At 37.8% G+C, this 109929-nt stretch overlaps 8 protein-coding genes and 2 pseudogenes across 11 annotated transcripts; 6 read left to right on the top strand and 4 right to left on the bottom strand.

The window, feature by feature from the left end:
• The first annotated feature begins 17362 nt into the window (after positions 1-17362).
• LOC145617133 (putative xyloglucan glycosyltransferase 6) lies at positions 17363-23926 on the top strand. Its single transcript, XM_081671817.1, has 5 exons — positions 17363-18469; positions 20432-20740; positions 21026-21316; positions 21401-21514; positions 22598-23926. The coding sequence occupies exons 1-5, from the start codon at positions 17693-17695 to the stop codon at positions 23234-23236; spliced, it is 2130 nt and encodes a 709-aa protein (XP_081527943.1). The 5' UTR covers positions 17363-17692; the 3' UTR covers positions 23237-23926.
• A 1298-nt stretch (positions 23927-25224) lies between these two features.
• LOC145624231 (peptidyl-prolyl cis-trans isomerase FKBP62-like) lies at positions 25225-29512 on the bottom strand. The gene is made up of 13 exons (XM_081677237.1): positions 29198-29512; positions 29001-29087; positions 27767-28027; positions 27602-27676; positions 27437-27517; positions 27167-27361; positions 26993-27085; positions 26729-26904; positions 26516-26638; positions 26273-26419; positions 26060-26187; positions 25520-25626; positions 25225-25432 (listed from the first exon to the last, which is right to left on the bottom strand). Exons 1-12 carry the CDS (start codon positions 29379-29381, stop codon positions 25527-25529), a joined length of 1650 nt encoding a protein of 549 aa, XP_081533363.1. The 5' UTR covers positions 29382-29512; the 3' UTR covers positions 25225-25432; positions 25520-25526.
• Positions 29513-30505: 993 nt separating this feature from the next.
• LOC145617126 (peptidyl-prolyl cis-trans isomerase FKBP15-1-like) lies at positions 30506-33849 on the bottom strand. The gene is made up of 6 exons (XM_081671812.1): positions 33701-33849; positions 33550-33605; positions 32738-32800; positions 32483-32573; positions 31117-31221; positions 30506-30785 (listed from the first exon to the last, which is right to left on the bottom strand). The coding sequence occupies exons 1-6, from the start codon at positions 33747-33749 to the stop codon at positions 30676-30678; spliced, it is 474 nt and encodes a 157-aa protein (XP_081527938.1). The 5' UTR covers positions 33750-33849; the 3' UTR covers positions 30506-30675.
• A 1225-nt stretch (positions 33850-35074) lies between these two features.
• On the top strand, positions 35075-38159 carry LOC145625386 (receptor-like kinase TMK4 pseudogene; annotated as a pseudogene).
• A 1949-nt stretch (positions 38160-40108) lies between these two features.
• Positions 40109-42114, bottom strand: LOC145617120 (pentatricopeptide repeat-containing protein At3g25210, mitochondrial pseudogene; annotated as a pseudogene).
• Positions 42115-49925: 7811 nt separating this feature from the next.
• Positions 49926-52764, top strand: LOC145624230 (putative glucan endo-1,3-beta-glucosidase A6). The gene is made up of 3 exons (XM_081677236.1): positions 49926-50152; positions 50858-52162; positions 52261-52764. Exons 1-3 carry the CDS (start codon positions 50104-50106, stop codon positions 52299-52301), a joined length of 1395 nt encoding a protein of 464 aa, XP_081533362.1. The 5' UTR covers positions 49926-50103; the 3' UTR covers positions 52302-52764.
• A 1055-nt stretch (positions 52765-53819) lies between these two features.
• Positions 53820-67841, top strand: LOC145624229 (uncharacterized). Of its 4 annotated transcripts, none has more exons than XR_014110395.1 (20): positions 53820-54208; positions 55652-55822; positions 56234-56256; positions 56810-56985; positions 58359-58421; positions 58526-58645; positions 58728-58770; positions 58978-59048; positions 59520-59615; positions 59930-59984; positions 60710-60809; positions 60979-61147; positions 61604-61763; positions 61845-61882; positions 61987-62023; positions 62124-62216; positions 62321-62346; positions 66245-67094; positions 67178-67259; positions 67340-67443. XR_014110395.1 is itself a non-coding variant. In XM_081677233.1 (20 exons), the coding sequence occupies exons 2-20, from the start codon at positions 55781-55783 to the stop codon at positions 67525-67527; spliced, it is 2394 nt and encodes a 797-aa protein (XP_081533359.1). In that variant the 5' UTR covers positions 53820-54208; positions 55652-55780; the 3' UTR covers positions 67528-67841. The 4 variants fall into 4 exon arrangements, 3 of the variants coding, with proteins under 3 accessions (XP_081533359.1, XP_081533360.1, XP_081533361.1); XM_081677233.1 differs by having other exon boundaries at positions 67216-67259; positions 67340-67841; XM_081677234.1 differs by having other exon boundaries at positions 66245-67098; positions 67216-67259; positions 67340-67483.
• An 8273-nt stretch (positions 67842-76114) lies between these two features.
• LOC145617111 (DEAD-box ATP-dependent RNA helicase 41-like) lies at positions 76115-79327 on the top strand. Its single transcript, XM_081671801.1, has 2 exons — positions 76115-76392; positions 76789-79327. The coding sequence occupies exons 1-2, from the start codon at positions 76320-76322 to the stop codon at positions 78336-78338; spliced, it is 1623 nt and encodes a 540-aa protein (XP_081527927.1). The 5' UTR covers positions 76115-76319; the 3' UTR covers positions 78339-79327.
• Positions 79328-79606: 279 nt separating this feature from the next.
• Positions 79607-80181, bottom strand: LOC145625385 (putative ripening-related protein 1). Its single transcript, XM_081678440.1, has one exon. The coding sequence runs from the start codon at positions 80162-80164 to the stop codon at positions 79607-79609; it is 558 nt and encodes a 185-aa protein (XP_081534566.1). The 5' UTR covers positions 80165-80181.
• Positions 80182-86792: 6611 nt separating this feature from the next.
• On the top strand, positions 86793-90654 carry LOC145624228 (UV-B-induced protein At3g17800, chloroplastic-like). Its single transcript, XM_081677232.1, has 2 exons — positions 86793-87228; positions 89566-90654. The coding sequence occupies exons 1-2, from the start codon at positions 86906-86908 to the stop codon at positions 90350-90352; spliced, it is 1110 nt and encodes a 369-aa protein (XP_081533358.1). The 5' UTR covers positions 86793-86905; the 3' UTR covers positions 90353-90654.
• Positions 90655-109929: the final 19275 nt, after the last annotated feature.

Below are 109929 nucleotides of genomic sequence, written 5' to 3'. Positions count from 1 at the left end.
ATTTTATTTTTATTTTAAATTTATTAATGTTCATTTTCATATTGATAAATGTTCATTTCCATATTGATACAAGATCACTTTATTTTATATATATTTATTGCGATATTGATACATACATGGTGTATGTTCGTTTTCGTATTAATAAATGTTCATTTTCATATTGATAAATGTTCATTTTTATTTTGATAAGTTTATTATTTCAATTTTGATAGACATTCATTCACGTTTTGTAAATAATGTGTATTGATTGTTACAAAAACGTACTCTTTTTTATGTATAGTATGGAGTAGTAGGTAATTAAGTGTATGTAGTACTTACTACTTAGCCTGCCTGTATCATTTAATTTTATGTCACACCTAAGATAAAAGTATATTTTATGCAAGTAGTAAGATACTAAAAACATTGAGTAGAGTTTTATATGTTTAACCACATATATTTTTTAATGCTCATTAATTTTATGCCATGTTCATTATCATTCCAATATAAGTTCATTTATATGTGAGTAGATGCTCATTATATATTATGTTGATCACGTCAGTTTATATACTCTTTTAGGTTCATTTTTATGTATATATTGTTTTTTTTTAATAGTTTTTCATGTGTTATTTTTCCTATCATATATATATATATATATATATATAGCGTTTAATGTTCATATTTATTATATTTAAACTACTTATAAATAAGTTTGATGTTCTTATCAAAGCCTTTTTCTCATTCTCATGTAGATACATACCCAGGATATTAATAGATGTATATTTCGATTTTTTAGTAGATGTTTATACATATAGTATTGCAATTGTTCAATCCCATAATTTAAATGCACGGTCAAGAAATTTGTTAATTTTTGTTTTAATTTCAGGATATTTTAATAAATGTTCATTCTTGTATTGAAATATGCTCATCTAGAAATGGATGCATGTTCATTGTCATATTTATACATGTACATCAAGTTATGGATATATTGACAATATAGTGAAATCAATAGCTACAGGAGAACAAACTCATATTGCACAACCTATAGTGTGTACTTGACGAACTACAATACATTCTTTTTGTTGAATGTTCATTTTCATTTTGATAAATGTTCATTTATATATTAGTATATGATCATTATTCGCATATTAATAGACGATCATTAGATTTCTGATAAATGTCCAAACTTTTTCCACCTTTGATCTTTATATATTTTTGTAGGGAATAGTTTCAAGCTTTAATCCCACTAGCTCGAACCCCACTGTGATCATACACTAAAGTACGGTGGCGTCCAAAAGGGAAGAAGATAGAGCAAAAGAGTCGTCAACAAGTTTTTTTAGGAACTTGTAAACCATCACGAGGTGAAGGTTACACCCCTTAACGATCTAAGAGATCGTCAACTCCATAAGGTCATGAACCAAATAAGGGTTCGGGGATGAAGGTACAAATCCAACCTAAAAGAGATTGAACCTGCCCTAATAATAGGCCTCTACTTTATTCTAATCGTATTCATGTGCGCTTTCTGATTAACATGCAATCAATAGGTTAACCCTAAACCTGTTTAATCTATGTTGGTTGAATATTAATGCACAAATAAACTATTATTGGCGATCACTTGAAATATAATCACATTAACCTAACAAGATTATTAATTATCTTATTAAGCGTGATTACAAGTACCAAATTCCCTTTAACATGCATAAAAAGGCGTGATCAAGCAATAAAAATAAAATAATGTACCAAGCAACATAATAATAATATCATGATAATAAAAATCATAATCATCATAAAAATAATAATAATAATAATAATAATAATAATAATAATAATAATAATAATAATAATAATAATAATAATAATAATAATAATAATAATAATAATAATATTCATAATCATCATAAATTATAACAATTATAATCATAATCATGTTTGTTTCGGGTCTTTTTTGGATCTCCTGGGATACTGGTCACGCTTTGCTGGCAATACGTTGGTCCCACCTGCAAAACCACGAATATTCCGTTCAACGGAATATTCGCCTCCGACGATCAAGTCAGTGATCAGAACGGAAAAAGGGCTAGAGAGAGAGAGAGTAGAGAGAAGTTGGAGCTGTTTAATGCTCTGTGTTTTCAATTGTCTCCAAAATTCCCCCCTCATCATAAATGATTGGGGTATTTATAGGGGTGGGATTCGTGCCCCTCTAGGGTTTATACCCTAGATTTGCGTGACGTGATTGGCTGCGCAATCAGCGATCGCCACGTGCCCCTCTGAGGGCGCCGTTTTGCGGCTTTCAGTGTCATCTCTCAGAATTTGGGCCCTGACGTTGTTAGGGCTTTTTGGCGTGCTCTATTTGAAGAAGCATCTTCCCGTGGTACACGTGTCGCCCTATGGCTGGGCCACGCGTCACCATGAGATTGGCCTGAGACCTTAAAAACTCTGGATTGCGTGGCATCTTCCCGTGGTGACACGTGTCACCCCATAATTGGGCCACGTGTCACTGTGGGATTGGTCCACGTATACGGGGTATTTTTACCCTCATCAATGTTCATGTTAATAGCCTTGGCACGTACAGACGTTTTAGAGGTTTGTCGACTTTCTGTCCGCCTAACATTTTTAAGGCGAACGCCTGTATATTCGAGCGACGCGGACGAAGCTGGGCTGTCGATTTTTGCGGCCGTCTTGCTGTTTCGGAATGAGCCTTAGTTATGCCAGTTTTCCCTTGGACGAGCCGTTTATTAGGTCGTCCCTTCCGTCTATTATGACGGAATTGCTCCTTGTCCTTCCAAATTCTAGGTCACTTTTTTTTTTTTTTTTTTTTTTTTTTTTTTTTTTTTTTTTATAAATTGTAACCGTTTAGCTAAGTTGGGCGGGAAAGTTGAATTTACCATCTTACCCCCATAAATTTTTCCTATATATACAAGGGCTTTGACTTCATTTTGGCACTTTGGAACTTTACATTTTCTAGAGAGAAGTCAGAGCTTCTAGAGAGAGAAAGTGTTTTTCCTTTGAATCTTCAAGAGCTCCGCCGTGCCTTTGAGTTTTCCGGTGACATTGGTTAAGGTTTCCGATCAATCTTCAAGTTTCTCCAAGTTTTCAACACGTACAGAGGAAGGTCGCCTGCATTTCTTTTCCTTGTCTTTTTATTTCTTTGTTTATTTAAAAGTTGGCTCAACACTCGGCTTCGTCCGTTTCTCCTCATGAGGCCGACCGTTCGCCTGGGACTGAGGAGTCTAGAGTGGACGGAGACGAGTTGTCTCCTACATGGAGTGGGTCCATTTCTAGTGTGTACCAACTCATATCCACCCATTCTTCTCTGTCCCTGCAGTCGAACATGGCACGGACGATGCAAACGCACGACCGTCACGCGGCCAGAAATCCAGACGGAAGTCTGGTAAACCCTAGGCCGCCTTATGACTCAAACAGAGTTAATGCTGAGACCCCTTCCACTACTCCTACGACCGCTTCCACGGGCACTCACTGCTCGGCCGTGGAGGTAACTTCCTCATTTGAGGAGCGTCAAAGAACTCAAGGCGCTCCTTTAGTGGGGGGAACGTCAGGGCAAACTCCGAAGTTGAGGTTCCCCCAATATGCCAGCTCGGTCATGGATGGGGCCGAGTTGCTACTCTGTGAGGGGCCTCCTTCCTCTTCTCGAGCGGACGCTTATGCGTCCGTTCCGACTCCTTCAGAACTCTATCTCCGATATGGCGGGTCGGACAGACCAAGAACGGGGATTTCTCTTAACGAACCGTCCGACCTGCCCCTTCGCAGAGCCCCTCCTGGGAGTCAGGCGGCCGGTGCCAAAGATAAGGGCAAACGGACACTTGAAGACACAATCTCTCTCCGAGGCGGCCATAGCTCTAGGAGCCGCAGCTCGGCGGAGGCAGCTCACCTCGATAGAGTGCTGTCCTCCGAGTTTGGGAGCGCTCCTCAACGAGAGGAGGGCGAAGCTGAAAATACGGCCGAGGGTGGAGCGGCGGCCGCAGAGGGCGAAGAGGCGGCTGATGAAGAGGTTGCCAATATTGACAACTTCAAGGATCCGTACGCCTGCATGGTGGGTAGCACGACCTTGGGCTACCTGAACCACAACTTTGAGGAATACAAGGCATTCCTCCTCCTCGGGGAAGGATTTGAGATCCAGCCTCCAAGGAAGTCCCGCGCCTTGGCCGCCTGGGAAGAAGAGAGGCCGCGCCAAAGATCCTTCAGCGTCTACAGGGCGGCCTTAGACGTTGGACTGCGCTTCCCCCTCCATCCTTTCGTCCGCACAATCTTGGACGAGTATGACATAGCTCTCTTCTAGCTGATGCCGAACAGCTGGTTGAACATTTTTGGATACCTGGTGACGTGCATCTGCAAGGGCTTCGTGCCAGACTTTGCAGTTTTCTGTGAGATGCACTCACTGACTAAGCTGGACGCGGATACAGACGGCTGGCTCATCTTGAGCACCACTAGGGATTACATGGTGGTGATGGACCGCGTCTCCAAGTGGCGTGACTGGAAGCACCGATTCTACCGCGTCAAAACTAAGGACGTCGAATTTAACTTGCGGATGAATCGGTTCAATGCTGAGCCAATTCAACTTGGACGCGGGGATCTCAAGCCCGATAAGCCACCCGTCCACCCCAGCCAAGAGCACCAGCTTGAATATTTCAAAGTCAAGCGGGTGAAAAGGAACGGCAAGACTGAGCGCGTTCCAAGTAACTGGGTCCCTTTATCCGGCTGGCTGTGGGATCCCAATTTCATGTCCGCCTACGGCCTATACAGAAACCTGCCCCAAGGTGGACGCACGGACACATATTCTTACACTTACACATAATATTTGATCTTGAAAAATCTTCTAACTCTTTTTCTTCTTCTTTCAGCTGAGGCGTACGAGATGCTGGACAAGGAGCAAAAAGGGGAGGTCAACATGTCCGAGATTGACCTGGCTCGGTACAAGGCTCGCCAGAGACTGTACGAGCAAACTAAAGGAGTAAGTAAACCCATCTAGCTTTCTTTCTTACGTCCGTGTATGCATTACGGAAGAGATCTTCTTTCTGACTATACTCGGCCTATTATATTATCTTGCTTTCTTTTTCTAACTTTTGTTTCTACAGCTGGCCACTCCAACCCCCAGGTCCAAGCGGAAGCAGTCGTCTCCTGCGTCCAAGACGGATCAGGACGGCAAGGCCTCCAAGCAAAGGAAGACAGTCGCATCCAAGACCACTTCCACTTCTGCGGCCAAGACGACGTCGCGGACTGTCTCAAGACAGTCCAAAGGAGAACAACCCCGACTGAGTGATAGCGGGGCCTCCAAGTCCATGGATCCGGCCGCCATGCCGGATCATGTTAGGTCCGAGAAATCGGACGATAGGGGTAAGTCGACCCAGGGAAAACCGACCGGGCCAGAAGTGACTCCGCCCGTCCAAAGAGTCAATGAATCTGATTGGCTTGATGCCAATCAGTCGGCCGGCGATCAGCCTGGCCGGACGGGGGAGGAGAGTAATGAGCCGGCGCCGCCCCCGTCATTCACTTTCAACCTCCCAACTCCTCCAAGCTTCTCTGACGGTTAGTTCCAATAATTTTTCTTCTTTTTTTTTTTTTTTTTACTCTTTGCGCCCGTCTACAGACATTGCAGAGGAGCTACAAATGAAACTGCCCGGCCAGTCCCTTACTGGAGCGGACAGGAAGGCAATGCGGGAGGCCATGGCTCGGGCCGTCCCTGCTGAGCAGCGAGACAAGCTGCGGGGAATTCATGAGGGCTTCCTCGGCCCCACGATCAATTGCAGCGCTGAGGTAAATCTTTCCCTCAAATGCACTTAGCCAATTTTTCGCTCATTTTGCTAACACATTTACCCTGTACGCAACTCTTCTTGTGGCTGAATGCCTTCCTGGAATGGAAGGACAAGGAGAACGAGCGGCTGAAGCATGCCTGGGCCCAGATTCAAAAGAACCAGGATGCTGTTACTGGGGAGGCGGCCATCCAGCGCCGCTATTTTGAGACCCAAATCAATGCACTGTCCGACAAAGCTGCGCGGCAGGCAGAGGATTTGGTGAAGCTGGGCGAGACCCTAAAGCAAGAATCCTTGGCCAGGGATGCCATGAGACAAGAGAGGGACCAAGCCCTACTGGACGGCGAACGCTGGAGGGCAGGGTTCGAGGCCTCCAAAAAGCTCCAAAGTGATGTGGCCTTGGCCCAAAAACACTTAAAGGAGGCCTTGGACGAGTCGGACACTTTGAGGGCCGAGGTGGAAAGTTTAAAGAAGTCCGTTGAGGACTTGACTCTCCAGTTGCAAACACCTCGGGCCCCTAGCGCAGACGAGGTCGTCCACATTGAGCAGAATGATGAGGATAGGCTGAAGAGTTTCTTCTTCGAGGCGTTCGAGCTCATGGTGGAGGATGGGGAGGCCGCCTACTTTCAAGAGCGCTTCACTAAGCGCCTTAACTTCGTCTGCCTCAGGGAGGAGGCTAAGAAGGCTGGCCAGCCTTCTCCTGAGCTGGACGCCACACCAACAACCTCAGAGGATGAGGAAAATCAAGTGGCGGACGACAATGATGGTGAAGCGGAGAGCAAAGAGGTACCAGCTGAGGACGCCTCTCCTGCAGCTCTTCAGGATCCCATCCCAGTCCAAGACTCAGCTTCTGCTCCGGCCGCCCCCTGACTTTCAGCTTTCTATGTTTTTAAGCTCTATTTATGTATAGTTTTCTTGACTTTTTCAACCGCCTTTTTGAGCGGTTTTTATGTAAGATATTTTACCGCCTTTTGAGCGGCCCTGTTATTGATTTGGCTTCCGATTTTGCTTCATACTTTGTCCATTTTATACTTAACGAGTTTTTTGCATTTTTATACGCGTACTTTTCTGGTTTTTATATCCTCGTACAATTGGGGGGTATGCCCCTTTATTCGGCGTTCGCCTAGTCCATACTTTGGGTGATTTGATTGGCTTGGTAGAATTTATACCTTAGGTGGTATAACTTTTACCAAGTTAATCAAATCATAATAATGATTGCCCTTGGACTAGGTGGTACGCCGAATCAACACATAAATTGGCCGTTCGATTGGCTTTATTTGAGTTTGCCCGTTGAAACTATCGCTCGGACGCACTCAGGAAATTCCAAGTGTGATCTCAACTTAAAATTTTCATGTTCGGCTAGGCTGGAATGCCTTGGTATGCCCTTGCCCCACTATGTGGGTTTCACAGGGTACCTTACCCCTTATTTTATTTAATCTACTTTTGTTCTGCGACCGTGTTGCTATGTTGCAAGTAACTTACTTGCAACTTCCACACGGCCTATCCGTATAAGTTATGACTGTACAAATAATCATAAATTAAATGGAAAAAATAATTATAACAATGTTTGACTTTTTCATTAATTTGTCAAAATTACATTGTCGTGGCCGTACGGCTTACATTGCTCGGTCAACAGACCTAGCTGTATACACAGCTTTTTGGCTAAGTAATTAAACATAATATTTCTTCAGATTGTCAGTGTTCCATGTACGCGGGATGGGTCGGCCGTTCATGGCTTCAAGACGGTAAGTCCCATCTCTGACCTCTTCCCTGACTCGATAAGGCCCTTCCCAATTTGGGGTCAGCTTGCCATCCTCATTTGCTCGCCCGACCGCTTCCATCTTCCTTAGGACCAAATCTCCCAATTTTATCGGCCGCTTTGACACTCGGCGATTGTATGCCCTGGTCATCCGAAGACGATAGATTTCATGCCTAAGCGCCGCATTGCCCCTAGCTTCAGGAAGGAAGTCTAGAGCAGTCTTCATGGCTTCCCTATTGGCCGCTTCATCATATAGCATCACCCTAAGAGTGGGCTCATACATTTCAGTGGGAAGGACCGCCTCAGCACCATATACTAGGAAGAAGGGAGTTTCTCCTGTGGAACTTTTGGCCGTGGTTCGTATGGACCACAACACATTAATCAATTCGTCAGCCCACAAGCCACCTGCTTTTTCTATCTTGCGCTTAATTCCATTGGAGATCAATTTGTTGTATGCCTCTACCTGACCATTCGCTTGTGGGCGGCCGACCGAAGCAAAGCAATGAGCTGTGCCTTGGTCTTCCAACCATTTTTTGAGTTGAGGCGTTTCGAACTGAGGTCCATTGTCAAACACCATAGACTGGGGAACGCCAAAACGCGTAATGATACTCTTCCATATGAAGGATGTAACATCTGTCCACTTGATGCCTCGGACGGCCTCGGCCTCTACCCATTTTGTGAAGTAGTCAACTGCTACAAACACATACCGCCTCTGGCCGGACGCTGGTGTGTATGGACCTAAGATGTCCATCCCCCATTTGGCAAAGGGGAGCGGACTACTGATGGCCGAAAGGTTGTTGGCGGGGTCGATGAATTAATGTTGCGAACCTCTGGCACTTGTCACATTTCCTCACCATTTCCATTGCGTCCGACTTTAAGCTCGGCCAGTAGTAACCCAGGCGGGCAGCCTATTCAGCCAAAGCGCGTCCTCCAATGTGAGAACCACACTGCCCCTGGTAAATATCATCCAAGACATCATACCCTCTCTCAAGGGTAATGCATTTCAGGTATGGCTTTACAAATGCCTTTTTGAACAACTCTCCTTGCTTAACTTCAAACCAAGCCGCTCTCTTTTTCATCAACCAGCTCTCTTTAGGATCGGCTGGGAGTAATCCGTCCTTGAGGTAAGACAGGATCCCGTCCATCCAAGTGGAGCTTCTATCAATTGCATGCACTGGCTCAACATCAATGCTCCTCTTCTCTTTTACTTCCCAAAACACTGACCTAGGAGTATCACATGATGCTGAGGATGCTAACTTAGAGAGGGCGTCCGCCTGATGATTGGACGAACGTGGGACCTGCTGTAGGGTAAAATGATCTAGGCTCTCAACCTCCTCTTTTACAATCTTCAAGTATTTTACCATGGCCGGCTCCCTCGCCTCAAAGTCTCCATTCACCTAGCCGACTACAAGTAGGGAGTCCGAGCACACGTCAATTTTTGTCGCTCCTGCCGCCTTACACATTCTGAGGCCAGCCAAGAGGGCTTCGTACTCGGCCTCGTTATTAGAGGCTTGAAACTGGAATCTCAGGGCGTACTCAAACTTATCTCCTTCAGGTGACTGGCATATAACACTCGCACCGCAACCAGTGGCTGTCGCACTGCCATCCACGAACACTTTCCAGATATGATCTCCGGCCGTCTGAAGATCCGGACGAGTCATTTCAGCTAAAAAATCAGCAAAGGCTTGCCCCTTGATTGCTTTTCTTGGCTCAAATGTAATATCAAAACCTCTCATTTCCAAGGCCCATTTGAGCATACGGCCGCTTGCCTCTAGCGTTGTAAATGGTTTCTTCAAAGGTTGGTCTGTGTAGACCACAATTGAATGTGCCAAGAAATATGCAGCAGCTTTTTTGATGCCATGTACAATGCCAAGCCAAATTTTTCAATGGGGGGATACCTTAGCTCAGCGTTATGTAGGACGTGGCTAACAAAGTAGACAGGGATCTGGCGGCCGTCTCGCTCAGCAAGTAGGACGACACTTAAGGAATGCTCTGAGATAGCAAGATAGATGAACAACTTCTCGCTCTTAAGTGGACTGACAAGCCGAGGCAATGTATGTAGGTGGCCCTTTAGCTGTACGAATGCTTCCTCGGCTTCCTCTGTCCACTCAAACATAGCTTTCTTTTTTATGGTTTGAAAGAAATAGCGGCACTTATCCCCTGATCTTGACAAAAATCTACCAAGTGCGGCCAAACAGCCGGTCAATCTTTGGACTTCTTTAATTGTCCTTGGTGACTTCATGTCCAAGACAACTTGGATTTTTTCAGGGTTAGCCTCAATTCCACGTTGATCAATTAAAAATCCGAGAAATTTACCGGACTCAACACCAAAGACACATTTCTTTGGATTTAACATCATCTTAAGCCGCCTGAGTTCGGTAAATGTTTCTCTTAGATCCTTCAAATGGTCGGCCGGCTCTTTTGACTTGACAATCATGTCATCAATGTACGCCTCCATATTCCGGCCGAGCTGATCTATGAAGACTGTGTTTACAAGTCGCTGAAAGGTAGCTGGGGCATTCTTAAGGCCGAATGGCATGACTCTGTAACAGTACAACCCCTGCTCAGTCACGAACGCCGTTTTCTCCTGGTCTTCTTCCCATAACGGAATCTGATGGAATCCGGAGTATGCGTCCATAAAGCTCATCAGGGCATGCCCGACCGTCGAATCAACTAGCCGGTCGATTTTGGGCAGGGGAAAGCTATCCTTAGGGCATGCCTTGTTTGGATCTGTGTAATCCACGCACATTCTCCAAGTTCCATTCGGCTTTTTGACAAGGACCACATTAGCCACCCATTCTGGGTAAAAGCATTGCCGAATGAAACCGGCGTCCAGAAGCTTCTTAAGTTCTGCTGCGGCCGCCTGATTCCTTTCCTCTCCATGATTTCTTTTCTTCTGGCGGACAGGTTTAACGGCCGGATTTACCGCTAATTTGTGCACATCCAGATCGGGACTTATACCTGGCATCTCGCCGACCTCAAATGCAAATACATCCTTGAACTCTCTCAATAATTGAATTAACTCATCCCCAAGCACACCCAAAGCTATAGTGCCCACACTGACTGTCCGATTTGGTTGATCGGGGTCGAGCACTATATCCTGGTGACTGCCGGCCGGCTGGGGTCGTAACTCTTCTGGCCGACCGACAGTCATTAGCTGCTATGCTTGCTCTATCTTGGCCGCCTTACGCTTCTGGCCGACCAGGTGTGTTGGGAGTGAGGTTCCTTCTTCTTTTGGCTCGGACAATTTTGGTCCGCGCGCTGTAGGCTTAACCGCCAACTGATTACATTCCTTTGCCATCTTCTGACTTCCTTGGATTGTACCTATTTTCCCGTCCGTCCTCTCAAACTTTAGCAGCATTAGGTGAGGCACAATGACTGCTTTTGCTGCATTCAGCGTAGGACGGCCGAGTATGACATTATAGCCAGTAAGCTCTTTCACCACCAAGAAGCGGACAACCATATCTCTTCCTTCCCCTTTTTGCCCAAATCGGACGGGTAAATCTATCCGGCCCACCGGGTGGATGACATTCCCCCCAAATCCGACCAACGGGTGAGTGATGTCTTGGAGAGCATCCTCTGGAAAGCTTAGATTTTTCAAGGCGGCCAGGCTGATGATATCAGCCGCGCTACCCGTGTCTATTAATATTCGTCCGACCTTCAGATTATCTATCTTCATAATGAATACCATGGGATCATTGTGCAAGGCTTTGACCTCCCCCTGATCGGCCTCACTGATAATTACCTCGGGGAAGGGTTCAGCCTTCACTGAATCCATCTGCATCACCTTTCCCAGGTTCCGAGCATCCTGCTTGATCCCTCGGGGAAGGGTTGCCATCATCCTCTTTATCTTTGTTCTTATCATTCTTCTGTCTTTGCTCGGACGTGTTGTTTGTCCGTGTGTAAGTGAATTTGGACTTCATCACATATGAATTCAGCATGCCCTTCTCGGCCAATTTGTCCAGCAGTCTCTTCAAGTTGATACAATCATTTGTGTCATGTCCCACGTCCTTGTGGTAATGACAATACTTGTTCTTGTTCCTATACTGAGTCGGGCCTCTCAGCGGCTGTGGCTTCTCAAACTCAAACTTATCCTTGATTTCCATCAAAATAGAATAACAATCCTTGTTGAATTCAAACTGGGGCTCGTACGCCTTGACCTTCTTGGTTTTCTGCGGCTGGCCATCAGCCACCCAGACTTCTTTTCTCTTTTTTCCTTATTTCTTTTGGCCGACCGAGTCTTGCTGAGAAGATTTTTTCTCAGCCCCCTTGGCCGGCGCTTCTGCTTTTGTGAGCGAACAAAAGTCCGCCGCCTCAATATAAGCTTCGGCTTCCCGCAGAACACCTGCGTATGTCCGAATCTTTTTCCTTACCAAGTCAAATTTAAAACCATTGTGCCTTAATCCCCGGAGAAATTCAGAGTAAGCCATTTCATCCGGTAGATTATGAATTTGGGCTTTTTCTTGGTTAAATCGTTGGACGTACGAGCGTAAGCCCTCATTTTTTTCTTGGACGATTATCGCCAAGTTAAGGCTAGTCTTTCGAGGTGGTATGTTGTATGAAAAATTTCTCACGAACAGCAAACTAAGAGTGGTAAAACAATTGATACAACCGGCCGGCAAACTATTGAACCAGTCCTGTGCCACACCCTTCAGAGTGGCCGGGAAACATTTGCACCACGTAGCATCATCTACACTTTGCAAGCACATCAAGTTCCTGTACGAGGTGATGTGCTCCTCTGGGTTGCCCGTGCCATCATAGGCTCCCACAAGTACACTTTTCACCTTTGGTGGCTGAGGGGCATTTAGGATATCTTGCGAAAACGGGGGCGGCTTATCTCCCAGAGTAAGTAGATGCATTTGCCAATCAATGGGTTGCGGTTGCACGGACGGTCCAGTCAGATAGGGAGCTTGTCCGTACACCTGCCCATATGGCCCATATTATACGTATGCCTGGGGGTTTGGCTGCATCAAGCCATTGAACCCCTGAGGTTGATATTGCAGTGATTGGGCCTGAACAGGAGTTGGAGCATGGAAGACTGGAATAGGAGTTGGGGTGCGAATTGCCTGACTTCCACTGGAGGTGGCCGTGTTGGTATGTTGGGAGAGAGAGTGATGTGAAAAATTATCCGACATAGTTGGGGTTGAAGCCGTGTCCGAGTGGGCAACGCGTTCCCGCTGCTTATGCCTAAGATACTCTCTTGCGTCCTTCCATCGTCTGGACGGTTCAGGCTCTTCTCTACGAGGCTGCCTACCCCTCCCCCCAGCCGACTGCGTTTTCGCCAACAAGTCAGAGAAATTAGTCCGCGGTACTCTCGGGGACCTTCCAGTCGGCCTTCGAAATGGAGTGTTTCCGGCGTCCGTTGCATGGACTGTTTTGCTGTGTGTCTTTCTTGGAGCCCTCTGTTCCTCTCTCCTGGGCGGCTGCCTAGAGGTAGAGGCTCCGTTTTCAATTTCTTTTCTAAGTTTGTTAAGTGCGGCCTTAAGAGAGGCTGCAGTAACTGGAGGATCATCAGCTTCTTCAAATGTGGCTATTAGAGGATCACTAGTACGGATCGTAGGGATTATATCCTCTACATGTCCATCCTCGCCTGGATTAGGTGTCTGACCGTCTATCGCCATAACGTACGAGTATCCCCACAGACGGCGCCAAATGTTTTGGGTCTTTTTTGGATCTCCTGGGATACTGGTCACGCTTTGCTGGCAATACGTTGGTCCCACCTGCAAAACCACGAATATTCCGTTCAACGGAATATTCGCCTCCGACGATCAAGTCAGTGATCAGAACGGAAAAAGGGTTAGAGAGAGAGAGAGTAGAGAGAAGTTGGAGCTGTTTAATGCTCTGTGTTTTCATTTGTCTCCAAAATTCCCCCCTCATCATAAATGATTGGGGTATTTATAGGGGTGGGATTCGTGCCCCTCTAGGGTTTATACCCTAGATTTGCGTGACGTGATTGGCTGCGCAATCAGCGATCGCCACGTGCCCCTCTGAGGGCGCCGTTTTGCGGCTTTCAGTGTCATCTCTCAGAATTTGGGCCCTGACGTTGTTAGGGCTTTTTGGCGTGCTCTATTTGAAGAAGCATCTTCCCGTGGTACACGTGTCGCCCTATGGCTGGGCCACGCGTCACCATGAGATTGGCCTGAGACCTTAAAAACTCTGGATTGCGTGGCATCTTCCCGTGGTGACACGTGTCACCCCATAATTGGGCCACGTGTCACTGTGGGATTGGTCCACGTATACGGGGTATTTTTACCCTCATCAATGTTCATGTTAATATTAAAGCATAATAAAAATAGCAAGATCCTAGGCATGATACTAACAAGATTAATAACAAACCCTAGCATGTCACTAAGCAATAAAAATCAAATCTTTAACCCTAACATGATACTAACAATCACAAATATTAGGAAGAACATAGGAAGCATCAAAGCAATCATATTTAATATTAAAGTTACCCTAGACATGATACTAGGAATATCATAATAACAATGTAAACATGATTTCTACATCATAACATCAATAAATCAATTAAAGCACTTACTTTGACGCCTCGTACCTCTTTCTAATAACAAAATACACACGTTAGTAACTTCAAGAAAAATAATAAACAAACAATTAAATTAAATAATTAAAAGAGAGATTTGGGACCAAACCCTCAGAAATTAAAACCTTTCACGTCTAGGGCGAAGGCAACTTCGAATATGGCTAGGTGTATCTAGATCTTGCGAATGCGGAATTTTGTATGAAAAAGCAAGAAAGAATTGAAGAAAGAAAAGAATGCTAAAGAACTAATGTTTGAGAATTGATGAATGAGAGATGTAGATGATGAATGAATGAAAGCTAATTAAAACTAATTGTTGAGGAGAATTCGTGAATTGGTCCATGAAAACGGAGTTTTTGATACGATATTTATAGAGAAAATCAGCCAAAAAAGATAATTTAACAAAACAGAGTCTGACGATCGCAAAACAGGATTGGCGCCAGGCACCAGTGGCTAGCGCCTGGCGCCAAGGCCTAGGGTTGGACGCCAAACTGGATTTCAACGCGTTTTCGAAAATCTGATAAATTTCCCGTACTGGGAGATAAAATAATATAATTTCTTCGAAAATGCTATTTGATCTTGATTAAAACTCTGAAAAGTCAACAAAGTCAACTTATCAATGCTAATTGAATTAGGAATGAAAAGAACCTTCTAGAAGATTCTAGAAGACTAAAACCATTCCTAATTGCATTAGGAATGATAAATCATATTAGGCCCTTCCGTAGATCATTGGGTCGTACATAAAGCTCAAACCGGGCCCAGTTTAGTAAATTGACCATAACTTCCTCAATATTCATCGGAATTGGGCTTATAATATATCGTTGGAAAGGTCTTTGCAAGCCCCATCCAATTACACCACTATTGGACCCATATCATGGACCAACCAAACTGGATTGGCTGTTTTCTTAAAATAAAGTTTTCAAAAACAGGGAGAAGAGAAAAGAAATAAAACTTTCCGCAACACTAGACCTTTCCACACTTCGTTTCATTCGATTATGATTCGACGTGAAAGGCACTCATCACTGGGTTTGGTTTTGGGGAGACACAAATGGGTGTCTACAATTTTCTACATATTTAATAAGGAATTTCAAAAACAATTTGATTTTCTATAGCTTTTCATGAAAATGATAAAAAAAAAAATGTTCATTTATATATTATTTGATGTTCATTTTCATATGTATAAATATTATATACTTTATATACTCCACAAATTTTTAATATATGTTTATTTTTCACATAAGCCTCAATAATTATCCTCAAATTCCTTTAATAATACAAAAAAGATAACTTTTATAAATTTTTTATCATCTATGAAAATTAGTAAATGTTCAATTACAAAATATTATATGTTCATTTATGTTTGTCTTTCATTCATGAACAAATTCATTATACAGTACGGTACGGTGTTTCTGGTATCTTTTCTTGAGCTTTAATCTTCATAATTTTCTCTCTCTTTCTTAATACTCTACAATCCTCTAAGCTTCATTCTTCATCGTTTTCTTCTCCTTCTCTATTACTTTCATATTTGGCATTACAAAGTAAATTAAATATTGGAACAATAAGTAATCCACAACTTTAGTTGCTTCGTCATCGCCTCCACCACAACAGTAAACTAGCATATATAATTCCGGATTTTCATCCCACAAAAAAAAATCAGAAAATATTGGATTATTTTTATAAATTTTGTGTTAGTTTCTTGATATGGCTTGCCTGTTTGATTAAGCTCGTTATTTGCTTGTTGAACTAATTGATCATAAGTTACGACAATCAATTTTTGATCAAATCAATACACAATAATCTCTGCAATTCATAAATATATTTAAAGCATGCAAATGTAGCGATTCTACCGAAAGTTATTTTGTGATCCACGGAGAAGTAGAAATGGCAGAGAGATCAACAAAGATGTAAGATGGAGATCAAGTTAGATTGTCCTGTAGTTTGAAGGTGAAAGAAATTAAAAACAATAGTGATGCGGCGTCGTTTGCAAGGGGGTGCAGGGATTTCATCCTAGACTAGAGTCTAGGTAAAAATTTGTAATAACTTCCTCAATATTCATCGGGATTGGGCTTATAATATATCGTTGGAAAGGTCTCGTCAAACCCCATCCAACTACACTACTATTAGACCCGTATCATGGACCAACCAAACTGGATTGGTTGTTTCCTCAAAATAAGTTTTCAAAAACAGAGAGAAGAGAAAAGAAATTAAAACTTTCCGCAACACTAGACTTTCCACACTTTCACTTCATTCGATTATGATTCGATGTGAAAGGTACTCATCACTGGGTTTGGTTTTAGAGAGACACAAATGGGTGTCTACAATAACGTTATCATATTTGTCAATTTCTAAACTATAGAATTTGATAATATTATTTAAAGGAAATTTGTCAAAAATAAGCTAACCTTTGCATGGTTAGCTCAAAATAAGTCAACTTTTCAATTAACTGAAAATAAGGTTGAGGTTTAAAGGAATTTTCTTTTAATAGGCCAATGACCTATGACCTATAAGCTCAATATATATAATGCAACATTAAATATATATTTTGTCTAAATATCCTTTTAATATATCTTCCTTTAGCGAACATAAATCTTAAAAAGTTACCAACAACAAAAGATACAAAAAATATAGATTAATTACTTATCACCACCTTGCAATGCACGGGTAATAATCTAGTATAAATATATCACATGGATTTTTTCCGTCATTTCTCACACTAGAACATGGGTATTTTTGCCATTTCTTAATAGAATTAGTTGAAATGAGAGGGAGCATGTATGTAATTGTAAGTGCATTGTCTATTGAGCATTAAGTTATCGTCATCAACAAAGAGAGCCGAGGGAGATAAATAGGAAACAACAAATGTAGTTCATAATGAACAATACTTTATTTTACAGCTAGTTTAACTAGTTGTATGATACACAAGGTAGAACCACAAAATTTTTTGGTTGTAATGCACATAACACAACCATAGCTATACAACATACGTACAATATACTTTAATTAATTAACACAACAGCATTTATGTCCTAACTGTAACTAGAGGTGTCAAAAACCGACCAACCAATCCGACCCAAAAAAAAAACCAAATTTTAGATTTCAACTTGTTTCAACACAATAATTTAGAAAAAATCAAGCTGACTTCACAGAACCCAATCTGCACACCCGAATTTACACCTCTGGCTGTAAGTAACCCAATTACGCAACCAAGAGTCCAAGACCCAAAACCGACGATACCTCCCGAAAACATTGAACCTTGCAATGTTGTTACAAAATCACATCAAACGTGCATACAAGTATACAACAACCATGTAGAATAAAAAAATTGGGTTTAGAAAAATACACCGTTAAACAATAATGAAATTACTAATTATAGCATTATTAAATTAATTAATCCCCCCTTAAACTTCGGATCACAAAATCAGACAGAGGAGAGAGAAAATTCGAACACCCCTCCCACATCCTTCACACTCCCTTCCTCAACTTCCCATGACTGTAACATAAATAAAACCACCAACAACAAATAAAATAAATAAATAATTAAATAAAACAGATCTAATTTCTCACAATTTAATTAATTCTAAATTATAATCAAAATTTCTCAAAATCAAATCTCAATTTTCCGCCATTGAAGCTCACCTCAAGCTTTCTTCCATGCCTCGACCTCCAAACACCGAGTTTCAAGAATGGTGGAACAAGCAGCAAAAGGAGATTCACAACAATCTCAATCATACAGCAATACCAGCAGGTTCTGCTACTTCTGCTACTACGATTTCTTCTTCTTCTTCAACTTCGGAAAACCCTAATTTTCACAAAGTTGAGATCTCTGCTACTGATTCAATCTCATCGCCTGTGAATCACAAGGATCGTCGGAATCGGAGTCGGAGTGTTCGTCAACTTTCGTTCTTCTGTTTATTGAAGGTTCAGCAATTTCTTCACTCAATTTCATCGATTTTCGCGTCTTTTCTCTCTCTTCTAAGAACTGCGAATCGGCGAATTGCTGATTCGCCGCCATTGCCGCATCGTCATTCGTCGAATTCTAGGTTTTATCGTTTGATTAAGGTGTTGTTAGGTGTGGTCTTGATTTTGCTGTGTTTTGAGTTGATTGCGTACTTTAAAGGCTGGCATTTTAGTCCGCCATCGTTGCATAAGGCGGAGGTGTTAGGGTTTGTTGAATTGGTTTATGCTAGTTGGTTGAGAGTTAGGGCGGAGTATTTAGCTCCGCCATTGCAGAGTTTGTCCAATATCTGCATTGTGTTGTTTCTTGTGCAATCTGTGGATCGTGCTGTGTTGATGTTGGGTTGTTTTTGGATCAAATTGAGAGGGATTAAGCCGGTCGCGGCTATGGAGTATTCGTCGAAATCTGAGGATCATAGCTTGGAGGATTTTCCAATGGTTTTGGTGCAGATTCCTATGTGCAATGAAAGGGAGGTAAGATGATGTAGGTTTCATTTTTCCCTGTTTTTTGTTTTGGTTTTAAGTTTAGTGCTTTTTATTGCTATCTTATTGTCTTGATAGTAGCTGAGATAGTTGAATTATGAACTAGATGTAGAGGAATTAAAGTTGTAGAATTTGATTTAGTAGGATGTTGAATTGTAGAGCTAAGGCTAAATTTGAAAATGGATTCTGATATGATAATATGAGCATGCCTTAATTGTTGAAGATTCACATGATGTGGTTGCAAATTTTATCTAAAAGTGATAACTTTTCATTCCGATTAGTGTTCGTGTTGAAAAAAATAAATAAAGTAAAGCCAGGCATACTGGATTATTACTAACCAAGAAACTAAAACATTAAGGAAAGTAATTGAAGCTTTTCCCTATAAAGTTTAAACTACTCAGATTCTAGTATGTATCAAGTTCCTAGCTTTACCAAGAAAATACTCAAATTCACATCTTTCTCACACATATTGATGTTAAAATCCGAATCCCAGATGCCCCTTTGATTTGGCTTTCTGGTTTCTGACTGCCTGAATTTTTTTTTAAATATACCCAAAGTAGCTTTACTAATTCTGAGCTTTCCTTTCCCTCCAAGTAGCACCCATTTTAAACAGCATAAAGCTCCAATCTTGGTTGGCAGTATTTACTGCCAATCCATCTACTGATCTTCCTTTGAAAAATGTAATTTTATAGATTCATAAAAAAGATTTTTTTTTTTTTTACATGACTTTTGGACTTCCCATAGTTTGACCCCATAAATGGTGGCAAGACTAAGATGTAAAACATGTATTAGTGCCAATTAAAGCAATCTATCTTGAGTGGTCAATACTGTTAATCTATTTTGCCAGCCAACCACAGACAGGAGTCTTCTCTAAGTTTAACTAGCTAGGGGAGTTCGTAGAACTGGTTTTGTCTAAAGAACTTGTATGAGGATAGCTTCTTATATGCCCTTGTATTGTGAGAACTGTTTTCAAGTTTGCAAATTATAGCATCTTGACGAAACCATTGATAATATCTTTTTATTGATTGTCCTCATAGATTCATAGTGAGAGAAAGCGTTATGGATGCTATGAGATAGCTGAATATGTCTTGTAGCCTGCCCAAGATTAAAATATAACTGTGCTATCAAAATTTGGGACTTTTTAGTTTTATACGTACTATATATTACATCTGTTTGTTTTTGAACCAGCAGAAAGGTTCCATTAAGTGGCAATGGCAGTGTGGCACTAAGTAGATAATGTAGCAAGATTTTTAGTGTTTTTTTTATAGAATTAAAATGAAAGTCATTTGCTTATGCTTTTTTCATGCCATGGAATATGCCAATATTTGGACTTTTACACTATTCAGGTACTCGCTTTTGACCGTCTAGTATGATTTATACTTAGCTAAAAATAAATTCATATGGGATCTTCTTAAGTCAGTGTCGTTATGTACATTCGTTATGTACATACAAAGTACCAACTTTTTTACATTTTTACTTGTATAAAATCAAAGATTTTAATGGTTAAAGTTGTGTGTTTGGAAGCATAAACTCTACATGTTGGCATATTTATGGAATGGAGGAAGTAGATCATTAAATGATGTTAAGGCCTAAAAAACAATAGTAACTACTGTGTAATGAGACTTGATCTATATTCTTGTCCAGTTAAGCAGTTCTTCCTAAGATCTTCATAATACGTACTGATTGGTTTGACGACTGAACATCTATTTTTTGTTTATGTTTAGAAAGATTTTGAATTCCAAGTGTCTTTAGTTCTCATTGCTTACCTTCTTTTGTCACGAGAATAAACCTTTTGAATCAAGCAGTGAAGTTACTAACTTGACTAAATGAGTTGCTGTGTGTTGATGTGCTCTGGGGCATTGGTGATTCAACATGCATGTCTTCTGATATAGTTGAAACATCTTTGATCATATTTGATCTTCTGCTAAAAGTTATGTGATTTATGTTGAACAGGTCTATCAAAATTCCATTGGAGCAGCATGTGTCCAGGACTGGCCTAGGGAAAGAATGCTTGTGCAAGTTTTGGATGATTCTGATGATCATGAAGTCCAACAGCTGATAAAAGCAGAAGTTCAAAAGTGGCAACAAAGGGGTGTACGCATCTTATACAGGCACCGGCTTATCCGGACAGGTTATAAAGCTGGAAATCTAAAATCTGCAATGAATTGTGACTATGTCCAAGATTACGAGTTTGTTGCAATCTTTGATGCTGATTTTCAACCAACACCAGATTTTCTGAAGAAAACTATTCCATATTTCAAGGTACTCTATTTTATATTTATGTACTTCCTACTGTTTAGGCTTGAGTAGATAAACTTTGGTTGAGCTGCTGGTATTTTCCTTCATTAATGCACTTTTACTCTAGTCTTTCAAAGTTACGGGTTAACCTGGTTATCAGTGGCCTGTTAGCCTATGCTGTCAGAAATTTTAGATTAATGAGTAAATTGGTGAACCTTTGCATATTGTGCTGTACTGGTTTGTTTGAAAGATATTACGCTATTTGCACTTCATCTAAATGCTTTCTTTCTTTTCCACTTTGTATTTAAGGGAAATGATGACCTCGCGTTAGTCCAAACAAGGTGGGCTTTCGTGAACAAGGATGAAAATTTGCTGACACGATTGCAATACATAAATCTGGCCTTTCACTTCGAGGTAGAGCAGCAAGTAAATGGAGTGTTCATCAACTTCTTTGGCTTTAATGGAACAGCTGGTGTTTGGAGAATCAAGGCTCTAGAGGATTGTGGTGGCTGGTCTGAAAGGACAACTGTTGAAGACATGGATGTTGCTGTCCGTGCTCATCTTTGTGGATGGAAATTCATCTTTCTCAATGATGTAGAGGTTGGCACAAGCTGAAGTACCAATAATTTGAAATGTTGATGAAATAATGAATTATGTTTGTTCTAAATTGAAATATTTTTGCAGTGCCTTTGTGAGCTGCCTGAGTCTTATGAAGCGTACAAGAAACAACAACATCGCTGGCATTCTGGTCCTATGCAATTATTTCGTATGTGCTTCATGGAAGTAATTCGATCTAAGGTATGGAACTTGTTTTCTCAATATGTTTTGAAATTTACATCTGTTTTTTCTAATTTTCTTGCCTTTGTAATCTCGCTGCTTATTATTTAAGGTTGTGTTGGTTGTTAATTGGGCTAGGTTAATATGCGTTGGGTTGGGGAATTCAGGGAAGTGTTATTACCAGGTTTTAGTGGTTGTGCAGGAGAATGAACTCTCATATGTGTTTAGTCATGTTATATTCAAAAAAGCAAAAGGAACCCATACCTGTTGATGTAATTCCTAATTCACTTCTCATTAAGGGTTGGACTGTAGAGAATACCGTTGGGGTGGGGGGTGGGGTGGAGGTAATCATCACAATAGCCTAGAATTTTTGAATTACTCAAAATTTTCTTACAGAGACTTTATTATAGAAATATAACCGAAGCTATGAATTGAGTTTATGTTGGTATAAGAAATCTTTTGAGCTGTAACATCTTTTCACAAAGAAAGGAAAATCATATTGAAACTCATCTTGTAGATAAAAAAAGTATGGCGTTCATCCACTATGATGACTACTAAAAGTACTAATTACTTGGGCACATGCCTGTTGCTCTAGTGAGTCATCATACCGAACTTGTTTTAGATTCTAGAAATTATACATATTAGCTATTTGGCTTCAAGACCATATTTCTGCTGTTGTACAGATCCCCCCCAAGTATAATCTGAATCTACAGTTTAGTCGGGGGCTTGACTTCTTGAGTAAGCCACATCTCTTATGGGCTTCTGTTTCTGAGTTGCTAATCAATTTGTAAGCTATTTATAAGTTTTTGTTGGTTCTAGCCTATATCTTTTTCTTAGTGATCCCATGCACTAGCAGTTGCAAGTGGCCATTACATGCGCTCCCAGTTCCCTGCTGACCGTTATATTTAATGTTGAAATTTATTTAAACTGATTTTTATTTGTTTATTTTTTTTTTTTTTTGAAAGAACTGATTTTTTATCTGTTGGGGTAAGTTAGTAATATACTCCGTAAAATGTACTTTAATTTGTTTAAGTTACAAAATTGACCCTTTTGTTGTGTTGCTAATACACTTTTTTCTTTTCTGTTGTTCTCTTCACGTTTCAGGTGAGTTGGACAAAGAAGTTCAACCTTATATTTCTCTTCTTTTTGCTTCGAAAGCTCATTCTACCCTTCTATTCCTTCACTCTCTTCTGCATCATTCTTCCGTTGACAATGTTTCTCCCAGAAGCTCATTTACCAGCTTGGGTAGTCTGTTATGTCCCCGGTTTCATGTCTCTGCTAAATATTCTTCCAGCTCCACAGTCATTCCCGTTTATAGTCCCCTATTTACTATTTGAGAACACTATGTCAGTTACCAAGTTCAATGCCATGATTACTGGATTATTTCGATTTCAAGGTTCCTATGAGTGGGTAGTAACCAAGAAATCAGGAAGATCATCTGAAGCTGATCTACTCGGTTTATCTGAAAAGGAATCTGAAGTTTCGGTGAACACATCCATGTTACCAAGGTCCGCATCAGACTCGGGCCTTGAAGAGTTGAACAAGTTGAACATGAGCAAGAAAAATGGGAAAAACAAAAGAAATCGATTGTACAGGAAAGAGCTTACCCTAGCATTCATTTTGCTGACTGCCTCAGTTAGAAGCTTGTTATCAGCACAAGGAATTCACTTTTATTTCCTTTTATTCCAAGGAATAACTTTCCTAATTGTCGGTCTCGATTTGATCGGAGAGCAGGTGAGTTGAAGCCTTCTGTTACAATGCCTGGGCAGTAACAACCTGTTAAGGAATTCTTAGCCAAAGAATCTGGTCCATGCAAAAACAATGCCAAGATCTCCTTTACCAGGAGTGCGAATAATGAATGCTTCTGTGACCGCAAGTAATTTGGCAAACGGTTCAGCTATTTATTCAATTGGCATTGCATTACAGCCTATATCTGTATCTATTCATTCGTGGAGACATTCATATTTACAGTTGCCAGATTACACAAATTTTAGTATCACATAGACTGGGTCTTCGGCGCAGACCCTTGTAGTGGGGGAAGCTCGGTGTGCTTTGGATTGTTTGTGGTGAACTTATACTTTTACTGTGAATTACCGGTGTCAAAAAAAGGTGACTCCTGGTGAATATGTTGATTTGTCAAACCATTCTTTTATATTAGTCATATATTATTGTCCTAGATCAGTTATAATTTGCTCTTTATGTCTGTTTAGGCTGTCAGGACCTGTTGTATTCTTGATCTTTAGATACAAAATAGGAAGCCCGGAAAAAAATATTTATCGATAGCATTTTTGTTGTATTCTACCTCATAGAAGGTGTATTACTAAAATTATCTCTTGTATCTTGTCTCGTCTCGAGACATTATAGGATTTTATTGTACGAAACAAGACATAATATGAGTGTACTCCCCAATTGAGGTTGAGGGTTTAATTTTAATTTTAATTTTAATTTTAATTTCGGATGTTTGTTTTAATTTATACAAGTATTTAGCTGCGTATTGTGGTGTTCGTTTTCTTTGATTTTTTAGTTCTCTTTGATTCAATCTGAAATTTTAATGAAAGTAAACTACCATATCTTTAGGCTAAATGCCACGTTAATGTTTTCTGTGTTTGAAGAACAAAATATTACAAATTGGTGTACATTGAGAGCCTGTCTATATACCCGGGGTACCGTATACCCAAGGTATACGATACATCTGGATGTATATAACGAATTCAAGTGTACAATAAAATCCCAAAAATATATCCTTGGGTGGATTAATTAGTCTTAATTTTGTTAGCTTATTGTGCTTATATGTTATAGATTCAAGTAATTTAAAAAAAAAACGATATTTAACATTAAAAAAAATAAATAAATAAGTTCGTTCGATTTACTATTGATCTAAACCCTGTCAATTTGATCCAATTCAAAAATCTGTTTGTTTCTAAAAAAATTCTTTCCTATCCGATCTATTTTTTTTTAAAAAAAATCCTACTTGATAATTCGATTTAGATCAAATACGATTTCAGTTTCTTTAACGATTAACGACTCCTACTTCCAACATTTACTGTATAACATTTGCTTCTTTCGCCATTATTAGCAATTTTAGTCTGGCCTGCTAGGAGGGACTTTCTTAAATATTTTTACAAACTCATGACTTGTCCCGGGTGTAAATAAGCCCACTGAAAAAAATGTACACTATGCACCATATACAACACCGTGAATACAGGTGCACACTGCACAGTAAGTAAGCAAATCGCAGCACCTGCTGTTGCACATTTTACCAGAAATCCTCTCAAATCTAATTTACAGGTTTACAAGTGCACAGTCAGCAAATCGCAGCACCTGCTGTTGTACATTTTACCAGAAATCCTCTCAAATCTAATTTACAGGTTTACAAATTAGCTTCTTAGGTTACTTCATACGTTTAAAGTAATATGGTTTAATATTAGGTTTATTTTTTATCCCCACCTGCTGATTAGATTTTAATCGTGCACATATCCTAAAAATACCTAAACAAACCATGGACTGGATTGCTTTTTCTCCAGAACTCCAGAAGCATTGTAATAACCCAGAGATTCAGAAGGTTACCTTAAACTAACTACCAACTAGTCTGCTACTTTCATAGCATCAATAAACTTGCACGAAGATAGAAAGCATACAGAACATCTACAAGTACATGTAATGTTCTAGTTTTTCTTTTTCCATTGTTAAGCAAGTTCTTTTCCACACATTAAAGCATAAAAGAGGCCAAATGAATCAGTTCTTACGAGGCAAATGCCCCCAAAATTATCTCAATTCAAAAGTTCTATCGTGTTTTACAACTAAAAAACAAAAAAAGTATTGATAAACCACAAGTCCCTCAAATGTTATTTGAATAATCGCCACATTAGATGTGCTCCTTAATTCCTTATGCCTTGCAGTTTCCTCCTATCATCAATCCAGCCTCTTTTAAGCACCTTCCTGCAGTTATTTAATAAATCAGGACTAATTCGCTAGAAAACTTAACCGAGTAACAAAGGATAGTCATTTGGCTTCAAAATAACTTACATTGGAATCAAACAAACTTTGAGAACATTTTTCCATAAAGTTGGGCATCCTTCTTGTTGTATTCTCTAATCTTTTCCTTCAACTTCTTGTATTCTAGTTTCACCTCCCTGCATTGGTACAAAAGCAAAAAAAAATAGATTGGTGTATTGCTGTAAGGCAAAAGCAACAGCCAAAAACAAATCCAGCTCACTCGTCGTGAACACTGACCATGAGTTGCAGAACTACATTCAATACATTCCCTAAAATATAGGACCACCCAAGAGTATTGACCTTGATAATACAAAATGGCAATATGGGAACTTACTAATGTAGTTAGAGTAATCAATCGAAGCATTAGGCCTTATTATGATCAAAACAGCACAGCCACCAAAAGAAAAATTAGCAAATTTTATGTACTTCCTTCAATAAAGGGACTAGTATAATTTAGATAGCTCATTGACTGGCCACTCATAACATCTATGCATCTGTTTTTCATTAGTTATACTTATATATACTAATCATGAATAAAAATCATCACCCAAACTTGATATTTCAATATACCTGTTGTCAGGGTCAATTTCCAGCGCCTTCTTAACATCAAACTCAGCTAACTCAAGATCTGCTAATTGTATATATGCCTGTGCTCTTCTGTAGAGCGCTTTGACATTCATGCTGTCTACATCCAACACCTACAGTTTACACACAAAGACAGTTGAAGGTAAAGAGCAAAATCTCAAACTAGGTCAGAGTTAAACAATTGTATGGCAGGCATACCTTGGTGCAAAGTTTCTCTGCTTGCTTATAGTCTTTCAACTTCAGCTTACAGGCTGCATTGTTCAAATTGCAAGACACCTTCAAGACCTTGGTCAGCTTCTTCTCATCATCACTAAAGGCATTGTCATACTCGATAAATTTGACAGCCTGGATAACACAAAACATACAATTTTAAGTTTCTTGCACACAAAAAACAAGATATATTATATAAGCGTTCGAAGTTCCTTGCTTAAGGGAGCTTACCTTTTCATATCTCTTTGATGCCCTAACATATTTGCCAGCCTTGAATAATGCATTTCCTTCTTCCTTCTTCTTGCCTGCTGCCTCAATTTTCTCTTCAGTATTCATGTCCCATGACTCCTTGTCCTGAAGTGACAGTTTCATATGGTTGGATAAATAGTTCAAAATAGTCATGTTTACATTATAATTTGAGGATAATAGAGCCAGCCAACCAACCTTTTCAAATGAAACCAATTCTACTTCATAAAACACCGTAGAGTTGGGAGGAACCACAGCCAAGTCCTGCTTTGATTCCACGGAGCCAAAGGCATATTCTGGGGCAATTGTTAATGAAGCCACTTCTTCTTTCTTCATTGTCAATACTGCTTTATCAAGCCCCTCTATAACTTGTTCTGCTCAGACATCAATCAGTCAAGAGTCAACATCTATAGATGTAAAATGTAAAGAGCCAGAATATGAAAACTAAACAGCGAGATTTACCTTCATCTGTCTTAAATTCAAAAAGCTCATCTCCATCTTCATGACCCTTTTTAACAAAAACAGTGCCATCTTGTAGCTTTCCAAGTAGTTTCACTACAGAAATAATTTCAGGGTCAAATAATAGTATTCCAAGTAACTACCTCCATTAGAAGAATAGAGTATCCCCAAACTTACATTTTACAACAGCTCCTTCATTGGGGCGGTCGTATCCTTCTCCTTCCTTCAGTATCTTTTTGACAACCTTCTTGTCATCAGTAACATTAGACACAGTCTTCCATGACACAAGCTCAAGGGCAATCTGAAGAGTGGAATTCGGAGGAACAGCAGCTTCATCACCAGAAGCTGGCTTGCCTTTCTCTCCAAATCCATCTGCAATAGAAGAAGACAATTAGAACAAAAAACAAATTTATTGAGAAATAACCTTCTCATAGAGAAAAGGCTTACATTGCGGCATTACTGTCAGAAGCACCTTCTCCCCTTTCTTCATAGTCTTCACAGCTTTTGACAATGCAGGACAGAAATGACCTGTTGGGACAATAAAACACCATCAATATCCACATATTGAGGAAAGTTCTTAATAATGTGGTACAAATACAGAAATAGACACACCTTCACTGACAGTGAACTCCACACCATCAGATTTCCCAACCAATGTTCCATCTTCAAGACGAGCTTCAAATTTCACTGAGTAAGTCGGAACAGAGAGCTGAATTAGTAATCTAAGAGGCAACTCCAACAAAAATAATAAAACATCAGCTAAAATGAGTAGCATACCAAACACCTCATCAGCATCCTTTGGATTTTCCCACTTCTCTCCTTGAGCCAGGACCTTCTTAAAGATACCACCATCCTTGCATATATCCTTCACACTAACCCATGACAACAACTCCACATCAAATTGCAGGGTAGCGTTTGGCGGGATGGTAGGAGGCGAACCACTTTCACCATAAGCCAGCGCAGGAGGAATGGTCCAAAGAGCATTTTCACCCTTCTTCATAGTTGAAATGCCCACATCCCATCCTTTAATGACTTGACCTGTCGCAATCATATACATTAATGTCAAAAAAGAGCCTACTTACAAGAAAACTGCCAACTTTAGAGGGTATACTATTGACAGCAATTCCTATACACAGCTTTATGCCCTGTTCATTTAGAGTAGAAGATGTATATCCATGGAAAACAATTATAAAGGATTAAGCACAATCATAAAAATAGTTTTCCTTTGCTTGTTTCCTTGCGAGATAAATGGCAGTAGAAGGGAGAAGACGGATGCAAGGTGATGAAAGGGATGTTAAGAGTGAGAAGGAATAAACAGCATTTCTTTCTTTCAAAAGTAATACGATAACTATTTTAAGCATTTACAAACCAAACAAAAAAAATTTAAAAATCATATTTTCAATACGTTTTCCGCCAAAAACATACAAAGCATTAAGCGTTCAATCTTCTCAGTTTATAAAACTAAATTATCTTAAACTTATCTAAAATTATTCGAACGCATCCTCTATGAATAAATCCAATTGCACTAACCATGCGCAGGTAAATTAAACAAAGTACAAATTTATGGTATAGTTTCTTTTATATGTTCTTCCTTCAACTACTAACAAGTTAACAACCAGTCATAGATTGGCCACTTAAAGCAAAAATGTAATGCATCTCCATTCTCCAATGTTAGTCAGCTATAAACTTAACCACTAACAAGGCACTACTACTACTAACACAACAAAATTTCAAGAAAATTCACTTTCTGCTACAATTACAAAACTCAAATAACCATAGCATTGTCAATACACATAAAATGATAACAACATACAATTCCATTAAAACTAACAACATAAATTCAAGAATTTCATAATACAATGATAAATGAACATTGCAAAACAAGATTATCATTTCATAAACCTCTACTTGATGATTTTAAACACTACATTCAATTCAGATTTCCAGATTTTCAAACTAATAACATCAATTCAATTTTCACATCAATAATCATAAAAAGATAAAATCAAACCTTGGCCAAGAGTGAACTTGAAAGGAGTCCCTCGGTCACGACTCGAATCGAATTTTGTTCCATCCAACAATGTTCCAGTATAATGCACTGCAATTTATCAAAAAACAATCAAGAAATCTGGAAAAAAAAAAAAACACAGAAAAATCAAAAACATCAAATCAAAGGAAAAATCGAAGAAAATTGAGAATCAAAAGTACCTTCGACTTCATCGCCAGGATCAGGAGTATCCCAGCCTTCACCTTCCTTAAGAAGCTTCTTCTTCAAACCTTCATTTCCGATCTTAATTTCTTCGCCAACTTTCAAATTGGGAGATTCATCTTCGAAGTCCATTGGAGCGCCGTCCATCATCTCTTCCGTTTCAGGCATTTCGAAATCATCCATTGTTGCAGAGGAGAGAGAAAGATTGATTTAGAGCAGAAGAATGTAGAGAGAGAAAATCTGGAGGTTTCAAAAATGGTGGATTCTAGAGATAGGTGAGAGAAGGAAGAAGGGTTTATAAGTGAGAGTAGCTATTGAGGTTCTTCTAGATAGTTCCAAATCACAAGAGAAACGGAAAAAGCGGAAATTTAAAAAATGTGAAAATGAGGGCAAAAAATGAGAGAAAGAGGTTGAGTGGTTTTCGACTTTCGAAGGATGGGCTAGGGAGTCCAAGATTGTTCTAGATAGGTTGAACATTTCTTGGAGGTGAGTAAAAAAAAAAAAAAATCCAAAATTGATTCGAAAAATATTTGACTCAAATTTTAACTCGTGTAGATACAATAATATTATGACTCAAGTTTAAAAATAAATTTGACTCGACTTCACTAAATCAGATTTGAACACCCGAATTAACACCTTTAAGAACCTGTTTTGATTTACTGAACTGAGATGAACTGATTATGAGATAAGAAAATTAGAAACTGAGCTGATTGGAGCTGAACTGAAATGAAATTAAGCTGAAGAGAACGTGCCCTAAATTTATTAGTATTTCCTCTCTTTTTATCTAAGTGTTGCATGTTGATCAATTGTCAATTTTGTTCATTGACATATGTACCAGTCAAAATATTCTATTATAAAGAAACGACATCTCCTCCAATGCATCGGTCATTCTAAACTAGCTCAACGTGCTCACAAGTCACACCTTTTCGTTGGGGGTGGTTCTAAACTTCCAATATGATGCCAAATGGTTTGGGGCTATGGGCAATCAATTGGTTAGTCTAATTGCTCTATGCCTCTAACATAAATTCAATTTATCTTTATCTTGCAATCTTCCTAATGATGGTTTGCTTTACACTTAAGTATTCCCAATTGATTTTAGGATGATGAACACATGTTGGATTTGTAATTTTTGTGGTTGGTTTACTCCATCATAAATTCAACTTGTGCTTGCTTTTGTGAATAAAAAAATAAAAAAATAAAAATGCAAAAATAAAAAAAACCTTATGCTTAGTGCATCAACATTATATAGCTAAGCAAAATAGATGGAAGACAAGGTTATTTCCCCATTTCTAATACGAACTACTCGGTAAAAGTGAAATTTTTATGATCTCTCAATTCAACAAGGTTTAACAAGATGGACCTCCTGCTTAAATGATAAGAAAAGGACGTCAACAAAAAGCTACAAACTATTCTGCGCAACTCAATACCGTTATATGTCTACTTTGCGCACAAAATCTAAGCTACTGCTCTTCCCAGTCTATAGTTCCTCATCATCGAAGTCTTCAATATCATCAATGTCTTCAGCTCCATTAGATGGTGCCCCATTCACGGAAACAAGCTCAGTGTCGAAGATAAGAGTTGCTCCACCTGCAAACATAAAGGGAGTTTAGGAATTGCAAAACAGAACATCACACAATAATTAAGAATCTTAAAAGAAATTATATTACGAGTAATATTTGGAAGTAATTTTCCAATACAACAGCTAAGTGTAAAAACTGAGGATTTTACATAGACAAGAACTTTTTTAACATTCATAATGCAACCTAATTCTAAAGAGTACATAATCAGATGTAATATAACGAATTAAGATGCAGAATTAAAACAGTATTTATTGGTCATCTGACGGAACTACAAGGAAACTAGAGAAAAAGTAGAAAACAAAAGTTTTGCCATGATTGAATAAATCAAATAAGTGTACCTGGAATAGTTGGGGGAGATCCTTGCTCCCCATAACCGAGCTTTGCAGGTATTTTCAATTTCCTTTTCTCGCCCACACACATCCCCAACAGTCCCTGGTCCCAACCTGCATTAACATAATTGTTATTACCAGCTTAATCTTTGGTTCATAAAGAGTCAATATAAAGGACGATGATTGAGTCCATATTTGATCCCAAATCTTAGGTCACCTTCAAAGAGTAAAAATTTACATCTTAGTTTGACCGAAATCAAAATAAAATTTAGCAACAAGTTTTACATCTTACTTTAGATGTCCTCGACAAACCCAACTAGAATCTTACTTTACATGTCTTGAAATCATAAAATTTTTAGCAACAAGTTTTACATCTTAAACCCAACTAGTCATGAAACATAATAGTTGAAATTTGAAAAGATATTAATGAAATACATATTTGTTCCAACGTCCGAGTGAATACAATAATTGAAGTTTAGCAACATTAACGACAAATACATGGCACATGCACAGAGAAAAAGGCAACAGGTTGACAAAAATAAGATGATAATATTTGAGTTCAAAATTTCTACTGCCTCCTATTCTACAAGCTACAGTGACTAACCTATTTTACTTCTTATGAAAGAGATTCAATCAATAAGAGGTTAGAATGGAATTGAAAGAGATGACTAGGTGAATAAGCATTCATTGACCAAGAAGAAACAATAGTATGGAGACATAATATACGAAGGACAACCAACATGATACGACAGGAGTATCATGGTGTGTGGTACCATAAGGAATTAATTCCTTAGTCCTTGCCCATCCCCTTTTTCAAATAATTGGTACAGAGAATAAAGTAACAATGAGGTACAAAATGTTTTGACTTGATGATATTAGCTTCTAGTAGCATCATACCGATAAGTGCAACTATGCAAGGGTTAAAAGCACACTTCCTTTCAAGTTTTACCTTGAAATCCTCATTTCAAATAAAGTTTACTTGGACACATGGATGTTTCAATTTAGGTCACATGAATACTTCTGAAAATTGGAAGAAGTTAAACATCTAAACAACCACCCAAGTTAATGCCTTGTTGGTGTATTGACTGTATCGATTACATACAAAGATTATCAACAATTGTATATTTGCTCAAACCCAAACAAGTAAGAAGTGAATCAACAATTGTTTTGACTCAGGGTATGTAAATTGTAGAGGGGAAGGCAGGTAGGTGAGCTGGAGCAACATCTTACATATAAACATAATTTAAAACTGTAAAATGGTTCTATCAGTAAGAATCATCACATTTTTTTTGGAATACTACAAATCTAAAATCATGTTTGCTGTACTATACAGTTGGAAACAAAACTGACATAAAATTAGCAAGTTTCAGGGTACCTTTGATCACTTGGCCACTACCAAGTTGAAACTCAATAGGGTCACCCCTTTCAAAGCTGGAATCAAAAACAGTCCCATCTGTCAGTTGTCCCTGCCAAATGAGGTAAATAATAGATAGTGTCAGTACACCATTCTTGAAGTTGTTTGTAGCTCTATACAAATTGTTGTAGTAATCTTCACAAGCTACATTGTGCAGCAAGTTTGATGAACTAATCAAAACTTTACAAATGAAAAATAAGCAAGAAGAAGACTAACCCGATAGTGGACCTTGACTTTATCACCTTTGTGAGCCTTGGTCTCACAAGATGCTGGCTTATACTGTAATAATCAAAGAAGACGGTAAGTTCCTACCATATATACGAAATAACTACTTGTATATAAGAGCACATACGCAAGAATAAGAGTATTAGACCGTATGGGGCACCTGAACACCAAGGGATGGTGTTTCCAATGCATATGTTGTTCGAGCCTAGAGCTAAAGTTAATGACAACTAATTCAAACAAAACGAAACACATACGTACTACGTAGTAAAATCCAGAATCTCTAAATATAATTGCTCAAAACATCATCCGAAAACAAAAGTAACAGATTAGTAAACCAACAAAGCACATTGAACATAGCTTACCAGTCATACAACTACAGTAAAATTAAAATTGAATTTTTTCACTGAAAACCTTGTGATTAAAACCTTATTGAAGAAAATGGTGCTAAAATTTTAATTAAGCATAGGATATTAATTTTAATCCATAAATGCAGGAATAAATTGGCTAAGGCTCTTCTCTTCTCAACTCTGAAATAAATTATTCATACACTATCAATTTTAATTATTAAATTCAATAAAAATCAGTCATATAGTTAAAATCAATATAAATCAGTTCATCTTAACGATAATCAATACATATCATTTCATTTTATTTCAATCAATTCAAAAGAAGTAACAAAATCAGCATCATATTCCCAATAAAAATAGCAAACCCATCAACGAGATAATTACATAGCTTCAATTAAAGATCAGAAAATACAAAGTTGAATGCATCATATCAGAAATAAGAAAGAAAGGTTATACCTTGACACCGATCTGTAATTCTTTGACATCATCTGACTTTTTAGCATAAGCTGTACCTGTACATTAATGGGGTTTATTCAGAATGTCAGATCCAAAAAAAAATGGGAGTTGAAATTAGAGAAGAAGACAGGGGAAGAACGAAAATAGTTACCTAATGCGATCAGCGCAAGAAAAAGTAAGATCCCGAATACTCTCGCCATTGTTTCTTGATTTACTGCAACTCTTTCCCACCTCAGTTCCTTTATCGACTTATACCCGTTTGTCAATGTGTCAAGATGTGAATTTTAAAAGGTTGTATGGGTCAATAGGTCCGAGTTTGGGTTGGGTCAATAACTTATTAGTTAACCTAAATATGGGGTTGAACAGTTGAATCACTTTCGAGTTTATTCATAATTTCAATCCTCGTGATTTTTATTTTTATTTTTATCTTGTATTTATAGGTTAGATACTTAGAAGTGAGGTAGAAAGGTAAGGGATTCTTAGCCTTAAGTACCGCAATTGAGAGGATTTGACCTTGTAACCTTAAGGTTACGAGGTGAATTTCTCACCAATTACACCAAGCCTTGCTTAGTATATCTTCGAAAATTTGGTTGTACTAGTAATGCAGGTATAACCTTTGTCAATTACCAATACTCCTTATCGTATAGACTATACTAATATCAATATAAGAAGTTTCAACGATAGAACAAATAAGTGAATAACCCATATATATAGCAACAAGTTAACAATGTTGTGATAACATTGGCTTTACAAGTATTTTTCTTATATTATAACTCATATGTTGAAAATAGTTATGGTGAATGAAGTTCATATTATTGGTTGCTAGAGGAATAATTAGATTTATCGATTTGCATTTTTAGGGGTTTACTTAAAATCTTAGGGGAAAGTGGGGAAAGGACATAATCCGTAAAATATAACCAAATAGAAAATTAAATAATCAACGAATTGACAATCGTTAATAGAAAACAATATCAACTAAATTAGTTTAGTATTACCAAAAATAAAAAAAGTTGTTGAACATGCGGTGTATTAATTCTATATTTTGATTAATCACAACTGTTATGATAAGAACATTGATCAATTCAAGAGGTACACGACTAGATTAAGGTTTTTATCTCTCAATTAGCTATATGGAAGATTAAATCGCTAGCTCCTTACATTTTTTTTGTCCTGCCAAATTCCAAAGTTTTTGGATCAAATAGATCAAGTCAAAAATTAACATAAATTTAAATTTATTACGTGGGTTATAATCTAGTTGTAGTAATATAATTTTTTTTTTTTTTTAAAAAAAAAAAATCCTCTATATGCATGTAAAATTGCAAATTAATAAGCTACATTAAAACAACTACACATAGATATATAACATATTATTACCTTTCTTCTAACAACCATAAACCATTCATTATTAATTAATTACCCCTCAAATTAAGCTCCCATCACAAAAACTTGCCTTCATTCTCTCCTCTTTTTCTCTCTTCACCTCCTTCATTCATTCATCCTCTCCTCTGGAGAGAGAGAGAGAGACATGGAAGAAGATGACGACAAACACCACACCACCACCACCACCATGGCGGTTATCGCTGTCGTCTTCTTCCTCTTTCTCTCCACCCTTTCCCTTGCCACCGCTGACGACGCAGCCATAATGAAGAAACTATCAACCACCTTAGACCCAACCCCTAACTGGTCAAGCTCCAACCCATGTAAATGGCAAGGCGTAAGTTGTGATTCCTCCAATCGAGTCATTTCCATTAGCCTCGCCTCTAGATCCATATCTGGTACCATACCCTCAGAAATCAACCAACTCTCTAGCCTACAATCTCTTTCTCTCCAAAACAACCACCTTACAGGCACCATCCCGCCCCTCGCTAACATGACTCAGCTTCAAGAGGTTTTCCTCGATGGTAACTCATTCTCTATCCTACCTTCCAACTTCTTAGTCGGCCTACCAAACCTCCAGACAGTAAGCATCAATGACAACCCTTTACCTACCTGGAGCATCCCCAGGGGGCTATCTGAGTCGTCCTCTTTGCAAGAGTTTCGCGCCTCTAATACAAACTTGGTTGGATCCATTCCTGACATGTTTGCGGCCTTGCCTAGCTTAAAAGACCTAAGACTCTCCTACAACAACCTCACCGGTTCCTTGCCTGACTCCTTCGCGGGGTCAGGCATTCAATTTGTATGCATAAACAATCAAAAACAAGGACTCTCTGGAGTCCTTGATGTGCTAGGAAAAATGCCTAGTTTAACACAACTATGGGTTCAACAAAATGCCTTCTTTGGTCCTATACCCGACCTTTCGAATTGCACCTCATTGTTCGATCTTCAACTGAGGGATAATCAATTAACCGGAGTTGTTCCACCTTCTTTGAGCAAACTACCTCATTTGGTAAACGTTTCTATGCAAAATAACAAGCTTCAAGGTCCAATGCCGGCTTTCGGGAGAGGTGTTCAAGTCTCCCTTGGGTTCACTAACAGTTTTTGTAAGGATACACCAGGCCCTTGTGATCCTCAAGTCACTGCATTGCTTGATATTGTAGGCTCCTTGGGTTACCCTAGCGATTTATCCGATTCGTGGAAAGGAAATGATGCTTGTAAGAATTGGGCTCATATAACTTGTGACTCTAAAGGGAATGTTGTTGTTGTGAACTTTGCTAAGCAGAATTGGGGTGGGTTAATCTCGCCGTCGTTTGCTAATCTAACTTCATTAACTTCAATCATTTTGAATGGTAATGATCTTGTTGGAACAATACCAAGTGTTTTAACTAACCTTAAAATGTTGCAAAAGTTTGATGTTTCTAACAACAACTTAACAGGAAAAGTACCTAACTTTTCTCAAACAGTTGAGGTTATAACTAATGGGAATCCTTTCTTAGGGACTAATGTTGATACTACTAAATCATTAAAGTCACCTCCTGATATGACGACTAACTCTCCTTCTAACACAAATGGTAGTCCTTCACATTCGTTGAAATCGCGTCTTTCTTCCTATGAGGTCGCAGGGATTGTTGTTGCTGCTATGGTTTTGGTACTAGCTGCAGGAGTTCTCTTGTACCCGCGTTTTAAGAGGTGGTTGTTTATGAAGGTGTATGGCTCAAATAAGTACAATTTTTACATGGGGAAGAAGAGTAAGGTGGAAGCTTTGAAGACGAGTCCAAATGGAAAATATTCTAAAGGAAGTCCAATTGATAAAAGTGGTATGCTAAGTAACGGGCAAATTTTGTTTGATCATGGTGATAACATCCCAATTGAAGTCCTTCGTGAGGTGACCGATAATTTCAGTGATAGTAACATTCTAGGCCGAGGAGGGTTTGGGATAGTTTACAAGGGAGTTCTTCAAGATGGGACTGGGATCGCGGTTAAGAGGATGGAATCTAACCTTCAAGGGTCTAAAGGGAAGAGCGAGTTTGAGGCAGAAATCACGGTTCTAACTAAGGTGAGACATAGGCATTTGGTGGCACTGTTAGGATATTGTGTCAATGGGAATGAGAGGATTGTGGTTTATGAGTATATGCCTCAAGGAACATTGGGACAACATCTTTTCGAGTATGATCAAGCAGGGCGATCCCCTCTCACGTGGAAACAAAGACTTGTGATCGCTTTGGATGTTGCTAGAGGTGTTGAATACCTTCATAGCTTGGCTCAACAAAGCTTTATTCATAGGGACTTAAAACCGTCAAATGTACTCCTTGGTGATAACATGAGAGCCAAGGTTTCGGACTTTGGATTGGTGAAATCTGCTTCCGATCAAGGAAAATACTCTTTGGAAACGCGTTTAGCAGGAACCTTTGGCTACCTTGCACCCGAATATGCAGGTAAGTAAGTTCATAAACCAATTCCCCTCCTTCCCATTTGATTTTTTAGTTTGAGATAAGCCAAAAATAAAAATGAAAAATATGAAGTTTTATTATGGATCTTTCTTACATTTGGCCTTCGATTTTTATTTCCAAAATGTTTTTTTTTTCCTTTCTTTTATGGCTTCGCTTTCTATGTATTCTGCCATATAACTCTCCATTTTGTAATTATATCAATAGTTATGCATGATTCTCATAACTAATTTGGCTTTTTTTTTTTGTTTAATTATGCAACATTTCAATGCAGCAACTGGAAGAGTAACAACCAAAGTCGATGTGTTTGCATTCGGAGTAGTCTTGATGGAGCTAATAACCGGTAGAAAAGCCTTAGACGAAAGCCTACCAGAAGAACAAGCACAATTATCAACCTGGTTCAGAAGAGTCCTCATCACCAAAGAAGGCATCAGAAAAGCCATAGACCCTAAACTCGAAACAGATGATGATGAAATTTTCGAAAGCATTTGCAAGGTGGCTGAGCTATCAGGGCACTGCACGACTAGGGAGCCACAACAACGGCCTGACATGAGTCACGCAGTTAATGTCCTATCTCCTCTGGTGGAGCAGTGGAGGCCTGCAGAGTCGGAAGGTGACAATGATTATGTTGGGATAAATATCGATATGAGTCTTCCTCAAGCTCTTCAGAGATGGCAAGCAGGCGAGACAACAACTATGAGTGGTTATAGTAGTGTAAATTATCATTCTAGTGCTCCTACTACACCACCAATGGGGGAAAGCTTTACCTACTTTGAAGGTCGATGATGAAATATTCTACTGATTTATGTGATGTTGTTATGTATATATTAGTGGCAAGCCCTTGGAAATGGTAGAGGTTGGTGGAGAGTGATGTTCTCATCTCATTGATGAGCCACAATTGTCGAATTTCAGCCTCTCGAGGGCTTTTTTATGCTTCAGATGTACATAGAGGTGTTATGAAAACATCGAATTGAAGATAATGAGTAATGTGTTTCAAAGAAAAACATTTGAGATTGGCTCTTTTGTCCGTCTAGCCCGTCTTAATATGAGTTTGGGTATCACTATTTGAGGTTATCGCGTAGGATAGTTAGGAATCATGTGGTGAGAAATTTCTCTTTTATTCTTGGTGGTCTTCTTCTACAAGTACTCAATTGAATTTAGTACTTTATATCATATCAGAGAGGAGAAAAAAAAAAAAAAAAAGCGATTGTTTTCTTAGGACATGTTTGTGATATGATTTGGAGTCTTCTTTATTCCAATAGGCAATTTATGTATGCAAGTGTTTTTGTTTTAAGTTCAAGTATTCCGTACTACATACTCCCTCTGTCCCTAATTGTTTGCTCCACTTTCCTTTTTAAGGTGTCCCCAAAAGATTGCCCCATACTACTTTTGGCATGTTTTCCCATATGCACTCTCTCTATCTCTCTCCTCATTGATATTTGTGTCAACCCATGTGCACCAATTTTTACCCAAAGCCTTAATAAAGTACATTTATAGTTTGGGGCAAACAATTAGGGACAGAGGGAGTATCAAGTACGGAGTACTGAATTTCAAAGGACTAACAAAACTGAAAGGCCAAAACAGATTAAATCTGGCTCATTAATTTTGGGGTAAGCAAGCTTCTACAATAAGTTCGGATTCAAATTATAGTAGTAGATAGGATTTCTTGTTCTTCAAATAAGATTGGATTGTTTTCCTTTGATCAGATCTAGTTCGGATAGAACTTGAAGTACATAATAAAAAGTAAAACTAACCCCAACTAAATAAATAGCTAACTCAGTACAATGCTGTAGCAATTAAGTGGTGATATGGTCTACATTCTAACTCATTCCTGAATAGACGACGAAAAGTCTAATTAATCAATAATCCTGTGAGGCTGTGACTACCCAACTATTGGAGTACCTACCTATTCAGTTCTCAAACTCTTCAAATCTTTGTTTTTCCAGGAATTAGTTTCTTCTTCAATAACAAGATTTGCCTATAAAATCCATTTACGAAATATGAACCAGTAATATTCTACTTTGACACGCCAGATCCTCCAAAGCAGAAGGTATAATCCTAATCTATCTCTTTCATTAATCAATACTCTATAGTCTGTAGTTGTATTCTTGAGACTAATGTTTCTATATATTTTCCCCCTCTGTTACTTGTAGTACCTTACGAAGTATGAACCAGCAATGTGCCCGGTAAGCTTAATTAGCAGCCTCCTACAATTCTGGAATAGCACTAGGAGCATGGAAGGATTTTAAAACATGCAGACCTTGCGGGAAGAAGGAGACGTACCTCTTGATGACGTTCACCTTGTCAGCAGAGTTGCTGGGAATGAGATTCGCACCTGCCTTCTACACTGATTGGCAACAACAATGAGACAACTTTGGATTTCAATTATCTTGCAGTCCCTGTTTATGCTACCCTTCAGATTGGAGATGTGATTGCTCACTTAAGAATAGTAACATTTCAAACAACCAAACATTGTAGTATTGTACTGTTTACACATTTCTGCATGAATTTTTACAAGTAGTCCTGTTCAAATTTCCATGCTTCTGGTTATAGATGCTTCTATGATTTAGGCCGCATCACAAATGAAGTACTTGCCAATTGTTAATTACAAATTAAAACAATAAAAGGTACAGATAAAAATCACTTGAATATCAATACATGCTTTAGTAACATCAAACCAGAACAATGATAATGTGTTCAATACTAATTAAAGAAAATACTTTTGGTCATATAATCCAGAAAAAAAAAAAAAAAAAAAAAAAAAAAAAAAAAATAAGGTTCATAACAGTAAAGAAAACTTACAGAAGATGCTATTTACAATATATGAAAACTTTGAAGCTCGAAGCATAGCTAGAAGTAACTATCTTTTCTATACATTGAGAGCTTACAAGAAGCTGTAATTGAGGGCCTGCTCTAGAGTGCCATGTCTGTATAACATTTGTAAGATTCGAATCCCATGGACATTGCACTGAAGACTGTGATGAGTAGGTCACTTAGACGGCTACAAACTAATCCAAGAAACCAACATAAAAATGATAATATATCCATCTATGGCTCGCTGAACCAAGAGAGACTTCCATTTGCACTTACAAACTAGCAGGCAATATCTGTGACCTGTAATTTCTCATATTCTGTAACCATAAAGAAGGCTCCAATAGCTTCCTGTATGAGTCCAATTTCTCAGCTAAAAGAAGGCAGGAAGCCGGAAACAGGTTGCTCACGCAATTGGATTTAAGACTCAACATTCCAGACCATCATATCACATTCTACAACTCCAAACTTTGCATATGGCCAATCATAGAATTGTTTCCATCGTCCTGACATGACACCCAAATGATCCAATATTATGCGACAAATTCCATTAATACCATGTAATTCTTAATTGATTAGCACAATACAGACCACAAGAACCAAGCACAAACAACATCCCCTACTACCGATCCACAAAATGCAAGGAATCCACCAGCTCATTATAAGTCCTCTCCCCCATTGCAACATCCTTCTTCCTAAACTCCTCAAGAAGCTCTAAAGCCTCAATACCCTTCCCATCCCTACACATCTCCTCCAACAATGTCCTATATGTCAACAAATCCGGTTTCAAAGAATTCTCCAACATATCACGCAAAACCTCAACCGCGTCCTCAAACTTCCTCTCCAATGCCAAACTACACACTAACACCATATACGCCCCACTCGAGGGCACCAACCCTTTCTCCCTCATCTCCTTAAAAAACCCAAACCCCTGCCACACCCTCCCCTTCTCACAACACCCCTTAAACAAATAGCCATAACTAAACGCATTGGGCTCACATCCATACAACCCCATCTCACGAAAGACTCGTACCGCCTCGTCAACCTGCAAACACTTAGCATAGGCCTTGATGATCATATTCAACACATAGGTATCCGGCACCACACCAAGCGCCTTCATCTGCTTACTCAAAGACCTCACAGCATTCAAATAAACATAACTAACATTCAACTTATTAAACTTCTTAAGCAAAACATTAAACAACATAGCATAAGTCTCCAAATTAGGCTTACAATCAATACTATCAGCCTTCATCATCTTCTTATAAACATCAAAAGCACGATTAAACAAACAACGATGAGAACAACAGAAACGAATCAAGGAATTGTAAAGGGGTAAACTAACAGGGCAAGCACCGGCGAGAACTTCCTCGAGGAGGGCTTCGGCGTGGCGGTGGCGGCGGCCGGCGACGGCGAGGTGGATCATGGTGAGGTAAGTGGAGGAGTCGTGGGTGTAGCCGCGTTGGTGGGAGGTCCAGCGGAAGATGTCGAAGGCTAAATCGGGGTCGGATTGGGAGTTTAAGGCGTGGTTTACGTCCGAAGGGGTGAACCCGGGTTTGAGGAAGTTGACCCATGTTTGGAATTGTTTTTCTGAGGGGGTTTGGGATTTGGGGAAGTGGGGTTGTGGTGGGGGTGGTGGGGTTGTGGAGAGATGGTGGTGGTGTAAAGGAGGAGAGAGAAAATGGCGGAGGTTGGTGGTGATGGTGCGGCGGAGGATGGTGGTTGTCATGGTGGTGGGAGGAGAGAGAAAGTGTAGGAAATGATGGATGAGTCAGAGTGTGGTATGGAGTAGAGAGAGAGAGATGTAGGAATGGGCCGAGTAGATTTGGGATGGAGTTTGGGCTTGGACACATTTGGACAAGCCATGTTGGTTCAATGTTTTCCATTACGTCATGTGGTGATAGTTTTTCCGATATTTCAGTATATTCCCTCCGTTTTTAAATAATTGTTATATTTTGATCAAACACGTATGTCGATAAATGAATTTGACCATAAATTTATCTTATTATATATCAATAAAATAATAGGAAAATTGATATTATGAAAGTATACATTATTACAAATACAACAATGTGTTATACAATAACATTTGTTTTTTATAGGTTAGTAAATTAATCGAGTCAAAACCATTATGTGAATAGTGAAAAAAAGTCAAATTGAAACTCTTATTAAATCATGAAAGGAGTACTCCTTTTGTCCCATGGAAACTGACAAAGTCAAACTTTGCACAATTGACGATACATTAATTTGACTTTATTTATATTAATTAAATTAAATATACGGTTGTTAAATATCTCCTTCGAATATCTAACTAACACCCGCAAAATAAAATAAAATTATTCGTTGTTTCTTTTAAGTGTTACACTTACTAAATCCGACCGTGTTTTTATAAGTGTTACACTTCCTTTTTTGGCAAAAAGCTACATTATATTTTATACCTCTCCTCTCATGGTCCCCACCCAAACCCACTACTATTTTTTATTATTATTATATCTCTCCTCTCACATTCATTACTTTTCAATAAACTATTAACCCTACTATCTTTTTTTCAATTTTTTAATACTCCAAAATACTCCAACCACCCTACTTTCCTCTTATTTTATCTAAGTCAAATAAATTGCCTAAAACTATGTACCCGTCAAAGTGTAACACTTAAAAAAACACGGAGGGAGTACGTATGTTTGTATTAATACCTATTGAACAACATATTTTATGTAAATTTATTTTCACTATGTTTGTAAAAAATTATAGTTGAAGTTGAATAAATGAATTTTGAAAAAAAAAAGTCCAACATCCCACTTATTTTGGGACGGAGGGAGTAATAATTCTTACGTAGGGAAGACAATGCAGTCCGGATTCAGCCTTGGTCCATTCAAAGAAAAAAAAAAACCGAGTTGAATCCGAGAAATAGTAATAATTTAAATTCGACTTTATTTACAAAAATCTGACTTCGAGTCAAAGAAGAGTCGGAGTTAGATTCGACTTATCCGATCCGACTCAAGCTTTCATATATATATATATATATATATATATATATATATATATATATATATATATATATATATATATATATATTGACATTGATTATGTATTTGGTTGCTATTGATAATTAGGTCAAAATAAAATTGAAAGTCGAGTTGAAGTCGAATGCTAGGATTTTTAGTTAGATTGGAGTCAGATGTAAGGTCAAACTTGCATTTGTCATCCCCGACTCTTAAGGGGGTGTTTGGTATGTATGGAGGAGGTAGGAGTATATATTACCTTGTTTGTTTTGTGGTAAGGGGAAATGTAGGTGGTATTGGGAATGGGAATAAAATTGCTCTATTCCCATGATTTTGTTACCTTGGGGGTAAGTAATAGAGATGGAAATTGGGAATAAAGTAAAAAGGGCCATTTTGTCATTAATGAAAGTTTAAGGATATAACATTAGTAAGGGTATTATTGTAAATTTGCAATTTTATTCTCAATCAATTCCCTTCCCAACCCACTCAAAGGATTGTCAATATTTTATTGAATTCCCAACTATATAAATAACAATTCAATTTCCATTCCTCTAATCCCCAAATTTTCATTTCCACTTGCCAAACGCTCCGTAAAGAGTATATTAAGTAACTTTTCTATTGAGTTTGTATTGATGTTTATGTCAAATATGTGTTTAGTGCAAGTTACATTACATGTTGTTTTTATCTATTGTAGCTGTTTATTTCACACATTAGCACAAATACATTTCAGTTGCTAACTAAAGTAAAGTTAGATGAATGCAAGGATTAAGGTTACATATCCAAAAGAAATAAATATAAAAAAAAAAATTAAAAAAAAATTTAAAAAAAAAAACACTTTGTCTCAATTTAATTGTTATACTCCATTATTTTTAGAATTTTTTTTTCTCTCCATCATTTCTCCCGAGGTTGAACACTTGCACTATTTTATCTCTAATTCATATTTTCCATGACATTTGTGAGGAAATTGTTTGTACTAAATAACAATTAAAATAAAACATAGCCTCGAGAAGTCAAGATCTCTATAAGATAAAAGAATCACTTATCTCATTATGCTTTGGTGCAACCTACCAAGAAAAAAAAAAAAAAAAAAAAAAAAAAAAAAAAAAAAAAAAAAAAGTGCTACTCAGTAGTTCAACTGCCGGGTATATTTAGCCGTTGAGACCCGGCACCCATTAGTCCATTACAACATAATTAAGCCATTAAATATTAGATAAGCAAAAAAGAATATTTGATGTTTCCACCCGTTGTAGATTTTTAGCTTAGATTACATTAATCTCTTATTTTATGCTAAAACAAGATTTAGGAAAAAGATGTAAAGTGTTAACATCTAACTTTTAAGCTTTTTCCTTTCAACTTTTTTGGTTTTTTTTTTTTTTTTTTTTTCCTTCTTATGTAAACATCAAGTTTTAGCCTTTTAGGCTTTCTTCTTTGCAATTGCAAAGTAACGTCCTTTTAATTAAATTTGGACCCACCAATAGGCAATAGTATACCCTCTTTGTTTTACTCCTATGGTTTTATAGCAGAAATTTCCCTTGATATAATACAGTAGCATCAAAGAAGCAACGTCATCTAAGAATAGTAGGGTGTAATGTTTAAGGTGTGTTTCCCACCAATGATGTCGTTTTCTAAACCAAGTCGTCGAGGAGAGCTAAGTCGTTGTACTAGTCATTAATGACTTGACTCTCTTCCCCAATACACAAGTCTCCCATCCCTAGTGTTAAGGACATCGATACCCTCAACCGGCCAAACCGGCTCTTTCAATAGTACGACTGCCCCTTTTATAAACATATACTTCCTCCGTGCTTTTTTACTTGACCCGCTTTGACTTTTACACTATTTATCACCCCTCCTTTGACCGCGTTTTGTGAATAATATGTAAGGAAAAACATATTTATGTTGATCATTTTGAATTCGTCTCAATAAGAACTATCATAATATATAACTTTTGTATTTTTTAATTATGGAGAATTAAAGTTATTAACCGTTAAAGTTTTGCATTGGCAAGCGTGATAAAAGAAACATGTCAAGTAAAAAAGAACAGAGGAAGTATGGAGTAATAAATTAGTTAATTGATATTAGCGATAATTTATTTTTTACAAATGATAAAATATTCCGTATTTGTTTTAGCTGAAGTGAATATGAGAATGACTTTGGTGGTTAATGGACTGATACGTACAACAGAAGTCATGTCTATCAAGAATAAATGGACAGAAAATTAGGCATTACTCCGTAGATTCAAAATCATAAATGTCTCGTATAGTCGTATATGTTCACCCTACATGTCTTGATGTCTACATAACCTAACTTTGTATTTTCTAATTGGATGATGGAATTATTTATCGGAGTATGTTCTATTAGATGGTAAGAATGTTGGATATGAGTATGGCAACACAGGGGAAAGTCTGCACCTACCTCGCTCGTTTCGTATCTTTGATTTAGTGCTTTGTATTCCTTTTATCCCTAAAATTTGAAGATACTATTAATGTTTTAAAATGAAGGAAAGGGGATGTTATGGCTATAGCTTGTCATAATTATTGTTTACAAATATATGGGTTATTTATTTATTTATTTATTTTTAATTACGACCTCCGTTACATATTATTTGCAACGATTAGATATTTTTCCTCTCTACTTTTTGTCAAATCGTTGCAAATAATATGTAATGAAGGTAGTATGTAACAATATTTGAGTTGTTCAAGTGCATTGCTTTTCTCTTATTGTATTGAATTAGAATGTATTACAAAGTTTCTGATTGAGTAGTAGGTTGATGATAATTTTTTATATCTTGAGGTGTCATTTCTACTATTTCTTGGCAATTAACCCATCATTTGGATTAGACTAATTAAAGAATATATTGTTGTACAAGATATCAATCAATCAATCAATCAAAGCCTTAATCCCAAAAGTGGGGTCGGCTAACATGAACCAAATTTGATTATTCCGTGTAGTCATCAACATAAATCTTTCTCCTCCATCCCTTACGATCCAAAACTTCATCCTCACGTAAATCCATGCACTTCATATCCTTCCTCACTCCTTCCAACCAAGTCATCTTTGGTCTCCCTCTTCCTCGTTTAATCCCTCCATGGTCCCACTCTTCCACTCTTCGCACCGGTGCACCCTCGGGTCTCCGTCTTACATGTCCAAACCAACGCAGACGATTTTCCCTTAATTTATCTACAATGCCCGCCACACCTACTTTCTTGCGAATAACCTCATTTCTGATTCTATCTCTTAAAGTGTTTCCACACATCCACCTTAACATGCGCATTTCCGTAACCTCCATCTTTTTAATATGCTCTTTCTTAGAAGCCCAACATTCTGTACCATAGAGCAACACTGGTCTTATGGCAGTCCTGTAGAATTTTCCCTTCAACTTTAAGGGAATGCTGCGGTCGCATAACACTCCCGTGGCCGCTCTCCATTTAAGCCACCCTGACTTAATCCTGTGGGTCACGTCTTGATCAATGTCACCATTCTTCTGGATGATCGACCCTAGGTACTTAAAACATTCACTCATGGTCAAATCCTTTCCATCCAAACTCACCACTTCATTGCTTGTCCCCCTCTGAGTGCCAAAACGACATACCAAATATTCAGTCTTACTCCGACTTAGCTTAAACCCTCTAGATTCCAACCTTTGCCTCCATTGCTCCAACTTGACATTAACCCCATCCTTAGTCTCATCCACCAAAACGATATCATCTGCGAACAGCATACACCATGGAACCTCATCTTGAATTGGTCTAGTTAATTCATCTAGAACCGTTGCAAAAAGAAAAGGGCTTAATGCAGACCCTTGATGCAATCCGATTGTAATAGGGAAATCTTTTGTCAACCCTCCGCATGTCCTCACATTTGTTGACACATCCCGATACATATCCTTAACTAGGTCTACATACCTTCGTGGGATACCTTTCTTCAACATTGCCCACCAAAGTATCTCTCTTGGCACCTTGTCATATGCCTTCTCTAAATCAATAAAGACCATATGAAGATCTTTCTTCTTTACCCTATAAAACTCCATCATTTGTCTTATCAAATGGATTGCCTCCATAGTAGATCTCCCAGGCATAAAACCAAATTGGTTATCTGAAATGCTTGTGCATGCCCTCAACCTTTGTTCAATCACCCTTTCCCACAACTTCATAGTATGGCTCATAAGCTTAATTCCTCGATAGTTAGAACAATCTTGAGCGTCTCCTTTGTTTTTATAAACCGGGACCAAGGTGCTCTTCCTCCAATCTTGTGGGATCCTTGTAGCCGTCCATATCTTGTTGAAAAGGTTTGTTAACCAATCAATACCAATCTTACCCAAACACCTCCACACCTCTATCGGTACCCCATCAGGGCCAACCGCCTTCTTAGGTTTCATCTTCCTCAGTGCAATCTCCACCTCTACTCTCCTAATCCTTCGCACATACTCCATGTTGATTTCTTCATCACTCATAGAGGTATCTCCTATCACAACTCCATTACTTCCATTAAATAATTCATCGAAGTACCTCTTCCACCTGTCCTTGATGCCCTCCTCTTGCACTAGGACCATTTGGTTCTTATCTTTGACACACTTCACCATGCCAATATCCTTCCTTGCCTCTTGTCTTCTCTTTTCCATCTTATAAATGATCCTTTCTCCCTCCTTGGAATCAAGCTTTTCATAAACCTCCTGATATGCCTTTTCTTTTGCTTGGCGAACAGCTGCCTTTGCCTTGCTCTTAGCCTCCTTATACGCTGCAAAGGTTTCATCACTCCTACATTTTCCTAAGGCTTGATAGCATTCCCTTTTTTGCTTAATTACTGCTTTCACCTCTTCATTCCACCACGAAGTATCTCTCTGTACCGAAGTTCTTCCCCTTACTTCCCCTAAGACCTCTTTGGCCACTCTTAGGAAACAGTTCTTCATTCGTAACCAAGTCATGTCCGGATCCACCTCTCCATCCCAATCCGCTTCTTCAATTACCTTTGCTGTAAAAACCTTAGCTTTTGCATCCCTTAGGGTCCACCATCTTATCCTTGGTTCTTCTTGTCTAACTTTTTTCTTCGCCTTCTCTTTCAGACGAATAGTCATTACCAATAGCCGGTGTTGGGTGACCACACTCTCCCCTGGGATAACCTTACAGTTTATGCAACTTTGTCTATCTATGCTCCTTGTGAGCAGGAAGTCTATTTGAGTTGCATTTGCTCCATTCCGAAAAGTTATCAAGTGTGAATCCCTCTTCTTAAACCAAGTATTAGCCAAAATTAAATCATATGATTGGGCAAAATCCATAATAGCTTCACCACCGGCGTCCCTCTGCCCATACCCAAAGCCTCCATGGACACTCTCATAGCCATCTCGGCTCGCCCCAACGTGCCCATTTAGATCCCCTCCAATATATAACTTCTCTGAGTGGTGGACACCCTGCACCACCTCGTCTAGGTCCTCCCAAAATTGTCGTTTCTCTTCTGCATCTAAACCCACTTGGGGAGCATAAGCACTGATAACATTCACAATCTCCTTGCCACATAGCAACTTCAGCCTTATCAACCTATCGTTCTTCCGATAGACCTCGATCACCTCTTTTGCCAACCTCTCATCGAGAACCACACCAACTCCGTTCCTAGCTCCACCATTCCTTGTTCTGTGGCTCGTTTCTTGCCCAACATACCATACCTTATACCCCAAAACCAAGCCTCGAGCTCCTTCTCCTGTCCATCTTGTCTCTTGGAGGCACATGATGTTCACGCGTCGTCTTTTCATTACTTCTACCAATTCTGCTGATTTTCCCGTAAGAGACCCCACATTCCAAGAACCAATCCGCAAACTAAATTCTTTTCTCCCACGCTCCCTCCTGATCCCAACTCCAAGCCCTTGATTATTTGACACCACAATTGGGCAATATGGCGCGTCGCTTCTGGGCGACGACCTAGCAACCCTTACATACTTATCACTGCACCCGGGTCTGGGAAGTGCAGCGCGTCGCTCAGTAGGGAACGCCCCAATGGCACGCCCTTGCTCATTTGACACCACACTCGGGCAATGTGGCGCGTCGCTTCTGGGCGACGACCTAGCAACCCTTGCATACTTATCACTACACCCGGGTCTAGGAAGTGCAGCGCGTCGCTGAGTAGGGAACGCCCCCACGAAAATATCTGTTTGGCTCATGTCATGGGATGTGACGAAGTTTTATACTGGCTGTCACTGGCCTACCGTAACCCTCCTCCTTTATCCAGGCTTGGGACTGTTGTACAAGATATAAAGTGAAAAATGTCATGAGTAAAGATAGAATATGATGTTTTGCGTTTTGCTCACCTTGTTGCAAACATGACATGTAATTCATCAACATACAAGTTGTATCGTTGACATTGTCTCCAAGCATACTATTTTGGCTAAGGATCAATTTATCAAAACCTTATTTACACACCCAAATTATCTTTATCCTTCCGTTGTTACAACTTATTTCACTTATCTAGTTATCTTCACTAATCTTAGAAAAATATGCGTCTAATATATCAAAAACATTATCATATACCAAGATGATTCTCCCTGTCAATAAAACACACCAATAATAACGATACTTCCCATAAAAACCACAAACCAAATGTCGCAATTAATAAGAAACCGAGTATCGAAAACATCAATTTAAGCGGTCCAACTAGGATTCTCCAAGAAGCTTCAAATAAATTTAGTGGCTACACGAGATTATATGTCATAGTACTAGGCCTACAAGCAATTAACAATCAACAAATTTATCAAACCCTTCATAATAAGGTTTATTTTAAGGCTGCTTCCCTTTTCTTTATATTTAGGCCCCATTTTCTTCAGCTCTTGTCTACTCTTTCACTTTCCACTTTCTCTCTCCTCTTTTTCCTCCCATTTTTATAGTACACAAGCTATCTACAAATCAACTGTAGAAGAGCTTCTACCATTAACAATGAAGCTCTTTAATCTCTGCTTCTTTTCTTTGCTACTTTCTATTTCAAGTAAGTTTTCTCTTCATTTTTTATTGGAATGTTTCTGTTTTAGCATTAAATTGGTTGGAATTTATGTATTTTTTTAAGCATTTGTTTCTATATCTGTTTTATGATAGTTATAAATATAATGGTAAAAGAGTTAGATTATGTAAGAGAGATTTTTGTTTGTCATTTTGTTCTGAATGTTGCTGGCATTATGTTTGATCTGAAATTACATTTCATTTTTTATTTTTTTTTGGATTTTTCTGCAGTATTTTATTTAATTTTTAAGATCTAGAAGTTATGGGGTTTTTGTTATAATGTGTTTTCATGTATATATTTTGGTAGAAAATAAAGCAACTGGGTGTTTTTCCTTACGACTTTCATGCTCATTTTGTTTGTTTCCAAGTTTTGAACTTTTCTGGGTTTTATTTTGCCTGTATTGTGTTGTTTATTAGCTCAATCTTATCTGAGTTCTATGGTTTTGTGGTTGGTTGAATTAACTAGTTTAATTCCCGTGCAATGTGCGATTTTTATATATATACAATGTTTGGTTTGAATCTTGTGTTGTATAAAAAAAAATATTCAGGATTTATAGATTTTCAATGATGAGAAAGTCAGAAAGTGTGACAGCATTTATAGATAGAAGATGATTAAATTTGCAACTATCTTGTGATATAATAATTGGATATTTCATTCAATCTATCAATTAAAACCAATTTGAATTAATTTCAGGTGCTGCAACATTTTCTCCAAAGGTTGGTGTGAATTATGGTACATTAGGCAATAACTTACCAAAACCAACCAAATCAGTTGAACTTATCAAAAGCCTTAAAGCTGGGAGGGTCAAACTTTATAGCCCAGACCCAGAAATTCTTACTGCCCTTGGTGGTACAAACCTTCAAGTCTCAATCATGGTTCCGAATGAGATCATTTCGAATATTTCGACCAACCAAAAAATGGCTAATGATTGGATTAAGACCAATTTGGTTGCTTATCCTCATACCTTGATTAGGTATGTTCTTGTTGGGAATGAAATTCTTAGTTTCATGACTGACGCTGATAAAAAGACTTGGCATGATCTAGTCCCGGCTATGCGGAAAATCCAATATGCCCTCAAGGTGAATGGCATCCGCAAAGTCAAAGTTGGGACAACATTGGCAATGGATGTCCTTGAATCGTCGTACCCACCCTCAAATGGCACCTTTAGGTCTGATATTGCTGATACTGTGATGAAGCCAATGTTGCAGTTTCTCAGCAATACTAAGTCATTTCTCTTTATAGACTGCTACCCGTATTTTGCTTGGTCGCAGAGCTATAAGACTATCAGCCTAGATTATGCATTGTTTAATGGTGGTGTAACCTACAAAGACCCTGGTAGTGGGTTGACATATACCAATTTGCTTGATCAAATGCTTGATTCTGTTCATTTTGCGATGAAGAAGCTTGGGTACCCGGATATTAGAATCTGGATTGCTGAAACAGGTTGGCCGAATGGTGGTGATATTGACCAAATTGGAGCTAATGTCTACAATGCTGCTACTTACAATAGAAATTTGGTTCAAAAGTTGAATGCTAAACCCTCGGTTGGAACTCCTGCTATGCCTGGTGCTGTTTTGCCTACCTTCGTATTTGCTTTGTTTAATGAGAACCAAAAGGGTGGTCCGGGTACTGAGCGACATTGGGGACAATTTTACCCAAATGGGTCAACTGTTTATCCAATTGATTTGACAGGGAAGACCCCTGTTTCATCTTATCCGCCTTTGCCAAAACCGGATAACAATGAGCCATATAAGGGGAAGATATGGTGTGTAGTGGCCAGCGACGCTAACATTACTCAACTAGCAGATGCAGTAACATATGCCTGTGGTCAAGGAAAAGGAACTTGTTCTGCTATCCAGCCTAAGGGAAACTGTTACAATCCGAATTCATTAGTTTCTCATGCTAGCTATGCATTTAGCTCATATTTCTCACAAATGAAGAGTCAAGGTGGTACTTGTTATTTCAATGGGCTTGCTGTGCAGACTGCCAAGGATCCTAGTGAGTTTTTTGCTTAATCTTTCGAGTACTAATCTTTCACAGTTTTCCGTTGTTTTGTTAGTCTAACATGCTGCATAAACTTATGATCGTCCTTTCAGGTTCTGGTAAATGCAAGTATCCGAGTGTTACCCTTCCTTGAGGGTGGTAGTGAATCAAGTTGGAAGCAGAACAAGAATTCAGTGCCTCTATTAACGGCGAATAATCTTATAGTGGTATTAGATTAACTTAATTCTTGGGGCAGTGATTTGGGTGCCGATATGCTTCTGATGATTGAACTTCAGGAAATTATACAAACCAGTTGATTGAAGCTCCTCTTGGATAATTTTAGTGCACATCAAAATCACTTCCCATGTTTTGGTACCATTCTTTTCTAAGATGCCTTTTTCGGCTTTTTGTATCAAGTTTTGGTGCTTGTATCTATCACAGGCACATCTTCTTGAGGAATGGCTGTAATTTTTCAATTATTAGCAATTTGACTAATTATTTTGTTGATCTTAGGCATGGTTTTAGTATAATAATTTCGGCACTAGTGCTTTTCTTTTTGTCATTATCATTCTTCATATTCTATGTTAGTAATGTGATCATTTTGTTGATTTTTCTTAGGTTTTTGGTTGTTGAGCAATCAATTGTTTTCTTTTGGTTGCTTGCTGAATTATTTTGATGTCATTAGGATATTTATTTTTAGTGGTATGTAATGGAGGTGATATAAAATAAAAACGAAGTAGTTGCATTGAGAAAATAGCATCCGACAATAGCAAGCAGCGACGTTTGCATATTTTTGTTTTGTAGTCTTTGATTACATTAGCCAAGAAAAATTCAGACTAAAATAAACCTACTTGATTTTGTTAATTATCACCATTGTTATTTAATTGCAGCATTGGGATTTTCACACTTGCTAGTTGGCTAGTTGCCAATGTACTGTAAATTTTATACCTTTAACGTCTCTAATCATTTTTAATTAAAAATAAAGTTGATATTTTAAAAGCTTAAAATGTGACGAATTCTCCAAACTTGAATATATATTTTCTAGCGTATAGTCATAAAAGACAATTATAGAGTATGTGTGAATTATGTAATTTTCCTATGCAATAAACAAAAAGAAAGAAGCTTATTAACATATTGATAGGGAAGAATTGGTGATCCAATAATGAACATATTATGTAGCAAATTGTAACAAAATTATATTATGAAAGTAGACATTATGACAAATCTAATGATATATTGTATAATAACATGTATTTATTTTATAATAGTAAAATAATTAAATCAAATATGACATGTGAATAGTGCAAAAGTCAAATTGATGCATTTAAAAAAAAAAAAAAAGAGGGAGTATATCAAATTAATGGAACTAAAAGTGTATTGAAAAAAATTACAATGAAGAATATAGTCTTTTTTCGTACATAGAGCTAGGCATGGATGGTTTGGGCGATGAGGAGTTCATGTGTGTGTGCCTACAAGCTTCGTGTTCAAGAGGGTTGTGCTCGAAATGGTTAAAAAAAAATCATGTCATGTGGTGTCGATCATTTGTACCATGCCGTATTATGTTATGCTAGCGGATAACTTTAGTATTGCGTAATTTTTTTAAAAAAAATTTTTTTGGTAAATTTTTATTTTTGTAAAAAAAACCTAGAACGATTTATGAATTAGCTTGTCATGCTCGTGTTAAATTTTCATTAGTCGTACTCATGATAGGCTTGGGGTTAGCAAAACAATTTTCATGCCATGTTTGATCGACCCTTGTGCAGTCATGGTAGCCTGAGTAACTGAGTTATATTAGGACAATTTAGTGGAGAAATAAAAATTAAATGAGAATGAATCATGAATATTACTTATGTAATTTGCGTGTCATTAATCTTCAATCTTCATACTTCTTCTTCTTTCTCCCGCCTTTGGAGAGCTTCACTTTTTCGTTTTACGCTACACTTTCTCTCTCTCCTCCATTGAAGCGCACTCTAAATTCTCCATTGAAGCGACTTCTGAGCTTGATTTCCTCCATTGAAGCAGATTCTGAGCTTTCAATCCTCCATTGAAGCAACTTCTGAGGTAAGATATTTTTTTTCCTTCTCTTTTGATCATCGAATATCAATTTCACAACTTTTCTATTGATCATCGAATATCTAGGGTTTTGTTCAACATTATCCTTAATTTAATTGCCAGTAAAATCAATTTATGGTTCTTCAAAGGTTAATTGTTGAAATGTTGGCTTTAATTACTGAAGTTATGATAAATTATAACGAGCGATTTTGTTGTTAGAATTTGCTATGTGCAATTTACGCTGATAATCTTAAGTGAGAAGTAATTTTTGTGATTCTTTGAGCCTAATTTGATGATTGAGTGAAATTTGGTTGCTAATGTGTTGCCATTTCCACGCCTAATCGAGTCCATGGCCTGAGCAATTTTGAGGTTATTGGAGCCCAAGCCGAGCTTGGATTTTGAGGTTCGTTACGCTTTGAGCTCAAACCAAGCCTGCTTTAATCCTATCGAGCTCCGTCCGAGCCTATTTCTGTTTGAATTGGCGATGGCTCGAAGGTTTAGCACCCCGTTATTGAGCTCCTCTTAGAAAATTTGATGATTTACAAGGCCTCAATACCGTTTACCATTTCAATTATTCAGCCTAATTTTCTAGGTTTTAGTTTTGATCCAAATGTATTAGGAAGTTGCAAATTTGAAATAGAGGAGGGGGATTTAATTCATGACCTATTGTATAAATGTATAGACCCCTCAATTTTTGCCTCTTTGTAGGCTTTAGTTTGTATATGTTAGGATGGAAAACTATGACACTAGGCCTTTTCTCGCTGGCAAGGGTGGCCGTCCCTCCTGCCTGAATCAAGGACAGACTTGGCCTAGATTTAAGTTGGTCCTTCTTCCTTGTACTATCCCATGGAAAGTATGGGTGGTTGCGATGTCACTTTGATCAGCTTGAGTACTTTGAAGTTGGTTTTCTAGATTTATTTTGTCTGATTTTATTTTTTTTGTAACGAAGGATTTTTTTAATATTTATTGTCTTTCTTTTGAATTTATATGTTTGTATTTCGTTGGTACCATATCTAATTTTGGGACAAGCATCATTTGAGGGATATCAAGAGTTACCGAAGTAATCAAACAAAACTGAAAAGAAAAGCAGGAGGACCCTTAGACTAGGTACGCAAGCAATGCTTGAGCTCAAGCCATTCATAACTGAGGCTCAATCATCTCAGCTAGACCCCTTATCCAATGAGAGGAGATTGTTGAGGGAGGAGAGAAGGTGAAGGTTTTTGTTTTTCGTTGATTTAATTGAGTTCCCCCCCCCCCCCCCCCCCCCCCCCCCCCTTACCCCACAGCTTTTAAGATCATTTAAACTGTTTTAGCTCCTTTATCTCAGCTAGATACAATATTTTCTTTGTTATTAATGTCTAGTGACACTTGGTGTGTGTTGTTATCACTAGTTACATGTCTTTGCCAAATGCCATGGGATTTATTTTGACAAACTTTTTATTTTAACTGTAGGACATATTTCTTTATTGGGATCCTTTATTTCCCATACATTCCCCGAACATTGAAGGAGGATAATCTCTGATTTTCTATTGTACTTGTAACCTTATCAAAAGTGGTGGTGTACCTTTGTTCTAGACAGAGATGTTGCAGTGGATGGGAGGATCAAGACGAAAGGTTACAACTGTAAGTCCACTTTTAGCTTCAAAATATTTGGTGCTTAAATAGACTGATCATGTTTCCCTGAAGTTATTCTTGTTTATCTATAATCTAAAGCTAAACAGAGTTTTCTTCTGAGTTTTGAGTATCTTGCCCTACTGAATTCAAAAACATGGCAAAACATTGTTCTGTAGATTGTGTTGAGTGATACAAAACTTCATCCTATTTACAAAGTCAGATAACAATGTGTCATTATATAGTCTAGCTCTGTCTTTTTGTTGTCTTTTCTGATATTGGGCTCCCTACTGTTTTGCATGTTTGATAACAAAGTGTCATTATATAGTCTAGCTCTGTGTTTTTGTGGTCTTTTCTGATATGGGGTTCCCTACTTTTTTGCATGTTTTTCTTGTCACTTGGAATGGATTGAGCTATATGCAGTCTAGGAAGTCAACACAAAAGAGGTAGGTAAACCCTTCTTCTCTTTCAATTTTTATGCCTAGATGTTATGGTCTCTGGTATCCTTCTTATTTTTAGAATCTATGATACTTTCTCTCCATGCCCTGCATTCAGTTAAAGACTTGGAGCACTAGATAATAAATTTGTTTCGGTTTGAAATCTTCAGATAGAGTTCTTGTAAAAAATAGAGTTCTTGTAAAAATATGTTAATTTGATGATGATCATGCGATTCATGCCCTCCCGTTAGTCCCATGCCAAGGAAAAGGACAAACAAATATAAAATTTATGTTTCAGATTACAATACCATTCTGTTTAGTATCTTCAAAATGGATATCCGCTGGCCTGTAACCACCAAAGTCAATGGAGAGAGAGATTTTGTATATCACAGTGAAATGGACGATGTTAGCGTATCCAGACTGGCTGTATATTTTTTACATATTCTGATTCTGATATAACTTTCATACTTTTCATTTGTTGTTGAGTCAAGAGTTGGTATAAAATGAGTGCTGAAACATGCAGATTCTCAGGATTTGTTTATGAATTGCTCTGACGTTGCAGGCAAAGACAATACTTTGAGCAAAGGAAACGACAGCAGCAAGAGACTACATATATAGAGAATAATGTTGATAGTTTAGACACATGTGATCATCAAAAGAGAAATCGGTCACTGGATATATTGAGTCTTCACAATGTTTCAAAAGTTACAGAAGAATGCAAGCCCTTATATGACACTGGTGAGAAAAATCTACTTTTTTTGTATATATTTGTTATAGTGTCAATTCTTTAGTTGATGAACTTGATGCCAGCTTGTCAGTCAAAGTCATATTGTTCCATATTGCTAATTGTTATCAAAAGTTATATTCAGGAAAGACCTGTAAGACATAGTATAATACTTTAGCTCCTATAATGATTTGTGTTTGCATGTCTTAAAACAAAAGTAGCACATATTACAGATTGCAACTCCCTCAGCTTCAAAATAGAGAGCATCTTTATTTGCCTACTTACAATTTCAAATTACAAGCTATTCTACTATATTAATTTAACATTAATTGTCATGTCATAATTTTTTATTTATTTATTTATTTCTTTTTTTTTTTTTTATCTTTATCAAGTATTACAGATCCATTGTATATATGAGTTTCCATTAGAACTGCATTATAACTAATGTTAGTTGATTTCTTGACATATGTAATATTGGTTAAAATGCCTTATATTTGGAGATGGAGAGAATTTTAATCAACATATCTATTAGTTGCAAGTGTGCCTCCCATGTTATTCTAATGATACGTTCCTTTCTCTGTGACTTACCTTCTCTATAATGTCTTTTGTGAGATTTAAATTGTTTAAGTGTGTGTGTGTCTCCCTAAGTCTATAAATAAATGCCCTGCTAGGCTTCATTAGCTCCATAACTTTTGCAGTATGTAAGGGGTGCATGGAAGTCAAGAAGCTCGTGATGATTTGAGGGATAGAGAGAAAAAAAAAAAAGGGAAACTTTGCAAAAAATTATCGAACTTTCAAAGAAGGAAAAAGTTGCATTATTTATGGAGCAAAAGAAGTAATTTTAAGTAGGGGAGCATAGGCTTTTAAATTTATATTGTACTCCTTATAAGTTTGTTGTTGTTGTTGTTGTTTTTTTTTTTTTTGTTTTCTTTTTCCTGTTGGTCTAAATGAGCCACATGGGCAATACGAATTACAAATGGGGGAGGGAGGATTCGAACATGTTACCTAGCATACACAAACTCTCAATCTTTGCCACTAGGGCAAGACATCACTGTTAGTATGTCATGTAAAATTAAGCTTTTTTCTGAACGTTTTTTAATTGTAACTTAGCTTATTTTTTCAGAAATAAAATAAAATAAGATGAAATAATATGAAGCAAACAGACCCTTAAGAATACAATATTGATTGATTACAAATTATATGGAGATTCTATATTCTACTTATAACCATGCTAAATTTCAGTGACACAATGGCTTCATATTGTGATTAGAATATTAATTCCACATTTGCATTGTGTGCAATTGTGTAGATTCTTCTTATCTATCGTATGAACAAATGCACCATGCTTGAGCTCTTTCTTAATATTTGTCTTATGATACTGTGGCAGAGAATTTGTCAAGTCTTACCAAAAAAGCCACCCATGAAAGCTTTGCTGAAGATGTGGATTCAAGTAAGTATCTATACATGCTGAACAGGTCTCATATCTTACATTTATGTCTTAATGTTTTCAGCATCATGTCATATAATTCCTCAATTTCAATTTTATATGATCAGGTCTCATTGGGAAGTCTAGAGGCCATGAGTTTCCAGCAAGCTATCACATTTCCACGAGTTCTCCAATGATGAAGTCCAGAGAACTCACTGCTATGGAGTGCACTCTGCCTACTGGAACAAGTATGTATTCGTACTTTGCAACCTGGGTCCATAATAGTTTAGTCATTGAAACTGGAGAGTAAAAGATAATATGCTGAACCAGGGGTCCCCTCTTCAAATCAAATGGAAAGAGTGTCCTCAAAAAGGTCAGTAGTTCATATCTACAAATAATTCATCAAGAAAGTGTTCAGGTGTCTATGCATCTTGATTATTGTATTTTGCAAGTAATGACCTTTTCTATCTTAACTGACTTTGTTTATTAATTTGTGAAATTCCTCAATCCTCTTATGGGGCTTTCTGATTGACAAGAGTAACTTTGATATATTGAAATGATATTTTTTTGTCGATTCCAGCGCTAGGGAAAACAGTACTTCAAATGTCCAAAAGGTTGAGTCAGAATATGTGAAAAGTGGCTCATCAATTCGTAAGTTATTGAACAATTTGAGCTGAAACATTTCATGTCATCTATTTTTTAAGTCTTAATGGCCTATTTGATAGGTAGTAAAGGTAATGAATGTATATGTAACTTGGCAAGGAAAGTCTCATGAGTCATGATAATGGATCTCCATCCCGTATAATGTGTTTTTCTTCATAAATTTTCATAACCGCTCAATAGCACCTCTACGAGTGGTAATGGATGGCAATGAATTTTGTGAAGAAAAAGAGATATTTGTGGGTGGAAAGCACGCATTACCATGGACTTTTTCTTTTCTTACGAAATTACATTATAAAATTATTACTATGGTCAATTGGTCACCATTATTAGTGCTACCTACCGAATGGAGTCAAAGGCTCTTTTTTCTAAGAAGATACTATTTCCCATATAGATTCATTGCTGTTGTTTACTGCACAATATGTCTTATCACCCTGTGTTTTGTTGTTTTGAACATACTAGAACCATCCATTTTTGATATTATTGGCGATGATGGAGCAGTTGGCATTTCAGAGGGAGAACCTGCACAGGAAGCTCATGTTGCTTTCTCCATTGAAGGTGCTGTAGTTTGATGCTGCAATAGTCTTCTGGTCTGACATGTCAATTTGTCTTCTGGTTTAGTCACTTTTGAAAGGAAATTGAATATTATTGTCTGAAAAGATAATGAGGATGACTGTGTGAGTGTCACAAATAGTTTAAAGATAAGAGTTTAAAAAGCTTAATTAAAAGAATAAGTAGCTAAAATTTTGGTTGGTTCTATCATTAACAAGTTCACATATTGTTTGTGTCCAATGTTACAGTTGTTGTTGTTGTTTTTTTTTTTTTTTTTTTTTTTTTTTTTTTTTTTTTTTTTAAATATTTTTTTATGTCAGGTTTAGGTAAAGTGGGAACAGAAACACCTTTGCAGTCGCCACATCGTCCTGGAAGGTATTAGTTTGTTTTATATTAACTTTTTGGTAGGTTGGGGGTGCTGGCAAAGTATCTTTAAGAGTTAGGAATATAGATATCATAGAAGTTTCTTGGAGGAGTAATAAGGCATTCATAAAGGAATGTTGGAGAAGTAATATGAATTATATTGCTCAGGTTATCAAGTCCAGTATTGGTTGCTTTAGCAGTAGCTTGAGGTTCATAGTTGTGAGTTTGTGACTCTCTTTTCTGTATTATCTGTCCACTTAACTATATAGTCTTATAACATATTATATGTTACTTAAAACATCCATGCACGGTAACTAGTTAGTTTCAAATACCAGCACAATGTTAACTTGTGATCATTAAATACCAATGTAATTAGTGATAAAGTTTTGTATATGTGCATATCTGCTCAAATATTTTAGTAGGAAGAGAGTATCATTTTATAGTTGTTAATTATGGTATTATTATGAGCTATTGTTTGTTTTGTTTGCTTTTCTGTATCACTTAAAGCTTAAGTTATATCCAATCTACAGCCTCTTGCCACCTCTGTTTGCAACTGAGTGAAATGAGTCAAGTGACAATCCATATAGCCAGGGTAGCTGCATTTGTTACCACTATACTTATCTATTCAGTCTCATACTCTTATGTAGTTATGTATATGAAATTAATTTTACCTGATCTCTATTTCTGGACTAGCAATGATGGACTATCCCTGAATATGATTTTTTTGATGAATACAGTAAAGTGAATGATGAACAGACCACATTTACCAAGGCTGCTAAAAATATCTACTCATGCAAAAACTTCAATATGGTGCTGGATAACCTTGATATGGAAGTGGTGAGAACATCAATATGCACTATTTGCCTTAGTCCTCGTTAGACTGTTGCTAGAGTTCATGGTTGTCTGTTGTCTTTTATTATTATTTAGAAATGCCCTTGGTTATTAAAGGCAGGGAGTCACTGTTGTCACATTCTTGATGATTTAAAAGCTGGAATGCTTGATGCAGGATGTTGAAAAACCATCTTGTCACAAACGCTTATTTGGAGATGAACTGTATCCAATTGACAGTATTGAGCATGAACTATCAACATTCAAAAATGGCATGCAACTTGATGGCAGGCAATGCAAGATAAACTCCTTCTATGATGAAGATAGACATGATATTTTCTGGAACGGTATGTCATACAAATATAATTTGTTTTCTTACTGAAACATTCAAGTCTAATGTTTATGTGCATCTTTTCTCCAATCTAGTTTTGTCATGCAATGAGGCGAGAATTAATCAGTTTTTAAAATCCAAACTATTCTTCTATCCTATTTCTGAAAGTTTCAACGTTCAATATGGGTTTTGACCGACCCCCCCCCCCCCCCCCCTGGCCCAGGGTTATTCCTTTATTAAACATGACAAGGTTGTAGGGAGGTTCATTTTTTAATTTGAATATTTTATGCTTGTTAGTGCCATGGCTGGAGGTGTATACACTACTCTGTGGTCATGCTTAATTTCTTGCAAGTGTGTTCAATTAATATTCTTTGTTAGTTCACTTTCATATATTGTGAACTTTTGAAGATGAACCTGCCTGATTTTTCCTTCTGTTATTTTTTTTCCCTGTTTTTCCTTTTCGTTTTACCAGATAGCTCTCCCTGCTTGGACGGCTATAATAAGATTGATGAGATTTGTGGAGTGAACTGGAAGAACTATGATACTAATCATGCAACTAATAACACCTTTACCTGGAGAAATGATTTATCAGATATGAAGTTTGAAAGGTGTTATTCACAATCACCTCCGAGGTACCTTTGTGTCTGACGTGTCATTGTTTTAGCTCTTTTGATGGACTTACTTTCTTTAATCATTGTGGTAATTTTATGTAGGTTCCAGGAGAAGATACCTGATAGATCTGACTTTTTAGGTGCTGTTAACTTGTGATTAGTTTGCTCTACATTTAGATGACGCAGCTTCATTGAGCAGTGCTTATTGATGACCACTTCTTGTTTGTTTTTTTACTCATCATAGATGGAGATTGCTGTTTTCCAGCATCTGATGAACCCAAGTATGTTTTATTGCTCAGGATCGTGACAATGAGAAAACAAGAAAATAGCACGGTCAGGAGATTATCTTGCTTACTCATTTTGTTTGGATTTGTGTTACAGATACTCTTCGTTTGTGTGCAATTATCATCCAGAAGGCCGCTTTTCTCCGTTGAAGAAATTGAAAGATACGAAGGATTGCCTGACCTCGTTTAGGTGGGAGTTATTTTCTGTAAATTTGATGATTACTTTTTTTTGCCTGACCTCGTATAGCTGATGGTACTATGCTCTGTCCTTCCTGTTTTATGATCATGGTGCAGTGGAGAATCTTGCTCTTCCACTGCAGGTATTACCCTCAAGATAAATGGTTTGCATTTCTTACCTAAAATCATGTTCATTTTCTTTTGTATCCCTTAAAAGAATTTTCATTTCGTTTGAATTTTAAAGGTGAAAGTTTTAAGTACTTGCTACGGCTTAGCCGTCTTTCTCCCAGTTTTGGGATATCCTAAAATCATGTTCATTTTCTTTTGTATTGCTTTTGCTTTTCAGTTCATTCTAGACTGCTTTCCAGCAAGATTTTCATTTTTTCTTCTAAAAAATATTGGAATGGAAGGTTTTTAGTAACACAATAACACCATTCTCCCTCAATTTGGAATAGTTTAAAATGAGATTTGATTGATCGGTTTTCCTGATTTTTTTTTATAATTGATTGTTCTGAAAAAAAACTCCGCCAGTGGGTTTCCCGCTGCCAGTCCCAAGCCTGGATAAAGGAGGAGGGTTACGGTAGGCCAGTGACAGCCAGTATAAAACTTCGTCACATCCCATGACATGAGCCAAACAGATATTTTCGTGGGGGCGTTCCCTACTCAGCGACGCGCTGCACTTCCTAGACCCGGGTGTAGTGATAAGTATGCAAGGGTTGCTAGGTCGTCGCCCAGAAGCGACGCGCCACATTGCCCGAGTGTGGTGTCAAATGAGCAAGGGCGTGCCATTGGGGCGTTCCCTACTGAGCGACGCGCTGCACTTCCCAGACCCGGGTGCAGTGATAAGTATGTAAGGGTTGCTAGGTCGTCGCCCAGAAGCGACGCGCCATATTGCCCAATTGTGGTGTCAAATAATCAAGGACTTGGAGTTGGGATCAGGAGGGAGCGTGGGAGAAAAGAATTTAGTTTGCGGATTGGTTCTTGGAATGTGGGGTCTCTTACGGGAAAATCAGCAGAATTGGTAGAAGTAATGAAAAGACGACGCGTGAACATCATGTGCCTCCAAGAGACAAGATGGACAGGAGAAGGAGCTCGAGGCTTGGTTTTGGGGTATAAGGTATGGTATGTTGGGCAAGAAACGAGCCACAGAACAAGGAATGGTGGAGCTAGGAACGGAGTTGGTGTGGTTCTCGATGAGAGGTTGGCAAAAGAGGTGATCGAGGTCTATCGGAAGAACGATAGGTTGATAAGGCTGAAGTTGCTATGTGGCAAGGAGATTGTGAATGTTATCAGTGCTTATGCTCCCCAAGTGGGTTTAGATGCAGAAGAGAAACGACAATTTTGGGAGGACCTAGACGAGGTGGTGCAGGGTGTCCACCACTCAGAGAAGTTATATATTGGAGGGGATCTAAATGGGCACGTTGGGGCGAGCCGAGATGGCTATGAGAGTGTCCATGGAGGCTTTGGGTATGGGCAGAGGGACGCCGGTGGTGAAGCTATTATGGATTTTGCCCAATCATATGATTTAATTTTGGCTAATACTTGGTTTAAGAAGAGGGATTCACACTTGATAACTTTTCGGAATGGAGCAAATGCAACTCAAATAGACTTCCTGCTCACAAGGAGCATAGATAGACAAAGTTGCATAAACTGTAAGGTTATCCCAGGGGAGAGTGTGGTCACCCAACACCGGCTATTGGTAATGACTATTCGTCTGAAAGAGAAGGCGAAGAAAAAAGTTAGACAAGAAGAACCAAGGATAAGATGGTGGACCCTAAGGGATGCAAAAGCTAAGGTTTTTACAGAAAAGGTAATTGAAGAAGCGGATTGGGATGGAGAGGTGGATCCGGACATGACCTGGTTACGAATGAAGAACTGTTTCCTAAGAGTGGCCAAAGAGGTCTTAGGGGAAGTAAGGGGAAGAACTTCGGTACAGAGAGATACTTCGTGGTGGAATGAAGAGGTGAAAGCAGTAATTAAGCAAAAAAGGGAATGCTATCAAGCCTTAGGAAAATGTAGGAGTGATGAAACCTTTGCAGCGTATAAGGAGGCTAAGAGTAAGGCAAAGACAGCTGTTCGCCAAGCAAAAGAAAAGGCATATCAGGAGGTTTATGAAAAGCTTGATTCCAAGGAGGGAGAAAGGATCATTTATAAGATGGCAAAGAGAAGACAAGAGGCAAGGAAGGATATTGGCATGGTGAAGTGTGTCAAAGATAAGAACCAAATGGTCCTAGTGCAAGAGGAGGGCATCAAGGACAGGTGGAAGGGGTACTTCGATGAATTATTTAATGGAAGTAATGGAGTTGTGATAGGAGATACCTCTATGAGTGATGAAGAAATCAACATGGAGTATGTGCGAAGGATTAGGAGAGTAGAGGTGGAGATTGCACTGAGGAAGATGAAACCTAAGAAGGCGGTTGGCCCTGATGGGGTACCGATAGAGGTGTGGAGGTGTTTGGGTAAGATTGGTATTGATTGGTTAACAAACCTTTTCAACAAGATATGGACGGCTACAAGGATCCCACAAGATTGGAGGAAGAGCACCTTGGTCCCGGTTTATAAAAACAAAGGAGACGCTCAAGATTGTTCTAACTATCGAGGAATTAAGCTTATGAGCCATACTATGAAGTTGTGGGAAAGGGTGATTGAACAAAGGTTGAGGGCATGCACAAGCATTTCAGATAACCAATTTGGTTTTATGCCTGGGAGATCTACTATGGAGGCAATCCATTTGATAAGACAAATGATGGAGTTTTATAGGGTAAAGAAGAAAGATCTTCATATGGTCTTTATTGATTTAGAGAAGGCATATGACAAGGTGCCAAGAGAGATACTTTGGTGGGCAATGTTGAAGAAAGGTATCCCACGAAGGTATGTAGACCTAGTTAAGGATATGTATCGGGATGTGTCAACAAATGTGAGGACATGCGGAGGGTTGACAAAAGATTTCCCTATTACAATCGGATTGCATCAAGGGTCTGCATTAAGCCCTTTTCTTTTTGCAACGGTTCTAGACGAATTAACTAGACCAATTCAAGATGAGGTTCCATGGTGTATGCTGTTCGCAGATGATATCGTTTTGGTGGATGAGACTAAGGATGGGGTTAATGTCAAGTTGGAGCAATGGAGGCAAAGGTTGGAATCTAGAGGGTTTAAGCTAAGTCGGAGTAAGACTGAATATTTGGTATGTCGTTTTGGCACTCAGAGGGGGACAAGCAATGAAGTGGTGAGTTTGGATGGAAAGGATTTGACCATGAGTGAATGTTTTAAGTACCTAGGGTCGATCATCCAGAAGAATGGTGACATTGATCAAGACGTGACCCACAGGATTAAGTCAGGGTGGCTTAAATGGAGAGCGGCCACGGGAGTGCTATGCGACCGCAGCATTCCCTTAAAGTTGAAGGGAAAATTCTACAGGACTGCCATAAGACCAGTGTTGCTCTATGGTACAGAATGTTGGGCTTCTAAGAAAGAGCATATTAAAAAGATGGAGGTTACGGAAATGCGCATGTTAAGGTGGATGTGTGGAAACACTTTAAGAGATAGAATCAGAAATGAGGTTATTCGCAAGAAAGTAGGTGTGGCGGGCATTGTAGATAAATTAAGGGAAAATCGTCTGCGTTGGTTTGGACATGTAAGACGGAGACCCGAGGGTGCACCGGTGCGAAGAGTGGAAGAGTGGGACCATGGAGGGATTAAACGAGGAAGAGGGAGACCAAAGATGACTTGGTTGGAAGGAGTGAGGAAGGATATGAAGTGCATGGATTTACGTGAGGATGAAGTTTTGGATCGTAAGGGATGGAGGAGAAAGATTTATGTTGATGACTACACGGAATAATCAAATTTGGTTCATGTTAGCCGACCCCACTTTTGGGATTAAGGCTTTGATTGATTGATTGATTGATTGATTGTTCTGAAAAAAAGGGACTTTGGCTGTCTAAACTTGAGATCTATATTGGGTGTTATTTTCATAATGCAGATAAATTTTACTCTTCACATACTGTACTGATAAAGTACTTACATTCTTTCTAAAATTGTCAGTGGGAGGTGAGAGCACTTCTGATATGCCATCTGCAAGACACATAAGAAGATATGGAAAGGAATTAAAGGATCTGGACATGCCATGTAAATCGAACAACTTTAATGAAGATATTTGGAACATTATGCCCACTACAATGAGAGAAGGAAAGGAATGCCACTCGTCAAGGAAACAGATGAGATCAGGTTCCTCGCACTTGAAGTCTGCCTTATTTTCACGGTGTCCTGTCAATGAACGTGAAGATAATCCCCTGTTTGAAGAAGAGTTCCCATTGCCCAAAATGAAAAAAAATCCTGGGTCTTTCTTCACATCATTTGAGAAAAACCAACATCGGGGAGGAGATTCCTTCAGTCTTGATGAAGGAGTTGAATTTCATAGATCTAAATGTTACTTGGATCGTTCAGCAAAAGATAATCCTGAAAACTTTTCATCAGAAAAAGATTTCCACCAACCATTATGTTCAAGGCAATCCTATGGTACATCTTTCATCTCGAAAGCTGATTATGGGGAAAACTCGCGGGGTGTGCAAGACTTTGAAATTGTTCAATCTTCAAATTCTTCTGAAGTTTTTGGAGACATTGAATCTGCATTTCCAGCTCCAGAGTTATCAGTGCAGGAAAGTGTGACTGAGGAAAGGAGGGACAGGCCTCAGAGCCGGACACCATGGCATGAAAACCTAAACCCAGTTTCCACGGAGGGCAGAAGTATGACACCAGAAAGCAGGTTGCCTACCCAAGAAACTACTTTACAAGACTACAATGGGTCTCAGCATACGTCAAACAATGATTTCACTCAAGAAGTAATCGCTGATGCAGATAATGTGCAGAGCTCTCCCAGGACTCCCACTAAAGAGTCAGTTGAGATGCTCTCATTTAATTTCTTTCTCTAGTGCCTACTTTTATTTATCTGACTATAATTATACTTATTGAATCCAGCACTGAACTCTGATCTAACCGTTTCTGTGTGCTATCAGATCACGAGGCAGTGTTCCAGTTCTGTGTCAACAGAAGGTCCAAGGTAAGGATGTCCTTTTATTCTTCAGATTTCAAGAACCCGTAGTACTTTCATGTCTGATACAGTGTTTCTTTAATTCACAGTTTTTGTAGATGATATTGGCTGTTTTGCGGGCAAAGCTGTGGATGATGACAGTCTAAAAGGAGCTAAAACAAAGCCCAAGATGATTGATCCACGTTTCCAGCTCATGACAGTTGAAAGGTGTGTCTTAAAAATATTCAGTATACCAAAGAAACAAACTGCTGTTTGGAATGCCATGAGGATGTTCTAATGTGTTTACAGTCGTATATAAGTTTTTTTTTTCTTTGACGAAGGTGCATGTACATTGATAGATATCTAGGGTCCTTTCTGCCCTGTCAGATATGTTGATTAGTACTTCTATACTGATAACAATGTGACATTGCTCTTTGTGCGAATGTATTGATTCCGATGGGTGCAGAATTAACTGCTTTGTTTTCAGCTTCCTGGCATATAATTTTGTTCAGCAAAGATGTGGGAATGCATAGTTTAGTCTTGCCAAATATGGCAAAGATGGAACCCAGCTTTGAGCCTTTGTTGCATACAATGATACAATTGACTGTTTAAGTCAAACTTAGTGCATGTTTGGTGGGAGTGTTTGTTTGTTTTTTTTTTTTTGGAAATGGATTCAAATAAACTACTACCTCTGTTACAGGTTATGTGCAACAATTTGACATAAAGCAGAGACGGAAAATGTCTAATTGTTGCACATAGCCTGTAACAGAGGTAGCATTACCGTTATCAAGTGTTTGGTTGAAAGGTTTGGAAAACAATTACTGTTAATAGTCGTCACCCATTTGTTACCTCTCTAAAATCCAAGGTAACAATTATCCTTACTCTCTTAAAATAATATTAAAGAAAGATAGGTTTAAGTGATTCCTTTACAAGATTAAACCAAACAAATGGAAAGGTAAGAGTTAAATAATTCATTTCTTCTCACTTCATTTTCATCGGCCATACCAAACGCCCCCTTAAAGGGTTTTTTTTTTTTTTTTTTTTTTGGAAACAAAAAAGGGTTATTTAACTAGAATACTAGATTAATGAAGTAAAATAAATTCTTTGAATATGTTATATGGATTTAAAAAAATACACTTTAGATTACTTAGATTAGATTAGTCTAATGTTCATTAGCTTTTTAAAATTATTTACTGGAAGACGTTGGAGATATTTTTTTTTGTTGGGTATAGTAGGAAAATAATTTTATGGATAATGCACTCATAATCAGAGAGCCTGGATTAGTTGTCTTTTCCATACAGCTGCAATTAAGCTGATAGCTTCAAACGTACCTTAATCCTATAATAGCAAACTGTTCTAAACTTCTAATTATGGGCATCTACAATGTTAGTGGATTTAAACCAAACAGAACACTCTGTATTTATCCCTTTAATTTAATCTTTATTTTAGGCCACCAGTCCATAAGAAACAGAGTTTGTTTATAAATAGAACAAATCATCAAATTTTCAAAGCAAAGTTTACATTTATATAAAATCAAACTGGAAAAAACTCATTATTTTATCACATAAATATTTTAAACAAGATGAAGCCAACATTAGTTCTGTTTATGGGTTTGATTATCGGCATGGTGCTCATAACAAACAACCAATTGGTTGCAAATGCACAATCACAGATGTTCATGAGCAATGATGAATGCGACAGACCCGATCCTCCTTCACATTGCCTAGCTAACCCACAGCACAATTATGTTGACGAGCCTGCTATTGCACATCGTCATAGTGAAACTTGAATGTGGTTAAACATCCAGTTGATAACCTAAAGTCGCAACTGTATTGTAATATTATTGTACGGATTATGCATGTATATATATCCGATAGCAATTGTACAAAAATAAACCTGCTATCGGATTTGGAGCTATGCAAATCTCTGTTATTCTGTTACCCTTCTTGTTTGAGGAAATCCTCAACCTAGGATATAATTAAAGATGTTAATTGGAATTTTGTTTCTCATTAGTGTTTATCAAGAAACAAATTATAGAAAACAACTTTAATATATGAAATGTACGTTGTATTCCAGAAGGTTAGCTACATAATTGGTTTAGTTGGTCATATATCAGTACACAAATAGCCTTATATTAATACATAAAAACCAACAAAGTGTTGGCTAATTTGGTAGATTTCTTATTTTAGATCCTAAACGTATGAGTATTACTTGGGTAAGCTGGGTTAGGGATTCTCTTACCCTCCCCTCTACTCTTAACATTTCAAGTACGTGGCTCGATGAGGGTAGATGTCTGATTAGGAACTTTCTGATCATTTAAAAAATAAAAATAAAAAATCAATATGCAAATGACCAGTTAGCCTCACATATTGGCAATTTCTACCATATTAATTGTATTGGTATATAGTTAACGAATTTAAACTATTTATTAGCTCTAGGAGTTTAGAATATACAGTAAAGGTATGCCCTTAAGAGTTAAGGCAAAGTTTTTTATTTATTTATTTATTTTTAATTTTCTTTCTTCAAACTCTTTCATGGAGACAACTATAGTTAGGGTGTGAATAGTTCAAAAGTCGAAAACTCAGAAGTCAGAACAATACTTTTATCATTTGGATAAGAATGAAGACATTTGATCCGAAGCATGCGGGCATACATACGGCATACACATTACGAAATTAAAATAGTTTGGAATACACCAGTTTTTGTAAATGGTAAATTGTAATTGGTAAATGGTAAGTGCCTAAGTGGTTAAGCTAGGATTACGCCACCCAGCAGCGCAGCTGGTATGCTCTTAATACAGATGGAGCCGCCAACGGTTCTCCAGGACAGGCTGGTGGAGTGGGAGTATTAAGGGACTGTGCAGGAGGTTTTGTCAAGGGTTTTGCAGCAAGGTTGGGAGTTTGGGTTAAAGCTGAACTCTTAGCACTGGAATTTGGGTTAAAGATGGCTATCAACAAAGGCATTACAAAGCTAGTGAATCAAATGGATAATCAAGCGTGTATTGAAGCTGTCAAGAATGCAAACTATCAAGGAGGCGAGTGTTGTAACATCTTGAACAAATGTCGTAGTTTATTGCAATTTTTTTTCTAGTTTTGTTGTTAATCATTGTTTTAGAGAAGATAATAAGGTAGTCCATAAATTTGGCTAATTTAGGAGTCGTTCTTAAAGAAAAGGTGCTTTATTTAGATGATCATCGGATCGAAATAAGGAACCTACCTTGGGAGGACATAGTTGGGGTGCGTGACTTCACCTCGATTTATTAGTTAATTTTTGTATTTTGTCTGCTGAGTTTGACCCTCGTTTGCACCTTCGTTGTCTTTTTTTTTTTTTTTTCATTAGGTTTTTTTTGTGACAGTTTATCATTAGGTTGTACCTTGTACATAGCATAATATATTCATCTGTTTTTAAAACATGTAATGGATATTTGCAATTATACCGTACTAATTCACATATTACTTCCCTCTTTTTTTATAATGCAACAATTTAAAGTACTTTTACGCGATTCATATGATAACCTTAATTGATTATTATTGTGACTCATTTCATTATGTACTCTGTATTATTTTTTTCTTGTATTAGTCACTAAGTGTCTGTTCACTTCAGCTTAATTTAAGTTGAGTTCAGTTTAGCTCTAATTAGTTCAGTTCGTTCATTTTAGCTCCAATCAGTTCAGTACAACTCCAATCAGTTCAGTAACTAATTTCCTTTTCTTATAAAATATTCATTTCATCTCTATTTAGTTCACTTCAGCTCCAATCAGTTTATTCAGTCCAGCTCCAATCAGTCAAGTTCAGTAAATGTGAGCAGACCCTAACTCACTAACTCACTGTATATGTTTAAATGCACAATATCAACCTATTATTATATACGGAGTATGTATTAGAGGTATTAAGAGAATATCTCTCAATATCAATATTGTTATCAAATTCTTTCACTTTGGTATAATACGATATTATATTATGTGAATATATTCGATACGCAGTATTATACTCCGTATTTTGCAATCACTTATATTATTTTATTCAGGCGAATCATAGAGATTGTATTAGGATTATTCACATATTTTTATTGATTTATTGATATTATATATTGTAATCACTTGTTAAATTATTTCATATTATATTTATAAATCACCTATTACTACCTCCGGTTCAAATTACTCGCAACTTTGGAATATTTTATATTTCACAAATAATACCCCAAAATTGCGAGTAATTTGATTATGAAGAATAATAAGACTATATTATATCAAAGATAAAAATATTTGATAATAAATACCAATGATACCATCACGGCTTTACACACATATATTAAAGTTTATTATGTCTTGGTATAGAATTAGTGCGGGGTTAATTCTCTAATTTTATGCCATCTCTTTCTAAAGGCTGTCAACTTTAAGGATTGACGGATCGGATTTTTCTTATCCTATGGATTCGTATCTAATATGTGGAGTTTAGAATCCTTCATTTTGCACCAATAAATTAAAAATAGAAATTCAAATAATGTTTTACCATCTAACATGTTGATGGATTAAAAACAACCAACTTATATACCTCTTATTACATTCTTTCACTGTACTAATATATAATGCTTATAAATAACAATAATGGTTCCATTATTTTCAAAAGATTAAGCTAAATTAAATTCAAACTTATTATTTAAATCTCACTCTATTATTTCACCACTACAAAAAGAAAATGAAGCCAATATTCGCAATGTTTATATGTTTATTTATGAGCATGGTGCTATTAACAAATAGCCGATCAATTCCAAATTCAAAATTAGAGACAGATAAAGTAATTAAATTACATTAATATGGATCCATGCAAAAGAGCCAATCCACCTGTGGAGTACCAAGCTAATACAAAGCGCAGGTTGACTGATAGCCAGGCTAACCCTTATACTCGCGGTTGCTTAAAAGCTACTAGGTGCGCTAGGGGTGACTAATCGATCGAGCTAGCTACACTACTCGCCATTATTTGACCTAACTAGTAGGTTTCATGTAACAAAATCACTTTTATTATGAAATGTTGTGTGTATTTTGAAATAATAGGATTTTAATTTAATGATTCAAAACATGCATGTGTGTACCTTGCATATTGTAATGTAGGGGACGTATGATGCGTTCATATTGTAATGTATGGTTGTTTTTTTGTGGTATAGCCACAAGGTAAAATTTAATTACACTTGTGTTTATTGAATGTTATAGACGAGTTGGTTGATTATTTCGATATGAATGATTCGATTGTGTAGCATGGTTAGTATTTTTTTTTTCTCTAAATTAATCTTTAAACTTGTACGAGCAAGCCATTAGAACGAATAATCTAGAGAATTCGTAACATTCAAAGTAATTTAAAGATGGTTTGTGAAAATTCTAATACACATTATAGCTACATGAGGGATTGAGGAAGTTCTAAAATCTTCTAGTCATTTCTTTAAATATATATATATATATATATACCATTTGTCATTGCTTTTATCTTTTCCAATTAATACTTTCCAATCTCTACCACTTTTATGTGCTTTTTTTAAGAATTTACTCCCTTAACAAGAGGCAGCCTAATTTCATTCAATAATATGAAGAATAAGTTTTGGAGGTGTTTATATTTAATTTTCACTTAAACAAAACTTTTAGGTGTTTATATAAGTAGTAATTTCTTTCAATTTCATATTTTAATGATCCAATGGATACAATTTAAAATTGATCTAAAATTGATTTTAATTTTGTTGGATTATTTTTTAAATCATCAGTTGATTTGTGTATAATTTGTTCGTTATTTTTTTTTTCTCACTATTACAAAATTAAAAATGACTAAAAAAATCATTTTAAATAGGCGTAAGAAAAAAGTAATCGAACTTGTAAGAAATAGGGTTTCTTAGCTCTGTATTTTGGTATAGAAAATAAAAGGATAAAATAGTTTTATTTGAATTACATAAATTATAAATTATAATATATAGTTGTTTTCCTAATGTGTGTTATTTAGAGATGGCTACGAGTTGGATCGGATCTGGATCGAATTCGGATGGACCGGATCCAGATCATTTTTTGTATCTAAGATTCAAATCCGAATCGAATCCGTTGGGTTTGAAAAATGGAAATCTGAATCCAGATTCGATGGGTCCAACTGATCCGGGTCCAATATATTTTGCCTAATTTTTTGTAATAAATATAATGTTTGGGTCAAAAAAATGCATTTTAAACTTTTATAAAAGTTATTAATTCAACCTAAATTAAAGTTATACAACTAATAAAATAAACACAAAGTAATTTATACACTTATACTTTGAAATAAAAATTATAAACAGCAAAAAAAGTACGATGTTACAAATGAGCAAGTGAAAAAGCAACGATGATGCATCCGATATGAGCATCCAAAATCCATCTCTTAAAAGAGCTAATCCTTTATCGTTACTAACATTAAACGGATTTGGGTCCAGGTCCAGGGGCCAAACCTGGATCCAGATCCGTTTTTTTCAGTAGGACCCGAATCCGATGGGTGCAAAATTTGAAGATTCGGATCCGTGAAAATCCACAAATCCAGGTCGGGTAGAGATCCACTGTCATCCCTAGTTTTCTGAGAGTGTTATATATATATATATATATATATATATATATATATATATATATATATATATATATATATATATATAAAACTTCATTAATATTTATTAATTGCAATATATAAACGTAATGAGATGTACGTGCAAATTTTTATGATGTCAACTTTAAATATCTTAGGATCACTTGATATCGGGTAGTTTTGCTCAGACCTACTTGAGTTATCCCTCACTCTTTAAATATTCATGATTTTTACTATTACGCAATTATAAATATTGAACTTTTCAATCCTTCATTTTGCACCAATAAATTAAAAATAGCAAGTCCATAATTCTAAATTTTGTCCTTCCAAAACGTTGGTGGTTATTTGGTTAAAAATCAATCGTTATTGTATACCTCTTATTACAATCGTTCGATGACCTAATCAAAAAAACATATTTATAAATAGAGAACTTAATTGATAATGGTTCCATAAAATAGTCTTCAAAAATTAATTAAGTAGAGAAAATTCAAATTTGAATCTAACATTCCCACTCTCTAATTTCGTTACCAAAAGAGAAAATGAAGCCAATAATCGCGATGTACCTAGGTTTGATTATCAGCATGGTACTAATAACAAATAGTCAATCCCTTCCAAATACACAATTAGAGACTAATAATGCAAATCACATTAATATAGATCCATGTAAAAGCGCAAATCCACCTCCGGACTGCCAGGCAGACCCAAACGCCAAGCTAACCGATAGCCAGGCTAACCCATATGAGCGTGGATGCTCGACAATTAATAAGTGCGAAAGAAGCGACTGATCGATCGAGCTAGCTACATTATATTACTCGCCATTGAAAAGCGCTACCTAGCAAAGCTTTCGTATAAATAAACCATTGAGATGATGAACGTAACGTGCTATTTGTGTCTTGAAATAATGAAATTTTGATAAATCAATCAAATTAAAACATGCATGTGTATGACGACCTTGCGTGTGAACGTCCTCTTAAGCATGAGATTTTAATTGAAATTAGAAAAAATTAAATTGTATCAATTTAATTTGTGGTATTGTTACTCTACAAAACTAAATTACACTTGTATTCAGTTTTGATTTTTGAATGCTATATAACGATTTGGTCGATTACTCGATTATCCCCATTATGAATTATTTAATTGTGTTTTATTTCCAGTGTTTTTATTTAGTCACAACACTTTCATTTATTGCACTATATATATATTTTAGCAACGTGTGCGAGGGATGTAGCATAGTGCAAGATTTATTCAACGCCCGTTGTTTTGATTTAGGAAACCTTTATTAGGTTCTAATATATGTATTTATTGAATTTAGATTTCATTATAGATGTAGTATGACTTTTTATTAATAAATTGATTTAGTATTAAAACAAAAAGTTAGATTAGACCAGATCAAATCATATTAGTTAAAAAAATATAGATCAAATCAGATGATATGAATTGAACATAGTTGTAGCATGAAGCAACTTTAAATAAAGGATCATTTAGATAGAAAATGGAGCAAATAAAAAAAAGATAAATACAAAAACGAATTCTATTTGAAACCAAAACAGGAGTTTATCTACAAATTCTTAAATGAACCTGGTTCACACTAATTTATCGTGGACCACTAACATTAGGGAAATTATGGTTGTTTTATTAGTAAAAAAAAAAAAGGGGTCACTATATAGAAAAAAGGTCTCTATGTTGAAATAAATTAAAAGTCATTTTGGTAATATATAGGCTATAAGAGGTTAATTTTTTAATGTAATATTTTATATACTGGTTAATATGAATAATAAAGGTCACTATGTTAAATTTAGGGTCATAACGTTCTATTTTAAGTTCACAATAATATTACATGTTATACTAGATTTAATAATGGTTAATATGTTAAAAATAAGGTTACTATGTAAAAACTAAGGGTCACTATGTTCAAAATAATGTAAGTTGCGTGTGTATAAACCTCGGGTCCACGCAAGTCTTTTTGGAGTTTATTAGGTTAAATTTGGTCTAGTGGAAATAAGAGCACCTTTCAACTATAAGGTTTGAGATTTAATCGCCACAAATTAAATGATAATTTGGGGGGGGGGTGTTGAGATTCTCTTACTTTCCCCCATTCTCCCTAATTGTCTAGCCTGCTAGCCCGAGAAGAAAAACCCTATCAAGTCGAAACCTCTCACAGGTCAATTCGGTCGATTTAACAGGCTGAGCCCTTTGAGAGTGAAGGAAAAGGGTGAATGAATTCCCACTTTAAATTACCTCCACAACATTTTTTATTTTATTTTTTTGGTGAAGTGATGCCACGATGACAAAGTCGGATACTGATAAAGTCGGAGTTTGGAACACGCCCAATATTCACTCTATGGGTCGGGTCGGGTCGTTTTCTAATTGATACTGAACCCATTGATTTTACCTGTTTAACAAGCCGCCTTCCTCCTCCTTATACGGTGGTGGGCGGCGATTCTAATTCAGGAGTTGCCGAATTCGAATGAATTGGAAGTGAGAGAATTCTTGATCCGAATTTCCTGCTATGAATTTGACGAATCATCAATCGGAATTTACAAACCCTAATATTAGAAATGATGATGACGACGACGATTCAGGTAAATAATTTATTATGCATTATTCATGTTTATAAGAATTTTTTTTTCCTGTTTTGTTAATTTTTCCTGTAATTTGATTAATCTCCATTGATTAAACTAATAGTTTATTGATAATTACAATTTGTAGAGTAATTTAGACGAATATTCTGGAAATTTGACCTCAAAAATGAGTAAATTAGATAAATTTCTGGCAATGTGTTGAGTAATTTAGATGAATGTTCATAAAACTGAGTACTGTATATTAGATGAATTCTGGTGATTCCTGTAGTAATTTTAATGAATTTTCTTGTAATTTGACCACAAAATCCATTTAAGATTAAATTTTAAGTAATTTGTGGAGTAATTTAGATTAATTTTGTTGTAATTTGATCACAAATCTGATTGAAACTATTATAGATGAAGTGAAAGTAAGATGTTGGGATCAAAGAGAAGCAGAACCAGGGGAACCTCGTTGTGTGATTTGTGGTAGGTATGGGGAGTACATTTGTGATGAGACAGATGATGATGTTTGCAGCTTGGAATGTAAGAAGAATCTTCTGGAAAGGATTGCCAAGGCAAAGTTGCCCTCCACTCTTCCTGTGCCGAATCCGATACGATTGCCTGTTGCTGATGAGTGCATCTATGTTAAAGGTTCTGGTTCTGAAATTGGGTCGAGCTCTTGTGGTATGTCTGATAAACAGACTGCAGTGCTGAGAGAAAGACTTGATGTTTCTGTTAAGTGTGGCTCTGTCCCTCCACCTGTTTTGTCATTTTCGTCGTGTGATCTTCCGGTGAAGTTACTTCAGAACATTGAATCTGTTGGGTATGAAGTCCCGACACCGGTGCAGATGCAGGCGATACCTGCTGCATTGCAGGGCAGTAGCCTTCTTGTTTCTGCTGAGACAGGTTCTGGGAAAACTGCTTCGTATTTGATTCCAATTATTGCTCGTTGTGTGAATTCTTCTTGTGATCGGTTTACTGAGAAGAAGCCATTGGCAATGGTTCTTACTCCGACTAGGGAGCTGTGTGTACAAGTTGAGGAAGAAGCAAAGCTGCTTGGAAAGGGTTTGCCTTTTAAGACTGCACTTGTGATTGGTGGTGATGCTATGGCCGGTCAGGTTTACCGCATTCAACAAGGTGTTGAACTGATTGTAGGAACGCCGGGAAGGCTGGTTGATCTGCTAACTAAGCATGATATGGAGCTGGATAGTATATCTATCTTTGTTGTTGATGAAGTAGACTGTATGCTTCAGAGAGGCTTCCGTGATCAGGTTATGGAGCTCTTTAGGGCTCTGTCATGCCCCCAGGTTCTGATGTTTTCTGCTACAATGTCTGCTGAAGTTGAGAAGACGGCACGCTCAATGGCAAAGGCCTTGGCGATTGTATTTGTTGGAAAGCCAAATAAGCCAAACATTGCTGTAAAGCAGATAGCTATATGGGTGGAATCAAAACACAAAAAGCAAAAGCTGTTTGACATATTGATGAGCAAGCAGCATTTCAGGCCCCCAGTGGTTGTATTTGTGGCTTCAAGGCTGGGTGCAGATCTCTTAGCTGAGGCAATCAGCGTTACAACTAAGATCAAAGCTCTCTCCATCCATGGGGAGAAATCCATGGGTGAAAGGAGAAAGATAATAAGAAGTTTTTTAATGGGTGAGATATCTGTGCTAGTAGCAACTGGGTTATTGGGACGTGGGGTGGATCTCGTGAGCGTGAGGCAGGTCATAGTGTTTGACTTGCCAAATTCAATCAAGGAGTATGTCCACTTGATAGGCAGAGCCTCTCGACATGGAGAGGAGGGGAGCGCAATTGTGTTCATAAATGAGGAAAACAAGAAATTATTCCCAGAAATTGTTGATGTATTGAAGTCAGCTGGAACTGTTGTCCCAAAGGAGCTTGCCAATTCAAAGTACGCAGCGTGTCCTGTTTCCATTAACAAGAACCAAAAGAAAAGAAAACATGGTGGTTGAAATATGTATATCTTGTCTTACACTGTATGTTCCAAAGGTCCTATTGGGCAACTTACAATGATCTTGGTGGCTGAGATACAATAGTTGTCCTTCGCCTGGCCAGAGGTACATCAATGTGGTACTCTAAAAATTTGGAGTTCCAGAAGTGCAATTTTGCAATGAAAATACTGCAAGTATGGCTTCTACCATTGAGCTCCAGTATTGATTGTCTATTTGACATACTCCATATTGTAGAAGTCATTTCCCCTTTGGGATGCATGCCATTAGGCTATTCTTTGTGAAATCTGAAATTCGAAGCTGATTGTGGCACACCAGGGAGACAAAGTTGATGATTGCTGGTCAAGCATCTGCCTTTCACTCTTTCCTAGAGTGGGTCAAGATGGAGATGCAGCGTATAATTGCCACTTCTTTGCTAGACTTTAATTCTTATACGGAGTAATTTTTATCTGGGCTGTTGTGACTTGTGACTTAGTCAGCCTCAAAACCAATGAATTTTTTTATGTGTGCGCTATGTATCAGTAAGATGGTCTGTAGACAGTTTTGGATGTGAATTGCAAGGCTGATGGGTCCCTAACAGCCATCGATGATACTTGAAGAAGATGTTAATGCTTCATAAATCATTTAGGCGTCCAAGGAATTGCTTATTTGAAGTTCGATGAAGAAACCATAAATGGAAGCAAACTTCATCGTCATCAGCCTTGTGGTTTCCGGTATCTATTAGTAGGTTTGACTGTTGGCAAGAAAGTTGTAGTTGATTTCTTTCTGCTTGTTTTGAGAGCTTATGTTTTTTTGTCTAGTTGATTTGCTTGGTCATTTAGTTGATTTGCTTGGTCATGGGCTCATGGCAATGTAGGTAATGTTACGATTGTTTCACCAACATTCAATGCCTTGAGTTATCATTGACACAGCGACCTTGTACCATACCCGCCTGTTAGTTATGTTTGTGTAGAGAGCATGATTTTGCTGGTGCTTGCAACAGCTACCACTTACTACTTGTCTATTATATCTGTAATATTCGGAACTTGACTTGACTACTAAATCTGAGCTACACGGAGGTATGATATGCATTCATAGTTCGCATCTTCAGGAAGAGTTTATTGCTTAAACTTGCTAGTGCTTTTGTTTATTGCCAGTTTGGATGGAATTGGAGTAGTGGAAATACATGATAATTTGTTTTGTGATGAAATTGAGCTTTCTAGCCATATTTACTACTTTATTTTAGCTCATATGCTCTGTTACAATTATGCTTTTCATATAACATGATAGATCTAATTTATCATCCCAAGTTCAACCCATTTGATATTAATCGGGGCGCCCCATAGTCTCTGTGGGATTCCCAGAGCCTGCCAAACGGCCACAGATGCAGCAACAATGTCACGCCCACAAGGAGGATGATAACCGTCTTCTGCATTACATCCCTTTGTAGAATCACACTCACCAACTACTTTAGCTACCACAATCTGCCTATTGCCCATTATCACGATCCGGCTCCCACATCGAGCCCCACCTTTGTACCACCCAGTTGACAGTGCAACCACCAGTGACCTGTCCGAGTGGTTGCTAGTGTTGTTGCACTTGGACTGGCTATTCTGAAAGCTTTTCAAGGCGAGGATTCCCTCTGTTCGAGGGGTTACTAAAGGGGAGCATTCAAAGGTGAAGTAAACATTGTTTTCGACACAGCACTTGTATGTGCATTGCCCTGGTGGAGAACTTTGAGCTCTAAAGTGCCCTGTTGATCTGCAATCTTGCCCTTCAACTTGTACACTAAAAATTACAAGTAACAATACAAATAAAAACCATCTGCTAATACAAGTATTATTAAACATAGCATTCAGTACTGATTTTTATTTTATGCTTTGATGTTTGATACAAAGGGATATACCATATACATATATATATACTCCACAAAGGAGTTGACTTGAAATAATTTACTACACTTGCACATTAATCCACTTCTTACTAATGTATTAAACTATGATTAATGGGTAGTCTTTACTATTATTGCACATTCTAGTCAATTTTTGGGGAGCTGCGCTACTCCAGAGTCAGACCTTGATGAAATAAAATAGTGTTCATGGCCAAAACACCCTTTTTTTTCCATTTAAGAGTGTGATATAATTCATATCTCAATAATTAAAAAAAAAAAATACAAATATGCCCATAAACTCCACATCAAATCACTATAAGATTTATCCCAATGATTAACTTATGCTTCTTCTAAATAAAGTTAATAACAGATTATTTTCAATGAGTTTGGATCATAAATTGCGAGGAGAAAAAAATTTAAAGTTTATCCGGATTCAATTATAATCCGTTATAAATACACATTAAAATATATTGGAGACTTTGGAGTATTATTCAAACCATTTACTTTCACACCAATACTTTGTTTTGGACAAATCTAAGAAAAAAAAAATATGAGTTTTTAGGAATTTGTTAAAGGTTTTAAGGGGTTTAGTAATCAAATCTGTCAAAGAAAATAAATACAATGTCTAAATAGACGCGTTAAGAGACATAAAATAATAGAACATAAAATCAATGATAATAAATCAAAGAACAAAGATCAAAGTGATAGTAGTAAGGAAGAAGTATTTCTGACTATGGACAAAGTGTTGTAGATTGTACTAGATAATGTATGAATGAATAAATGAATTCTATTACAAAGAGCATGCTATACATCGTTGGGGTGGCCTTGCCACGTTTAATTATTGTTTAACTTTATTTTTGTTTGTTTCCCGGGGTTTTTGCCCCTCATTTGCATCAAAAAAAAAAAAAACAAAGAGCATGCTATTAATAACTCGTAAAATCTAATAAAGGTATTTATTGAAGAATCTTTATTGCTTTGGCAATGCTGACAATATTGATTGGCATTTTTATATTTTAGGAAACATTGACTTAGTTGATTGATATTTCCTTGATCCGCTCCCTCGGTCATAGGATGTAATTGTGCTTGTTGCCTAAGCATTCATTACGAGTCGTCAAATGGTCCTAACTTTAAAGAGAAGCTGTCTTTCTCAGAATGGCGGTCGATTTACTCAAAAAGGTGAAGTTAAAATTAAACTCTAATTTCCATACTCAATTGGGACCACTACACGAATAATATTTCGTTAATTAAGTGATTTGTTTCCTTCCTTATTTAGCTTTAATTGATTTATTCTATAGTCTTAATTTATTTCATAAGATCTTTAATTGATTGTCGACTTCTTGATTGGACCAATCAAATCCTTAATTGATGAACTATGTTTCCATTGAATATTCTTTGATATCTTTGATCATGTATGTTTCCTTTTTCCAGCTCATTTCCTTATTAATTATTATGTGTAATTGATTAATTGATTAATATTTTTCCAAATTAAAACCAAAATTCCAAATTTGTTCCTAGAATCCACTCCCAACACATTTAGATTTGAATTTGGGTTTGAAATTATCATCAATCAATCAATAATCAATAACTATATACTAAAAGACACACCAGCAGTGACACGTGTCATCTCCTGGTGTGTCCTTAGTTTTTTTTATTTTTTAAGAAACAAATCTCATACAAATATAGCTCTCTAAATTTATACAGTATAATTACTTAAAATAAAAAAAAAAATGACATATGTAACACAAAATATTTTTATAGCTATAAAAAAAAACATTCTTAACATAAGTCTAATAACTTTTTACATCATTTTATACCTATAATCCTTTATTTTGATCAAAATTTGTCAACTATATTTTTAGATTTTATTTTGTTTAATTATAAATTATAACGATAGTTTAAATATGATTATTGAAAATTCCGTGCAAGGCACGGAAACTAACCTAGTATTACTCTATTTTGTAAGAATGTGATTGGTCACTGTCTCAAGATAAACAGAGCTGAAAAAAAACAAGAGTTATCCGTTTTAAAGTCTTCCAGCATGTTTTGCACAGGCGAACGATAAGGCAATGATGTAATACCGGGGGCATTATTCAAGGTGCAAGCCCACAGGTTGAATTTTAGGGATAATTTATCTAAATTTTACATTTATTTATTTATTTATTGACAAAGGGATTACTTATCTGATTATACTCCGTAATTGACTTTTTTTTTTTAAAAAAAAATCAGAATTCATATAAATAAATAAAAATTCATATAATACTCCCTCCATTATTTTTTTTTTTTTATTTTTTTTTTTTTTTTTTTTTTTTTTTTGTAAAAAGCTACACTTGGTATTTTTCATTTTTTTTTAAAGCTACATTTTGTTTCTTTAAATCCCTAAAAAAAATTAATAATATATCTTTATCTAATAATGTTTTTATCTAATAATAAAATGTCCTTATGTCCTACTCTTTATTTCTTTATTACTAGAGTGTACCCGTGCAAAATGCACGAGATATATATTATATTAGAAAGATTTTAAATATATACTATAAGAAAAAAAATATTCTTAGAATACGGGAAGTTGATTTTAATGTTGTAACTTAGACCCTATTCTTTTGATCTGTTGTGGACTTGTATTCTGTTGAACTTTGCGTAGCTCTGCTCTACTGAATATTATTAATTTGTTGACACTTGGTTTTCCCTGCTAATTGCTATGCTGAAATCTTATGTTCTTTGCCCTGCTCAAAAGCTTAAAAGAACAGGGTCTACTCATATATGTCGGTGGCCACGCAATGTGGCAAGTAATTATGGGGTTTACTTTGTCAAAGCTATAGAGGTTACCGGGGTAACTTGGTTCAGTGATGTAGGAGTTACTCTGTTCTTTTGCAAACAGTTTTTTGATGAGACCAGTTTCGCAAAAAACGTGTTGTATATTTTTTTCTTGGTTTTGGTTATTAGAGAACTCGAAGTTGTTTGGAGGGTAGTTCCTAAAAAAATACATATAATCAAATGGTTGAGGATTTTGAGTGTTATGGTGAATTGTTAATAAATGAACTATATACTCGTGGTACTGCATGTCATCTATTATACTACGTAAAAAATAAATAACACAAAGTGAAATGTTATTAGTGTGTACTTAAAAAAACGTGTAATATTAGTAATATTCCCTTGTAAAAAATACAAAAAAAAAATAAAAAAAAATAGTGGGATGGTAGTTATTGATTTTCTTGTGGAATGGGTAGTTGTTTTTTTATTATTATTTTTTTTAATAAAAAAATAATATATAAAAAAAATGCATGAGAACTCAGAGAGTTTGGAGCATTTATGTATATTTAAAAGAAAAAATTATTTGTAGTTGTAGATTTTATTTTTTTTTTATTTTTTTTTTGTTTGAAATAATGGAGAAATGGAAGTTATTGTAATGGAAGTTAAAGAGGTAGTTATTAAAAAAAAAGAATGCATAGAATTACTCCATTCAAGGATCGGAGTATTGTGAGTCAAAGTTGAAAAAAAAAACTCTTAAATTATAATATAGATAATAATTTTATCTACCTTACTAATATTTTACTTTATTAACCTCCTGAAAATTCTGCATAATCCACACTTCAGCTTAAAAAAAAAAAAGCACGAAAGGAGTATTATTCAAAGGGGCTACAGATCAAATAGATGTAGATGAGGGATTAAGATTAACGTGGTTATCTATTTATAGAAAAGAAAAGTGCTCCGCTTACTACGTGTAAGATAAGTGGTTAATAAAATTGATAATAGTGAAAAGCAGAATTGTAGATCACTTATCCACTTATCCTTGCGCCCACAATAACCTATGACTGTCCTAGGCGTCTTTTGTGCATCTTGTCTAATAGAGTATATTCCAAGTACTGTATGAAATATCCATTGTGTTTTTGATGTTCTCGACTTTTAGGGCCTGTTCACTATTAAACTGAACTGAACTAATTGGAGCTGAACTGAACCGAACTGAAATGAATATTTTATAAGAGAGGAAAATTAAAAGCTGAACTAAACAGAACTGAACTGATTGGAGCTAAACTCAACTGAACTGAACTGACTAGAGCTGAACTGAACTGAACTGAACTGAAATGAACAAAAATTAAGTAAATGTGAATATACCCTTATTTACCGTATTTATTTAATGGAAAATGTTATACATAGTAACACAGCCCTTAGGGCTACATATAAGCATTATATTTACACTTAAAAATTATAGAAGGTTAAGAAATCATCAAAATATAAACATTAATAACACTGATTTACGCGTGTTTTTGTCATGAATTCCTAATTTTATACAATTTTCAAAAGTATATTTAATGCTTATATATGGCCCTTAAGGCTACATATAACATTACCTTATTTAATTAATACAATACCTTTTAGAATAAAATTCAATAAAATTTTCAATTTCTTTTTTTTGTTTTTTTTAAAAAAAATAATAAGTATGGAGAAGAGTCTGAATATAAATAAGAAGAATGGTCCTATAAAATTGGTACATTTCACAAGTGTATATAGTCACTCTTGATTAGGTCTTTTGAAAGTAGGGGGAATTTAAAAAGGTAAGGAAATCTTCACTTTAAGGTGTCACAAAGGAGCTGAATCTGTATTTCACTTTAGGGTACTTCGGGTATCAAGGTGTCTTATACTCTATTTCTAATTGTTCAAAAATTCATGAGATGTGACCCAGAAAAGCCCGTCGTACTTTCAAAATTGAGTGTGTGCTTTATAGAGAGATATAGTAGAGAGAACGAGGGAGATTTAGAAAAAGTTGCCATCATTAATCATAGGTTAGTTATTTATAGATATACTTCCTCCGTTTTTTTTATTGGACCCGCTTTGACTTTTACACTATTCATCACCCCTCATTTGACCGTCTTTTGTGAATGATATATAAGGAAAAATATATTCATGTGATACCCTTTTGAATTTTTTTCAATAAGTATTATCATAATATACAACTTTTATAATTTTTACTTATAGAGAACTAAAGTTATTTATCGCTAAAGTTTTGCATTGACAAGCGTGATAAAAGAAACAGGTCAAGTAAAAAAGAACGGAGGAAGTAGTTTTCAGGAGGTAAAAAATGTACTTTACTGGGCAACTTAGGGGTAAATCTGTATTTTATGATAATTAATGGATGGTTAGGGATAGTGGGTTGGATCATGGAGGGGATTTTTTTTGTCATTTCAAGTACATTGGGCTTAGGACATGGACTAGGCCCATATATTTTTTGAATAGTAATTGCTCATTATTTTGGTTAGTTTTTAACTCTTGATTTTGAGAAATACAAGTAACTCCAAGTAATTTGCGACATATATTGATTGTTTTATACAAGTATATAGACAATGACGTGTAGCTCTTAGGCCCTTTTCACTTCACCTTAAAAAATTAGTATTTAGTTTAAATAATTTCAATTAAGTAAAAATAATTTTAGTTCTGAATAAATAAGTTTAGTTCAACAAAAATAATTTCAGTTCAGTAAAAATAATTTAAGTTCAGCAAAAATCAGTAAATTTCAAAAATAAATATAATAAAAAATCAGTAAAAAAATAATTTAAGTTCAAAAAAATTAATTTAAGTTTAGCATAAATAATTTCAGTTTAGTAAAAATAATGCTAGTTCAGCAAAAATAAGGTAAAGTGAACGGGACCTAACTCAATTTTACTTTCAAACTTAATATAATTTTGTAAGAAAAGCTGGAATTATTATTCATAACAAAAACAAACGAAAATTACTACGGAGTAATAATATCTATTAACTATTACTAAAACAAAACATTGCTAACATCACCAACCTAACAACCCAATTTCCCTCCACTTCTATTTGTGATGTCATCAATTATTAACTTTTTTTTTTATCTACATTGTATATTATATTTTTCAAGCAAAAAATAATTGCCACTCTTTTACCTAAATGATAAAAACTTTTTTTTTATGCACAATAATAAAATTATTTTAATAATTTATATAAAAAAAATACAAATAACTTAAATTACTATTCATATTACTCCTTTATTTTTGTATTGACCTTTAAAAAATAGCCCTTTATTAATAATTGAATTATATTTTTTTTCTACGAAATTAGTTATTTAATTTATAAACCGTGCGCGAGCATTATGCTACGGAGTACTTTGTATTACTCATATAATGGTATAACCTAAAAACAAATGAACATAACTCATTCCATATTACATACTCCTCCGTATTTTTTGGGTGAAACCTTTATTACGGAGTCCTCTCTTTATAATTTTTATTACTCCATTAATATTATATTCCCGTCAATTTTATTGATTAATTTTAAATAATTATATATTGCAAGTAACTTGACAACCTTACCTAATATTCCTCCTTGTTGACACACAAACCTCATCATAATAGTATAAAATCACATCACATCATGTCTATACCAATTTATAATTATCCATTAAAAACTAAAAGCATAAAATAAATTATCTCTAGAATATCTTAAAAATAGCTCTTTAATACATCCCACTCCTAATAATAATAGATGTAATAATGTTGCTCATATAAAAAAAATCCTCAATCATTGAAATTATTTAAGATAACTTTCACCTCTTTAAAACCAACACAAATCCTATCACCTTACGACACTCACTCACCCTCATCCCCCACCTCCACCAAACCTCTTTAAATCCCCCACTAAATTTCCTCCTTTTATTATCCTTAACAAAAATTACAAAAAATAATTAATGGCAACTTCAATTTCTCAAACTAAACCCAATTTCTCTCTCCTCTCTTCTTCTTCTTCTCGTAAACCTCTGAATATAATCAGTTTCAATAATCGGTGTTTTCCGGTTAATCGGCGCCGGAAAACGCAGGTGAAGTGTTGCCTGAACTTGCCGTTAGAGCCTCAATCGGAGTTAGGAAGATCGTTGAGTAGTGTTGTTCTGAATCAACCTCATTCTTTTTACGACGTCGTTTCGGTTGAATTGAATCGTGTTGTTGAAGATCGTGATGCTGCTTTTGCTCGTTTTGATCTTAGCTTGGGCTCTTCTGAGGCTTCGCTTCATAGGTTTTTCTCTCTCCTCTCTTTTTTAAAATTTTTGGTATTATTTAATTAATGAATTTTGCTTGGATTTTTGTTAAATATGATATGATAATTGATAAGTGATAAGTAATTATCCAAATTTTGGTTGATAATTTAAAGCTTATTTCATGCTGTTAATTTGTTGGTCAAAATATAGCTTGACTTGACCTTATCCTTTTTTCGTGTTTTCTCTTTCCTATTGTTTAATTGTACGTTTTTGTCCTATACTCTCTCCGTTTCAAATTAATTATTACGACACTTGATAATCGTACATGATGAGATAGTGTGTGATCTTAACTTTTTCGTAGTGGAAAATCGATACTATCATTAATCAATAGTGGAAGTGTCAAACCTGAGTAAACCAGTTGTCCAGTACGTCTCCATATATGAATTTCTATTTGTTGCAATTAATATGAAATATAGCGTGTTGTAATTAACATGAAATGGAAACTAAATTGTTAACAAGTTGTCTGTTATCTTGCTTTTTGTAATTGATAACTATGATAAGGATATGCTCTTTTCAACTAGTTTTGGTTGAATTAAACTAATTTTTGATTTAATTGTTTTGTCGTTTTCATATTATTTTATTTCAACTTGACATATTTAGTGTAGAATCTCTACGTTCCCAAGGCTTTTCACATGGAAGTTATCTTCAATGAACAAAACAAGAAGTGTTTAGTTAATACTAATTACTCCATTAATTATGATTTATTACTAGTACTTATTGATAAATAGTATCGAATTTACGAATTAAGAAATCAAGCTTAGTTTTATAGGGAGTTGATTTCCAGTTTTGGTGCATCTCTTCACATGGAAGCGTATTAAGGCGAGCTCAAGCCGGGAAACTTCTTAGTTCTTACATGTTTAGGTACTAATACACTACAAGCTATTTCCTCCGCCCCTTAATACAAAGCCGCTTTGTAGCTTTTATTACTCACATCATAAAGAGAAAGAGACATTTAATTTAGGGACGGAGGGAGTATTACAAAAGTGGTTGCTGAACACGCCCTGCATCTAAATTATAACCAACCTATACAAATTTATCTAATCTTTTGCTTCTTTTATCCTCGAATGTTTTGTATATGGTATAATTCATGAGATAAGGCTTAAGATAGACTTTCCTTAAGCCACCAAAGCAATGGGGGGTTAGTAGAAGTAGTAGTAGGGATTTGAGGTAGAAGTATATATTCTAAAAACCCAAAATTTGTGTAGTTTCATTCGGCTTGAATGAATTCAATTTTCATGGATGCACAGGACACAAACCACTTTCCACACCTTAAGTACCTGGTATTATATGCCATTCTGTTCCCTAATTAGCATTCGTAATGATCTATGAAGACTCGTGAGTTAAACCTTTTTTATTGCATCGAGCAAGGTGACATAGGAGATGAAATTATTATTTTGATTGCTTGCAAGTGATGTTTACTACACTGACGTAATCAACTTAAGTCACCTGAATGAAATCAACTAATCAGGCATATTTGATTCATTCTTCTACATTCATATTGATGATATTATTAGATCGGTCTGATGCTTGAATGTTGCATAACTCTCGTATTTGCCATCTTGATTTGCTGTCATGATGTGTGTTTGTTCATCTGACCTGGAAGATATCAACAGAGTTGTCCATCAAATATTTGCATGATGGAATAATTTTGTATGAATCTGTAATGCTAATATGTTGTTACTTACAATGAACTTTATTCGCAGAGTTTTGTACTGGAATTTTTCACATTTATTAACCCATCCTTGATATCATGAAATCAACAACTTCAATAGTTCTTTGCTGGACGCTAAACCTGAGCAATCCAGTAGAGTGAAGTGGCTGATAAGGATAATAGCCAATATGATGTTGTGCCCACAGTAGATTCACTGTCGGTTAAAAGGTATCAAAGGTAAGGTGATTACGAAATGGAGGTAATGTTATTAGGGCGCTATAATCTTGTGAACCATGGATTGCATTAATAATTCAAAGCCTTGAACAGAGTGCAATATGTGACAACTGCCAGCCGTTGTCAAATATCCCTTCTTGGCGTTATGGAGGTGTGATTGGAGTTGAGCATCAAGATTGTTCAAATTATCTTTAGCATGGGAAATTTCCAATCAGCCACACTTTGGACCTCTATAACACAATGCTTCAATGGTCAACAAAATCCCTGCCTTGATAAGTTGCCAGCTATCTCTAGCTTGATGAATCTATGTTTACCTGTGAATGTGCTTTAAATTGCAATGTCAGATTGTACTGATGCTCCGTTGTCTTTTCAGTCCAAATACATTTTGATTATATGACTGATACCATTCTTTATTTTTTGAATAATTTAGGAGGATTGCGAAATTGAAAGAGACAGAGTGTCAACTTGCTGTTGAAGATGTCTTGTACATGATAATCTTGTACAAATTCTCTCAGATTAGAGTGCCTCTTGCTCCTAGCCTCTCTGAATGCCTCTACAATGGAAGACTGGAGATTCTACCTTCCAAGGACTGGGAGCTAGAGTCTATTCATAGCCCAGAGGTCTTGGAGATGGTTAGGGAACATTTGAGTACTGCCCTTGGATGGAAGGCAGGCTCCAGTGTTGCTGTCAACTGGTCCCCAACTAAAATCCGGAGACAACATCTTAGCCAAATTTATGCAACATCTATCTTGTACGGCTACTTCTTGAAATCTGCTTCTCTGAGGCTTGATTTGGAGCAAAGCATATCACCAACCTACCAAAACATTCCTTTTGGCAGTTGGACTCCTCCAGAATTTCAGTCCTATGGTTCTGAGAATGTCATGCTTGGTCAAATGGTCACCCCAAGTTCCACTACATTAAGCCAGGTCACAAGAACACCCGGGAAGAAAGAGGCGAATTTAAGGTGCTATGTGACAGGTTTTGACACGCTGACTATGGAGCATTGTGCAAAACTGAAATCAGATGAGTCTGCTGAACTTGTTGACAAGCATTGTCGGGCACTATTTGGGAATACTAATGCTGAAAACAATGATATGATCTTAACATCTTTGTCAAGCTTGAAACGATTGGTGTTGGAGGCAGTTGCTTTTGGGTGTTTCTTATGGGATGCGGAAGAGTGTGTCAACAGGATATATACTCTCAATTCTCAAGGATAGATGTTGAAGTCCTTTTAGGCTGATTTTGTATATATGGAGGCTGTTTGGCTTTCGCTCTTAGCCCACTATTAGACGTACAATGACTTGAACATGCGGCGCTCTGCTTGCTTCAGCTTCTTCTGTTCTGCTCTGCTCGCTTCGAGATGTATATAGTAATATAGTATGACAGTTATTTAGTTAAAACACATGTATTGTTGGGTGATGTAAATATTCTCCTTCATCTTCCACTTTGGCAATCCATTGAACAGTTTAAAATCGTATGTGATCAGAATTGAGTAAATATCTTTTGTTTGTTTGGGCCACCCTTTTCTTTTTATTCTCGTCAGCCCATACATCAAAACTAGCCCAAATATAAAGCATTAGTTATGTACTTATACTGTTATACTTGTGAATTTTTTACCTAAAGAGCTGAGACTTGGGACTTGGGGAGTAATATGTAGTATTATCCTCTTCTTTACACCACATTCAAGTCATTCACTATACCAAATTGCAAACCTAGGTGGGTTAGATCACGAGTTCGAGCCTCACAAACTACATAATTTACTTGGGAGTAGGAATTCTCTTATCTCGCCCACTAGTCCTAAGCGCTGATCTGCGTAACTGGACCGACTTGTAAACTCTACTTGTAGAAGATACCAATTTGTTTTATTGATTCACCACAATACAAGTAAGGTTAATTTGATTCACCAATTTGTAGAAGGTTAATTTTTGTGGCGATTATTGCAATATAAAATACCAATTATAATTGCGATGAAAACATTCCCAACAAAATCTTCATTACAGATTCATTGTTGCCATAGCCTTTGGTGTCGATTACTTGGTTAAACGCTATGAAAAGTTACCTCCTAATCTTCTATCATACAAGATATTATAGAGATTATTTTCTCCATATATTCTTAATGACAAATTGTACATAAACTAGTTAATGTGGCAAATGAATTGCTGCGAAAGATTCTTTATGGTATTGTCGTATTGAATACAGTCGATATCATTAGTTGATTATGGCAGATTGGCAGCATATGTAATCAATACTATGGAGTATTTGATACTAATTTTTCATAGCAAAATTAATTTATGCTATTAGTTATAAAATCAACTCAAATACAAGGTAAAGGCTACAAATACACAATTGCAAGAACAGCATATTATTGAGAGTTTATAGTGCCAATTATGCTCACAACTATAAAGTCAAATAGTTTGTTATCATTAATTACAATTACAATCACAATTATGGAGTCAAATTAATTGTAGCATTTAGTGTCTATTATAGTAGTGCTTTACATGGTAATTGCTAAGTGACAGTGTTATGTACAATATTTCACTAATAATACTCCATGCACTTAGAGCTTGTTCTCATTGACTGAACTCAGCTGAATAACTGAACTGAATAGAGCTAAACTGAACAGAACAGAACTGAAATGAATATTTTATAAGAGAAGGAAATTAGGAACGGAACTGAATTGAACTTATTAGAGCTGAACTGAACTGAAAATAAACGTATAAGAACAGGCCTTTAATGTCACGAATATGAAATCACCATGAAATACTAATTAGAGTAGTAATTTAAAATTGATTTTTTTACATATTAATACAATAATACAATCTTTTAAAGCGAAGATAACATGACTTTAATTAGCGAAATTTTTACCGTAAAAAAACAAAAGATTTGCATCATTTTTGGTGTACAAAGGAGACAATCTTAGACCTACATTCAACTGTAATTGAGGTCCCCTGAATACATGCCAGTTTTGGTGTACCTGTAGTCAGTAGCTCACACTACTCAAGTAAGTGCTGTCAAATTTCAAACCGAAACCGTTTAACTGTCCGAAACCGACCGATCCAAATGAGAACCGAACCGATTAAAAACCGTTTTTTTTTAAACCGAAAACCGACCCGAACCGTATTTTAGTAAACCCGAAACCGAATCAACCCGAATAATGTTAAACCGTATAAGAACCGAACCCGTTAACAAACCGAACCGAATATAAACCGAGCTGAAAGAAAACCGAACCGAAAAAGAACCGAACCGTATCTAACCCGAAACCGGTTCCAACCCGAAACCGTTTAAACTGGCAAAAAAACCGCTTACACCGAACCGTTAGCAAACTGCTACCCGTTTGCACCGAACCATTTAAAAACCGAACTGGTTATAAACCGAACCGTTTATGAACCAAACCGCTTCTAAATCGAACCGTTTACAAACTTTTTTATATAATTAAATGGATTTTTTTTTTTTTTGACGGGGATATAATTAAATGGATTAAATATTAGAAATCTTAGAATATTTTTTTTAAAATAGCAAGGCAAATCATTCAATAAGGTCTTAAGGATAATCAGTGTTCACAAACAAGAGCAAAACAAGCAGGCTCAGGCCCTACTTCAAACTATTAGCAACACTACTGCCTCTAGTCATGTATACATTTGAAGTGATGAAACCAAATGAACAAAAAGCTTGTAATATTAAGTACCAAGGCTTAGATGAAGGCGTAATAAATAAAATTAATTCACAGAGACTATTAAGCATATGATTACATTGATTCTGTGAGTAATAATGAAATAAAGATGGGAGTGTGCTAGTGACATGAATATACTATTAGGCTATGTTTTAATTCAGATTCAACTATAATTTAGTAAACTTGAAATGGAACCGATATGAATAACCTTAAAGTGGTTAAACAATCGAAGAACCGAACCAGTTATAAACTGAACCGAAAAAGAACCGAACCAGTTAAAAACTGAACCGAAAAAGAACCGAACCAGTTATAAACTGAACCAAAAAAGAACCGAACTGTTTCTAACCCGAAACCGTTTCCAACCCGAAACTGTTTGAACCGGGATAAAAACCGTTTACACCGCACCGTTAACAAACCGCAACCCGTCTGCACCGACCCGTTTACTACCCGGACTGTTTACAACCCGAACCGAATTAAAACCGCTTAAGAATAAACCGAAACCGAATCGAACCGATAACTATTTAAACCGAACCAAAACCGACCCGTGAGACAATTAAACCGATTCCAAACCGACCCGATTAAATACCGAACCGATTTCAAACCGAACCGAAACCGAACTCAAACCGTTTTGACAGTGCTAAAGTGTAATGTCCTTTTTTATTGGATTCTTTGGATTTTATCAATTTATAATTACTCGAATCACCATGCATGTACTCCCAAATGTGTAATAATTTTTCATTCAGAATGTTAAATTCAATTTCAGATGTCAAAAATGAATAAAAAAAAAAAAAAAAAGACACCAAAGAGGCTACATCTATGTGACACATGGTGACATGCACCACATATGATTAAGCTTACTACCCATCCGTCCCTTATTTTTGCTCTATTTGACTTTTCACGGTTTTCAAGACGCGTCTTTAAACGTATAAATCTCCATATCTATACGCGTAAAAATTATAAAAATTTGATACTAATAAACTATACAAAAAGACGATTCTAATAAAATCTCACATGAATATATTATCACTTATAGATTAACGAGAATTCATGGTTAAAGTTTTAAAATTTTGACCCATATTTTTGCAATGAAGCAAAAATTAAGGGACGGAGGATGTACAACACAAAGAAGATTTTACTTTCATAGAATTCCCTCAAGGTAAGCGACATATAATTAATTTAACTCAAGGTTAGAAGGTATAATATTTTCCACTAGACTAAGCATGTGTCATGCATATCACATACATTGTTGCTATGTGTATGTGTGGCACACATAGAAATCAAATTGGACTTTGTAATTTTTGAACATGGTTTATTTTCTTAAACAGAGTAACACGAACAATCAATACAAACTTGTCAAAATGACCAAGTAAAACATCCAATAGGCAAATTAAACAAATATATAGTTTTACAATTAAATCAAAATCTTGATTGTGTTAAATGGTTAATATTGACTTTTAAACTCAAGGGATTGTTGCCTTGACATAACTTGAACGAATAATAATCCCGATCATGCCCTGAAAAAAATGATACTCTCCTCGCTCTACTAATCTACTATACTCTGTATTTAATACAAGTACTCGTATTTATCTTACAATATCAAAATAAAATACTACTTCCGTTAAATGTTATGTGCAACTTTAAAATATTTTATATCTCAAAAATAATACCCCAAAATAACACATAACATTTAACGAAGATAGTAGAATAAATTAAACGAACTTGAAAGGAACAGAAAGAAAACCTGAAAAATTTGAAAATGACTAGACTTGGTGTCAAATTCAGGGACCAACTAGAAAACTTTCACGGCAAGACAAAAATAGACGGAGATGGAGTGCATTTTGCTATGTTGCTTTGGCGTGTTAACTTGGCATCATGCTTAATTGCTTATTGGCCCCAAACATTCACTACTCCACTACACTCATAAACCATTAACACATTTACCTAGTGTTTTCCAACTTTCTTTCATTTTTTTTTGTCGAAATTCTACTAAGATTAATACTCGGTAAAAAAAATATAGGAATTTGCAAATTGCAGCCATTTAAAGTTCGTATTTTGCAAATTGCAGCTATTTAAATAAAAAATTGCAAATTGCAGCCTAAAAATTCATATAAATTGTAAATTGCAGCTCGATTTAACTTTTTCATCGGTTACAAGTTGAAAAATCTTCGATTAAGGTTTTAGAGGCCATTTTATTCCTTAGGATTCCGAATTAAGCTCAGAATTAGCAAAAAAATGACGCAAGTATCTCGTTTTGGGTAACAAAAATGTATCGATTTGTGGGAAACTGTAAATATGAGACACTTACGTTATTTTTTTGCTAATTCCGAGCTCAATTCGGGGCCCTAAGGAATAAAATGACCCCTAAAATCTTAACCGAAGATTTTTCGACATGTAAACCGATGAAAAAATTGAATCAGGCTGCAATTTACAATTTATACGAACTTTTGGGCTGCAATTTACAAAGAAAAATTTAAATGGCTGCAATTTGCAAAATACGAACTTTAAATGACTGCAATTTGCAAATTTTCCAAAAAAATAATTAAAATAGGATAAACAATTTGAGATGAAAAGATAGTTGAAATAACTTTACAAGCATATTGATACCTTTTATAAGAGTCAATTATTATAGAATTTTAATCTCCTTTTTACATCGTGAGTTGAATTCAGTGCTATCTAATGACACAAATTGGCATGCATGCCAAAATGATTCAACTGCTCTTCAAGAGATAACAAAATCTAATACTTTTTGCTGAGATCAGCTAACTTATACGAGTACTCAAACTTCTATACATTGATCATGAGGATAATTAACAAGTTAAGTCTTATTTTGTTCATCTTATTTTTACTTATTCGATTCTAAGAAAAATAAGGTTAGATAAATTCAGGAAATATAAATACATTTTTATAAGGATTAGTCAAATTCAAATTACAATTAAAATAATTATAAAAGGTATAAAAAGTTTAAATAAGTCACACCTGAGTACCCTTACGTAGTTACGTCATATAATATTGTATAGTTGCCATTTTCCTACCAATTTAATGCAATTCGATCTTTTAAGTTGAAACATTTATATTATGTTAGCAAGTATTAAGGAATAAAGCATTTTTGTAAAAAATTATTTAATTTTCTACTCATATTTGGTTTAAAATAAAAGGATTGGCAACAACATGTAAGGTATGATTTTGATTGAAATTTATTAACCTTATACAAGTTATACCCCATATTTTGATAATTTCAAACACATTAATAAATTATTTATAGAGGTTGAGGTGCTAAAGTAGTGACATCATTTTTCACCTTAGATCTCCAAGGTAGTGAGGTTCAAATAAACCTTATGTGACTCATTTGAGAATTGAGATATTTAATTTATTTTTTCTCCTCATTTAGTGAGTCAACTATGCATAATATATTAAACAATTTAATTATAAATAAGAAAAGTTTACAAGTTGTTTGGGTCCAATTTAGTCCAATTGCGCCTAGTCATTAAATGATCCAATTAAAAGCCCAAGGTCAAGGTTCAACTCTCCAATTGTGCTAAAGTCAAGATCAGTCCACGAGACATGTCAATTGGGCCACGGCCCACATTCTCCATATACACAGAGGTATAAAAGCCATCAATATGATCTTTGTACATTCATACACACAAAGCCTCAAGCAATTAATTCTCTTGCATAGCTTTCTCTCTCTACACATTGTACTGACTTTAGCATCGGAGGGGCCTTCCTCGGCAACACCCCCGAGGCTAGTTTACGTGTGTTTGCTGTGCAGGAAACCTTCGGCCCAACATCATTTGGACCGAACCCAGTCTTCAGCCACTTCAACGGGCCTTCGGCAAGGCCCCATTGTTTTCATCCGAAACAATTTGGCGCCGTCTGTGGGGAAGACTTTCAAAAATCTTTAAGCCAAATTTCTAATCAAAATCATCTTGCAATCATCTTAGTAGCAATGGCTAAGAACCGCAAGAGCAAAAGCCTCCGTCAAGGAGCAGGCGAAAAGCCTAAAACTCCTACACCATCACCCTCACCGGACCGGAACTCTCCCAAGGGTGCCAGTTCGGGAGGAGGATCATACAGGGAGGATTCCCTTTCTCCCGTAACTCACAACTCTCATCATAGGCCGAGTCCCTCTCGGTCTAGCAGAGGTCAGTCCTATCATAGGACTCATTCCGTGCCCCAAAGCCAACCATCGACCGCCCGCTCTCATTCCCACACTCAGCCGAGGACCCCTTTGACGGGGCCCAGCTCGGAGGAGGTGGCGAGAGCGCTAGCAGTGCTCATGGAGGCAATGAGGGCACAAAATATGCCTCCACCTCGCGATCGAACTCCTCCGCATACCCGACATCAGCGGAGGAAGCTAGACCATGATGGTGGGAAACCTCCTTCCTTCCGGGAACTGGAAAAATGGGAAGAGGATACCTGGAGAACTGAAAGAGAGAGGAAAAAGAACCCTCAATTTTTCAGAGGATCCTCAACCTCTTTACCAGAAACGCATAAGAGCAGCAGCTCAGCTTCTCGGCCAGAATCTGCTCGCCGAGAACAACCTGAGACTGTTCGCCGAAGCGTCCTCGACCGACTCGGCGGCAAGGAATCGAGCGTGCACAGTCGCCTCTCGTTCCCTGCAGCCGAGGCCCAAACTTCCCAGTCAGGGACGAAAACCACTCCTACCTCTCTAAGAGGGCGGAGCGCGGTCCCTTCGGCCAGGAACAAGGGCAAGGCCGTTATGCTACCCACCAGTTCCCCATTCGAGCAATGGATACTGGAAGAGCACGTGCCCACGGTTAAAATACCGTCGCACATAACATATGATGGGACTTCGGATCCGAAGGACCACATTGCCTCGTATGAGGCTCATATGCATCTTTGCCCCAGATCCGAAGCGACTTGGTGCAAATATTTTCCAACCACTCTCAAGGGGGTCGCGCAAGCATGGATCTCCAAGGGAGTGAAACAAGGCTCTATAACAGGGTGGGACGATCTGTCCTCCAAATTTAGGAGCAAGTTTTCCACGGCAAACCGCCGAGAGAAGACTACTGCAGAACTCATGGGTCTGCAACAAGGGGAGGCCGAAAGCCTCCGAGACTATCTGACCCGTTTCAGCAACGAGTCATCCAGCGTCTCTCAGCTGGACCAAGGGCTAGCCGTTTTTGCAATGCTGAATGGCCTTCAGCCCGGGAAGTTCCTAGACTTCATGGTCATGCATACTCCGCAGACCTTGGAGGAAGCTCTGAACGCCTCGGATAAATTCATCCGAGCCGAAGAGTGGAACAAAACAAAAAACCAACCTCAATCTGGGGGAGGGAAGCAGAAACAAACACCCTTGTCTGAAGGCCAAGGCCAGAGGACAAAGGGAAAGGCCAAGGCCTCGGAACAATCTTCGGCCAATGAGCCGAAGAAGGAAAAATCTGCCTCATACACAGGCAGATACGAGTCCTACACTCCGCTCTCTCTTCCACGCGCCAAAATTTACAGCGTGATGAAGGAAGAGCAGAGTTACCGAAAGCCGAGACCACTCCCAGAGTGGTATCAGCGAAAAAATAAAAATCAGTGGTGCGAGTTCCACGAATCTCCGGGACATAACACTGAGGAGTGTATCCAACTAAAGGACCAGATCGAGGACATGGTCCGGAAGGGATACTTGAAAAAATACACCGCGGATCACCGCGAGAAAAAGGAGGCCGAGAAGTCAGCAAAGGACTCTCGGCAAGACCTCGACTTCCCCCGGAAGAACAATAAAAATGCGGAGGGAAAATTCTCTCCGATCAATGTTATCTCGGGAGGAATATGCTCTCGGAGGGAACACAAGCGACACCTTAGGGCTCTGACCCAGCAAGTGAACAACGCTGACATTCAGCCTCCCCAGTCGCCGGTGCCGAACATGACGTTCACAGCCGCCGACTGCTGGGGGGTAACGTTCCCTCACGAGGATCCGTTGGTGATCATCGCCACGGTGGCCAACCACGACGTCAGCAAGGTCCTTGTTGACGGTGGCAGCGGAGCAAACATTCTGTTCCGAAAGGCCTACAATCAAATCAAGTTGAAGCCCAAGCACCTTACGCCGGTACCCTACCCGGTATCCGGATTCAACGGGGCTTCAACTTACCCAGATGGGAAGGTGACACTTCCTGTCACCATCGGCTGCGATGAGGCAGCCAGGAATGTCATGACTGAATTTTTGGTCATTGACGCTCCTTCAGTGTACAACGTGATTTTGGGGAGACCCATAATTCACGAGATCCAAGGGGTCGTCTCAACTTATCATCAGCTGATGATTTACGTCTCAGACGTCGGCTTCCCCGAAAGGATCCAGGGCAGCCAAAAGGACGCCCGAAGGTGCAACTACCTCAAGCCATCCACTAGTCGCCCAGATGACGACGACAAGGATGAGGAGGAGAAAGAAAAAGAAAGAGAGCCAAGCACAAAAAAGTCGAAAGGCCTAAGTGCTTCGGCCCAAGGATCTGTGCCCAGAGAAAAAGGGCCAGAAAGGGAAAAGGCTAGCTCTTCATCTGAGCCGAAAGACTCAGAGAGCCAGCCGAAGAACAAAAAGTCTGGGACGCCTGCTGACATAGACAGCAGGCCAGATTGTGAAGAGTCCAGTCCATCAGCAATGGACATGGACCAGCAGACTGAAACGGTCGAGTTGACCGAAGGAGACGCTGAGAAATGTGTAACAATCGGGATGGACCTTGATCCGAACACCCGTTGTGAACTTATTCAGCTCCTTCGGGACAACAGAGATGTGTTTGCTTTCTCGGCAGCTGATATGCCCGGGATAAGTCCAAACCTCATATCCCATAAGCTTAACGTTGACCCAACGTGTCGACCAATTAAGCAAAAGAAGCGGAATTACTCTGCTAATAAGAACCGAGACATCGCAGCCGAGGTCAAAAAGTTGCTGGAGGCAGGCTTCATCGAGCCTTGTCAATATCCAGAATGGCTGGCAAATGTGGTGATGGTTCAGAAGGCCAATGGTACCTGGAGGATGTGCGTTGACTTCACGGACCTAAATAAGGCTTGTCCGAAGGATTTCTATCCCTTGTCGAGGATCGATCAGCTAGTCGATTCGACAAGTGGCCATGCCTTGCTTAGTTTCATGGACGCATTCTCGGGGTATCATCAGATCTTCATGCACCCCGACGATCGAGCAAAGACGGCATTCGTCACGAATGCCGGGGTGTACAATTATAAAATGATGCCCTTCGGATTGAAAAATGCGGGGGCAACCTATCAAAGGCTGGTGGATCAAGTTTTCGCCGATCAAATGGGCCGAAACATGGAAGTCTATGTTGACGATTCGATCGTCAAAAGCAAAAAATCTGAGGACCATGTTAAGGACCTGGCTGAAACTTTCGCCACCTTAAGAAAGCATCAAATGAAGCTGAATCCGAAGAAGTGTGTCTTCGGCGTGAAGTCAGGGAAATTCCTTGGGTTCATGGTCAGCAAGAGGGGGATTGATGCCAATCCCTCCAAAGTCAAAGCAGCGCTTGACCTTCATGAGCCGAAAACAAAGCGGGATGTTCAGCGGCTCACCGGAAGAATGGCAGCCCTCTCGAGGTTCATTTCCAGAGCTTCGGATAAGGGGTTACCTTTCTTCAAAGCCCTGAAACTCCCGAAAACAAAAGAGCTCGTTTGGGAGGAAGAGCAAAAAGAAGCCTTCAAGCAGCTTCGGGAGCATCTGGCTCAACTCCCAACGCTGGCTAGCCCAGCAGAGGGAGAAACTCTGTATCTGTATGTGGCTATTAGCCCAGCCACCATCAGTGCAGTGCTGCTGAAGGAAGAAAGCAATATTCAGCAACCGATCTATTTCGTCAGTCACACCCTGACGGATGCCGAGACTCGCTATCCTCTACTCGAGAAAGTCGCTTTTGCGATAGTGGTAGCTGCTCGGAAGCTGAGGCCCTATTTTGATTGCCATCAGATAGTGGTCTTAACTGATCAGCCGCTGGAAAAAGTTCTCGGCAAAGTTGAAAAATATGGTAGGCTGGCCAAGTGGGCTTTCGAGCTCACCGAATTCAGCATCAGCTACCAGCCGAGGGCTGCCATCAAGGCTCAAGCTCTAGCGGATTTCTTGGCTGAATGCTCGTACCAAGAAACGCTAGACAATGAAAGGAAAGTCTGGACCGTGTTTACGGATGGATCCTCCACCGTAAATGGTTCGGGGGCAGGGGTAGTGATAACCTCTCCCGAAGGCAAATCCTTTGAGTATGCACTAAAATTTTCTTTTAAGGCTTCGAACAACGAAGCTGAATATGAGGCAGCAATCGCTGGCCTAGAATTGTGCATCTCTCTGGAAGCCGAGCATGTCTGCCTGAAAACAGACTCTCAGCTAGTTGCATATCAGATCAGTGGCAGCTACGAGGCCAAAGAGCCCTCCATGATAGCCTATCTTGCCAAGATCAAATCAGTCATTGCAAAGCTGAGAACTTTTAAGGTTCAGCTGATCCCAAGGGGTCAGAATACTCAGGCCGATGCACTCTCCAAACTTGCCAGTTCAACTCTCACTGAGCTGAACAAATCTGTATATGTGGAAGTGCGTCGAGAAAGAAGTGTCGACGAAGCACCTGAAGTGTGCTGCGCTGACCCAGAGCCTAGCTGGATGAACCCCATCCTAGCTTTCAAGCTTCGGGGAGAGATTCCCGAAGATAGAATTTTGGCCTCCAAGCTGAAGAGAACCAGCTCAAGGTTCATTGTCTTCAGGGGGGAGCTTCTGAAAAAGTCCTTCTCAGCCCCATTGCTGAAATGCGTGGGACCAACAGATGCAGATTATATCCTACGGGAGATTCACCTCGGCATCTGCGGGAACCACATCGGGGGAAGGACCTTAGCCCACAAGGCATTGAGGGCCGGATATTACTGGCCCACCATGATCTCAGATGCTAAGGAGCTGGTTCGGAAATGCGAAAAATGTCAAAAATTCGCACCAGTTATCCATCAGCCAGCTAGGGATCTTCAGCCGATCCTTAATCCACTCCCGTTTGCCCAAGGGGACTGGATATACTGGGATCATTTCCAGATGCTGTGTACCAGAAAAAATGGCTGATAGTCGGTGTTGACTACTTCAGTAAATGGATCGAGGCCGAAGCAGCCTCGAACATTACAAAGCAAACCGTCAGAAAATTTATTTGGCAGAATATCATCAGTCGTTTCGGCATCCCGAGAGTATTTGTCTTCGATCATGGGAGGCAATTCGATAACTTACCGCTGAAGCGGTATACAGATCAGTTCGGCATCAAACTGGCATATCAGTTCGGCATCAAACTGGCATATTCAGCGGTATGCCACCCGCAAAGTAACGGACAAGCCGAAGCTGCAAATAAACAGATCCTAAATGCCCTCAAAAAGAGGGTGGAAGATCAAAAGTCCAAGTGGCTGGAGGAGCTCCCAGGAACCCTTTGGTCCCTTCGGACAACTGAAAAAGAGGCAACGGGCTATTCACCTTTTGAACTGGTGTATGGTGCCGAAGCCGTTCTCCCAGTGGAAATAGGCTCTGAGAGTTTACGAGTGCACCACTTCTCGGCTGAGAATGAGCAACTGATGAAGGAATCTCTCGATTTCCTCGACGAAGTAAGAGACTCAGCCCGAGACAGAATGGCTGCTTATAAGCAGAGAATCAGCAAATTTTACAACCGAAGGGTCCATGCAAGGCCTCTTAAAATTGGAGACCTTGTCCTTCGGAATGCTGCTGCAGTTCAGAAAGGCCGAATCCATGGGAAACTCTCAGCCGCATGGGAGGGACCCTATGAAATCTGTGATGAGCTTCAACCAGGACATACCGACTTTGGCAGTTGGATGGAACTGAGTTGAAAAATCACTGGAACGCTGATGTACTGAAGAAATATCATGTGTAAACCCTTCGGGGCAGAACAATCTTTGTAAGTACATTTTGAATTAATGAAAGGCCTTGGAGCCACCATTTATATAAATATTTGCAACTTTTTATTCTTTCAAAGTTTTTTTTTTTTTTTTTGTTCTATCTACTCTTTAAGGGTTTTTATTCAGCCCCGTCTGAAACCTTCGCCTCCGGGTAACTGGGTTTCAGATTGCTGACAAACTCGTCTTTTTAAAGAACACTGGTCCTTCAGCTGAAGTCAAACTTCAGTAAGACTTGTTCTCCAAAGACATGAGTCCATGGACAAGTCTGGGATATTGCCTTAACTGAGCCTTGTATCCCAGAAAGCCATTATCCGAAACATTGCCTTCAGTTGGCCCTGTGTTTCGGATATCCATTTTTTAAAGATAGACAGAAAATCAAGGATAACAGCAACTGTTGGAAATTTTTTATTCAGCCTCGTCTGAAACCTTCGCCTCCGGGTAACTGGGTTTCAGATTGCTGACAAACTCGTCTTTTTAAAGAACTCCGGTCTTTCAGCTGAAGTCAAACTTCAGTAAGACTTGTTCTCCAAAGACTTGTTCTTCAGTCTGGGATATTGCCTTAACTGAGCCTTGTATCCCAGAAAGCCATTATCCGAAGCATTGCCTTCAGTTGGCCCTGTGTTTCGGATACCCATTTTTAAAAAGATAGAGAAATTGCTTATTCAGCCTCGTCTGAAACCTTCGCCTTCGGGTAACTGGGTTTCAGATTGCTGACAGACTCATCTTTTTAAGGAACTCGGATCTTTCAGCTGAAGTCAAACTTCAGTAAGACTTGTGCTCTAAAGACAAGAGTCAGCTTCATCTGAAAGTTAAAGAAACAAAACCCAGCTCAGTAATCCAAAGATATGAATCTTCAGATTTCTGAGGGGGCAGAAGGCACTACCAGTGCAAGTTTATGTTCAGCAGAATTCTTCAAGCCGAAAGCTTTGTACTTAGCAAATTTTTGTGAAAATTTCTCAAGATCAGGAATAGCAAAGCATTCAAAATAAGACAAAGCAGTTGAAGAAAAGAACATCAAATTAATGATTCATGCTCAGAAAGTGAGCTACAAGTTCAAATAAATTAAAGACTATATCGGCAGCCGCCCACAAGCGGAAAATAACAGCTGCCGAAATACGTACAGAAACAAAAATAAACTGTTTGTACGACAAGGCAAGCTGAAGCAAAAAACAAGGCAAAAAATTCAGAAAGCGGCAAGTCTAAAGTTGAGCGCACGATGAACCGCAAGATTCTGAAGACGACTGCCCGAGTTCCTATGCTTCAGCCTGAGGATCAGACTGATCAGCATTGTTGGGCCCCATGGTGGCCTCAGCCCCAGCAGCAGAAAAGGCGGGCTTTGCACTCTGCTGAGCCTCCCTTTCCCTCTGTTCAGCCTCCAACTCCTTTCTCTCAGCTTCTTCTTCGGCTTCCTCAGCCTTAAGGATTTCAGCTTCGATTGGAGTTGCATACTTCATGTGAGGGTCTTCGGGATCCTGGACCCATTCAGCACATTTGGACCAGTCGAGCTTCGGCTCAGCATGTAGGCAGACTCTCCGGCACACTCTGAACCCGTTTCTGAAACCCATTTCATACTCTTCTTGGGTGTAGATGCGGACCTTGAGTAGAGCCTCAGCATCAGCCAGCTTCTTCTTCGTCTCCTCCAAGTCTTCCTTGGATTTCTTTAGCTCATCAGCGAGCTTGGAGGAAGACTCTTTCTGCTCGTTCAGCTCCTGCTGAACTTGGGAAGCCTCGGTCTGAGCCTGGGTCAACTTATCTTCCTTGGCCTTCAGCTGATCCTCAGCCTCTTGGAGCTTAGCTAGTTGAGCTTCAGCGGCAGTAGCAGCTTCGGAGAGTTGGACATTCCGAGCCTGGAGCACCTCTTCAACAGCCATTCTGCTGGCTTCAAGAGCTTCCAACTTCTGCTGCACTTCAGCTTGTGAAGCAGTTCCTTCTTGGATTCGGCTCCCAATGGCAGCTTTGAATTTGGAAATATCCACTCCCATGTGCTCCTGAAGGAATTTTTCCCCTTCCATCAGTGGGGGGAAAACTTCCTTCTCCATAGCATCGCAGAAGGTCTGAAGGGCTTCAGCAGCTTTCTTTTCATACTCTTCACCCTTCTGCTGCTTCTCTTCAGCCGCTGCTTGCTTCAGCTTAGCAAGCTTTAGCTCCTCCTCAGCTACCTTCTTGTCATACTCAGCAGCGTCCACCCTATCTTGTAGGGTATCTATCAGCTCTACAGTAAGAGTCTGATTGTGCACAAACTGGAAACAGGGGCACAAGTCAAAAAAAAAAAAAAAAAAAAAAAAAAAAGAGATAAAGGCGAGGAAGGAGAATCACCTGCATCATCAGCAGTTGGTTAGACCTGGCTGGGTCTGGAACTGATCTGCTGGATTCTCCCATCCCAGCAGTAGCCTTCAGCGACCAGATCCTTGCCCTATCTACTTCGGACATGCCAGCAAAATTGCCGAAGTAGGCTGCAGCACCTTCTCGGTTCTGACCCCATATGAGGTCCTAGATGTGATCTGGGATTGGCATTCGGGGGGCCGAGAAACCCATTTCTCCAGACTGCAGCGTCTGGAAGGAAGGGAAGGATGACGATGGAGCTTCTTGAGTCTTAGATGGCTCGGCATCCTCCTTCTTCTCAGCAGAGTCAATTATTATGACCTCCGCTTCTTCTTCAGGTGTGAGGACGAAAGCCTCAACCTCTCTTGCAATGTCAGCTGTGAAACCCTCAGCATTGGGCATCACAGCATCCTCATCTTTGTGCTCAGCAGCACTCTCTTGAACTTCCTCTTGAACTCCTCCCTTAGGATCGGGAGTTTTCTGATCCACCTCCATCTCGGGAGGTGGCGGAGGGGTCCTCGGAGGTGATTGAGCCAGCGGCCGGGGAACCCTCGGCGATCCACCGCCTTCCTCAGGTTCCCTTATCTCGATGTCGATGGTCATCGGCCTCCTCTGAAAGTCATGTGGGCCGATGATGGCCATTCTTCGTCGCCTTTTTTGAAGCGGCTGCTCATCCATGTCTGAGTCTTCAGACTCTTCTTGTACCTGGTCTTCGGGACGAGCAGGGGCTTTACCCTCTCTCTGTCTATTACTCTCCTCGGATTGTAAAAGACAAGGGGGGACGAAGAATATGAGTAACAGCAAAGAAAGCAACATCAAAGCTGAAAAGCTAAGTCTAAAAAACTCACCGAAGTCTTCAGCAAAGCCTCGTCTTCTTCAGCTGCCCTAGCTGCAGCTTCTTCTTCAGCAGCCCTGGAGGACCCTTCTCCTCCTTCACAAGCTTCAATAACCCGTGCAACCTCTTCGGCTGTACGGGCAGCTTCAGCTTCTTCGTCTAACAGCCGAAACCAGGGATCCCTCTTCTTCCACCAAGGCTTCTGCTTCTGATATAGAGCAACAACCTCAATTTGGAAATGGGAAGAGTCTAGATGGACTTCCCTATGCTTCGATTCAGTTATAGAAGGGGCCCGATCAATTACAACTCGTTCTCGGTTGACGCCGAGACGATCGTAGTTAATGCCGACGTTGGTCTCGTCCCGCTCTGAAAAAAGAAGAGGGAAAAGATTAGTTCAGCTGGGTTGGCACAGCAGAGAAGTGCGAAGCGAAAACAGAGAAAAAGATATAATTAAAAGGCCTCGGCCCCAGCCGAAGAAGCTTACCATCCCTAAACTTTCGGCTGAGGCCGACAGCTGCTAACATGTTCTCTTGGAAGACATAATGCGTATCGGGGAGCCAAGTCTCCGGGATATACTGCATTCGACCGCTGCCACCCGGGTTCGGCCGCTTGCCGAAGATGTTCTGTTGATTAAGGTTCGGATCTGAACCGTCATCTTCGGGGGGACCCAAGCTTCCCATGTCGGGATCAGGCTCGGCAAGGTACCTGGGAGCGCTGAAGACGCAAGGGTGGTCCGGGTCCGTGGGTGCCCTAACCCAGATCCATTGACCTCTCCAGTCCTTGTCTGAAGAGTCATTCGGCCACATGGTTAGGTACTGGGGCCGAGACTCAATCCGGTACCACCCAGAACCGTGATGTCCGTGCCCACTTTGAATATTTGGCACTAGCCGATGGAGCTTTTTGAAGCAGTGCAGGTTCGGCACATACCTGAAGAACTTGCAGACCCATAAGTATGTCATCACCCTTCGGATGCTAATGGGAGTTAGCTGACATAGGGAAATATTATAATGGATCAACAAGTCTCGGACGAATACGTCCAAAGGGAACCTCAGCCCATACTGAAGTTGTCTCGTGTACACCCCCAGATACCCCGGGGGTGGACGATGGATTCTATCGGATGCCACAGGCATTCGGCACCAATACCCATCAGCTTCAAGGATGCCGTAATGCAACTCAATCTGCTCGGCAAACCGATACTGTTCAACATTCTCTACCCACCACGAGTAGGGGCGGTTCTTTATCATAGCCGAAGCTACTTCAGCATCCTCCCACTCCGAGAACCCAGGGAGGATATCCCAAAGGATGGCGGGAACTTCATCGTCCCGCCCAGAAACGCTCGGCCCCTCCGTTCCCTGAGGAGGAGCCGAAGAAATGGGAGTCGCCCTAATCCCTTCAGCAGGGTCAGACTCTGCTCTCTGTCCATTCCAGATCCCAGTCCTGTTCCTAGGATCGGGAATCGGCCTTGCCCTTCTTGGAGCACGGGCCCTACCTCTAACTCCTCTCACCATGGATGAGTTTCGAAGAAAAAAGTCGAAAAAAGGGGAAAGAGTTCAAATTCGAAGAAAAATAAACTAAAATCAAAGGAAATTACCTTAATCTGAAGCGAAAGTTGCCGATTTACGAATTGGTAGTGACGAGTCTCAGTTTCTAAGCTTAATGCTCGGGGAATTTGCGAAGTTTTGACGCGGGTTCTTGGGTTTTCTCGAGAATTCTGGGTTTGTGTTGGTGAAGAAGTGAGGAGAGATGACGCGCCTCTGATTATATCTCCAGAAATGGGAATTCGGGGAGTCCGCGCTTCAATTTCTCTTAAACACCCCACTAAGTAACCGTTAAACACACGACCTCGTGATTAAACCGCCCATTGTCCGTCCAACTTCCCCAATTATTCGCCCAACCGTTGTTATTTCATTAATTACGGTTTAAATCCAAATTTCTTGGATTAATTAAATCATTTACTTCCCTCCTTTTCTGATTAATCAAACCCGACCCGTCATCCTTCCAAATCGGGTCTGGGGGGCAAGTTGTTTGGGTCCAATTTAGTCCAATTGGGCCTAGTCATTAAATGATCCAATTAAAAGCCCAAGGTCAAGGTTCAACTCTCCAATTGTGCTAAAGTCAAGATCAGTCCACGAGACATGTCAATTGGGCCACGGCCCACATTCTCCATATACACAGAGGTATAAAAGCCATCAATATGATCTTTGTACATTCATACACACAAAGCCTCAAGCAATTAATTCTCTTGCATAGCTTTCTCTCTCTACACATTGTACTGACTTTAGAATCGGAGGGGCCTTCCTCGGCAACACCCCCGAGGCTAGTTTACGTGTGTTTGCTGTGCAGGAAACCTTCGGCCCAACACCATTTGGACCGAACCCAGTCTTCAGCCACTTCAACGGGCCTTCGGCAAGGCCCCATTATTTTCATCCGAAACACAAGTAATACCAAGTACACTAAAAAAAAAAATTAGTCACTTGTATATAGCTATCACATTTAAACCTACCCTTAAATTAAAAAAGACCATTATCACCACCAAAACCAACCTAACCATATCTTTCAACGGGTTAAACTACACTTAAAATACAGTATTTGTACCTTTCTATGAATCACCCTTAAATTACTACATACTTTCTTCCAAACCAAACACCATTTTATTTTACAAACTAACAAACCAAATATAAATATTGCATTATTCTTCTCAAAACTTCTTCCTTTATTTCTCCCCCAATTCTCAAACAATTAAAAAAAAGTTCTTCAATTATTTGAAGTAATAAAGATACTAGTCTAACATGTTAGCTCCCTTAATTAAGCTAATCTTCTTAATAATAAACACCTTTTGCAACATAATTACCAAAGTATTATTCTCAACAACAGCCTATTTCGTGGTTCTTATAATCCATGCATTAAAGGTTCCTGGAGAGGCCACCAAGGGGATCCTAGAGCAAGCAGCCGACGCCTTCCGTTCGGTCCTCGAGTCCGTGTTCGGGTTTATAATAGAGGTGATCATTACCATAATAACTACCATTTTTGATAAGATTAAAGATGGGATTATTGAGTCTATTGTTTCGGGTTCGTCTGCTCTAGGAGAAATGATGGATCAAACTAAGAATTCTTTTGAAGGTTTGTTAAATGATGTTCCTGAGATTATTCAAGGATTTTCTGAGATGATTGTTACTATGATTACTGATTTGTTGAATAATTCTATGGAAGCTTTAGGAATTGTTCAAGAAAATGCTTGAATTGATGCAATGTATTATGTATATTATTATTATGTACATTTTTTTTTAATTAGTTTTTGGATGTCATGTAATTAATTATGTGATAATTAATTTGGTGGAGGATAGTAACATTTTTGTCTAATTAGATTTACCAGCTCATACGTATAATTAAGTAAATTAACCATTTCATTAATTAATTGATTGCTTGGAAGCTTCGTTACGTTCATTTATAAACAACCATATGCATGAAATAATAATATACATGAGGTTTGGTTTGACCAACTCTTATATTTATATTTGTCTTCTAATTATTTTTTAATTTTTTGGTCATTTGAGTCTTGACTTGCTTCCCCAACTTTCGGAAAATTGTTCAATATAATTGTTGCATAACTTGTGAGGCACGGGTGCGGAAATTATTAACTACTTCATCTGTTTCATAATGTTTTTCATCTTTTCGATCATAATTAGAAATTAGGTGTTATGAAAGGAATTATCGATCTTTATATGATTATATCTAATTTATTTTATTTTATGTAAAGTTTGGTTATTAACCATTTACCATTGGATTATTAAATCTAGGAAAAATTAATGAATGATGTTATGTGTTAGTTATAAAATTTAAATCTGACAAATGGCATTGATGATTGACCCCATTGGATTAATCTAGGAGAAATTAATACATTAGTAGTAGTGTAGTTATGTAAAATCTGACTATGAAAATTATTGCATTGTGTACGGATAGGAGTGCACAATAAATAAATGAACCTTACAGTATATTGCAAGGGCCGAGGATGAATGTATAAGTTGTTATAACAAAGTAATATCACTAATTCACTAGTATGTAGAAGTGTACGTGTATAGACTTGGATACAATATTTA

Source organism: Chenopodium album, chromosome 3, assembly GCF_948465745.1.
Source record: "Chenopodium album chromosome 3, dcCheAlbu1.1, whole genome shotgun sequence".
In the NCBI taxonomy this organism is placed as follows: domain Eukaryota; kingdom Viridiplantae; phylum Streptophyta; class Magnoliopsida; order Caryophyllales; family Amaranthaceae; genus Chenopodium; species Chenopodium album.
The sequence above is the reverse complement of the archived record's forward strand: the minus strand, read 5'-3'. Positions and strand labels throughout refer to the sequence as shown.

Coding starts and splice junctions, on each gene's coding strand:
- LOC145617133 (XM_081671817.1), top strand. CDS start 17,693: ATGCCTCGACCTCCAAACACCGAGTTTCAAGAATGGTGGAACAAGCAG. Junction 18,470..20,431: donor CTATGTGCAATGAAAGGGAG/GTAAGATGATGT, acceptor TATGTTGAACAG/GTCTATCAAAATTCCATTGG. Junction 20,741..21,025: donor AAACTATTCCATATTTCAAG/GTACTCTATTTT, acceptor TTTGTATTTAAG/GGAAATGATGACCTCGCGTT.
- LOC145624231 (XM_081677237.1), bottom strand. CDS start 29,381: ATGGATGATTTCGAAATGCCTGAAACGGAAGAGATGATGGACGGCGCT. Junction 26,905..26,992: donor TGAATTTAAGACAGATGAAG/GTAAATCTCGCT, acceptor ATGTCTGAGCAG/AACAAGTTATAGAGGGGCTT. Junction 25,627..26,059: donor GAAATTGACCCTGACAACAG/GTATATTGAAAT, acceptor GTACCAATGCAG/GGAGGTGAAACTAGAATACA.
- LOC145617126 (XM_081671812.1), bottom strand. CDS start 33,749: ATGGCGAGAGTATTCGGGATCTTACTTTTTCTTGCGCTGATCGCATTA. Junction 31,222..32,482: donor TAGTGGCCAAGTGATCAAAG/GTACCCTGAAAC, acceptor ATGTTAATGCAG/GTTGGGACCAGGGACTGTTG. Junction 30,786..31,116: donor ATCTCCCCCAACTATTCCAG/GTACACTTATTT, acceptor TTATGTTTGCAG/GTGGAGCAACTCTTATCTTC.
- LOC145624230 (XM_081677236.1), top strand. CDS start 50,104: ATGAAGCTCTTTAATCTCTGCTTCTTTTCTTTGCTACTTTCTATTTCA. Junction 50,153..50,857: donor TTTGCTACTTTCTATTTCAA/GTAAGTTTTCTC, acceptor AATTAATTTCAG/GTGCTGCAACATTTTCTCCA. Junction 52,163..52,260: donor GCAGACTGCCAAGGATCCTA/GTGAGTTTTTTG, acceptor TCGTCCTTTCAG/GTTCTGGTAAATGCAAGTAT.
- LOC145624229 (XM_081677233.1), top strand. CDS start 55,781: ATGTTGCAGTGGATGGGAGGATCAAGACGAAAGGTTACAACT. Junction 58,771..58,977: donor GAAAGAGTGTCCTCAAAAAG/GTCAGTAGTTCA, acceptor TGTCGATTCCAG/CGCTAGGGAAAACAGTACTT. Junction 62,347..66,244: donor ATCTTGCTCTTCCACTGCAG/GTATTACCCTCA, acceptor TAAAATTGTCAG/TGGGAGGTGAGAGCACTTCT.
- LOC145617111 (XM_081671801.1), top strand. CDS start 76,320: ATGAATTTGACGAATCATCAATCGGAATTTACAAACCCTAATATTAGA. Junction 76,393..76,788: donor TGATGACGACGACGATTCAG/GTAAATAATTTA, acceptor AAACTATTATAG/ATGAAGTGAAAGTAAGATGT.
- LOC145625385 (XM_081678440.1), bottom strand. CDS start 80,164: ATGTTTAATAATACTTGTATTAGCAGATGGTTTTTATTTGTATTGTTA.
- LOC145624228 (XM_081677232.1), top strand. CDS start 86,906: ATGGCAACTTCAATTTCTCAAACTAAACCCAATTTCTCTCTCCTCTCT. Junction 87,229..89,565: donor TCTGAGGCTTCGCTTCATAG/GTTTTTCTCTCT, acceptor TGAATAATTTAG/GAGGATTGCGAAATTGAAAG.